Genomic DNA, 137,271 nt, shown 5'->3' on the forward strand with positions numbered 1-137,271 from the left:
CGAGGGAAGACGGGACTCGTTAAAGGAGAAACGCAGGTTCGTTTGTGCTGAAGGCCTCACAGGCGGCCAGGATCCGTTTAAACACCGAGGCCTAAGCCACCCCCCACGACGCCCCCTTTACCGTGGGGGAATGCAGGGGTCTTAGCGTGTTCACAAGGTTTCCAAACATCGCCGTTATCCGATCCCAGAAGACGTTCGTCACCCCAAGGGACACCCCATCGCTCTCCCAGCCCTCGGCGACCGCTCACGTGTTCTCTGCCTCCTGGGTTTGCCCGCTCTGAAATGTCACATTTAGGAGATCATGCAACACGTGATCTTTCTTGTCTGGCTTCCTTCACTAAGCACCATGTTTTCAAGGCATGCCCATGTTGTAGCATGTGTGAGAACTTCCCTCCCGTGCCTGGCTGAGTGGTACTCCATGGCGTGTTGTAGCGTGTGTGAGAACGTCCCTCCCGTGCCTGGCTGAGTGGTACTCCATGGCATGTTGTAGCATGTGTGAGAATGTCCCTCCCGTGGCTGGCTGAGTGGTACTCCATGGCATGTTGTAGCATGTGTGAGAATGTCCCTCCCGTGGCTGGCTGAGTGGTACTCCATGGCATGTTGTAGCATGTGTGAGAATGTCCCTCCCGTGCCTGGCTGAGTGGTACTCCATGGCATGTTGTAGCATGTGTGAGAACGTCCCTCCCGTGCCTGGCTGAGTGGTACTCCATGGCGTGTTGTAGCGTGTGTGAGAACGTCCCTCCCGTGCCTGGCTGAGTGGTACTCCATGGCACGCAGACGTCACATGCCGTTTATCCGTTCGCCAGCTGATGGGCATCAGGGCTGTGATGGAGAATGCTGCCCGGACGCGATGCACACGCCTCTGTGTGCCACGGCCCGTCTCTCACGGCGTGGCCTCGTGTGGAGTTGTGGCTCCCACGGTGACTCTGCCGCTAACTGCTGTGGGAGCTGCCAGACTCCGTTCCCGAGGGGCTGCCCCTCCCGACACCCGTCCGCAGCGAGGGCTCCGGTTTCTCCGCCTCCGAGCGAGGCTCTGTTTGCGCGAGTCGGTTTTAGGCACAGAACGCGGCGTGGAGCAGTAGGATGGTGCCCTCGCACGGTGTGGCTAACGCACGTAACTCCCACGGCCCGTCAGGACCTCGCCATCCGCCATGGCTCCGTGAGCTCCCAGGACGGGCGGAGGGAGCACCGGCCGGGCTGAGGGAGGCAGGGACCAGGGTGTCGGCTAAGGAAAGCGTGCGGGGGCGGAGCCTGCATAAGCCGAACCAGAGCCAGCCTGGCCTGGGCGCAGCGGGAGCCCCCCCCCCCCTCTGCTGGCGGCCAGCGTGTCTGGGCCCCTTGGGGGACGGTGGTGCCAGAAGCCGCGTTTCAGAGGGAGAATGAACTTGGGGGGGAACCCATCTTCGGGAAGAAAGACGAAGCGGGACGCGGGTGCCGGCTCTGCGGGAGGCGCCGTTCGAGGCCCGGCTCCCAGGCCCTGGTCCTGCCTCGTGGACCCAGGACGCGTCCGGGAGCAGAGGCTGCGTGCGGTCCGGCTGGCACGTGTGTGTCCCCTCCGATGCGTCTGTGAACACCCTAGTGCCCAGCATGTTAGGAGGGGAGGCCTCTGAGGGGTGCGGTCATGGGGGTGGGGTGCCCTGACTGGGGAGAGAGAGATGACAGACACCCCGAGAGCTCCCAGCGCCCCCCCCCCCCCCCCCGTGGGGACAGCGAGGGCCTCCCGGACCCCACCGGCGCACCGCGGTCTTGGGCCGCAGCCTCCGCAGCGGGGACACACCCGTGTCTGCTGGTGTGAGCCCCAGGGTGTGGCATCCCTGCGACAGCCCCATCGGGACCGAAACAGTCATTCTCAGAACACTCCCACGGCCGGCCGCGGGGCTCAGAGGTTGAGCGTTGACCTATGAACCAGGAGGTCAGGGTTCAATTCCCAGTCAGGGCCATGCTCGGGTTTCGGGCTTGATCCAATCCCCAGGGTGGGGCGTACAGGAGGCAGCAGATCAGTGACTCTCTCATCATTGATGCTTCTATCTCTCTCCCCCTCTCCCTTCCTCTCTGAAATCAATAAAAATATATTAAAAACAAACAAAAAACCCCTCTAAGACGCTGGATCTGCGGTAGCTGTCTCGCATACATGGCTACATGGAAGGGCACACATGGCTACACGGAAGGGCATACATGGCTACACGCAAGGGCATACATGGCTACACAGAAGGGCATACATGGCTACACGGAAGGGCATACATGGCTACACGGAAGGACATACATGGCTACTCGGAAGGGAGAGAGACTTCCTCCCACTTGTCCCGTGCCCTGACCCCAGAACGTTCTTCGCCGCCTGTACGCTGACGGCCGTGTGTCGGGTGGTGACGGGCAGCGGGCCTGCGGGGAGCGGTGGCCCCGGGAGGCAGCGGAGGCAGGGCCGCACCGCTCAGGGGACCGGCAGGAAGGAGCAGGCCGGGGTGGCAGCCTCGCGGTCCCGAACTCCGGGGTGAGCCAGCGAGACGCTCTCCGGGGACTCCCAGGAGCGACCCTGATGGGGACCGGAGGCTCGGCTGAGGACCGGGGCCCCGAGCGCATCCGGGGGTCAGAGTGCGGTGTCCGGGTGTGGACTGGGGACAGTCAGTCCACCCGCGAATGACTCCACACGCACAGCAGCTTGGCGGCCGAGGACGGCGTCAGACACCAGAAACGGACCGGAAACACTGTTCTTTGGGAACAACTGGGAGGCCCCGAAAACAAAGTTTTCCACCCAGAGGCCTTGCCATTGTGCTCGCGGAAGTGCTAGCTGCTCGTGGCCTTCCCCACCCTCGGTGGCCGTGTTGTGCTCGCATTCCGGAACTTTCCATGACTGCAGAGGGGCACTCCTTCACGGCCCCTACCGGGGATCAAACCCACAACCCAGGCCTGTGCCCTGACCGGGAATCGAGCTGTGTCCTCCTGGTTCCTAGGTCGACGCTCAAGCACTGAGCCACGCTGGTTGGGCAAGTTTTTCCTTCTTTCTGTACACACTCGCTTGCACACATGTGCACACACATGCGCACACAGAGCCGGAACTGTCCCACTCGTGCCCTATGGCCACCTTTCTGTTCAGGAGCACGCACTGCATTTAGCTGTCACGTCTGTACTTTTCTTTCACCCAGAACCGCTCCTTTGGTGTTTAAACATCGATACTTTTGACAAGACAACGGTTTTGTAGAACGTCTAGAATTTGGGTGTCTGATTAGGTTCAGGTTAAGCATTTTGGCTGCAACACGCCACAGGTACAGGTGTGCCCAACGCCCACACGCCTTCCCTGCAGGTGGCTGCCCAGTAACCCTCCCGGCCCTGCCGGGGGCAGCGGGGGGGACCCCGAGGACAGGACGGGGTGGAGAGTCCACAGGAGCGTGTCCGAGGCTCCCTAGGCCTGGGCTGGGGCGTAGAACCGGGACCCGGACACGGCTTCTGAGCTCGAGCGGAAACTTCAGGCGAAGGGGCTGTCACGCTGGGCTCCGGGAGGCAGAAAGGACCAGGCCTGGGACTGGGCGCCGGGCCGAGGACAGGGACTTGGCCGGTGCCCACGCTCTGCCTGAGCAAGGAAGCCAGGGCCCCTTGGAGAGGAAGCAGGGGCACCATCGTTCACCGTCAAGGTCAAGGTCAAACCCAGAGCCCTCGGGGGAGGGCAGCGGGGACAGCTCCTCTGGGCAGGAAGCCCTTCCTGTCAGTCTTCCTCTGTGTCCTCAGCCGAGGGCACGTTTTCGCTGATGTTCGGAGAGGGGAAGGGAGCGGGGAGACGCAGAGCAACATCCATGAGAGACACATCGCGCCGGCCACTGCGGTCCGTGCCCTTGGCCGGAATCGAACCCGGGACCTCAGTCCAATGCCGTCTCTCCACCGCGCCAGCCCAGGACGGGCTCCTGTCAGCGTCTGTGCGCGGGCACTGCCGGGGGTGGAGACACCGGGCCCTGCGCCCACGAATGAACGGACGTGATGTCTAAGGCTCAGGGCCAGTTCCGTGTCCGCGTCCGATCCGTTGTGCCGATCGTTTTGTGTCACAGAGCGCTCTGCTCCGATCACGGATCAACTACAGGTCCTCGGGGACGGTCCCTCGCGCACTCCTGTGCTTCCTCGGTCAGCAGAGCCTACAGGGGTGCCCGCGCCTGGCCCCCGCCTGGGCTCCCCCTCGCCCCACAGACCGGGAGGCGATGCCCCTCCCTCTGGGCGTCAGGTGCAGCCACACGGAGCCGGTCCCGGGCGGCTCTCCCAGGCCTGTCCCGGGAGACGGTCCAGCCATCGAGCCCCTTCTCCGAAGCAGCGGGACTTGAGTCCTGAGTCTGCAGTGTGGAGCCGCCCTTGACGTCAGCCTCCTCCCGGAGCAGCTGTGCACCGGTTCCCCAGCGCCCGCGTCTCCGTCTCCGGAGTGAGGCCACACCGACTCCGGCCGTCCTCTGAGACGGGGTGTCGCCCTCGGAGCCCCCAGAGCCCCAGTGCCCGGGGGGGGGGGGGTCTGAGAGTCAGCACCTGGGGGCCGGGGTGGGTGGGATGGGGGAACGGCAAACGCAGCATCCCCAGGGCATTCAGTCAGGGACCCCGCGGGCCTGCCCCCTCCCCGCTCGCGGGCGCGACAGAAGCGGAAGGTGTGGACACACGTGTGAGATCCAGGCCTTTCGAGGTCAGGAAGCAGCATCCACCCCCGCCCAACGGGAAGCCGGGAGGAGGCCCGGAGCGGGTGGAGGCCGGAGAGGAAGCTCAGGCGCAGGCCTGCTGTCTGTGAGGCCCTGACGGGGAGCCCCCGCTCTGGCAGAAAGGGGCCTGGGAGGTCCCTTCCGGATGTGAGCCCTGGGGGTGGGGGGCCCTCAGGTGACCAGGAGGGGAGGATTGGAGGTCCAGCAGCTGCCATTGTGCCGCCAGCGCCCCGTTCAGAGAAAGGAAAAGGCACACGGACAGGAAGGGGTGCGGGGGGGGGGGTGCAGCCCCGTGGCCTTAGCCGGGGCTCCTGCTCACACGCTCTCCGCTGGGTTTATGTGTGTGTGTGGGGGGGGCCAGGGGGCAGGGGGAGGGGAGGGGAGGGGCTTATTTATGGGTGAAGCAAACCCCAGGTTCTCCCAACACGCACCGCAGAGGTGAAGCTCAGCCCTCATCGTGTTACCACCAGGCCCAGCGCAGCCCCTCCCTTCGCCGAGGCCCTCGAAGAAGCTGGTGACCTTGTACTTTCATAAACCTCCGCTCCTCCCCCTGCCCTCCCCTCCCCCCCTCCCCCTCCCCTCCCCCCTCTCCCATCCCCTTCCCTTCCCTCACCTCCGCCCTCTCCTATCCCCTATCCCCTCCCCTCCCCCCTCTCCCATCCTTTTCCCTCCCCTCCCCCCTGCCCTCCCCTCCCCCTCCCTTCACCTCCCCTCCTCTCCCCTCCCCTCCCCTCTCCTCTTCGCCCCCCTCCTCTCTCCCCCCACCCCCCAGCTTTGCCAGCGTGTCAGTGCAGCTGAGTCCCGGCTGCTCGGCTCCAGTCCTCCTTCCTGGAGCTGCTGTCAGGGCTGGAGCGCAGCCGGCAGCTGCTCGCTAAGGGCCTGGCGGGGAGCAGCCTCCGGAGCCACGGGGCGTCTCTGGCTGGAGCACGAACCCCCCCCCCCCCCCGCCCCAGGTCTGGGAGCGACAAGAGCACCAGCTGGCTCGCTGGCCTCGGATGCTCCGCGCCACGCCCGCTGCCACCTGGTGACGGGGCCATGAAGGACCAAAGGTCACGGCACCCCCCCCCCCCCCCCGCCCCGGGGCTGGCAGGCCCGCCCGGAAAATTCTTGTATTTATGGTCCTGGAATGGGCGCCGGGCAGGGCGAGCCGGTGGAAAGAGCCCGCGGCCAACACCCTCCTGTGGAGCTGGGACGCCGCGCCCCGGCCGGGATGGGTGTCCCCCCCTCCCACGTGCTCCTCACGGAGTCCTAACCGGGGCCTCCATGCAGCCTCCCGGGCGCAGGGTCTTAGGGGTGATGACAGCGGGGCCAGGGCCCTAACCCCGGACGCTGTCCCCTAAGAGGGAGAGAGAGATGCGGGCACAGGGACACGTGGGCAGGAGGTGCCGTGTGGGCGGGAAGACAGCCGGACCCACCGCCTGGAGCCAGGCCGGTCCTTCCTCCTGTCTCCCTCCCGCCTGCGGGGGCGCCTCCCGCATCTCGTGCTAAAGCTCAGCGTGTGCGGGTGGTCCCAGCAGCCCGCACAGTGCTCCCTGGCCTCGGCCTCCTGCCGCCCCTGCCCCCTGGGCTCCTGCCCACCCCCCCCCCCCCCCCGCCCCCGGCCCCGCCTGGAGCTGCCGGGAACCAGGGCTCCGGGCGGGAGGCCGCGGCACGGCCGGCCCGTGAAGAGCAGCGTCCGGCCTGCGTGGGGGTCTGCGTGGGAGCAGGCAGGAGCCCGCCCACCCCTCCGTTCCGCCGAGCGCCCGGCTCCTTCCTTCCTCGGAGGCGGGAACAGCCCCCCCCCCCCCCCCCCCCCCGTGACGGGCTGTCGCAGCGCTGCCGGCCCTGCGTCGGGTCCTGGGGCGCGAGGCTGGACCCCGTCCTGGGGCCCTGGGGTTCCTGAGCTGCCGTGGGCAGCTCCCCCTCAGAGGCACCCCGCCCTTCCCAGCACCCTCCTTCCTACAAGAAGCGATGCCCCCGCCCTGGCCCGTGTGGCTCAGTGGATAGAGCGTCAGCTGCGGACTGAGGGTCCCGGGTTCAATTCCGGTCAGGGCACAGGCCCGGGTTGTGGGCTCGATCCCCAGTGCGGGGCGTGCAGGAGGCAGCCGATCCAAGATTCTCTCATCATGGATGCTTCTCTCCCTCTCCCTCTCCCTTCCTCTCTGAAACCAATAAAAATATTTTTTTAAAAAAGAGAGATGCCCCTCCCAGAAAAGCCCGAGTGTCTTACAGAATAGAGACTGAAACTTGTCCTCGGAAGCCCCAGCGCGCAGTAACCAGTCTCAGCACCCAGAGGGCCCCCCCCCCGCCCCCTACGCAGGGGCATCTCCTCCCGCCTCAGGGCAGGTTTCCCGAGCAGCCCTGGGATGGGGTGGGAGCACCGGGGCCAGTGATGGGCAACCTTTTGAGCTTGGTGTGTCCAACTTCGCCAAAAAACTGAGCATAACTCGGGTAGTGTGTCACTTTGAGGAAAAACCTAGCTCCAAGACTCTAGTCGCAAATGTTTCATCCTCGGCATGCGGCCGCGTGTCATCAGAAATGGCTACGCGTGTCAGTGCTGACACGCGTGTCATAGGTTCGCCATCACTGACATAGGCCGTTGGGAGGGGACTGGGAGGGGAGGGGACATGAGACCGGAGAGAAGGCAGCCACGGAGGGGCCCGCACGAGCCTGCTCCCGGGCGCTGCAGGGGCACCCGGCCCGTTGCACCCTCACTCCCCGCCTGGGCGGCCGAGTCCTGCTCCCGCGGGCGGGACGGCCCTGCAGCCGCCACCTCCGAACCCCCTGAGATGCCATCATAATGCAGACGTGGCCCCTGACACAGAAAGTGGGGGAACTATGACTCACCCCAGCCCTTGAAGGAAAAGGGAAGGTTCGTCCCCAGAGAGCCACATCCTACTTTCCATGGGCGGCCACACCACCCCCGGAGTCGCCTCACGTGGGCGAGACCACGGACACACACCGTGGCGACAACATGCCCGGCATCAAGACAAAAATCTCCTGCCCTACACGGAACACGCACCGACCGACCGCGGCTGGACCAGAGACGGCAACGGATTCTACACGGAACACGCACCGACCGCTCGGAGCCTAAAGCCTGTCTGGTTCCCCCTCACGTGCGTGGGTGATGGGGATGCGCCCCCTGTACAGCCCCTGGGCCCGACCGCCTTCCCGGGGCCCCGGGCGGGCTGGGGGCTGCAGGGCTGTTGCCTGGCCGAGGGGGTGGAGGCAGGTGGGTGCGGTAGCTGCGTCCCCACATCCGGTGCCCGCACCGCCTTTCAGAGTAAATATTGACAAAACGAGTAAGTTAGGCCCAGCTCACATCACACGGAAGCGTGCGTTTCAGGTAGATCAACGTAAGAGACCAAAGTTACCTTAAAAACTGGAATCGAATGAGAAGCTGGACCATCCCCTGTGTTGGTCATGGGCACAATTTCATAGGACGACAATTTCTAGTAAAAATTTCTCCTTCATTTCTGGTTATGTTTCCTGTGGAAATACACACTGAACCAAAGCACGTGTATAAGGTCATTCCTTGCAGCATTGTTGACGATAGTGAAAAAAATGGGAAATAACCAAAATATCCCTCAAAGAAACATGACTAAACAAATTAAGGGAGCCCGGCCGGTGTGGCTCAATGGTTGAGTGTCGACCTATGAACCTGGAGGTCACGGTTCGATTCCCGGTCAGGGCACACTTGCTGGGCTACATGTAGAGCACACGCCTCAAATTAATAGCACATGTCTGATCTCTGCCTATGGTGACAGAATAGCTCTTTATTATTCACTAGAGGCCCAATGCATGAAGATTCATGCAAGAATGGGCCTTCCGTCCCCTGGCTGCCGGCACCGCCTTCGCTCCGGCCGGAGCTGCCTTTCCGCCTTCCCACGCTGCCCAGAGGCCCAGAGCTGCTGGGGCAGTGCAGAACGCCTGCATCCCGCCCCGCCCCCAGCCGCTCAGCACCTGTGTATGCAAATTAACCCACCATCTTTGTTTGGTTAATTTGCGTACTCACTCCTGATTGGGCTGGTGGGCGTCGTGAAGGTACAGTCAATTTGCATCTTTCTCTTTTATTAGTGTAGATCTGCAGCCGGTTTCAAGCCTCTGCCCTCCTGCTCGGCCATCGCTGTGGTGCATGGAGGGCTGTGTGACGCACTGCTCCCAGGGAGGGCGGAAACGGCTGAAACGCAGAAAAAGAACGGACTTCCTGCCTCACTTGGAGTTTTAAGAACTTGGCTTTGAAGAGAAGAGCCGAGTAGGAAGGGGCGCTCAGCCCCCTGAACCCCGTCAGCAATAGAACCATAGCTAGCTGTTTTCTGTTTGTTAGAAATCGGTCTTTCTTAGCCATCTGATGGCTGCTGGTGCTTCCTCTTGTGAATTGTCTGCTTTTACGTTCTTTTCTCATTTTTGAACTGGGATCTTAGATTTCCCCTACGTACTTCCATATTGCTGTGCCATGCAGTAGCCAACATCTTCCCAGTTTGATATTCCTCTTTTGATTGAGTTTATGACTTTTTAGGTCTATACAGTGTAATGGTTTTACATGATCAAATCTCCCACTTTTCCCATGTAATTTCCTCTATGCTCTTTTTAAAAAATATATTTTTATTGATTTCAGAGAGGAAGGGAGAGGGAGAGATAGAAACATCAATGATGAGAGAGAATCATTGATCGGCTGCCTCCTGCACACCCCACACTGGGGATCGAGCTGGCAACCTGGGCCTGTGCCCTTGACCGGGAATTGAACTGTGATCTCCTGGTTCACAGGTCGACACTCAACCTCTGAGCCACCCGGTCGGGCCTCCGTGGCTCTTAACCTCTGGGTTTACCCACGCAGTTTTGAGAGAAACATTGACCGAGTTTCTTCTATTTTGTTTGTAGTTTGATTTGTTACAACGCATTCGCTATCCTGTCGGGTAGTCTACTCATCCCACTAACAACTTTCCCCCAACGCCCACGCCAGTCTGACCAGGCGCGGGGGTAAAACAGCAGGCGAGACGCTGCGTGTGGGGAGAGGAGGGAGCAGCGAAGGCTGGTCTCCAGGACGCCGAGGAGGCGGCGAGGCTGCGCTGGGCACAGAGTTGAGCCTCGTGAGCTCGGTCGGGGCTCAGCACCCCCGGAAGCTCCCCAATCTCAGCTGCTTTTCCTCCGAGGTTTCCGGTGAGTTCGCTGGATAAACGGAGACAATCCTGCGGCGGCTGAACCTGAGTCACCGTGAGGCCAGCATTAATCACGCTCCCGCCATCAGGCAAGAAGTCACCAGACACCGAGGAGCCGCGAGAGCTATTTTAAAAGGACCAAGAGGGCAGCAAAATAGACCTCCACCGAGGTCCCAAACGGGTTCGGAGGCGCAGGCTGTCGGCTGATTTAGACCCGGCTCTGCACAATAAACAATGAGAGGAAATCGCAAAATGACCCGCTCCTGTGAAAAGAGAACAATCTCCCTCGTAATCAGAGGCTCCACGTCCCGGGGGAGAGCTGTCACTTACACGTGACCCGGTGCGACCTTTCGGGGTCAGCCTGAGGCCCGAGGTGCTGCCCCGGGGCCGGGATTGGCCCTGCCCGTGGTCCGCTCCCACCCCATGCGGTCCCAGCGGGCACGTCCCGGTGCGCCGTCCAGCCGGGCCTCATCCCTCGGGGCCCCAGGTGCTGCCCGCGGACCTGCCACCGGAGACACGCGGGCCCCGCCCACGGCCCAGCCAGCGTGGCCCGGACGGCCACGGCTTCGGGAAAGGGCGGGCAAGCGGTCCCAACCTGCCCTCCCGGTGTGTGAGTCGGTGAGTGTGAGGGTGAATTTGGTGTCCGCTTGGCAGGCCACGCGACCCAGGCATTCGGTGAAACACGTTTGGACGTTGCTGGGAGGACGTTTTAGACGAGACGAACACGGAAATCGATAGACTGAGTGAAGGACATCTCTCTCCATGGCGTGGGCGGGCCTCGCCCCATCACCTGAGGGCCCCTCGAGAAAGACCCGCCTCTCGAGGAGAGGGCTCCTGCCACTCACACCTCCCGAGCCCAGCTCCCACCCCACTTCTCCCGGGCCTCCAGCCCCCAGCCTGTCCCCCGGAATCGGGACTCTCCAGCCTTTACAATCACAGTGTCTTCCAACCTCTCTCTCTCTCTCTCCCTCTCCCTCTCGCTCTCGCTCTTGCTCTGGTCCTGTTTCCCGGCAGCATGCTCCTGCCCCGTGTGTCACAGGCTCTGGGGCTGGGGAGGGGGTTTATTGGCACGGAATGCAGTCGTGGTTTTGCCAATAAGATTGGGACTGAACAGTCCTCACTGTGTGATGTACCGAACGCGCCATCGTGTCTACGACTCCCAGGTGTCTGCACGTGCTCCCAGGAGCATCCCTGATCTGAGCTGCAGGGAGACGAGGTTCTTCCCCCACCAGCTCCTCCATCAGCTTCGAAGCCCCCCCTGGAGGGCGAGCCCGTGGGGTGGCCCAGGGACGTAGCGATGGGACCTGGGCACCTGCCGAGCACCAGTGCAAGGACGTGCGTCAGCGTCCTGGTGCTCGGAGGCGGGAGCGGCCTCGTAGAACCGCCCTGGTTTACAGGGGGACAGAGGCGGCCCGGGGGGGACAGAAGAAACGAAGGAACGGAGGATCCAGAAGCTGGTTCGTGTCCTGCAGCGGGTCCGCCCGGCGAGTCTGCGGCAAAGCCGGCGCCAGCAGCCAGCCCGTGCCCCTCCGGCACTTTTCCTGCCTACACGGGTACCGGGCCGGTCAGCGCGCTCTGCCAGCTGCGGCCGCCAGCCCAGCCCCCGAAGCAGGAAACGTGTGGGTGCGTCCGACAATGAGAGGAAAGGGAAGCGGCGGTGGGAAAGGCCCGAGGAGGCGACGCTGCAGCGCTGGGGCTCCGGAGCCACGGCCAGGCACCCGCTCCTCCCGGCGTGGGCATCCCACGTCCAGCAGGGACTCAGGCTCTCCTCTCCTCTCTCACCTTGTCAAACACGTCACTCCCATGGCCCCTTCGGGAGGCAAGGCCTCACCCCAGGCGCGTCCATCACGGCCTCCTCGGGGCGCATGCCCTCCCATTACAGGGCTCGCCCTCTACCAGGCAGACGTGGTCTTCTCCCCAACGAGCTACGACGCTGGGGCAGGGCGGGCCTTTCTCCACCTCACCGACGAGGCTGCTGCGAGCTCCTCTGTGGACCGAGGCCGCCCGGGGGCAGAGGCGGCCCGTGGGGGACAGAGGCGGCCCGTGGGGGGCAGAGGCGGCCCGTGGGGGGCAGAGGCGGCCTGTGGGGGGCAGAGGCGGTCTGTGGGGGACAGAGGAGGTCTGTGGGGGACAGAGGCGGTCTGTGGGGGACAGAGGCGGCCCGTGGGGACAGAGGCGGCCCGTGGGGACAGAGGCGGTCTGTGGGGGACAGAGGCGGCCCGTGGGGGGCAGAGGCGGTCTGTGGGGGACAGAGGCGGTCTGTGGGGGACAGAGGCGGCCCGTGGGGACAGAGGCGGCCCGTGGGGACAGAGGCGGCCCGTGGGGGACAGAGGCGGTCTGTGGGGGACAGAGGCGGCCCGTGGGGGACAGAGGCGGTCTGTGGGGGACAGAGGCGGTCTGTGGGGACAGAGGCGGCCCGTGGGGGACAGAGGCGGCCCGTGGGGACAGAGGCGGTCTGTGGGGGACAGAGGCGGCCCGTGGGGGGACAGAGGCGGTCTGTGGGGGACAGAGGCGGCCCGTGGGGGACAGAGGCGGTCTGTGGGGGACAGAGGCGGTCTGTGGGGACAGAGGCGGCCCGTGGGGGACAGAGGCGGTCTGTGGGGACAGAGGCGGCCCGTGGGGGACAGAGGCGGTCTGTGGGGGACAGAGGCGGCCCGTGGGGGACAGAGGCGGTCTGTGGGGGACAGAGGCGGCCCGTGGGGGACAGAGGCGGTCTGTGGGGGACAGAGGCGGCCCGTGGGGGACAGAGGCGGTCTGTGGGGACAGAGGCGGCCCGTGGGGGACAGAGGCGGTCTGTGGGGGACAGAGGCGGCCCGTGGGGGACAGAGGCGGTCTGTGGGGGACAGAGGCGGCCCGTGGGGGGACAGAGGCGGTCTGTGGGGGACAGAGGCGGCCGTGGGGGGACAGAGGCGGTCTGTGGGGGACAGAGGCGGTCTGTGGGGACAGAGGCGGCCCGTGGGGGGACAGAGGCGGTCTGTGGGGGACAGAGGCGGCCCGTGGGGGACAGAGGCGGTCTGTGGGGGACAGAGGCGGTCTGTGGGGACAGAGGCGGCCCGTGGGGGACAGAGGCGGTCTGTGGGGACAGAGGCGGCCCGTGGGGGACAGAGGCGGTCTGTGGGGACAGAGGCGGCCCGTGGGGGACAGAGGCGGTCTGTGGGGGACAGAGGCGGCCCGTGGGGGACAGAGGCGGTCTGTGGGGGACAGAGGCGGCCCGTGGGGGACAGAGGCGGTCTGTGGGGACAGAGGCGGCCCGTGGGGGACAGAGGCGGTCTGTGGGGGACAGAGGCGGCCCGTGGGGGACAGAGGCGGTCTGTGGGGGACAGAGGCGGCCCGTGGGGACAGAGGCGGTCTGTGGGGACAGAGGCGGTCTGTGGGGGACAGAGGCGGTCTGTGGGGGACAGAGGCGGCCCGTGGGGGACAGAGGCGGCCCGTGGGGGACAGAGGCGGTCTGTGGGGGACAGAGGCGGTCTGTGGGGGACAGAGGCGATCTGTGGGGACAGAGGCGGCCCGTGGGGGACAGAGGCGGCCCGTGGGGGACAGAGGCGGTCTGTGGGGACAGAGGCGGCCCGTGGGGGGACAGAGGCGGTCTGTGGGGACAGAGGCGGCCCGTGGGGGACAGAGGCGGTCTGTGGGGGACAGAGGCGGTCTGTGGGGGACAGAGGCGGCCCGTGGGGGACAGAGGCGGCCCGTGGGGGACAGAGGCGGCCCGTGGGGGACAGAGGCGGCCCGTGGGGACAGAGGCGGCCGTGGGGGACAGAGGCGGTCTGTGGGGGGCAGAGGCGCTCGTGGGGGACAGAGGCGGCCCGTGGGGGACAGAGGCGGCCCGTGGGGACAGAGGCGGCCGTGGGGGACAGAGGCGGTCTGTGGGGGGCAGAGGCGGCTCGTGGGGGACAGAGGCGGTCTGTGGGGGACAGAGGCGGTCTGTGGGGGACAGAGGCGGCCCGTGGGGGACAGAGGCGGTCTGTGGGGGACAGAGGCGGTCTGTGGGGGGCAGAGGCGGCTCGTGGGGGACAGAGGCGGTCTGTGGGGGACAGAGGCGGTCTGTGGGGGATAGAGGCGGCCCGTGGGGGACAGAGGCGGCCCGTGGGGGACAGAGGCGGTCTGTGGGGGACAGAGGCGGTCTGTGGGGACAGAGGCGGTCTGTGGGGGGACAGAGGCGGCCGTGGGGGGCAGAGGCGGCCGGGGGGGGGGCAGAGGCGGCCCGTGGGGGGCAGAGGCGGCCCGTGGGGGACAGAGGCGGTCTGTGGGGGGACAGAGGCGGTCTGTGGGGGACAGAGGCGGCCCGTGGGGGACAGAGGCGGTCTGTGGGGGGACAGAGGCGGTCTGTGGGGGACAGAGGCGGCCCGTGGGGGACAGAGGCGGTCTGTGGGGGGACAGAGGCGGCCCGTGGGGGGCAGAGGCGGCCCGTGGGGGACAGAGGCGGCCCGTGGGGGGCAGAGGCAGCCCGTGGGGAACAGAGGCGGCCGGGGGGGGGGCAGAGGCGGCCCGTGGGAGGCAGAGGCAGCCCGTGGGGGACAGAGGCGGCCGGGGGGGGGGCAGAGGTGGCCCGTGGGGACAGAGGCGGCCGTGGGGGGCAGAGGCGGCCCGTGGGGGGCAGAGGCGGCCGTGGGGGACAGAGGCGGCCGTGGGGGGCAGAGGTGGCCCGTGGGGGACAGAGGCGGCCGGGGGGGGGCAGAGGCGGCCCGTGGGGGGCAGAGGCGGCCCGTGGGGGACAGAGGCGGTCTGTGGGGGAACAGAGGCGGTCTGTGGGGGAACAGAGGCGGCCCGTGGGGGACAGAGGCGGCCCGTGGGGGAACAGAGGCGGCCCGTGGGGGACAGAGGCGGCCCGTGGGGGAACAGAGGCGGCCCGTGGGGGCAGAGGCGGCCCGTGGGGACAGAGGCGGCCGTGGGGGACAGAGGCGGTCTGTGGGGGGCAGAGGCGGCTCGTGGGGGACAGAGGCGGTCTGTGGGGGACAGAGGCGGTCTGTGGGGGACAGAGGCGGCCCGTGGGGGACAGAGGCGGTCTGTGGGGGACAGAGGCGGTCTGTGGGGGGCAGAGGCGGCTCGTGGGGGACAGAGGCGGTCTGTGGGGGACAGAGGCGGTCTGTGGGGGATAGAGGCGGTCCGTGGGGGACAGAGGCGGCCCGTGGGGGACAGAGGCGGTCTGTGGGGGACAGAGGCGGTCTGTGGGGACAGAGGCGGTCTGTGGGGGGACAGAGGCGGCCGTGGGGGGCAGAGGCGGCCGGGGGGGGGGCAGAGGCGGCCCGTGGGGGGCAGAGGCGGCCCGTGGGGGACAGAGGCGGTCTGTGGGGGGACAGAGGCGGTCTGTGGGGGACAGAGGCGGCCCGTGGGGGACAGAGGCGGTCTGTGGGGGGACAGAGGCGGTCTGTGGGGGACAGAGGCGGCCCGTGGGGGACAGAGGCGGTCTGTGGGGGGACAGAGGCGGCCCGTGGGGGGCAGAGGCGGCCCGTGGGGGACAGAGGCGGCCCGTGGGGGGCAGAGGCAGCCCGTGGGGAACAGAGGCGGCCGGGGGGGGGGCAGAGGCGGCCCGTGGGAGGCAGAGGCAGCCCGTGGGGGACAGAGGCGGCCGGGGGGGGGGCAGAGGTGGCCCGTGGGGACAGAGGCGGCCGTGGGGGGCAGAGGCGGCCCGTGGGGGGCAGAGGCGGCCGTGGGGGACAGAGGCGGCCGTGGGGGGCAGAGGTGGCCCGTGGGGGACAGAGGCGGCCGGGGGGGGGGCAGAGGCGGCCCGTGGGGGGCAGAGGCGGCCCGTGGGGGACAGAGGCGGTCTGTGGGGAACAGAGGCGGTCTGTGGGGGAACAGAGGCGGCCCGTGGGGGACAGAGGCGGCCCGTGGGGGAACAGAGGCGGCCCGTGGGGGACAGAGGCGGCCCGTGGGGGAACAGAGGCGGCCCGTGGGGGCAGAGGCGGCCCGTGGGGGGCAGCAGCGGCCGTCACATGATGCCTCGAGGGGACAGCGCTGCCCCTGGACGGTCTGGCAGGAAGGATGATGACCTTCAGCTGCTTTCTTGCCCGGGTCAGGCAACAGCATTTCCCAGCAAAACGCAATTAAACAAAATTCCGGAGTTGTTTTTCTTCAAAACAGTTTTGATTTCATTTCTTTTATTAAAAAACAACATGACCTTCCCGAGGGCACGGTTTGGGCTCTGAGTTCCCGGCAGGCGTTGTGCAACGCGTGGTGTTTACAGGATCCGAAGGGAGGTCGGGCGCAGTCCCCGGGGACAGGCCAGCATCTCCCTTTAAGTCACAACCTGATGCAGTTCTGTGGGTTAGGCGTCAACCAGACGTGGACAGTGTTTGGGACGTGCAATTGGGAGGAGAGAGCGACTCCTTGCCGCCGGCTCTGACAGGCAGCAGGCCAGGCCTCCGTGAAGAAAGCACGCGGCCTCGCGGTTTCCGCGCTCAGCAGGAGCGCCCGCCGCGGCCCTCTCAGCGCTGACCTCGCCGTGGGCCTGGAGGACGCCGCGGAGCCGCCTGCTGGCCCTGCTCGAGGTGCTGCTGCTCCTCCCCGTTGGTCAGTGCGCTCTGCCGCTGCGAGGCACCGAGGGAGCCGCCCGTGTTAAGGACGCCGAGGAACAACAGCGGACAGAAGCCGTGGAACACGCCTCATAAAACTCGGCTCACACGGAATTCGCCAGTAAAGGCAGCCCGTTCCACAGGAGCCTCCTGAGATGATGCACCCGGGTCTGAACTCCTGGGCGGCCACTAGGAGACACGTGAGAGTGGTCCTGGCATGGTCCTCACGTGGCCCTGGCGTGGTCCTGGTGTGATCCTGGTGGGGTCCTGGCGTGGTCCTCACCTGGTCCTGGTGTGATCCTGGTGGGGTCCTGGCGTGGTCCTGGTGTGATCCTGGTGTGGTCCTGGCATGGTCCTGGTGGGGTCCTCGCGTGGCCCTGGCGTGGCCCTGGTGTGGTCCTCGCGTGGCCCTGGCGTGGTCCTGGTGGGGTCCTCGCGTGGCCCTGGCGTGGTCCTGGTGGGGTCCTGGTGGCCTCTCCCAGCCCCGCCGAGTGCCCACCGGGAGGGTCAGTTTCTCTGTCCCCAGCAGCCCCTGCTCACAGCCAGCCATGCACGCGGCTCCTCCCCTGGATCACACGTCCTCTGTGACATGAGTGTCGTCTACACCGTTGCGTCCTCCAAGGCGCGTACAGTTATTCAATTATTTATGAAAATAAATCAAATTCCGACAGAAACTCTCCCCGTGAGCCCTAAGTGGAAGCAGACCTCTCCGCCTGCACGGAGCAGCTGGCCGTTTGTAAACACACCGGCTGTGAATGGAACGTTCCCGTCCACGTGCCCCTCAGAGGTGGGTCCTCTCTCCAGGACCTCGCGGGTCGGTGACGGAGCTGGTACGATGGCCATTCATAGGTGCCAGCGTGTGTCCTCTGACCAGCACCAGCCGACCACCACCCACCCAGAGCCTCTCGGAGGAGGACTTCTCCAGAAAACCCACTTTTAATTTTATCACGTCCTCAGGTGTGTGTTAAATAAGCTAAATCCAAAGAAACTGAAGTTAACCACATCAGAGCAAAAAGTAAGAGACTGAGTTAGAAAATGCGGAGCGATGACGGCAGAGAAAGTGCACAGTTCATCACGGGGTCTGACGGAGCCGTGTCTCAGCCTCCCGTGGGCCCGGGCACGCGCACCGCACAGAGGCCCGGCCAGGCCCAGTCCCAGGCCCGGGGCGGTGTTCAGGACAAGAAACTAAAGAAGGCAGCGCCACTCAGCAGCAGCCTGAGTCGGGTTTCGAAGTCTCTCAGAGAAAACAAAAAGCAAATGCCCACTTTGCTTTTCAGTTCAGTGAAGAATACATTCATTGTCCTGTTCACTTTGATCACTCAATGGGCAAAAACAGATCAAATCCTGTTTCCGTGTGTGAACACCGTCAAGCATGTTGACAAGAGGCCATGCAAACTCAAGTTTTTATTATGTATTCACTAGAGGCCCGAACACGAAATTCGTGCAAGAGTAGGTCTTCCTTCCCCCGGCTGCCGGCACCGGCTTCCCTCTGGCACCTGCTGGCTTCCCTCGCAGCCCCAGCTTTGCCCGGAAGGTCGTCCGGTCTAATTAGCATATTACGCTTTTATTATTATACATTTATTTTAAAAAATATTTTCATTAGTTTTTAAATAGGAAGGGAGATGGGGAGAGAGAAAGACTGAAGTGAGAGAGACACATCAATCGGTTGCCTCCTGCACATGCCAGAACCTGGGCCAGCAACCCAGGTACATGCCCTTGACTGGGAATCGAACCTGGACCCTTCGGTCCTCGGACCGACACTCTAATCATCGAGCAAAACCAGCCAGAGCTGAAAACTCCTTTTCAGAGGAGAGAGGCCACTGAGGGGAGCAGGGATCGAGCCTGCAAGACCTCAAGGAGCCCCTGGCTTCCGATTCCCAGGGCTCTGACGGACAAGACGGAAGCACAGAGCAGAGGACTGCCCAGCACAGGCACGCGTGCTCCCCATCACGTGTGCTGAGACAGGTCAACAGAGCCAGACACGAACGGGGCGGGCATCTCTAACCTACCGGCTTCCCCCGCAGGTCCTGCCACCACCTCTCCCCAGGCTGCCTCCGCCACCAGGCGTAGCCGAGTCCAGAGGCTCGGGAGCGCCTCGTAAGGTGGTAGAGATGAGACGACAAACCACCGAGAGTGGCTGTAAGTATTTGGGGGGAAAGGAACACGGGGTGCGTAGAGCAGGCTCAGCCCTCTCATCGTTACTAAATCAGGAGTCGGCATTCGGGGGTGTCAGCCTGTGACTTCCTCTGCTTTGTGAGCCCGAGCGGTTCCCGACGCGGCCTTTTAAGAAGAGCTTCAGGGAACGGTCCTCGGTGCACGTCTGCGTCTGCGGATGAGGCTGAGGGCTTCGCTGAGATACGGCGCCAGTTACTCAGTGGGGTGGGGGGTCTCCTTCTGCAGGGCACCCCTCACCCAGAGCCAACCCTTCCCTGTAGGAATGAAGCACACTGGGCGGCAGACCCCACTCGGCCTCCCTCCTCCACCCCCTTCTCCCACTGGCCCTGCCGTGACCCCTCTTCCCAAGGGCAGAAGACACCCCCCACCCCCCTGATCGACGGGGCAATCACACTCGACTTTGGGGAACTAGGATTTTGACCTAAGTCACCAGATTAGAAACGAAAGAGAAGTCAGACAGCAACCAACGCCATGAGTGCATTTATTCGTATAAAGTTCATGGCCACGGGGCCTCTAGCGACCTTCTTTCTTCCTTTCTTTCATGGTTAAAAACTCAGTCCATTAACACTGATGTCATGGAGATTTCTCTTTAGAAAATGAGGTATTTGGTTTACTGTCCCCAACGGTAAAGGTTTAGGCAAACTGCAACCATGGTCTAGCGCGTGCCAGAACGAAAGGGCGCGCAGTGAGCCTGGAACGGAGTCCCGGCGGGGGACACCCTGAGTCTTCATTGTCGCCAAATGCACCGCCCACCTCGTGGCTAAAAGCAAAACACAGCGTGGCTCTTCCTAAGGGCACACCTTCCACGCAGGACACGGTGAGGAAGGAGGCGGGACAGGAGGCAGGTGGAGACAAAGACGGTTCTTACTGCCCCCTCCCCGCACGAGCCACGCGGCTCAGGAGTGAACGGGCGGCTGTCGTCTTGTTTGCAGGTTTTCTCGGCAGAACGTCCAGAGCCGCGGCGTTGACTAGCGCACGGGGCGGAGACCTGGCGCGACGGGGGCGTCACATGAAGAACTGAGCCACCAGGTTGGCCAGGCCCAGGATGATGATGAGGACGTGGAAGACCAGCGTGGGCCACGTCAGGCGGTCCTCTTGGCGGAGGGAGAGGATGTAGATGAGGGACGGGTAGACGAACACGAAGGCCAGGCCGCAGGCTGCTCCCGAGTACCTGGAAAAGAAGCGCCTGTGGGTGAAGAGCCGCCTGCAGAGTGCCTTTTCTGACTTACAGGGAAGGCGGCTGCAGCGTCATCCCACCCTCCTCAGCCGCTGAGCAGGCCTACTGGATCCAGCTGTTGCTGACACAACGCACTGGGGTTCCAATCACTTTACTTGCTAAGTTACTATAAACCATTACTTCCTGTTCGTCTTTACGGCATCTGCTTGACAAAGGGTTTTACTCGTCCCTCGAATCCGGGTGATTTCCTCAGGAACATCTGGAGACTGGCTCTCTCGCTTTGATCTTTTATAAACTAACTAGAGGCCCGGTGCACGAAATTAGTGCACTGGGGGGGGGGGTCCCCTCAGCCCAGCCTGCACCCTCTCACAGTCCAGGAGTCCTTGGGGGATGTCCGACTGCCCTGGAGGCAGGAGAGGCTCCCGCCACCACTGCTGCACTTGCCAGCCATGAGCCCGGCTTCTGGCTGAGCAGCACTCCCCCCCGTGGGAGCACACTGACCCCCAGGGGGCAGCTCCTGCATTGTGTCTGCCCCCTGGTGGTCAGTGCGTGTCATAGCGACCGGTTGTTCTGCCATTCGGTCGATTTGCATATTAGCCTTTTATTATACAGGATTAGGCATCTGCGTGTGTGAAGGGCTGCGTGCATCTCCTGAGGATGAGCGGATGAGCACCTCGCAGCACTCAGCATCGATATCAAAGGTCCTAACAAAACACCCACACACGAGCCTGCGGAGCCACACTGCCTCCTGGTTCACTCGGAACAGCTCACTCGGAACCTGTCCGTGTGTCCAACGGGCATCGTGCTGCTCGCCGCTCTCTTAGGGAAGGGCCTTCGGAAGTGACTCAGCCCTGCTCTCTGTAGGTTCGAGGACACGTCGTTCTAAGCCCCGGTGTCCGTGAGAACTCGAGGCACCATGATTCCCAACCCACTCGATGTTGTCCCCAAACATCAGTGTCTCTGGGAAAGAATATTAAGGAAAGCGCCCTCGGGACCTGAACTCTTCCTTTCTGACAGTTGACACTGGACTGTGTTCTTTTTATTTTACTAAATTATTGGGGTGACACTGGTCAGCATGAACACATCGGTGTCAGGGGTGGGTTTCCATGTTACAGGTCTGTATACCACACCATGGCCCGCCCCCCACAGTCAGATCTCCCTGTCACCTCATATCAGGACCTCTCTCCCGAGACGGTTCCTGAGCAGAAAGTTAGGGCACAGCTGTGACACGTAAGAGACCTTCCAGGTGCCCAAGCCATGATATGCCATTTACTAAACATCACTTCTACTGGGTGAGAAGGAAGGGACGCGGTAGACAATAATGAGAGAGAGAGAGCAGGTGCCTGCCGCTCAGGGCCCGGGTGCTTCTAGTTAGAAAGGAGCAGAATGGAGGACGAGACGTAAGCGACAGCAGAACACCGTGCACGTTACAGTTTTAAACCCTGAAGTCTCCCACAATTAAAGGAGACCGCAGTGACACGGGACAGCACACCAGCAGAGAGCACCCCCAGGGGCGCGGCCCCCACAGTACCTGATGATCCCTCCTATGTTGGGGTACAGACAGGCCATGCTCACGCCAGCTCCCACAATAATCAGGTTCAGGACCAGCACGTGGAAAACGCTAGGCGATGCGATTGGAGGGAAAGAAATAAAAATAAAACAGGCACATTATAACCACTGACGTGAGAATACAGTTCACTGTCAACACGTCTACAGTCAGAATGCCTCACACATGACAAGGACGTCCCGCGGAGGCGGACGCAGGCGCGGGGCCGCCCTCTGTGCGCGTGTGAACGGCCGCCACGGGAGCGCACGGTGACGTGTCCGAGGTTGTCTCCCACCCACAGCCCCGCTCAGTCAAATCATGACAAAAGCTTTACCATCGAGAGATCAGGAAGAACAGAAGTGCCCGAGATAGACGGATCTATTAACCTTTTGCACTCGGATGTCGAGTGTGACTCGACATGGTTAGCATTAGAATAAAGGAATGGAGAAAAAAAGCAAGCGAGTGCAAAGGGTTAAAAGTTACTAAGAACACGTATCGTTGGCACCCAGATGGCCAGCATCCGTCTGGGCCCCGCGGGGAGAGCTGGCTGGACTGTTACTGGCGGGAACCCCTGAGACCGCGGGGAGCCATCAGAGGGAGGACTCGGCAGGGCAATGGTGGTTCTGCAAGATTTGGGATCTGGGGTCATTTTTTCTGTTTTCTACATTTTGCAATGTGTTTATTTTACTTTTATAATTCGATACATTAAGCTGTGAAAAGGGAAATGGGCAGGGTTTTATTTTCAGATTCAGCCATTCAGGCTATTCAGCACTTACCATGAATAGAATGCCTACTAAGTCCACGCACTCGACGTTAATGAGGTCTGGGAATCAATATGGACACAAGTAAAAGCAATGTGGATGAAATCTGATGCTCGGGAAAAGCTCCGTTTCCCCAGAACGTTCGTTCTCAAAAGCCAAGCTGAGGCGCGAGCCCAGCTCTGGAGCCCAAGTTGCCAGAGGCTCGTTCATCCCGATGATGACCACAAAGACGTAAGAGCAGGGAAGTCATTCCTCCACCGCGGGGGTGCGTCACACAGCGAGGAGCTGCCAAGGTCCCGGCCTCCGCTCTGCCTCTTCCCCGGAACCGCCGCCTCAGCACCGCTCGGGGCGGGACCGCGGCGGGCCGTGGCTCCTTCTGTTTGTGCCGTGAGAGGACACGCACGTGTCTTTTCCAAAGCGGCGGTTCTCCAAGCGCAACCACAGCCCCGGGAGCCCCAGCCCCTGCGGAAGCCCCCGAGGTGGGACCGTTTTATAATCACACACACCGCACGGCTTTGCAAAGCAGCGGAGGCCAATGCGCCGCAGCCAGCCCGGGCCGGGCTGGGCGGGTCCCACGCTGCTCCCCGGTGCCGGCCCCTCAGAGGCTGTGGCAGCGCCCGGGCAAGGAGCCCAGGTTACCAGCTGTGCCACACCCGGCTGGGCACACACCTTCTCTCTGAGCGTCCCACAGGAAGCACGTCCGAGGCCCCGGCCGCGGAGCCCCTGCCGCGGACCGGAGACCAGCGTGTCCTGGGAAGGAGCCGGGAGCGCGGCCGGGGACGCCTCGCCTTCCCCCAGGAACCCTGTCTCTGAGGGGCCACGGGCGAGTCTCCTGACCGGGCTGTGCCGGGCGCTCTCTTGGAAATGAATGGCACTTGTCACGTCAAGGAACACAACGGTGGTCCGTGTTGCCAATGGTCAAATGGCGTTTCCAGAGCCAGTGAGGACTTGGCAGAGCCGGGGACCGCCTGAGCCTTCGCTGGTGACCCGGCGGGGACACTAGGAGTGTGTCCTGACGCGTCCAGTGAAGTGTGCCAAGGCCTGGAGGGTCCCGGGAACCCAGTGAGCCGTCCACGCACACGACTAGACACGAGGTCACAGACCCTGGGGGATGTGGTGAAACGTCCACAGGACAGACAGCGGTTCCCGGTGACGGAGGGTCAGACGCAGCTAACGTCTGAGGAACGGCCACCGCCAGGCTGGCGGAGGTAGCACGCCTCCCGATCCAACTACCATCCACAGGCGGAGGCTGCCGAGCCCTGAGAAGGCCACGGGACGGACTCTGTCCCGCTGCGGGTCTGTGTGCAGGCGCACTGCCTTCATACAGTTACATGAAAACAACACGGCACAACAGCCTGGATTCAGAAGATAAAAGAATCCAATGATCGTAAATCAAACATTAAAGAGTTTTGAAAAGATAAAACAGAAGTTATTTTGGGAATAGTTATTATTCATAGACATGTTGTTGATGTTAACAAGTAATGGTTTTATGAGTGCTTTTTAAAGAAGTTAATATTTTTAAAACACTTGGTCTTACTTCCTTGTGTGTTAAATGCTGACGGATACACACTGGAGTTCCTGGGTCCTCAGTAAACTCTAAGCATGTGCAAGCATGTCACACTCGCGGCCGAAATAAACGAGGCATGCGGCCCGCCGGCCGTGAGTGTGACACGCTTGGGGCCGCCAGGGCTGGCTCTGCAGGCGCCGTGCGCGGGGCTGTCGCTGGGCAGACGCCCGTGCGGCGTCGGCGGTGGGGGCAGAAACGGCCTGTGAGCACAGGGGGCGTCCAGACCTTCCCCAAGAAGGAAGCACATTCCGGCGGCCCGCACCAGGCAGGCCAGGGCGGCACGCAGGACCGGCGCCTTCGCTGGCCGTCCCGCCCGGCCTCCCGCTGCGTTCCGGTGCTGTGACTGCGGCCAGCACACCGCGGCCTGACCCCCATTTCCCGACCCCCTCCCGACGGCACCGCGAGCACCTGCTGCCACGCCCGCGCTGCCGGCCTGGGAACGCCGGCTCCTGCTTTACAAGTTTACGGTTCGTCACCAACACACTCGCAGCGGGTTCCTTGTTTACCGGAGGGAACGCAGCCGTTCCTTCAAAGGAGAACTGCTTCAGACCATTTGTGTGCTGGTTACTGTGAACATGACCTTTCGGTCAAATTTTATCCAAAGGTTTTCTTCGTCTGAGATAACGTATTCCCAACGAAACAGGGCAGGCCTCGGTGCTGCTTGGTGGGGGCTGTGGTGAGACTGAGCGAGAGAGCAGGTGAGCCAGGCCCACGGGCGTCCGGGAGCCCGAGCGGCGCGGGAGCCTGGGAGAGGCGCCGAGCCGTGCGCGATGCCACAGCGACTCACAGCTCCTCGCGGCGAGACGGAGAGCGACGGCTACGCAGGCAAAGGCCCTAACTGACGCTGCCTCACCTTTGATGGCCAGCTGCCGTGTGGAAAGGCACACGCGTGGAAAGGCACACGCCCGTTAGTGATAAGTGGACATCAATCGCCATCACGCGAAGGAGGGCCGGCCCAGGGTCTCTGCCACCAGCTTCCCGGCGGCGTGCGGGCAGCAGCAGCCGAGTCAGGGGTCCCTGTCCCCGCACAGCCCTCACGTGACCGCGGGAGGAGCCACCGTGACTAAGTGCCCAAGGAGCGGCTCCCGTTTCTAAAGCTCTGCAGGGAGAGCGGCCGCGACCCGCGACCTGTCCCGAGACATTTCAGCGGCAAACGCCTGCAGCGGCGGCGGTCACGGGTCCTGCGGCCCGGCTGCCGCCCCGCCCTCGGCGCCTGCTGGCCGGGGAGCCCTCCTCACCTGGGGTACGGGTCCCCGAACACGTGGCCCAGCAGCTGGACCCGGGCCAGGTAGCCCAGGAGCGGGTACACGGTCACCATCTGGAACAGCAGGAACACGCGCGCCACGGAGGACAGGACGTCGCCGCTCGGGAAGTTGTCCAAGAAGTTCTGGTCCAAGCGAGAGAAAGTCGTGTGAAAACCACGTCCCAGGCCCCGTCTGTGAGGTGGGTGCCCACGCCCTGTGAGCGCCGGGGCCACGGGGTGGGCGGGGCCTGCCCACGGGCTGTGCTCCTGTTCCCCTCAGTGAGCCAGTCCGGGCATGGAAAGGGTTTGGGAACTTTTACAAAAATATGACATCGCCACATTTTTATCCTACTTCATGAAAGTATCAGGCTGGTCCGGCCGGGTGGCTCAGTGGTTGAGCGTCGACCTATGAACCAGGAGGTCACGGTTCGATTCCCGGTCAGGGCACAGGCCCAGGTCGCGCGCTCGATTCCCAATGAGGGGTGTGCAGGGCCAGCCGATCAATGATTCTCTCTCATCGTTGATGTTTCTCTCTCTCCCTCTCCCTTCCTCTCTGACATCAATAAAAATATATTTTTAAAAAGTATCAGCCTGCAGCTGATGTGGCATCAGAACGACAAAGAAAGCCTTGTCCTCGCCCGCGGAGGAGCCGGCTCCCAAGGCCCCGCCTAACCATCGAGTGTATTTAATGGCAACTGAACCGAGGCCGTGCCGCCCGCCTGAGGCACGCCGCCCTTTCCGCCAGGGCGCAGAGGAGGGGGCAGGTCTGTCCCAGGGTCCCTGCTCTTCACAGTCCATCACCAAGTAGAATAGGACTTCTCTCCGTTTCCTCTCACGACTCTTCTCCGTGTGAGCTTGGCATCTTAAAAAAGCAGCTAATCACTCCCCTCCCCCCTTCAAGCAAAACACCACGGACATTGCTGTTCCCGGCGCCTGGCTTTACGGGGCTGTTGCGTCGGGGAGTTTGCGGCAAACACCTGGCAGCCTAAGGCCTTGGGGAGGGACGTCCCAAGCTCACATCACAGCAGCCACGCAACCTGTTTCTCTTACCGAGATGAGACACGATCAGCACAACCATGCTGAAGCCACCTTTATCACTCCCCTGTGGCTATCACACCCGTGGCACTCACACCCGTGGCTCTCACACCCGTGACTCTCACACCCGTGGCTCTCACACCCATGACACTCACACCCGTGGCTCTCACACCCGTGACACTCACACCCGTGGCACTCACACCCGTGACACTCACACCCGTGACACTCACACTGCACCTCCCACTGCACCCATCCGGGAAACGCTGGCCCCGCTGGGGCTCAGTGGTTAGTGTCGCTCACACTCCGAAGGGCTGGGGTCCGATCCCACAGAGGGTGCCAGCTCACCTGCTCAATGCAGTCCTTGGACAGCGGTGGCGAAGGGAAGGAGGCGAAGACCAGGACTCCGATGTACAGGTAGGTGAGCGTCACCAGCAGGTAGGCAATGGCCAGGTCCCTCACCTGTGGAGAGGACGGCAGCTCACAGCGCGGCTCTGCCTGCGGGAGTGCGTCCCAACAGGACAAAGCAGCCTGGCAGACACGAGGTCTACCTTTGGCTGTGTGCGTGTGCACGTGTGTGCACGTGTGTGCATGTGCGTGTGCACGTGTACATATCCCTTCTAGGGTCCCGTCTGCTCACAGAAAGGAAGTGAAACAGAATTCACATGCCGGACAGTTAGTCTGACGTGTGGTCACTCTTCGGGGGGATGCACACGGAGCTACCGATGGGCAGGCGTAGGAAGTTAACATAAATGGTGGTTGAAGATAATAGAAATTCTGGCTTAAGTTCAAAAAGCAAATAGTTTACCAAATGATTAAGTTTTAACTAAAATAATAAAGCTAAGGGACTACCAGGGAGCAAGAAAAACCACTTTCAGGATGACCCGTGACTCTCATACCTATGACGCTCAGAATTAACAACTTCTCCTTTTAGAGGGAGCTCACATCGCCAAAGCCTGTGCAGACCCCAGAGCCTGGGGCGGAATAAAAGACGTTACATGAGGAAGGAAAGCTGCGAAGGAGCAGACAGCGAGCAGGCACCGAAGACAAGCCTCATCAACAGTGAGCAGCAGGACATTAACCGGCAGCCGTTCAAACAGCTGTGCACGTCACGCTGGGCCGGTCAGCAGATGCGGGCGCCGCGCAGAGTGGGCCGGGCCCCTCCACGCGCAGCTGTCGGACCCGCAGAGCGACCCGCAGTGCACTCCCCCACGGCCGGGCCTCCGTTCCCCCACGGCCAGGCCGGACACTCAGCACCTCAGTGAGGAACAGGCCTGCTCCCTTTTCATTTTAAACACAAACTGCTGTGAACGCTAAGGAAACGGGTAAGGAAACGTGAACCCAAGGAGAAGACTGCCCCTTGGGACTGGGGACCGTCTCTGACAGGTGGACACCTTTCCTCCTGAAACGGGCCACGGCGCAGCACCGAGTGCTCAGGGGCTGCACGCGTTCCGCTGCTCACACGATTCCCGTGTGCCGTGTCTCTCCCCGCCCCCGTCCCGCCCCCGTGCAGATGAAAACCCTCCCGGGGCCTTTACTCACACGAGGGAAACAGCACAGACCGACCCCACAGTCACAGACACGCGTGCTGGTGTGCACGTACACCCGGCTCCCACCAGGAGGCAGAAAGTAAATAATCTACGAAGCCTTTCCACCTGTTTTCACAGCACCGAGCGGGTGCACACTAAACCAAGTCAGCAAAGCAGAAAGGCGTCCGACTCGGGGGGACCAGACTACTGTCCCCCAGGAAAGCACGTCCACCTGTTTCAGGGAGAAGGCGTCGGCGGGCAGGCTGGGTGCGGGGCTGAGGGCGGGGACCCCGAGGGAGCCGGGACCCCTCCTCACGGCACAGTCATCACCTCCCCGCGTCTTGCTGAGCCGTCATGTTCGTTCTTTCTAAGGCGGCGTCGCTCCCAACATTTCCCGCCTCACCTTGGTGTGCAGCCCGAGACCCCGCCCCGGTGACCTGCCGGAGCGCCCGTCCCGCTCTGGCGCCTTCATTCTTCCCATCAGGGCCATCCTCCTCTTCGTGCCGCAGCCTGGCACGGCTCGGCACAGTCCCTGCCCCCCGCGCTGCCACCTGGCGGCCGGACACAGCTGTGCCACCCTCCCCCCTGCTCCCCCACGCTGCTGCTGCCCCATCTGTGTCCGCCCGATCTCGCTCCGGTGCGCGCACCTCTATTTCCTCGCTGCGCGCACCCCTGTCTGCCGCTCGCTCTGGAGTGTCAGACCTGGTGAAGCAGCTCGAACGGGAAACCAGGCAGGGAGAGGGCGCGAGGGGGCAGGGAGAGGGCCCAGGCGGGTGTTTCCCGGGATCTAACTCATTCACAGCAGGAGGGAGTCCTGGCGAAAGCGAATGTGTTCTCGTTACACAACGTGACGGCACCAGACGAACCTGCGGGAGACGCTCTGCTGTTAACCAGATCCCGTCTGTCGCGTCAGGAGAGAAAGGGAGGGGGTCCAGACCACGTGAATCGCTTCTCCTACTGTGTAGGAGTTAACGACGATGCAGACCCTGAGGGTCAGTATCAAACCGCACTATTACTTCCTAGGAAGACAATGACATTGGAAGGTCACCAAGTTAGGAGACTTGGAAAATCCAGATTCACTCAATCCCAACTCCGCTCCCAGGTCATCTGCCAGGTGTATGCTCCCAGGTGGCAGAACAGGTGAAAGCCGAGGAGCTTGACCTACATTCTTGCCCGAGGTTGACAGCTAACTTCCTTCCACGTGGAAAGATGTTTGCCTTCTCGCTGCCAAACGCTGCCTGGAGCCTCCTCAGAGCCCCGAGGCCAGGAGCGCTTCCTTCCTGTGTGGTTCAGTGACGCGCGTGGACCTCTGAGAGCTGCGTCGCGACTTCTGTTCACGTGGTTAGAAGCCATCACCTGACTTCAAAATCCGCAGAAAGGCCACAAGCACCTGGTTCCTCCTGCTTGCTCTGGGTCCGGTTTGCTTTCTTCTTCCAGAGTCTTAAAGTAGGTTACTGACTTGAGATCTTTCTTCTCTTCTGAGATAGGTGTTCACAGCTATAAATCTCCCCCTAAGCACTGCTTTAGCTGCATCCTATACATTCTGGTGTGTTTTCTCTCCATTTCAGTAACCTCAAAGCATTTTCTATTTTTTCTTGTTGGTTATTGAAGAATATGTTGTTTAGTGTCTGTCAACTTCCCAAATTTCTTTCTGTTATTGATGTCTAACTTCGCTATGGTCAAAGAAATACTTGGTACGATTTCAATCCTTTCACATTTATTGGGACTTGCCCAGTACATGGTCCATCTTGGTAAATGTTCCTGTGCGTTTGAAAGGAATGTCCATCCTGTTGCTGTTTGAGAGGAGACTTTTATAAATGCAGTGAGACCAGCAAGGCTGCTAGTGCTTCTCGTGTTTTCTGTACCTGATTTATTTCCTGTTTGTTCTCTCAGTTACTAAGGGAGGCGTCAGGAAATCTCCAGGAAGTTCTGTCATAGGGTGTACACATATTTAGGATTATTATGTCTTCTCGATGAATCGATCCCTAAAGGTCATTATACAATGTTCCTCTGTATTTTGGCGATACTCCTCATCCTGAAGTCCACCTTGGCATTAAAACAGCCACGCCACCTTCCTTCTGTGTAGCGTCTTTACGGTATGTCTTTGTATTGGAAGGAAGTTTCTCATCGATAGCATAGAGCTAGGTTTTTAAATCATTCTGACAATCCCTATCTTTTAACTGCAATAGTTAGACTATTTTTACTTCATGTGATTATCAGCGTTATTGGGGTTAAAGCTCTCACCTTGCTCTGTGTTTTCTATCTGTCCCTTTTCCTGTCTTCCAGGTCACTGGGTATTTTTAAAGCCATCATCACCTCTATTGGCTATTAGCCTGGCCTCTGTTTTTTTAGTGCTTGCTCAAGCAGGAGCTAGCAAACTGTGGCCCCCGGTGAAATCCAGTGAAATCCGGCAGCTGTTCGTTTTGGTAAATAAAGTTTCCTTGAAACACAGCCATCACCACTTGTTTACATATTGCCCATGGCTACTGGCGGCCACAACAGGCCTGGGGCAGTGCTGACAGGGATCGCATGGCCCCCAAGGCCTGAAATATTTACCACCTGAATCTTTGCAGAAAACGTTTGCTGACCGTTGTCTATGGTCTAAACCTAAAAGCTAAGCCCCAGAAGCAAGCACCCCTTCCTCAGGTGATCACTCACATTGTTTTCCTGGTTCTTGTTGCTCTTGAGGAGTGTGATAACACAGTTGTGGATAAAGAAAGCCAGGGTCAGCACGCCCGTCAGCTGCGGGAACTGAGCTCCTATCTCTAGGAGAAAAAGAGGGGGAACCACGTTAACACCGACAACTAGAAGACGAACATAAGTTGCCAAACGCTGATCACTAACAACCAGTTGCCCGCGTTTGTCAAGGGGATAAGAATACAAAAACCTCTCCTCAAGGCTCACGCTCTACTTGAGCAAGTGCTTGAAGAGGGGAAGGAACCACCTGGGAGTGACTCCTCGGGAGGGAACCTCACACAGGGTCCCTGTCTGAGGCACCTGAGCCGTGTGTGGAGAGCAGACTCAAATCCAGGGTTCTGAGGGACCCTCAAGCCCCCCCCCTCCTAATACTTTAATTTGCCAGAAAAAAATAACTTGAGAAAAGGAATCGTGGGAGGGAGAATTGGTCACTTAACATTTCTTAATGGCTAATCGACATAGCATTGCTCAAAAATACCGAAATAACTTAGCCGTCTGCGTGGCGGGGAATGGCTACTCGAAGATGAGCTGTGAGTGACGCGCAGGTGTGAGGATCATGCTCTAGAGGAGGATTGCATGTTACGGCAAGTGCTCATGATCCAAGCAGCATGTTGGCAGGATCTTACTTTTACTGAAAACAGTGCGCGTGTGTGCGCGCGTGTGTGTGCGTGTGCAAAGGAAGATGGGAGGACCATCCCAAAGCGCAGCTGGGGTTCCCTCTGTGAGCGGGATTTATTTTAGAGGAACCCTTACCTATGCTCTAAACTTTCTGCAATAAACACAGTGACTTTGAAAGGAGAGCAGTAAAGGTGACATCATCTCAATGGCAGCACTATGCTCACATAACTATAATCGAGGCACCAAGGTGGGAAAGAGGGTAAAATTATTATTTACATATGACCTTATTTGCAGATACTCATTCTAGAGGAACAATGGAAAAACTCTTCAGTAAGAATCCAAAGTCACCCCATCATGAAGGAAGAAAGGAATGACAAGAAATCCGTGAACAACATGGCAATAGGAAGCCCATAGCTACCAACAATTAGTCTCAGTGTGAACAGACTGAGCTCTCCAAACACAGAACACGGAGTGGCTGAGCGGATTAAAAAACAAGACCCACATGCCTGCAGGGACTTGCTGCAGCCTGACCCACACACACGGACGGACGGAAAATACTCCGAGGGAGCCCAGGACCACAGACTCCTTGACAACGTGGTCTCCGAGGAGCCCCGGACTGCCCATCATTTTCAAGCTGCTGCTTTATTCGTTGGAGAAGACATATTAAGAGAGAAAGGGGGGGGGAGGGCATAGCTGTAATACTTCCATCTGACACAGGAGGCACATCTAGAATGTATGAAGAATGCTTATAAATCAATTAAAAAAACAGAAAGTTGGGCAAAAGACTTGAAGAGGCACAGACAGTATGGCGGGGCTTAGCATTTTAGGTGAAAAGAACCTATTCTGAGCCTTGTGACCCTGCGGGTGTCTTCTCGCTCTCAGACCGCCCCCTCCCGGGCCTGCGCATGGATGCTCCGCCCACCCCTTCGCCCAGGGCCTGGATTTGACGGTGGCTGGTGGGGTCTCAGCCACAGCTGGGCACAGGGAGCCCTTCGCACAGAAGTCCTGCGCTCAGTTCTGGGGAACGTCTTCAGCTACTTCTCTGGCAGGTTCATCCCCTCATGCTCTCTTCCATGGACTAGTTTCAGTGGTGCTGGGCCCCTGAAGTAGTGCTCTGTTCTCATCCTTATTCTCCTCCCCCCCTCTCCCCTCCCCCTCCCTGTCCTCCCTCCCCCGCCCGCCCTCTCCCCGTATTCTGTCCATCCCGGCATCCATGATTTCTAGTCCACTTTTGGGAGTTGCTGTATCTCACACATTTCCTTTGAGTCCTTATTTCTGCCCAGCATGGGAGTTTATCTGATGACAGTTCCTGGGAAATGTGTGGACGCTCTTTAAGGCGGAGCAAAGCGGGTGCCGGGGACGGGGGACACGGCGCTCCTCGTCCTCGTCCTCGTCCCAGGCTTCCACACGACAACACCAGTCCCTCTGTCCCCCTCCCCCCCCTCCCAGCTCCAACGGGGTCTGTGCCTCTAGCTGCCATCGCTGTGCATGGTCTGCACACGGTTCATAGGGGTCACGCCCCGTGGACATGTCAGCCGCCTTCAGTCTCAGCGACAACTCCTGCCGTAGGGCTTCCCCGCGGGAGGGTGAGCTTCGCCGTGTCTGCTGGGCGAGCCCTGAGATCCGCCGGCTCTTTACGCTCCGCGCTGTTCTCGTTTTTATTTCCAAGACAAAGCTCCCTCCTTCCTTCCTCAACATCGAATGTGTTTCATGGGTAACACGTTGAGGGTGTAATTTGGGGCGTTCCCTTGTCCTCTTGCCTAGTGAGACTAGTCAGACCTGGGAAAACCAGGAACCAGGCAGCGCCAACCACCACCTCCGTGACCTCCAGCTCAGCCCGGGACCAGGGCGGCTGCACAGCGGGAATGGGGGCAGGTGGGGGGGGGCGGGGGACAGGCGGGGGCAGGTCGCAGCCTGTGGAGTCCCAGACAGAGCGGAGATGGGACACGCTGCAGGTCAGCGCTGAGAAGGGAAGGAGCCGTCGAGGACCACGTCTCCTTCTTCATCTTCAGGATTCTCTAGCCCAGGGTGGGGACCTGCTTTCGGCCAGGCCATCGGGTACTGATGACATCACTCGCGGCCACCCCACCCCCTCAACAATCAGCTGCTCTGCTGGGCCATCCAGTGCACTCACCTAATGTGAGGACAGGGCCAGACCACACATTTCTCCGGCGCCTGTGGCCCCCGGCCGGTGTTCCCCCCCCCCCCCCCCCCCCCACCTAGTCCAATAGTCACTTCCTTCCTGGGCTGTCTCCTCACTCAGCATGACCCACCTGGCCTCACGGTGCTCTGTATCCTGTCCAAACCCTCGCATTAGGGTGAAACTTTAGAAAATGCCAAGTTGTAACTATGAGGAAGGAAGGAGGGGGCACGCAGCAGTGCCCTCAGCCTGGAAGGCAGCGATAGGAAGCCCACGGGCAACGATGCCGACGAGCAGCGCGATCCCCGCGTGTCCGTCCGGACCGCGTCGGAAGTCCCTGAAATCCCGGCTCCGTTCCCTGGGCCACGTCTGGGTCGTGGCTCTGACTGCGTGGTCACTTGGAGGCTGAGGTGACAAAGGGCCCGCGTGCTCCCTAACGAGGACGAGCAGAGCAGCTTCACCTGGCCCTTCTCCGATTCTCACCCGAGGGCGTGCGTACTGGCTTCAGAGAGGGGAGGGGGGAGAGACACTAACCGGCTGCCTTCCCCCGGGCCCTGACCTGGGATCAAACCTGCGGCCCAGGCAGGCGCCCTGGCGGGAACCCCACCCGCCCCTCCGGGTGCAGGACGATGCTCCAAGCAACGGAGCCACCAGCCAGGGCCCCACGGGACTGGTTTCAGCTTAACAGCATCCCTGACGACGCTCTGCGTAAGCAAGACGTTCCTGTCTTAGAAGAGCAACAGTCCACGTGGTGAACGTAAAGATCCCGCTATTGAAGCAGCTCACCTGGTACAAAAAACTCTGTTGGCGTAAACCAGTGAAACTCCAGGTGAAATCCCGAGCGAGCAGCCTTCAAGGTGACGAGGAAGGTCAAGTAGACAACGGACACCGTGCCTGTGAGAGACCAGAACCATCAGGCCTGTTCAGTGTGCAGATCGCTGTCACCCTGCTTGTTCCGGGTTCTCAGCAAAGACAGGACACTCGCCGTCACTGCGTTCCCCACCACACGGGGGCGGGGGGTTGGGGTGGGGGAGGCTAAGGCAGGAGCAGGCGTGGTTAGCAGCACACAGAGCAGAAAGCGGTGCAGGAGGCCGGGAGGACCGAGGAAGGGCCTCAGCCATCGCTGAAGGCCGCGGCCGGCGCACGCCTGAGCTGAGCTTAGTGGAGGCCGCAGAGTCCACCACAAAGCCGCCCGGCGACACGAGAAAAGGGACTCGGTCTTCGTGCTGGAAGGTTCGGGCGTCAACAGGCTGGGAATGTCAGTCCGACATCCAGGGCAAGGCGAGGGGCCTAGAGCCCGGGGCGCTGCCTGGGCCTGGGGGAGGCTGTGATGGGCAGCTGTTTGGGGGGGCGGGGGGAGAGAAGACGGAGCCTCAGGCCCAGGGACGGGGCTTCGAACCTCAGCCTGGGAGTCCGAGGGCTGCTCCCGTTAAGGAGTTAGGTCGTCACAATGGAGTTGAGCCAGGAGGTTTCTAGGGATCGGGTGCTAATTTCTCTCAGGAAGCTACAGCTTTACAAGAAAACGGCAGAGGCACACCGTCCTTAGGGGGCGGGAAGGAGTCAGCCTGGTGAGAAGGCTGGCGACGCTCTGCCCAGCTGGGCGCACCCTTCTCTCAGTTCACGGCTCACTGTCAAAGACCTGACCCTCGGAAGTCGGTGGGCAGGTCAGGAAACCACAGAGGAGCCGCCAGGCCGCTGTGGGCTTGGAGGGGGGCTGCCAGAGGCTGCAGACACGAGGCCCCCGCCGGCAGGACAGACTTCATTTTCTGGGTCTGGGCGTGCATCCTGCTGAGGCCGGGGTAAGAGGGACAACCCTCCCTCGTCGTCGTTTATTGGACACCCGAAGGCCACCTGCTCAGCGTGATGGAGTCTCAGGGGTCTATACTCCGGGCTGCCAGCGGGATCGGATCTACAGGGAGGGAGACGCTGCGCCCTCGCTGGGCATCAGCTCCTCATGATGGCGCCCTGGTCTCTAGCTAACCGGCTCGGAGCTGGCCCCGGTGCCTTTGGTCACCTTAAGGCTGTAAGAGGAGACACGGGCAGATTTCATTCCGTGATCTCAGAAGCGTGTGCGACAGGCTCCCAGGAAGAAGTCTGCTCCTCCAGAAGGCACACGTGCTCCAGGAGGAAAAGGCGCCGGAGGAGCTAGGGCAGGCAGACTGAGGAGCGAGCAGAGACGACCCCCAGGCGGACAGTCAGGCGACGCTCCTGTGTACACTCTAACTGGGACGGGAGAGCCGCTCCATGTCCTCCCTCAGCGAGGGCTAACCTGCCAGCCTTCGGAACCGAGGGCCCGGAACTCGTCTACTTCCTCCTCCCTCCACACTCCGAGGGGCGGGAAGCGCTGCTCGCCCCGGGAGGGACCTGGGTTTGAAACCGTCATCACCGTTTCCCGTGCCAGTCCTAACGACAGCCCCAAGCCTGGCCGGGGTGGCTCAGTGGATAGGTCGGCCCTCGGACTGAAGGGTCCTGGGTTCGATTCCACTCAAGGGCACGTCCCTTGGTTGCGGGCTTGATCCCCAGCCCCAGTGGGAGGTGTGTGCAGGAGGCAACCAATTGATGTGTCTCTCTCACATCAATGTTTCTCTCTCTGTCTTTCCCTCTCTCTTCCCCTCTCTCTAAAATCAATGGAAAAATGTCCTGGGGTGAGGATCAACAACAACAACAACAAAAAACAACAAAAAAGCAAGCCCCCGAGCAGGGAAATGTGCGCGTCAATAATTAACACAGAGGAACAGCCGGGCAGCCCCCACCCCCGCCCCCCGCCACACCAGGCATTCCCACGGGGCCAGGAGGCTCCCTGCACCCGCCTCGCACCTCAGCGCACCTAGGACGTTGAACCTGGAGAAGAAGGACGGCGACCTAAAGCTGAGCAGCGGCAGGAGCAGCCCCACGAGGTAGAAGGGCACCGTCCGGGACTTGTCCCACCACTCCTCGAACTGCTGCCGGCCCGTGGCGTCGGCGGAGAAGACGGCAGAGCCGTTGTCGGGACGGCCGCGGCCTGCGCTCGGACAGGTCACTGCACGGGAAGGCGTCGGTCAGGAGCGCGCAGAGAGCAGACGGGCCCCCGGAGGCGTACACGGGCCCCCGGCTCAGCCTGCACCCTAACACCCAGTCTCTCCTCTCGGGAAAGACGGAGGCTTACACTCAGATATATTAGAAACCTCCTACCTAGACACAGTGAAAGGGGGAGGAATGGTAGAAAATGGGCAGGCACATCCCTCATTCCTCCTGGGAACTGTGAGGCGCTCCCCCAAACCCCTGTGGCTCCCCGGCCAGAGAGCAGGTATCGGACCACAGGAGTTTGGGGGGGTCATCTGAGAGGCCCCAGAATTGATCTCATGTACGTAACGGTAACATGAGAGATGCCATGCAGGGCAGCGTGCTGTGATTAGCCCCCCACGGCCAGAGGACAGGCTTTTGCCAACAACGAACTGATCGCTGGTTCTGGAATGAAAAGCGGACACGGTTGAAGTGGCCGTCACAGCACTGCCAACACCCCATCACTGGTCAGCGCGTGGGAACCCTGCACTCCAGGGATCCCGAGTCGGCAGCCGGGAGCCCAGATGTGACCCGGGAGCGGGGAAGTGAAGCCGTTTCTAGCACTACGGCCCGTGGCAGCGTCTGCCGCGGATGGAACACGGCCCGCCCCGCTCCCAGGCTCAGCAGCCCCGGGAATGCCGCTCCGGACAGCTCGGCGGTGAGACGCACACGGCAGCGTCCTCAGCGCCACCCGCAGGAAGCGCAGACGCACCGCCAGGCCATGCGTGTTCACTGCTGCTCACCGTCGGGAAGGGAGCGACTCCACAGAATACAGGCGTGTGCCTTAACATTGGTGACTGAGCACCAGGGCCTAAAACTCAGTCAGCAAACTGGACCTGCGCCCGGGCCCAACACGGGCAGGGGTCCAGGCGCGTGAACTGTGTGCTGAGCCTTCACGGCAAACACGGGCCCTGCCGACGTGGCCACAGCTGTGAGGGGGCGCAGGACCTGGCGTCGCGCGCCTCACATTAGCACTAACTGGGGTGCAGCTGGTTTCCTGTGCTTTTTTAACACACTGATGGCCAACAATTCAATAGTGGCCCAGGTAACAGTGGGAACGGTTTTGTGGTAGATTTACCTAAAACAAAGTCATCATTTCTACCTTAAACCTATTTTGAAGCAAAGTGGGGAATAAAAACCAAGCTGAACGTGCACTCCACACGACTTACCAGGGTTGCTATCATTGGTTCTCAGTGCAGCATCTGTGTCATTAATGTGATGAATAAAATCTGAAAACGAAGGAAAAACAGAGTTGGATAATGCTGAATGAGAGGCTGGACTGACCACCGCTGAAGCCTTTTATCCGTACCCAGCTGTGAGGGTCGTCTGGGCGGCACTGCTGACCCCGGAACCAGACCACCGCAGCCGCACGCAGCTCGGCAGCTCAGCCTCCTCCCCCGGGGGGCGGGGGGGGGGGCTGGCGTCACTGACCGAGGTTCTTAAACACCCGCCCAGAGGCTGGTCTAGGTAAGGGCCCTGGTGAAGACCACGCGTGTACACCCCCTCTGCTCGCTGAGTGTGAGCTGGCCACACCTCACAGAGGGTAGCGTCTGCAGGAGGGAAAGGCCACACAAGGGCCTACTGATCTGGAAATCACTTGCAGGTCACAAAGCACGGCAGGTGCTTTCACAGACCAGGCCACGCCCACAGCGCCCCGTGCACCCGAGCCGGCAGGTGAGGAGCGCGGGCAGACACCTGGCGCCCATCACCCCCGGGAGGGCCGGGCCGGGCGGTCAGGGGCGCGTTTCCTGCCGCCTGGGCCTGAGAGGCTCGCTCTGTGCTGCGTGGCGCTGACCTTGTTTAACCCAGGAAGCATTAATAAGCGTGCTTGATTAAAACTTAAAAGGGGCGGTAAGGATGTGAGAGGCGATCTCAAGGTCGTAAAGTAGGTTAAACACGGGACTCCACCGTGTGGGCGTCGGGGCAGAAGGAAGGGAGTTTCGTGCTCCGGGTTTTACAGCACCCCCAGGGGCGGTTCGTGGTCTGAGATGAGAAGCTGAGGATGTTCATGGCGGTCCTGACGCCCACGCTCACGCCGGCCAGGAGCCGGGAGAGCCCTGACGAGTGGCCTGGCTGGCAGCGTCTCCCAGCCCGCGCCCGCGGGCCTGTGCGCAGCGGGTTCCTGACTGCGATCCTCACCCTCCGAAGACGAGTGGCTGGAGTTTGCTTCCCGAGACTCTACACAACGTCTTTCGTAACCGACACCTATGAACTAACTCCGTGAGCTGTGTCGCGCTAACATCTCGTGGTAGAGACGGAAACTGCTTAAAACATCTGCTGGAGCTTAATACATTTTATATTAATTAGAGAATCTGAAGGAACATAACTGATTCAGAAATTACTCTTTGCAAATGAGCATACACATTGTATATGAGATCATACCCACAGAAGACAAATGGAATCAGATATATTTCCTAGAATTACAAATAGCACCTTTTTCTTTATTTGTCCCAAGTCCAGAATTTAAGGCGAAGCTAAACCATGACAGTAGTTATGGCACCTGGAGTAACTGTGAACGCACATGACGTGGAGACTTACTGAACAGGAACTTCCCGGTATTAAACAGGAAGTTAGACATGAGCACCCAGTACACGACCATGGCTCCGACGAGCGACACCAGGGAGAACAGGAGGCTCGACCACTGCCCGAAGGCGCCAAAGTAGTGCCTGCAGACGTCGGGGAACTCCCAGGCCGAGGTGTCCACCGATGCTGCGAGGAAGAAGAGGAGGAGAGTAAAATCAGGGGTCAGTTCCACATTCCACATTCACCCTTTCTTTCCCCAGATTAACTCAGAATATTTAGTAAAAGACGATGGGTGTTACAGCAGCCCACAGTAGATCATAGTGAGAAATAACAGAAGTGAGAACATAGAGCAAACGCATAAAAATAAATGTGGGTCAACAGAATGGTACAGATACTCTGAGAAACAGGTAACAGTATAGTAACAGTTTGTCATGAGGAAAAGCACGTGGTAAGCCCAGGTGGGACAAAATCATTAGTAAAGGAACAGAAGGCATCATGCTTAGATAATAACAAGGGAAACAGTTTTCTTAAGTCATATTTTATACCACACATGCCAACTTAAGCTTCACACAACTGAGTTAAGAATTGAAAAAAATCAGCCCAGCCGGCGTGGCTCAGTGGTAGAGCGTGACCCATGAACCAGGAGGTCACGGTTCGATTCCTGGTCAGGGCACATGCCTGGGTTGCGGGCTTGACCTCCAGTAGGGGATGTGCAGGAGGCAGCGACCAATGATTCTCTCTCATCATTGATGTTTCTATCCCTCTCTCCCTCTCCCTTCCTCTCTCTGAAATCAATTAAAAAAACCTTAAAAAATTTTTTTTAATTACAGAAAAGTTAGAAGACAGTGTAGAAACAGAACATGAAAGTTTATCCTTTTCCTACCAACTGAATTACCATGGAAAAGATGGGCAGATATAAACAAACCCGTATAATAAAAAAGCCATTCAAATACGGAATGGGGAAAAATTGACCAGAAATAATAGATAAAGGGCTAGTGGCTGCATCATATAAAGAACTTGGCAGATCTACAAGAGCACCAAGGGACTTGTGGGTACAGGGGAAGGGCTATGAATAAGTAACACAATGAAGGGAAAACACACCACTGCTTAGGAGAGGCGGAAAACAATTGGACAATGCCGTCTGCTGACTCATACTTGCTAGGATTTAACAATGTGCGCCTGTTTAGGCCCGAAGTTACTCGAACACAATCCAAGAAGGCATCGCCCTGATCCAGAATTTATGGAGACGAGTGGAAGAAATGCGTTGGTACAATTTTTAGAGTTCGCTATAAAGGACACATTGCTCACATTTTTATGTTTTTCTAGTTATAATGTCTACTTTTAGGAGAGCCCAACATGTAGGTCTTTCAGTCGGGATAGGTCAAAGCAATGGCCGTTAACTGGAGAAGACCACTGATTTCTAAGGTTAGCTCCTGCAGAGGTCTCAGTGACCAACAGGCCTTCCCCTGCTAAGGACTGACTCCACGGTGAGTGTTCCGCAGAGAACCCGCGGCCTCCTGACCGCCAAGGGCGGCCGCTGTCAGCCCGGGGCCAGGGTTTAGGCACCAAACAGGACGCACAGGCTGGCGGGCTCCCTGCGCGGGACGCGCCGTGCACGCCTGCCGGTCCTCACTGAGCAGCGCTTACGTATCGTGGCTCGTGACCTCACCACCCGGTAGCAGCAGTAAAGGGTCAGCAGGCCCATCAGCAGGATGACGCACACCCCGGTCGTGAATCCCGCCTGTTCGAGATAAAATGCAGAACGGCACACACGTCACGTCAGAGCAAACACTGACGCCGCCCTAAATGATCATGATAAAAACCTGGTAAGCAATTACGATAAAAACATTCCACTTCATGTAAATTAAGTATTATCATCTGCTCTCTTTTAAAAAATTGATGTAGATTTAGTAAAACCGCTACTGCAAGACTCACCACATAAAAAGAACAAGAATTCAGGCTAAAATTATGCTGAAAAATGACATTACCTGCTTGATGCCCCAAGGAATACTGAGTATCGAGGTCCCCATCATGGTATTCCAGATCATGAAGCTGAAACAGAGCGGCAGCGGGGGGAGGGGGCGTTACTCCGCAGACGCTTTCACTGGGACGGAGAGCCAGCAGCACCCCACGCGCTCGGGCTCCGTCCCGCTGCCGACGGCAGGCCCACTCACATGGTCACGAGGCTGCTGTTCTTCCCGGACCCCTCGGAGCAGCTCTGGAGTTTGTAGGCGGAGCCCAGCGGGCTGTACACGTAGCGCTCCTCCGGCGCCGGGACCACGTGGTCTGGGGCAACCTGTGAAACGGACACGCAAACTCAGGGCCGGCAAACGCCACGCAGGGTGTCTCCTGCACGTCCGAGCGTCATGAGCAGACGACAGACACATCCCAATTAACACACACAAGTTCTCTCCACACACAGTGAACGCCTGCAGGAGCGAGCACCTGAGGACTGGCCACCACGAACTCTTCATCCGAAAGGAGGGGAGGCCCTGGCTACGCGGCCCCCACGCTCCTCTCCTCCGTTTCGGGGAGCGGAGAGGGGCCGGGGAGTCCGAGGTCAGGAGGCTCCGGTGGAGCCTGGCCTGCGCTGGGGGAACTTCCAGAACGAGGTGGGCACTGGACTCTTAGTGAGGTGGTCGACCCGGGGGAGGGGGAGGAGCCCCCACTGTTAGGGACGCAGGAGTCGCCAGGGGAGAAGGAACACTGTGTGTAGGCCACTCAGACCCCGCGGTGGCTGAAGGGAAGCGGGGGCCAGCGCAGCTTAAGGAAAAGGCAACGCCAGGATCCTTGAGGATGGAGGACGCAGACCAGAGGGAGGAGCCTGCAGAGGAGGAGGCAGAGGGAAGGATGGACGGGGGCTCTCACCACAGAGCCCGCCCCCTCCGTCCACGTCCTCCCAACTCTGCCTCCCTCTTTCGCAGGAAAAGTAGCTTCCTGATGGGATTCCACCCATCCCCCCGAGAACAGTCCTTTGGAAACTGGGATTCTCCGAAAATGATGATGGATAAACACCTTCATTAAAAACGGTCGTATCCATTGCTAATTTTAGATCAACTGTGTATGTGCTTGGATACACCAGTCACCTCACAGCCCGGTCACAGAGGGGCTTCCCGGGGGTGCCTGCTCACCGAGTGTCCCGGCAAACGACACACAGCCGGCCCGGCCCGGCCCGCCACGGCTGCCTCCACAGGCGGAGCCTGCAGGCGTCTGACCAGATCCGAGATGCTGGGCTCCTTCTGCTCCCAGAGGCTGACCTAGTCCTGGTATGAAACCAGGACTCATCACCACCACGAATGGAAAGGCCTCGGGAGGAACAAGTGAAAAACTGGGGGAAATCATCTCCTCCAGAATGTTCTGGAAGCCCGTCTTTCGGCTACACACAAGGTCGTAATGCCTCCCAGTGCTTAGCGTGAGCTCTCCACCGAGTGACCGCCCAGCCCTGGCCCTCAGCGGGCTGCAGAATGCTGCTCCCTTCCCGTTTGTGATTACTTAGAGAAAGCCCTGTCTTTTCTCCCAGCACGCCTCCGTGGCTCCTTATGTTTGAAGTTTCTGAATATCTCAAATGTGCTACTGCTTATAGGCAACCAGTTACTTAAAACAAATGTTTTTGATCCTAAACTAGCAATACAGATCTTAGGAGATTAAGAGTCAGCCACCCCTGGCCCGTGGCCCCGTGGCCTCCCCCCGGCGCCCCCAGCACGGGGTGAGCAGCCTCTCCCACAGCAAACCGCCCGCTGTTGTCAACACGGGGAGACGGTCTCGCGTGCCAGGCCCCGCAGGAATGAGCCTGCGGGAGGAAGACGTGTACCAGTGAGCCACGGTCTGACTTCCCATGACACCACCCTTGGAACGTGACCAGCGGAGTCCAAGCCCGGGAGCCGCCCGGCTGCTGCTCACGTTCATCCGACGCGGCCCCAGGCGGTGGCGGCCTTACCAGCGCCTGGTCTGCGGGAGCCGTGAGCCGGCTATAGTAGTGGATCCGCTTGCTCATGGCCGAGGCGCGGTCGCTGACCCTCTGCACCACGTCGCTCGCGCCGACGATGTTGGTGGGCTCCACGTGGAAAGGCCTGCGGAGGGAAGACGCTTGACAGAGAACATCCTGGAGGCAGAAGACAAGGGCGTCCTGCCCGCGTGGGGGACGGAGGCGCCGGGCCAGGCTCCCTCCCACGCGGGCAGGAAGCGCACAAAGGGAGCCTTCTCCAGCCCAGCTCTGCCCACGACGCCCGGCCACCGAGCTGCCTTTTAAACTGAAGACAGTCAGCGGCCGAGGAGACAGAACAAAGGGCTCCACGCCGTCGTCAGAGAGAACAGAGCAGCTGTCAGTTTCCAACCATCAGACTCAGACACAGCTCGGCATTCTCTCTCGGAGCTGCTGGCCCTGAGTCAGAGGAACGGTGGACAGGAACGTCCCTCCTCCTCTGTGCCGGGTCACCCCGGGACCAGCAGCTCCTGCCACGTGGCCCGTGTGCCCAGGCTGCGTGACCCACCGTGCCCTGCGAGGCCGACCCCGGGGACCGGCCGGGGGGACGTCCAGACGCCAGCTCTCACGAGTGCCGCGCTCTGCTTTGCCCGGAATGCGATGACACACCTGACTCGGCGAGCTCCTGCTCAGGCCCTGTCCCCAGAGCTCAGACTCTGCGTGTCAATCATCACTTCTGTCACTAGCCCTCCCGGGCCTCCCTGAAACCCCCGCCTGCGCTCTACGCGTCCAGGGGTCCCCTTTCCCCAAGGAGGCCAGGCAGAGGCACGGAAGGAGCCCTCCTCTGCGGATGCCCAGGCCCCCGTGGCACCACGGCCTGCACCCCACGCTGCCGGGAATGTGCCGTTTCAGGAGGGAAGACCAGGGCTTTGTCACTGGTTCCGTGCGACTTCCCTGCACGCTCGGCTCTGAAGGACGCTGACGTGTACAGAAGAAGGGCCGTCATTTCTGAAGACACCGCCGAGCTGGCCTTGTGGGGAACACGTGGAGACCTAGTGACTAAAGTCTAATTTCTGCTGCTTGAGAGAAACAGCGGGAGAGATGTGAGACGCAGTCTTGTCTCTCTGGTTAGCACAGAATCTCCGAATCTCTATTGTTCATCCCCCACCAGAGCACTCGGATACGGAGGGTACGTTCTACTCTAACCCAGGAAGAGCCCTCACCAGTGCCAACGTGGGGATATGAGACCGCGGGACCTACTCTCTAAACTGGCAGAGAAGCGAAACGAGGCGAATGGTTTCCATAAACCTCACGTGGACAGGAGAGGAATGAGGGTCAGAAGCGGAACACACCGGCCTGCTTACACATCCGTACCCTGAGAAAGCCACCCCCCTCACAGCATCACGCTGTCTGCGTAATTTAGACCAGGACTGTGACACTCAGCAGGACTAAGAAGCAATGTAAAAACATTATGTCTGCCCGGCTGGTGTGGCTCAGTGGTTGAGCGTCCACCCATGAACCAAGAGGTCGTTGGTTCAATTCCCGGTCAGGGCACACGCCCGGATTGTGGGCTCGATCCCTAGTAGGGGGCGTGCAGGAGGCATTCGATCAGTGATGTTTCCCTCTCATGGATGTTTCTATCTCTCACTCGCTTCCTCTCTCTCTAAAAATCAAAAGAAACATTTAAAAGACCTATGTCCGGGAGACGTGTGATCATCCCTGGGAGCTCACGCCCAACAGGGCTCCCTTGTTCTGCAGCAACGACACCCCAAAGTTCAAGGGGGGATTACAGCTTCGATGTTGCCTTAGCGCGGGGACTGGGACCAGCCCTGGCGCACCAACGGGACCAAGGAGCGCGGCACCGACAGAGGGACAGGGACGTTCTCCTGCAGCCGCTGCTGCTCTGAGCCGTGGCGTCAGGTCTGCCCTGGGCTGCTTGTGGCCGGCCGGCCGGCAGGCAGGCAGATGTCGGGGGCGCTGCCTCGCTGGCTGCCCGGCACCCACCGAGCTGCTACCGGTACCCGCTCAGTGGGCTCCGGTATCTGAGCAAAACGACTCGGAAAGTTTTCCTTTTCCAACAGTTTTCATCGAGACGCTCTGTGCCTGTTCACACAAATATTTGGGCATCTTTTCAAAACAGATTCTCAAAAATATACAACTCAGCATATTTTAACGGAATTATTAGAAACAGATGCTTAGAGCTTCATCTCACAGAGCAAATATAGAACTTGTATGTCTAAACTGAACTTTCGCTGGATCTGAACACACTTTTAAAATGAATCGTTCTGTCGGGAGAACACTGTTCGGAAGAAAGGACTTGAGACGCGGGCCTTCATTTGCCCCGTTTCACACGACGGCTTCCTCCCCACGGTCCTCCCACCTGCACCGAGCCCGGCTGGCCCACCGCAAACAAGTTACGGAATTTCGCATACAAGTCACATTCGTCTCGCATTCTATTTATGGCCGCGCTGCAGAAAAAATGCGTTTAACCTTCAGCAAGATTTAAAAAATAGTTTAACTTATGACTCAAAATCCCACATTTCCATTTAATATCCTTGTAAACAAAGAAGCCTTATTTCCACCCAACGCCTTTTCCGGGTCCCACAGCTTAAATTCCTTAGACATTATGGCTCTTCCATCTGCCTCCAGCCTCCTGCCCACCAGGCTGCCCCTCTGAAGTTTAGGAGCAAGCACGACCGGGACGGGTCACCCTCGGGAGCAAGGCCCTGGGCTGAACCGCCCTTCTCGCACACGGCCGACGCCCAGGCACCCAGCACCTGCCGACGGGGCCGGGCGGTAAAGAAAAAACCGAGAAAGGGATCAAGGATTCAAAAAATATCAGGCCAATAACCACACACAAAACGGCCACGTGCTCGCTGCTCCTGTGGGGGCCGGTGGGTCTGCCGGCGGCTCTCAGGCGGCAGGAGAGAGCTGAGCAAGCGTAGTACCAGTCCCCGCTGCGGGACGCCATGGGACCCGGGCCTCCGCTGGTGCCCACAGGACATCCTGGCACAGAGCACGGCCCCGCACCTCAGCCCACGCTGTCCCCAGAGGCCCACCGCCCTCGGCTCCTGCTTCCACGACGGGTTCCCAAATCCATCTCCTTCCTGCAGGTTCACACCAGTCCTCGTGTGCACAGACCTGCCCGCAGCCACTGAGCGTGGGAACGGGGCGGCCCCACGGAGGGTGGGGACTGACCAGCGATGTCAGCAGACACTGGAGGTGATTGTTGAGTGAGACCGACGCGGAATTCACGTGAGTCTGAACTACTGTGTGGCAGTTAAACGCTTTTCAAAAATAAAGGCATATCCAATTATTACTGATGACATTATAAAGTAAAGTTAAAAGTTTTAACGCACTGTTAATAAGTAAAAGGTAATTTATCAAGGTCAATTATGACATCTTACAATTTTAAATGCGCATTTTCACGGTTCACGACGTACACAAGGACACATACATGACCTCCAGTGCACAGGCACGCGCACGCGGACAGGCACCGCACTTACAGACGGTCCCTCTCGCCCGTCGCTGTGAGGGTGGCCTGACGCACAGCGCACGCCGACGCCGTTCCTGACCTCAGAAAGCCGGCGGCTGCTCCGCCGAGTCCGCACCTTCGTCCGTCACAGCGCGTGGACAAGAACTCCCTGATCGGGAATCTCAGGCCAGGACTCTGCACTAAGTAGACTTCTGCTAAGAATGAATTTCAAATTCTTTTAATCAAACCATGCCTTCAAATTTTGGTTTTAAAAATGTGTAAGTTGTGTTAATTCTACTGTCGTGAAAACAAACACTCTTCTCTGATGGCTACAAAGTGACGGGCAAGAGAAAGGCGAGGGTTTTGTGTTTTGTTCTTGCTCTCAGCCTAGCACGAGGCTGAAAGGATAATGGAAACGCAAGGAACACATGGGTCCAGTTCAGAAGCACCTGTAGGTAACACCCACCCGACAGGTCAGCTCCCCGGCCGCCGCGAAGCAGCGGCCCCGCACCGCGGACATCGGTCCATCCGGGAGGCAGCGGCCCGCACCGCGGACATCGGTCCATCCGGGAGGCAGCGGCCCGCACCGTGGACATCGGTCCATCCGGGAGGCAGCGGCCCGCACCGCGGACATCGGTCCATCCGGGAGGCAGCGGCCCGCACCGCGGACATCGGTCCATCCGGGAGGCAGCGGCCTGCACCGTGGACATCGGTCCATCCGGGAGGCAGCGGCCCTGCACCGCGGACGCCAGCCCATCCGGGAGGCAGCGGCCCGCACCGGAAGTGACACTCAACCAAGAGAGGTCGGGATGTGGGAAAACTCCCCCGAGGGCACGTTCTCCACGAGGCTCCTCCTTTTAGCCAGTGGACAGGAACGTCAAATAGATCGCAGGCCGTCTTATCTTAATTAAACACAGCCAGTTAAGATGACCAGCTGGATGTTTTGAAATAAAGAGCTTGTCTTAATTCTAAGTAAAGGGTCGGCTTCCGCCTGCAGTATCGTGCCAATTATTACTCTCCTACACAAATCTACCAGAAGAATTTCTGGGAAAAAGTAGCATTTCAAGTTTCGTAACCTAACTATTCCCCATTTTTTGAAAAAATTGCCAGGGAGAAGAACAATGCCCGGCCAGCATTTTAACTAAAACTTCCTTTCCTAAAAAAAACTGGAGAGGCAATGAAAAAGGTAAAGAATTCAGTAAGTCTGTGTAGACTAGAGATCAAAGTTACTTGTAATACATATATGTGAATCTTCCAATGAACACGAAAACTGCTTTCTTCACGATCTGACTCCAGTTACACAGACATGGAAAACACAAAAAATAAAACTTATCTGCTCTTTAAACGGACCCCCAAAGAGAAAGCCCTTTCCTACGCCTTCCACCGTAAGGCAGCCTTCGGAACCTTCCGGCAGCTCTCCGGCCAGGAGCGGGAGCGGGAGCGGGAGAAGTCTGCTTTGGCCCTGGGGACACAGCGACCAAGGTCACCAAAGGGCCCCCCGGGTGACCTCGCTCTGCAGCAGCGGACCAGCGTCCGTTGGCAGGACTCCGGTGACCGGCAGCCCCGTCCCAGATCACAGACCAGACAAGGAGGGCCGGAGCCCAGCGGCCACCTGCCCGACAGCGGGGTCCCCGCAGCTCATGGTCACCAGCGACCAATACTGGTCACTGTCACTGGTTTCTTACCTTCGGTCACTGTGATTTCTTAAATTTTTTTTTAGTTCCAGAATTCCATTTGCTTCTTTTTTTATCCAACAAACATTTCCCATGAATTTGGTTCTTGAGTATGTTTCTCGCCAGTGCCCAGTGCTCACCTTATGCTATAAAGTCTATTTCTGGTCACTCCGCTCTCTGGATTCCCTGCCGGTCTCGATTGTGCACCGTCCCCCCATTCCCCTCCCCCCACCCCCCACCCCCATTCCTAAGCACGGGTCCCGCTCCTGCCTGCCGGCTGGTTTGCTGAGGCGCCGGGCCGTGTGCTCATGAACATTAGCACGTGGAAAGGAGCATGAGGAGCTGGACGCCGAGGGCGATCCTGTCTTCACAGGGAGGGTTCACATTTGCTTTGGGAGCCAGCCCGAGGTACTCGGCGAGTCTAGAGTCCCTTCGCCCGGTTTTGGGGACGAGGTGAGTAACGCTGAGCGGGGTCCCGGCCATTCTACTTCCAGTTCACGCGTCCTGAGCTCACAGAGCTTGTCTGGGGCCTGTCTCCCTCTGGCCTGCAGGGCTGTGGGAGCTCAGGTTCCCAGCCTCGCGGGGATAAAGGAGTCAAGGGGCTGCAGGTCCCTGCGGAAGTGCGGAACCCCTCTCTGACCCAGGGCTCACTGTCCCTCTCGGTCTTCCCAGCCCCGTGGCTCTGAGCCGGCTCAGAACAGGCCCGGCCAGGTGAGCAGGCGACTGTTCTGAGCTAAAGGCGACCGAGCCCCCGGCGCCTGGAGGGCTCTGGTCAGCCCCAGGGTTGACTTTCCTGGCAGAGCAGGTATCTCATCAGGGAGCATCTGGCTCCCCTCCCAGGCCCCAGGCGCGGGACCTGTCCCCAGCTCCGGTCACCTGTGCCTCAAGGTGACTTCCTGTCTCCGGCCTCTCCTGGATGTGGGGTCTGCCTCTCATGTGGGTGAGGCTCCCACACATGCGTCTGTCATGAAATGGGGTCACTTTCTCATGTTCATCTCTCAGGAAGCTCTAATTACTGGGCCAGCAGGCAGACGCCAGAGGGGAGAGGGAGGGTCTCCCTCCCCACAGCCAGCTCTCCACCCTCTTCCTCCCAACCACACACACTGCTCCCGGCCGACGAGCACCAGGCCAGCCAGCGCGGCCAGGATCCCTCCGAACTCAGGCTTCTCCAAATACTGCGAATGAGGAAGAGGAGGGGGAAGAAAATAAACCACAGCTGGTTCGTAGGCAAAACAGAAACAAACAGAATCAGACAGAGCACAGGCAGCCGGCGGGCAGATGGGGTGCGAGGGGCAGGGAGCAGACATCTGGGGAGAGGAGGGAGGTATGTGAGGATCCGAGAGGACAGGTTCTGCGGAGCAGAGCTCAGATCCCACTCCGTTGTCACATCTCCGTGTTAAAGCCTCTCGAACCCAGGCCGGGCTGTCCCCTGGAGCCTTTAGCAAAAGGAGTGACACGGGAAGGTAATGGGAAACAGGGAGACGAGAGTGGGAGGAGCAGCTGCAGAGAGGCGCCCACGGGGCAGGGCAGGAGGAAGGCCTCCCCAGTGATTCTGCCCCTGGAAAACGGGGTGCAGAGAGGAGCCCCAAAGCCGAGGCTCCGGGGGTGGGGGGGTGGGGGCCTGGGGAATGGGAGAAGGAGGAGTTGGAGAAAACGGAAAAGGGAAGCTCGCAAACCACCCAGCAGGCCTGTCCCAGCGGTGTCGCCGGCAGCAGGGCCGCCCAGAGCCGGGAGGGCACGAGGCGGTCCCAACACCAGCTCGGCGGCCACCCAAAGCCTGGAGACGCGGACGCCTGAGCCCTCTCCCAGGGCTCCGCCACCGGCAGCGCTGTCTGACCTTCCTGCGAGCCTCCCCGCCCCACTCCTCACTCGCCCAAACCAGGGAGGCGCCGGGCGGGCAGCGCCCGCAGAGCGAGAGGGACTGCAGTTTGCAGACGCCCCCAGGGCCCAGGCGATGCTGCGCCGCCTCCCGCAGGGACCGGCCCCTCCGAGGTGTGCGGCTCCCGCCCAGTGTGCAAGCGCCTCAGTGATGTGCGTGATGTGCGCGGTGGCGGGACCCGCTCCGCCACAGAGGGAGGGAGAGGGTGGCCACCAGCCACCAGCTCAGCAGCAGGTGCTGTTTCCGACATTCGGTTAAAACAACAAGCAGGCCCGACAGGACGGCCTGCGCGGAGCCCACGCAGCGACCAGCGGCCTGTGGCGGCATTTCCCGCCCAGGAGGCCGCCCTGCCCGTCAGCCTGGAATCGCCGCCGGCCCCGGGGAGGCCCCCGCCTGCCGGAGCCCGGCCTTCCCCGAGGGCGCCCTCCTGGCTGCAGTCATTTGGGCCCTGACAACGACCCCCTCGCCGTGTCCCTCCTGAGGACAAACCCTCCCGTTGGGCACAGCTCCTCGAGGCCCTTCCAGGGGCGCCGGAGGCTGCCTGGCCACGAAGCTGGTAAAGCCAGTCAGTTAGAGCCGCATTCCACTCAGCGGGACGTTGTCCTTGAGCAGCTCGACAGTTTCCCAAAGGCGGCTGCTGCTCAGGCGATTCCGGGAGCAGGAGGGCGGGGGGAGGGGGAGGGCGTGTTGTTTTAACTGTTTGGTATGATGGCAACGCGCTACTTCAAATTCATCATTTCACAGATACGTGAAGATGAGGCTAAAGTGACCCTAACTTTTAAAGGTCAATAACTAACAAGTACACGAAGTTATACTATGGTCCGGGCGGCCGTGGGATGGCCCCCGGCAGAGGGTCACTCAGAAATGACGCGAGTTCTCGAAACAGCTGCCTGAGCTGGTTCTTCCAACGGGAGATACATCCCCTCGGGGTGTCTGACTTATTTACGTGCGTAAAGTGAAGTCGCTCATGTTTTCATAGAAATAACGACGTTTTAAGGTACTCCCGCATTTTTTTTCGTCAGACAGCGTTTTCAACATAAATCGTTTCATAGGCAAATTCACATTCAATGCTGCTACGTCCGTACGGATATTTGCCTTCCTGAACCCACGCTTACCCAGGTGGCTATGCCGTGATGGTCAGCCGTCGCCCTCTCCTTCTGTCAAGGTTCATTACAGAAAACAGATTTCCGTGTCATCTCCAGGGTCCAACCCGTCCTCTCACCTCCCGCCACGCCCTGCCGTGGAATGTGGGGTGACGCCCTGCATTCTAGTGTCACAGAGTCCATCACTCACCATAGAACTCGGAGCCGGGCTCTCCGCCTTCCTCACGCCGCGGCCCTTAACACAGCTCCTCAGGCTGTGGTGACCCCCAGCCATAACATTATTGTCGTTGCTACTTCATAACTGTAATTTTGCTACTGTTATGGATCGTTATGTAAATATCTGTGTTTCCCGATGGTCTTAGGCGACCCTGCTAGCGGTTCTCAACCTGTGGGTCGCGACTCAGGGTGACCGCGTTGAAGTAGCAACGAAAATAGTTTTATGGTTGGGGGTTACCCAACATGAGGGTTGAGGCATTAGGGAGGTTGAGAACCACTGGTTTAGAGGCTTCAGAGAAATCCCCAGCATCGCCTCAGCGTCCCCTCCGTTCTTGTCCTCCCTGACGTGGGAATATACCAATGACAGTGACAAGATCTGCGATCTCCCATCACGGCCGCCTTACATGCCACTGATAAATGCCTCATGCGATAACCTTCACGCTGCTGTCTCTAGCTGCAAGGAAGAATAAAACACTTAAGGCCATCACGTGCCATATAACGACGCTGTGGACAACGACGGATGGCGTAGATGATGATGGTCCCCAAAGGTTATGACGGAGCTGAAAGGTTCCGCTCGCCTAGTGGCATCGTAGCCAGCATGTGATCATAGCACAACACGTTACCATCGCCCGCAGTGCTCAGCCCGGGACATGCTGGCCAGGCTCATGGTCCAGGGGCGACAGGCTGCACCAGACAGCCTAGGCATGCCGGGGCTGGACCGTCCAGGCGTGCGCAAGGGCCTCTGTGACGTGTGCACGACGCACTTCTCAGAAGCCATCCCGGTCGTTAAGCGACACGTGACTGTGTCTGGAACACAGGAAGGGGATATGGAGACTGGCTCACACCCCCCATCCCCTCCGGGACTGTAATGACTGCGACCCTTAACAAAATCAGGGCTCTGCGGGCAGGGACCAGGTGAGCTTGCTGAGCTCATCTGACGGCGTCTGCCGACCCCCCCTCGGCTCTCAGCCTCCCTCTAGGCCGCCACGCTTCCGCCCCCGCCTGACCCTGCAGAGTCCCATACACACACGGTGCTACGTTTACTTCATCCACTTACTTCTTACCCAACGGCGGTGGTCTGTACACACCGCCCTGCGCTCCCCTTCGGTCACCTAACAGAAGAAGTTGAGGACTCGTTCTATTTTGATACGTAATAAAGCCACTTCCTTCTTTCTAATGGGTAACAAGATTCCATTGCATCAGCCCTACAAACAAGGACCTTCTGGTCATTTTCAGTCTTTGGCTCTTATACAAATATCGCGCTGAACAGCCGTGCACATGCGTGAGTTGGCACTGAGCACGAGTGCTGGGAAGGAAACTGCCTGGTACCCAGCGCAGTAACAGCCGCACCCCTCGGCTGTCGGTGCAGCCTGCTGCTCCTGGACGAAGCCTGTCCAGCATGTTACCGGGCCGAGCACTACAAACGTTCGAATTGGCTGCTGGCAATTTGGGGGATCACATTAAATTTATGGGTTAAATGTGAAGAGCAGGACGGCCCATTTCAGTCTTCCCACTGACAGCAGAAAAGGCCTTTCGTTCCACGTCACAGTTTCTCACTCGCGCACACACGTAAACGTTTCTCAACCATGGCTGCAGCGCACGATCCAGGACTTCTGTCGGCCTCTGGGAGCCAGTAATTACTCCTGGTGGCATGACAGACAAGTGTCAACCCCGGTCACGTCAGTCACCAAAACACTTGAGGACCATTTAAGGAAGAAATATGAGCCCTGGTGTTGTTAGAAAAACCTTTGGTGACACCTCCTGGGAAGATCAGGAAAGTGCAAGCTTCAAAACCACAGGTGTCAGTGATTTGGAAGAAAATTCTTGCAAGAAATGCTACATTATCAACGCTCTTAATGGTACAAAGAACCATTTTGTATGGAGGGGGTGGGGTGGAGTGGGGAGGACACCGATTTCGATGACTCCAAAGAGTGATTTGGAAGAATCGTTCCAAATGAGGAGAATCAGAATAGTAATATCTTAGCTGATATACTGTTTAGATTTTCATTTTTAGAGTTACACAAAAGATATGAACAGGATAAAGTGCCAAATAAGTCCAAGAGTTCCTTCAGTAAATAAAAAACAAAACAACACAAAACTAAGCCTAAGAGAAGATTGCATCAAAAGTACTGGCCACAGCTTATCACTGATTCTAAGTTGCACTGTGTGTGTATATAGCATCGTAGCCATCATGCTATCACATACACACACACACAGTGTATATATATATGTATACACACACACACAGTGCAACTTAGAATCAGCATCTCAGATTTGAAGAAATCCTCAAATCTTACTTTAGGTCCCTCAGTAGTATTTCAAAGTTTCTCTCGTATTGATTTTGCATGTTCTTAAGGCTATTCCTATGTACGTTATCTCTTCTTCCGTTACATTTTTTCATCAGAATGCTATTTATTTTTTCCTATTTAATAAATAGCCACCTGACTGAATTCTCTTACTATTTATAACAAATTTTCAGGGCATTCTTTTGGGTTTACCAAGAATGCAATGAAATAAGTTTAAACTGAAATCTTAAACTAATGTGCTGGAATTTAAGCCCCATGAAGGTCAGGATTGTGTGTTACTTTCAGTGTTCTATGCTCAGCACCTAGCATATTACTAAACTATATCAATGCTTCTTCATCAAACTAACCCCTCCCCACAGAGATGTGGAGTTTAGCTGAAAAAGTCAAATACAAATGAGGAAACAGTATTCAGGATCTTACAGATCCCGTCAGAAACTGGGCATTTTATAACTAAAGCTCTACATGTTTGGTTATAATTAATTCTATTTTAATAACTAAAAAAAACCTAATTATGAAACAAGTGTTTTACTTTCAACACTCACCTGTTGGATCTTAGATCTGATGACTCAAACTGGATATTCATGGGCCCAGGATGAACTTCATGGTCCGCCTCGGGGATGAGAAGCTGCCTGGAATCACTGTCCAGATCTGCCATTTCCTCCGGCTCCCAGCAATGCAGCGGTCAGTCCTAGATAAGTCAGAAAAGATGGATCATTTAAAGTTTAATTAAAATTTATTCCACTATTAAGAAATAATACGTTTGCATGCATAAGAAACTGGAAAAATACAGGAATCTGCTGCAGATATCTTAATGCAGTCTATGCCTAAAAGACATTTATTTTATCAGAAACTTGAAGTTACTGCTTATTTTTCAGCTTGCTAAAAAATAAGTGGACCGATTCCTTTCCAGGAATAAAATAGATTTGGCTATTTGGACCCATTTTTATGCAGAAAAACAACTAAAAATCAGGCCTAGTGTGGGTAAAGTTAAGGAACCAAGAGAGGCAAGTAGCTTAAGGGAGTTGTTCCTGCCCTGAGGGTTTTTGCTGTGCCAGGGGTACTGGGCTGAAGTTTGCAAGGCCAGCTGGGCTGGGTGGCTCAGCTGGATGGAGTGTGGTCCCAGGCACCAAAAGGTTGTGGGTTTGATTCCTGGTCAGGGCACATACCTAAGGGAAGCAACAGACCCATGTTTCTCTCTCTTTCTCTCTCCCTAAAAATCAATAAACATATTCTTGAGTGAGGATACATTAAAAAAAGAAAGGGCCCATACAATAACCAAAATTGAAAACTCAATGAGTAGGTTTAAAAGTTGATGAGAAAATGAATAAACTCAAAGATTAAATCAGAAGAAACTATCCAGAAGTGACAGAGGGGTGGGGGGAAAGTCAGAAAATGTTGAACAGATTAAGAGACACGGGGGATAGAGTGAGAAGGTCTAACATGCATGTAATTGGAGAACAGAGAGGAGATAGCAGAGGCACTATTGGAAGAGATAATGGCTGGAAAATTTCTAGAGTTCATAAAAGATAATCTGCAGACTCAAGAAGCTTAATGAATCCAAGCAGAATAAACAATATATTACAGGGTTGAGACCTACTGCTCAGAAAGAGATTCCTTTTAAAATATTCCTGCTCACTGACGATGCACCTGGTCACCCAAGAGCTCAGATGGAGATGGACGATAAGATGAATGTTGTTTTCGTGCCTGCCAACACTGCATACATTCTGCAGCCCATGGATCAAGGAGTAACCTTGACTTTCAAGTCTTATTATTTAAGAAATACGTTTCGCAAGGCTATAGCTGCCATAGAGAGTGATTCCTCTGATGGATCGGGCAAAGTAAATGAAAAACCTCTGGAAAGGGTTCACCTTTCTAGATGCCATTAAGAACACTCACGGGAAGAGGGCAAAATGCCAACACCAACAGGCGTTTGGAAGACGTTAATTTAACCCCCACGCAGGAGGAGGGGTTCAAGACCTCATGAGGAAGTGACTGCAGATGTGGTGGAAACCCCAAGAGAACGAGAACTGAAGTTCTGGAGCCTGACCAGGGGACTGAGCGCTGCAATCTCACACAGAACTCTGACCGAGGAGGAGTGCTGCTTGGGGACTATGGATGAGCAGGGAAAGTGGCTTCTTGCGATGAATCAGCATCTCAGATTTGGAGAAGTCCACGCCTGGTGAGGATGCTGTGAAGATGGTTGAAATGACAACTCAGGGTTTAGAATAGCCCACAAACGGAGCTGGTAAAGCAGTGGCAGGGTGTGAGAGGGCTGGCTTCAATGTTCAAAGTTCTATTGTGGGCAAAATGCTAAAAGAACGCATCCCACGGACAGAGAAATCACTGGACGAGAAGAGCCGTTCAGTGTGGCCAATTCACTGTGTTAACCAACCGTCCCAGCCGCCTGGGCCGTGAGCAACCTCCGCCCATCAGCCGGCGCCCTCACCGCGGAGGCAAAAAGACGAAGGCCGGTGGGCGGCCCGGAGGGCGGTCGGCAGTTCTTAGCAATAAAGCGTTTCTACTGAGATGTGTACGTTTCTTAGACACAACGCTACGGCCCATTGATAGGCTGCAGTAGAGAGTAAACATGGCTCTCACAGGAGCTGGGAAACCAAAGAACTCCGTGCCACTTGCTTTCCTGCGGGGGCTCCATCTGGCCCGCGAGGGCTCCAGGGTCTGCCTGGATTCTGGGCGGAAGAGGTCACGCCACCTCCCGGCCAGGACACGCGCCTCCCCACGGAGCCCGGCAAAGCTGGGGCGGCCGTACCTGCCCGGCCCGGCCCGGCCCGGCCCCACCTGTGGTCCGAGCGCAGGGCCCCGGAGCGTCCTCCGGTCCCGCCGGCAGCTCTTCGCCGCCGGGGCAGAGAGGACGCTCCGAGGCCCGCACCCGGGTCCCCTGCAGCCCCTCGGCTCGGCCCGTGGGCACCTCAGGTGACCCTGCCGTCCCTACGGCTCCGGCGGGCACCCACTCAGCCTCTCCCTGACTTGCTCGCTCCCACTCTCCGCGAGCCGCGCGCGCCCCCCCTCCGGGGCGATCTCCGGCCGGGCTCGGCCTCACCGCTCCCCCAGAAGCCACTGTTCCGCCGGGTGACCAAGAACTTCCCCGCCTGACAGCCGGGCCGCCGCCGCCAGCTCAGCCGTTCCGCCGCTCCCCCTCCGCTCCCTCCCGACAGGCGAGGTGCAAGGTGAGGGAAGATGCTCTACCTGAGCAGGCCAGTCCGCAGCCTCCAGAGCGCAGGGGGAAGGGGGGAACCTTCCCAAAGCCTCGGAACTCGGGGCAGCCCGGTTTCCCGTAGCCGGAGCAGGAAGGGGCCACAGCCTGACCGCGGAGGCCGGCGGGGAATGGAGTTCCGAGAGCGCTGGGCCGAAGCTGCGGACTACAACTCCCAGAGGCCCGTGCGACAGCCACACGCCCCTGGCCGCGGAGCCCCGCCCTGGTCTTGCGGAGCGCGGGGTGCGCGGGAGCGCGCGACTCTTGTCCGGCTTCTGCCTCGGGACTTCCCGCCGGGGCCCCACGCCTGCCTGCGGCTCCAAGGCGGCCCGAAGGAGGGGGACGTCGCCTGCAGTCCTCACAGCCCGGAGGCCTCGGGGGAAAGGGCTGCTGTGGCATCTCCGTCGAGGGGTGACCTCCCGTGCGCTGTCGCTCGGGCTTTCCTGGCGGTGTGCCCTGCGCTGGGCAGGGCGTGAACCGTGGGCGCCCCCGGAAGCTGGTTGGAAGAGAATTGTCGGGTTGGCACTCTTCCTCCCGTGTCTGGACCCTGAGCTTTCTTCCCCCCACTTTTAAGTGTGTGGACAGATTAGTCTCGGCGAAAAGAGGAGCTTTGGGAGGATGTTAGCGCCCTCCTCCCACCCCTCCCATTTCTCCAAAGCCGCCCCGCGTCACCGTGCACCCCGAGTAAATTAGTGCGCCTGTTAGGAAAGTCAGCTCCGGGCGAGCCCTGGAAGAGCGCGTGGCAACACGTGCACTGTCATGTGATACCCCAAATGAATGAGCCCACGGGTAACAACAGCTAATGTGAGCTGGGCTCCAGAAATGTCTACTGTCCCCGGGTTACAGATAAGGAAACAGCCTGGAGAATCTATGACTTACCCGAGGCCAGAAACTGAAGTGGCAGATAAGCTGGAATTCAAACCGAGGCCTCATTCCAGAGCGTGTGCTCAAACAGCTGACGTTGCCCCACCATTGCAGGCGTGGGAACTGCAAGGGACCTGACAGGGTGGATATTGACCGTCTCTACTTACAAGGACTGAGATACGATTTTGGACCTCACGATGGTGTGGAAGTGGTGCGCATTCAGTACAAACTGTATTTTGAATTGTGATCATACCCTCTCCCGCTGCAGGTCCGGGCAGCAGTGTGATCAGTGGGGTAAGTCACCAGTGCTCCACAGCGAACTCACCCTGTGAGGTGGCTTTGCCCAGCTGCAGGATAATGTCAGCGACCTGAGCCCTCTGAAGGAGGAGGGCCAGGCTTAACTATGATGTTCGGCAGGTGTGTTAAATGCATTTTTCATGAACATGACGTTTCAACTTAAACCCTGGGTTTATTGGGGCGGAGCCCCACTGTAAGTTGAGCACCTGTAATTACTTTAAGACAGATAAAAGTTATTCTGCTGACGATATCCTTGCTCAAAAACTCTTGCAACAGCTCTTTGACCTGCCTTCAAATCAGCAGTACATTTTTTTGGATGACTTCAGCGATAGCAAAATTTTCCTCTTTCTCTGCATTCCATGCTGGGATAATAATCTTAGGCAAGGCTGAGAAGCACCCAGTAAGTGGTATGGAATGACATCAGTGAAAATGGCAGAGTGAGGAACTTGAGAACTGTCCCTCGGTAAAAGCAGCAAATGAACTGGAGAAATTGCTGGAGTCAATTTTTTTTTTTTAAACACTGGAATCTAGGAAAGACTGGTGAAGTTTGGTAAGAGATCTGTGATCATCTACATTCCCATCTTGGAAATGGCCTTGAAGACAGCAACCCATATTCTTGGTGTGGGTTGCTGATACTAAAGGGAGCAATATGGACCTAATTCTCCAGAAACTGTAATTGCGTGCGTTGACCTATCTGGCGGTTCCCTGAAGGTCTGGCTGAAGGGCTTGCCTTTGCTTGGCCGGCCTCAGAGCCGCCCGGCGTAGCTTCCCAGGCACAGTTTGTGGAAAGTACTACAGAAAATGTGTCAGCACTGCCACTGGGGCCACGTTTAACAGCCGGAAAGCAAGACACAGACCAGGACACCTAGGAAGGGAGAGACTGGGGAAGCAGGCACTTGGAGGAAGAGGTTTGGAAATGCTCCCTCTGATCCTGGGAAATCAAGGCCTCACGCATGCACTGTTCTGGACACCTGCTTGGAACACACCTGAGAAGACCCTAAGCTCTCACCTCTGGCTGACCTTCAGGCTCTGCAAGCAGGAAGTGAAGGCCAAGGCAAGTTGCACACTGTTTGACTAAGCGCTGAAGGAGTGCCCCAATACATGGCTAATTGGCAAAGACTGGGAGAATTTGTTTGCGTTTTGGCTTCTTTTTAAAATTTTTAATGTTTTGCTTCCAGGACTTAATAAAGACATCCCTGTTAAATCACCAGCTGACCACTAAGCTCCTGGGGCAGAGACTTCAGTCCACACCACAAAGAATGCAGACCTTGTAAATGAGTAGACGGGTAGTCAACTTTAAAACCTGGATCATACTCAAACGTGGTGTTTTGTTGTTTTTTTAAAATATATTTTTACTGATTTCAGAGAGGAAGGAAGAGGGAGAGAGAGATAGAAACATTAATGATGAGAGAATCATTGATTGGCTGCCTCCTGCACGCCCCACATTGGGGATTGAGCCCACAACCCCGGGCATGTGCCCTGATCGGGAATCGATTTGTGATCTCCTGGTTCACAGGTCTACACTCAACCACTGAGCCACGCTGGCTGGGCACACTTGGTGTTTCACATCAAGCCTTCACAGGTGGTGTACTTCCCACCACACCAGGAAGCACAGGAGGGCTTCCGCTGGTGATACCAAGGCTGTTCGGTGGGCTCAGATACTGCTTCTTCCCAAGTTCCTCTCGCCAGCTTTTCACCAGTCATTGATGATCACCTGCTAGACCAGGTTCCTGCCACCTCAGTGTCTGAGTAACTTTTTCTCAGTGTCCTTAGTTTCTCTTAAGTAGTTAAGTCCAAACAAATTGGTATGTGCTTCGGTCCTAACAACTTAGTAGCCATTTAAAAACATATATAAATGGAAAGAAAAACATTTTCTTCTTATCCACAATTGCATACACATGTGGGCCCTGCACAACTTCCTCAAATCAGATGGGACACCACTCTCCCGTTTCCTGGCCCACAGTGAATTTGCTGAAAACTCAGCTTTGCAAAGTAGGATGTTCTCCAAACGAATGAACGTGATCTAATGTTGAAACTGGGCGTTACCTCAGGCTGGGAGTTCACAGGGTGTCTGGCAGAGGTTGCTGTGTTTTTCTCAAAAATTTAAAATGCTCTGGTGTCCCTGCGAGTTTCCATGGTGCGCTCACAGTTTGGGAGAGGCGGGTCACTAGCCATGATTTTCCTGGCCTACAGCAAAAATTGGCAAGCGTTGTCTGTAAAAGGCGCAGTAGCAAATATTTTAGGCCTTGTGACCATACAGCGTCTGTGAACAATTAACACTGAACATACGGTGCGAATGCACGCTACAGAGCACATGTAAACAAATGCATGGCTGCCTTCCAATTCGTAGCAACAGCAGCGGGCTGGGCTGGGTTTGTCCCTGGACCCTAGTTTCCTGAGTCCTGGCCTAGAGGACACAGAGGGGAGGTTTTTGTTTACCAGCTGGAATTCGTCTAAGGGGGAGAATTGTTCCTCAACAGCTTCATCACCCCCAAACACGTTATCAAACTTGTTTTTCTTTTCACCAGTTTTCAAAATGAGTTGGTTGCCTAGCATCTTGCAAGGGTGACCCACTATTGGGATAAGGTGGAGATACTGCTGAAAATGTCTAATATGTCCGTTCTCTTAATCTGCATTACTTTGGAGGCTTTAGCACCTTTTTCTAAAGTGGGAAGGGTCTGACCTGTAAAGTTTGCTTCCAAACTGTGAGACACTTTTGAGGAAACTTTTGTTCTTCCTTATTACATGGGATTTGGAGAAACTGTATGTAAGCTTTCCAGCGAGTCTTTTGAGACAGGAATCCTAAGGTTTTAGCCACGGCCACGCTTTTCACTAGACGGCTCCTTGAGAGACGGGCTAATTTCACTTGTAGCACTTGGCATAGCACCTGGCATACAGTAGGTGCTCACTTAAAGCCTATTTAACAGCTCAATGAGTTTCTTCTGTCTTTTTCTATGTTGCCATGTATTACCACCACCAAGTTAAGACCTCCCACCAGGGAGAACCAGACAATAGCAGGTACTGGCTTCAGCTCCTTGGGACACACATCAAGGAGCACGTGCTGACTGGTCTGTGTTTGTCCTCTTCACTTGATGTTCACATTTTTGAGTTATGTCATTTCCAACCACTTCCTTTCCTCAATACTGAACTTCAGTTCTCATCAGAATTCACTTTTTTAACCAGAGCTAGCTCTCAAAAGTTATATAAATTGCATGTTCCATAAAGAACCATTTTATTGTAATATCTGAAGGCAACAAAAATCTATTCTTTCCAAGAGGTGAATAGCAGAGAATGTTTGTTAAGTGTTTAAAAAAATATGTTCATGTCAGAAAGTGTCTCCAAGTTGTCCATACTTTTATTTTATTGATTTTCTTCACAGAGAGGAAGGGAGAGGGAGAGAGAGTTAGAAACATCGATGAGACAGAAACATCGATCAGCTACCTCTTGCACACCCCTCACTGGGGATGTGCCCGCAACCAAGGTACATGCCCCTGACCGGAATCGAACCTGGGACCCTTCAGTCCACAGGCCGACGCTCTATCCACTGAGCCAAACCGGTCAGGGCAGTTGTCCATACTTTTAAAAAAAATCTAGTTGGTTATCATTCTATCTACACAATTTCATATCTTGCTATTTTCATTTAACATGAGACATTGTGAAAGAACCACATTCGATGCAAAGCTGGTTAAGACACTTTGGGGGAGCCTGCACAGGAGTCCGGAGCACCGGGGTGCCCGTGGCTGTCCCCACAGAGCCACCGTGAGGACATGATGCGAAAATTTGGTGTAAAAAGTTATCAAGCCTGACCTGCGTGGCTCAGTGGTCGAGCCTCGACCTATGAACCAGGAGGTCGTGGTTCGATTCCCGGTCAGGGCACAGTCCGGGCGTTTCAGGCTGGATCCCCAGTGTGGGGTGTGCAGGCGGCATCTGATTGATAATTCTCTTATCATTGATGTTTCTATCTCTCCCACTCTGAAATCAATAAAAAATATATTGAAAAATAAAAACAAAAAGTATTTTTATTGATTTCAGTGAGGGAGAGGGAAAGAGATAGTAACATCAAGGATGAGAGAGAATCATTGATCAGCTGCCTCTTGGACGCCCCACACCAGGGATCTGACCCACAACCCGGGCAAGTGCCCTGACCGGGTATCGGACCGGGAATCGAACCGTGATCTCTGGCTCAGAGATCGACGTTCAACCCCTGCGCCACGCTGGCCGGGCTCAATGAAAATATATAAAAACAACAACAACCTAGAAGTTATTAAAAATGACGGTCATGTTAACATACATTCTGGTTTGACCTTTTTTAAGTATGACCTGTTAGAAACGATTCACCTTGAAAATAATCTTCAAGTTTCCTGCTCACTGGCTACATCCTGACGTATTCCTGGTGGAAGAGACCGAACCCACAGGTGGCTCCGGAGATGGAAGGCGCCAAGCCCAGCCTCTGGGCCGGGCCGGACCGGACCGCGCTGGGCTTCACATTCCCGCATGAGATGCCGAGGAGCGTGTTCAAAGATCCAGAGCGCGGAAAATGATGGAAATAAAACCCAAAATAACGACGACGGTTCGTGAGCAGCAGGCATCCTTGTCGGAGGGACGGGAAACGCCGAGGGGCTGCGCCTACAGACCACGTGACTGATGGGGGCACCAAGTTCCGCTGTGACCCCGTCACTCCACTTTGACCTGTGCCCCTGGGGTCGAGGGGGTCACAGGTCCAAGCACAACTTCCTCTTCCTTAGGGTCAGGGGGCGGCTCTTCTGCAAAGGCGTGGACCTCACCTCCGGACCACTCGGCCTCCTGGGACACGCGTGGGCAGCACCACCGCCACCCCAGGGCTGAGCGGAGTCCCCGGATGTGAAGCGGGAGCCGCAGACACCACCCGAGGGGCCAACTGCCGGGCTGCGGGCTTCGGGGCAGCGCAGGGGCGGGGCAGGGTAGGCGCGAGCGCAGCCCCGCGTTCCGTGTTAGGAAAAGGCGGGCAGGACTGTCGGGCGCGCTAGCACAGGGGGGCCGGGGCCTCCGCACGCGGAGGACGCCCCAAGACGGGAGGCGGGGACGAGAGGCCGCGGCCGGCCGAGCCCCCTTAGGCCCAACGGGCCGCGGCGTCGAGGGTGAGGGGCGGGCGGCGGACCGGCCGCGGGGGGCGGGGCCGGGGCGGGGCCGCGCGCGCTCCCGGCGCTGATTGGCTGGCGGCGCGCGCCGCAGGGTGCCTTTTGCCGGCGTGGGCGGGGCGTGGGCACGTGCGGCCGTTTAGGCGGCGGCGGCGCCCGCGAGGACCTGGGCTCTGGGCTCTGGGCGGCAGGCGGGCGGCAAGGGGTGAGCGGCGGGGACGCGGGCGGCTGGGCCGGGTGGACCGCGGCGGGTGGACGGGGTGGCTGCCGCGGGCCTCGCCTCCCGCCCCGGGTCCCGTCGTCGCGGGGCGAGTCCCGGTCTGAGGGCAGCGGGGGGTCGTGCACGGCCGCCCCTTGAGAGCCCGTTAACCTCTGTGGGGGCCTCGGCCTTCCTTCGGGACCCTCGCCCCTTGCCCGCCGCCTCCAGGGCGTCGGTCTCGGGCCCGCTCCCCGGGGAAACCAGTCAGCACCCCCAAAGCCCAGCACCCTAGCTCCCCCGGAAGGGGCCCGGCGCCCCTTCGCGGGGGTCAGGCTTGGGGGGGCCGCGTGGGCTTTCAAGCCCCCACGGAAGTGTCCCACCCGTGTCTGAAGACGGAAAGGAGGGGTGTAAATGCCGCCTCCTGAGAAACAGGACCTGGGCCCCTGGGACGCCACGTTAGCGGGGAGATGGGCGCCCGGCGGAGAAGGTGCAGGGCCGGCGCGAGGCCGTCGTGGATGCCGCTGAGGATGCGGTTCTGAGCTCCTGGAGGCCAAACGTGTGTGTGTGTGTTTTTACGAAGACAGGGCTGGACCACCATGGGCGATGAAGACTGGGAAGCGGAAATCATCACCCCGCACCTGTCCTCCTACGTGCCGGTGTTCGAGAAGGTAGCCCTGCGCCGGCTCACGCTGCGGGGCGGCCCGGGGAGGCGCTGCCGCGGGCGGGCGGGCGGGCGGGGGGCGGGCGGCCGGGGAACTCGGGTCCAGCTCCCAGCGCCTCTTCTCCGTCCCCCCCGCCCGGTCCTGGAAGAGACTGTGCGGACAGTAAAACACGCTCTTGCACTGGGGGCTGCTCCGTGTTCCTGATTTCCTAAAAGGAACGTCTCTTGGTTGCATGTCACTTCCTGGAAAGGATCAACCCTGATCTAATTGACTTCCTGTTGGCGTGAAGTTAAGGTGTTGTTAGCTTTTCCCTGTAATTGTGTCACGAATATCTACAGCTTATTCTTTGTTTTAATTTGGGAGTTTTTGTTTTCTTTTTTCAAAAATGGAATTACTTGGTCAAAGGATATTTTATGGTTTTTTTTTCTCCCCTACCCCAAGTTCTCAATAGAGTTTTTAGAATATAAAGTTTTATTCACAGATACACTTTCTCCATTGGACTTTAAGTCACCTGTCTAATTTTTATTTTTCCTTCATCTAAGATTTTGCCCTTATTAAGTTTCTTCAGACAGCACAGGGCCCTGTAGCGTCCTGTGCGTTTTATGGCATACGTGTTTGACGTTAAGTATGGCTGACTCAGGTCTTGCCAATGTACCCTTTTAGAATTTTCGTGCTATTCAGTAACATACCTTGTTTCGTGATTTGGGAATACTAACTTGAATATAATTTTTGTTAACAAATCTACCTTATGATTCTTTATACATATTTGTGTGGGTCCAATTTGTAGTCAAATTTTTGCGTTTCTCTGCAAACTTAACACCTGGTGCTGGCTTTTGCGGTAGTTAAATGGCCTATTTGACTTGAAGGGACGTGGTGTCGTTAACAGCTTTTTTGCCTGCCTTGGTTGAATAAAAAGTGCAGAAACTAAGGATGAAAATGGGACTTCTTAAAATAACATTTTTAATGTAGGAGGACTCTTGAGGTCTTATTCAGCCCAGTTCCTCTTAAAGGCACCGTTTTGATTGTTTTTTCAGACCCAGTTTCCATTGGTAGAGACAGCTGGGTTTCCCTTTTGTTAAGTTGATAGTGGCTCTGAGACAGTCTTGAATTGGTGTCATCTTAATGTCTGTGCTCAGCCCTTTCTGAATGCTTCTCAGGATTCTATTTGGAGATTTAGTGTTGACACATGCTTATATAAATTTGAATAATTGGCCACTGTTCTGGCAGCTCTTAGAATTTCGAGATTCTAGATTTTGAAGTGAGTGTACCACCTCAGGATGGAACAGTGAGAGATGGGAGGTGAAGAAGAGTCGATCACTAACAAGTACACATGTAGGCAGAAATCTCAGTGCTCGGGCATGGTCCTGCGTGCGAGCTGGTTAGGACATTTCAGAAAGCAAATACTCCTACGATTAAAATGGAAACAGCTTGAAATAGTCCATCCACAAATATAATGTTATAAAGCTGGAGCAGCAAAGTTTGTAAAATGACTTAGGTAAGAAAATAAAGTCCGCATCTTCTCTGTTCACTCCCATGCTGTGGCTCTGAAGTAGCAGAAACAAAAGTGGTCCTTGGACATCATGGAGTTGGCAGACCTAAGGAAGCTGGCGTGCTGGAGCCCGAGGGAGAGTTCTAGCAACTTCTGCATCTAGTCATCAGGGAGATGTGGGAGGAAAGAGTGTCTCTTAACCTAGAGCATGGAAGCCCATTTACGCCGAATAGGGCACGTTGTGGGAGATGGACAGTGTCTCCTTCTCACACCCTAAAGGCTGGAGTGCAGGGCAGAGTGACGGGTGTGAGCAGGCAGGGAGAAGGCTAAAGAGCTGGCCGCGACGGCTGAGCTGGTCCAGATGGAGAAAAGCGTCCTCTTGGAGGAGGGCCCACAGTTTAGACCGTGGGATCCAGTCAGCTGGGGGGCCGGGCTGACCGGGGAGGAGCTGCACCCAGAGTCTTCTGTCCGTTCTTCTGTTCTCATCTACGCTGCCCTCATTTACGGTGGTTCTGCTGCAGCCTGTCGTTGATCACCGCACTATGAATTTGGATTGTTAAATGCGTTTGTTTGGGGAAATTACTTTTACTTGAAAAAGGGTTTCACACAGAAACTAGGGCCCACATTATAAGCTCCGCAGCAGCCCCATTTGTTTCCGGGCTTTGGTGGTTGTTTCTAAATTTGAGGTGCTTTGCTCTTTCTTGGGAGACCTGGGAGCCCGCTGCACTGTGGGTCTGTGTGGGACACGGGACGCAGGCAGGCGTCTGCAGCTCAGAAGGGGCTGAGGGAGGCATCCCTTCCCCACAGCAGCTGCGAAGGTGCTGATGGGGTGCCAGGCTTCACCTGGTGCCTGAGTGGGGCTGATCTAGCTGGGACTGCTCACTCAGAAGAGGGGGTGGAGGATGGCATTGTGTGTATCTTGGGACGTTAATTTGTGTGAGACCAAAGGAGGAGGAGATGTATTTTGTTCAGAATTTAAATTTATGTGGCAAACGACCTGTTAACTGGCCTGGTCAGTCTGACGTGGAACCTAGACTAGCAGATGAGATCCTGGTGTTCGGGACAAGTCCATGTGATGCTCTGATGCATTTCAGGGAATTCTGGGCATCAGATGAAAGCGATGTTTGCCAAGGCCCTTGAGGGGCTGGCGAGGAAAACATGGAGCTGCTTGATGGACACTAACCTGGGCTGGGAGGCAGCATCTTCACGATTCATACGTTGTCCAGCTACACGCTTATTTGAGTAGCACACCTGACAAGCATTTGAGGTCCAAACCTTACCAAGTTTAAGAAGAAAAACTACTTACCATGTGAGGGAAATACTCATTTGCTTGGAAAAGATACAAGACTTTAAAAAGCTATGGTATTCCAGATTGAAAATAAGAGCACTAACAAGGGGAAAGAAATGTGTTTATCAACACGCACACGTTATTTGCAGCTGCACTTGAGGGGTATTTGTAGTTGCATATGCTCTTATGTGAAACATTTTGAAATTTCTAAATCGGTTCATGTGGATGGTTTAAAGGTTATAATGGTTTACAGTGAAGTCTTCTAAGCAAGCTTAAGACAAGACCTGTGATTCATCCAGTAAATTTTATGGAGCCCTACTAGGTGCTGGAGGTAGTGGTGAACATGTAAGTAAGGTACTTGCTGTCATGGATGTTATATTTTACAGGGGGACAGAATAAGCACACGAGAACCAAATTATCAATAGTGAGAAGTGCTCTGAGAAGTTCCGAGGAAAGTGTGTGTGTGGATGGAGAGCGTGGGGTGTGTGTGAGAGAGACAGACAGACAGACGGTGGATTAAGATCAAGTGGAGAGGACAAGTGTCCCTGGGTCAGTGACTCAGCCTGGGCCCTGAGGAGCCCCACAGCATGCCCTGTGCAGAGGTCCTGAGGGGGAGCAGGGCTGGCCATCGGGGCCACAGAGGCAGTACAGTGTCTTAATTCTAGGGCTGCTGAAGCCAAGGGCCCAGCTGGGTGCTTCAGGCAGCAGACATGGGTTCTCTCCAGCCCTGAGGCTGGACGTGAGCAGGCGGGTCAGCAGGGTGTGCTCGGGAAGCTGCCGGAGAGAACCCACGGCCCCTCCAGCTCTGGTGGCCGCATCTCTGTCTGCTCCGTCTTCATGGGGTCTCCTCTGTGTCCTTTTAGCGCCCTTTGCCTTTCCCCTGTAAGTACACGTGTGACGACATTGAGGGCCCCCCAGGAAACCCACACTCACCTCCTCATTTCTCAATCTTGAATCATACTTGCAAGAACTTTTTCCAAGTAAGGTAACATTGACAAGTTTCCGGGATTAGGAATTGATATCTTTGGGTAGGCATTATTCAGCCTCGTAGTCTGGTTAAAGCACAGCGAGATCAGACAGGACGGGTAGGAAATGAAGTGAGAGAAGGACAGGAGAACGGAGGAGGAGGAGGGGCCTGGCCGTAGCTGTGGACACGGGAGTGAAAGGAATCCAAGGTGCTGGCTTGGTTTTTTGACTTAAGCCACCAGATGGGTGATGTCATTTACTGAGAGGCAATCTATGGAAGATGGACAAGTTTGGGAGGAAAAATGTTTTAAGAACTCTCTATTTGTTGTGTTCAACTTGAGATGCCTGTGAAACACTTTAGTAAGGATGCCAGTCACTGTATGAATTTGTTGCTTACGAGAGGGATCAGACTACAGATATAAAATTGGGAGTTATCTGCACGTTAATGGGATTTAAAGGTATGGGATTGGGTAGAGTTCAATAGAGTAAAACTGAGAGGGATCTGCTGTGAGCTCGGGGCTCCAACTTGAGAGGCTGAGAGGGGAGGAGCTGGCGGAGGGCAGGCAGTAACCAGGGCCTGTGTGCCCCTCCAGCCCGGAGGAAGACACTGTTGTTTCAGGTGCTGCTGAAGGCGCCCTCTGGAGGAAGCACAGTGCCAATCGCACTGCATGGCTTCCTCATTGGAGGCATCGTCCCTGGGAGTTAAGCTGGAGGCTAGGCTTGGGGCTTAAAGAAAGAATGAAAAATAAAACCAAAACAAAATACAACTAATAAGTAAAAAGATAAAATATGACTCTGAAAAAGAAAGGAAGAACGAGAAGGTGCAGGCGGCAGTGTTCAGGAGGGTCGGAGAAGAGGTGCAATAGCTGGAGGGGAGAGGAAGGAAGTTGGCTCTTTTGAAGGTAATGAAAAAGATTAAGAATTTTATGATGAAATGATTATGCTGAAAAACATTTTTTGATGTCTTGTTTCAAAATTTTCCTCGAAATTTATAAGTTCCATGTATATAGGACATTACATCTACAGTCTGAAGATCATCTAGTAATAGCTTTTCAGTTCTTTAGTGCCAGAGTGTTCATTATTTTTTTACCAGCTAAAACCAGCCCTTTTTTGGTGCTCTAGTCACCTAGTAATACTTTGGCTGCTAGAGAGGGAAACATCCGTTTATTGTTCCACTCTTCTATGCATTCAGTAGTTGACTCTTGTATGTGTCCTGACCATGGATGGAACCCACAACCCCAACGTATGGGGATGATGGTCTAACCCCGTGGTCGGCAAACTGCGGTTTGTGAGCCACATTGCGGCTCTTTGGCCCCTAGAGTTTGGCTCTTCCACAAAATACCACGACCTGGGCGAGTCTATTTTGAAGAAGTGGCATTAGAAGAAGTTTAAGTTTTAAAAATTTGGCTCTCAAAAGAAATTTCAGTCGTTGTACTGTTGATATTTGGCTCTGTGGACTAAGGAGTTTGCCGACCACTGGCCTAACCAACTAAGCTGCCTGGCTAGGGCCTACGTGATAGGTTAATATGCTACGCATACAATGTTACTGTGAAGATTTTGGAATAATTGATAAAGGAGCATCAGTGACCCAGGAAATCTTAACAGTCTACATTCTTTGGTTCTGAACAAAGCCAGTTATTAAAATGTTCTAGGATTTGTGAAATAGATTACACATTCTTATTATTCAAGGTAGAAAACTAGTCTTTTCTTTGTTCTTACAGGATAGGTATTCTTCTGGAGCAAATGGAGACACTTTCAGCAGGACTCCAGTTCCATCGTCAGGTATGAGTTAGGCCGAAAGGAGGAGTCCTGTCCGGTGAAGGGCTTCATCTCGGGAATGAGGAGCTGCCTGGTAGACAGCTCCTGGGGACGCTTTAAAGGTTCCCCAGTGAGAACTGTCTTATTGGGATGGGGCCGCTTCCCGTTAGAGAAGGGAGAGGACAGAGAGTATGGTGCTATGACAGCTTTATTTGATGGAGAGGTTTGCTGCCCACTTCTAGGAATAGCCTAAGGATCTCAAAACACCAGCCCGAAAGAACATGTGCACCCCTGTGTTCGTAACCGTGCCATTTGCCACAGCTGAGGTCTGGAAACAGCCCAAGTGCTCATCAGTAGACGAGTGGACAAAAAATCTGTGGTACATCTACACTATGAAATACCATGCAGCTGTAAAAAGAAGGATTTATTACCCTTTGAGACGGCAGGGAGGGACCTGGAGAGTGTTATGCTAAGCAAAATAAGCCAGTCAGAGAAAGACAAATATCACATCATCTCACTTCTATGTGGAATCTAATGAACACAATAAACTGATGATTAAAATAGAACCAGAGGCATAGAGGCATGGAACAGACTGAGGAATCTCAGAGGGAAGAATTTATATGCATACATGCATAGCCCATGGACACAGACAGTGGGTGGTGAAGGCCTGGGGTGGGGCAGGAACTGAATGGAGGGAGCAATGGGGGAAGGAGGACGTCTCCCATACTCTCCCCAATAAAAGGGAGCCCACTGAAGCCTTTGCCCCACCTGGATGCTGCCTGTTTGGCTTTCAGGCTGCTGGGGGCTTGCCAGGGTCCCTGCCATGAGGGAGCAGGACTTGGGACGGTGGAGGTGGAGCCGGTGGCAGTGGTGGTCACCACTGATTTCTGTTTTGGAGAACTGCCTGTTTCTTATGCATAGCCCCTTTCCACTAGGCCAGTGGCCGGCAAACTGCGGCACGCGAGCACATGCAGCTCTTTGGCCCCTTGAGTTTTTAGCAAAGGCCAGCTTAGGAGGACCCTAATTAAGTTAATAACAATGTACCTACCTGTATAGTTTAAGTTAAAAAAATGTGGCTCTCAAAAGAAATTTCAGTGGTTGTACTGTAGATATTTGGCTCTGTTGACTAATGAGTTTGCTGACAACTGCACTAGGCCATCCATCTTTTTCATTCCTAATGAAAACTCCTGCTCCGCCATGTGAGTGGGTAATTGGAAAGGTGTGAAGTTTGCATACCACCAAGGTACTTGTTATTTTGACTCGCTTCATGATGTTACTTGCTTTAGAAATGGATGATGGACCTTCTCGAAGAGATCCTTTCATGAGAAGTGGGTTTGCCTCCGGGAGGAGCTTGGGAAGCAGAGGTAAGTGGCTTTGTCTCCCCTTAACCCGCCCGTGGGTGGTGAGCAGTGGGCTGAATCGAGGCTCGTGTGGCTGCTGAGTGCAAAGCCAAGTCTGTTATGCCTTGGTGGACAGTGGATTCTCGGGATAATGCAGTCATCATTTTCTCAAATGCCATTGTTCCTTTTCCTGTTTTTACTTTTTTGGCTTAGTAGGAAATAGATTAATTGCTTAGACAGATGGGTTAAAGATAGTTGCTTCACAGCGGCCACTTAATGCGTTTATGATGATTGATTCCCACCAATGGCGGGGAGAGTGGCAGGCTTCAGAGGCAGGGCGAGAAGGCCCTCCTTCTTCATTGATGTTTCTCATTGAAAGGCAGCATGGGAGCATTTCTATCATCTCAGGAGTAAGAGGTTATTTTTCAAAGTTTGAATTTTTTTATTTATTTTTTTTACTTTTAGAACTTGATCGGACAGATAATGACACAACCTTCCCACAGTCCATCTTTAGATTAATAATAAAATGCTGAAAATATTCTGCACTATGGTTTTTTATAGTGAAATAAAATATTAGGATCTCAAATATACTTAAAAATACATGTGACTATTTTTTTATGAACTGTCATAAGCTAGGGCTAATTGGTAGTTTTAAATACACATAACACTTATTGAATTTATTAGATATTCTTTGAAAAACTATGGATATTTCTAGATATTTTTATTCATTGGAAACTAGAGGTTGATGTGTGTGGTATTTCATTTGATATTTGGAAAACTTAATTTCTTGTTTAGATACAGTTAACACAAATGTGAATTTTATATTTTGACATGTTCCTGCTACTAATGGATATAATTTATTCTTTAAAGATGCATATATATTCTGTTTTTTAAGCCTGTGTGTTAAGTAAGAGGCACTGATGATTTGGACCATGTAATTCTGCCAAGAGGTTCAAGTGTGGGTTTTGTTTGCTGTTACTAACAATAGAAGTAATAAATGTCTTCATATTATACTCAAAGGAATGTTTAATACTTAGATCTAGTTTACAGCCCTATTTTAGAATAGGTTATGTGATATTTTTCATGCAGACTCGTAAACACTGTTGAATAAAGCCATTTTAATGAGAAAATCATAACAGACATTTTGCTACAATTTTTTAAATTATATTTTTACTGATTACAGAGAAGAAAGGAGAGGGAGAGAGAGAAATATCAGTGATGAGAGAGAAATATCAATGATGAGAGAGAATCATTGATCGGCTGCCTCCTGCATGCCTCCTACTGGGAATCCAGCAACCTGGGCATGTGCCCTGACGGGAAATCAAACTGTGACCTCCTAGTTCATAGGTCAATGCCTAACCAGCGAGCTACGCCAGCCGGGCTAAAACAGATTTTTAATTCCGTATGTTTTAGGTTGAAATACACATTAAATTTCTGACCAAAACTCTTTGTTGAGTGTTAATACTTTAGAAAGTTAACTTTATACTCCATATAATCCTGAAAATACACAGACCCATGAGTATAACTTCTTTCCCTTATGATTCATCTGACTTTTTAGCTAGTTTCAGTGTCCATGTTATTTCCCCTCAGAACTTGTATAGCTGGCAATGTGTTTTTGAAAATGACTCTTAACCACTTAAAATATAACACTGGTTAGCTTTCCTGTTCTGTGAAGTAGGGCCTAAATAGCCTCAACTGCTCGAATCACACACACCTGGAGAGTCTGGTGAACGTGCTGACGGTGGCTCAGACACAGTTTGCATGTGGCTTTAGGAGTTTCATTGACCCCGACTCCCCTGTGTTGGATGTTACGGAGATGGCTAGGCCGTGGACGAGGGTCAGGAGGCAGTGCTTCCGCTTCCCCCGGTGATCAGCTTCCCCCAGGGATGGAGTGCAGGGCGGTTTAGCTGCCTTGGGTGTCTGTTACATGTTTTGTTTTAAATAACCCTGCTACTTGCCATACCAACTCTGCCCTTGATATTCTTAATACAATGGGAGAGAGACACACGGAATGAAGTGTTGCTGGGGATGTGGGGAGGGGTTGGTTCTGACTGGAGCGCTAAAGGGAGACTTCACCAAGAGGTGGCCTTTGAAAGAGGATTTTGTAGAGTGAAGAGAGTTTTGTGGTTTTTTTTAAAATATATTTTATTGATTTTTTACAGAGAGGAAGAGAGAGGGATAGAGAGTTAGAAACATCGATGAGAGAGAAACATCCATCAGCTGCCTCTTGCACACCCCCCACTGGGGATGTGCCCGCAACCAAGGTACATGCCCTTGACCGGAATCGAACCTGGGACCCTTGAGTCCGCAGGCCGACGCTCTATCCACTGAGCTGAACCAGTTTCGGCGAGTGAAGAGAGTTTTGATAGGGAGAGTAGAAGAGCAGGCCCACTGCACTGCAGGAGCAGCACGCAGAAGCTCATGGCGGAGAGGGGAGGGGGGGGCGTGTGGGGAGTGGCTTGCGTGCACTGCTGTGGTGGTGGTGATTGGCAGGAGGCTAATATAGGGACATCTGTGGCAGGGAGGGGACGCAAAGGGCAGTGGCACTCAGCTTATTTTCTGTCTCTGTGGCCCCTTCCTAAGTTCAGTTAGGATAGGGGAGTGAGAGGGATTCACATAGGAGAAAATGCATTTCTAGTAGAGCAATTTAGAAACAGGACCAGAGTATAACAGTTTCAGTAGCAGTGACTTCCCCCCGGGGGCAGAGTGTCAGTAGCTCTCTCTCAGGTGAGGTTTCTATACAGAAAGTCAGAGTTGCCCTAGCCGGTTTGGCTCAGTGGATAGAGCGTGGGCCTGCAGACTGAGGTTTGATTCCGGTCAAGGGCACATGCCTGGATTGTGAGCTCGATCCCCAGTAGGGGGCGTGCAGGAGGCAGCTGATCCATGATTCTCTCCCATCACGGATGCTTCTGTCTGTCTCTTCCGCTCCCTTCCTCTCTGAAATCAGTAAAAATATTTTTTTTTAAGAAAGGAAGAGTTGAATTTTCTGAACAAAGGTTACTAGTAAAATAACTAGTTTAACGCTGTATTTCATGGTATGTTTATGTTTTTACCTTGGTATCACAATTTAAGAGTTCTTAAAAGAAGTTGGAGTATGTTAATTACATCTCATAAGCTTCTGTACTTCTCTCTCCCTATCCCTCAAAGTCTCCCAGATTCTTCCGGTCTCTACTTTGATGACATGCTCACAGTCCCCTGCTAAAGCCTTGTCCCCTGGACTCTTTCAGATGCCGGCGAGTCTAATAAAAGGGAGAACGCGTCCACGATGGGTGGCTTTGGAGTCGGAAAGGGTTTTGGAAACAGAGGTAACCTGCTTGTGATGTCTTGCAGTCAAAACTCGAGGGACCACGAGTCTTTCCGTCTTTGAGTGCGTATCTCCCTGTGATGCACACGGGAAGTGTGTGCCTTTCCCAGGAATCTCTGCGGCTCCTAGGGGTGCCACCACTTTCTGGTTAGAGCAGCAGTCTGTGCTGCTTTGGGGTGTCTGCTCTTCCGTGTAGCTTTTTTACTGGCCAAGCTCCTTGCTGCAGCATCTCTTCATGCTGATTCACACCACAGGTGAACCCCAGTTCTCTGCTTCTGTACTCAAGACTCCCCCGCCCCTCCCAGACAAGAGGCCAGGCCATACTTCCATGGTGATTTGGAGCCTCCATCTTCAGTTGAGCAAAGAGAGCTTTGAAAATTAAACTTTCTTCCTAAAAACCTTTAAAAACTAGATCAAGAGTAGAGTTTAACTTGAAGGCCAGTAGGTGTAACTGGGAGACTCTCCTGCGTGTTTGGAAACCAGCACTTGGCTTTTGGGGGAGGCGAGGACAGCGGGAACGGGGCCATTGCAGAGGGCAGTGGGGCCCAGTCCTTTCCTGAGTCAGCTTCAAAGATTGCCAACATTTCAATGAATAAAGGAACTGAAGACTTAGATCTGTGACGGTCCATGCTTTATGTAGGGTTATCTTTATTTTGAAATGACATCTGCTCAAAGAAAACCATCTTTGTCACCCGATCAAATATCGAGGCTCTAGGGCACTGTAGTACTGGAATGGTGTATTAAAGCTGCAGGGAGTTTTATGCTGGAAGCGATGTTAGGTTAGGGTTGAACCTGAGATGTTAAGTGACTTGATATGTATACATTTTTCATATAAATTTAACATCTGTCAAACAGTAATTGGTTAGTCTCTGAATTACATAAACTATAATTTAATATTTTATAATTTAGATTAAATACTAATTGACAGACATCCTATTTTACAACTAATTTTAAAGTGTATATCATTTCTTGAATATTTTTGCCCTAAAGATTATTCTATTAAGACTCAACATTTAAAAATGCTGTAAAATATTTAGAATTGATTTTAGAGACATGTCTATATGCTCCAGAGATGCATAAGTCTAGACATAGGTTTTTATTGAATGAGAAAATTGAAAGCAGAGGTTGGTGGTGAAAGGTTAAAAAATTTTTTTATAAACAAGAGTTTGGCAGAATTTTCTTGTTACTGAGAAGGGAAAAATTACTGAATATTGGATTACAATTTAGTTGTACTGTCCTCTGACACATAAAGAAATTATGAGTTAATTTATAAAATTTTAAAAATTTTGGTACTTGGACTTGAAAGTATATAATAGTAATACTGACATCCACCCCTATATGGCCCATGTACATCTAGAGGGTCTATGACATCTGAGGCATGGAACACTGGCTGACATTTCACCTCACAAACTGACACAGGCAGCCTGTCCGGGCCGCGTGGTTCCCTGCAGTGTCGCCCAGCACACCAGAAGGTTGTGGGTTCGAGTCCCGGTCAGGCATGCATGGGAGGCTTTCTCACATCAGTGTCTTTCTCCCACCCTCCCTCTCCCTTTTCCCCCTGTCTCTCTCTAAAATCAATAAAAATATTTCCTCGGGTGAGGACTTAAAAATATATTAAAAAATAAATTGACACAAGGAGAAATTGTAATACAATCTCTGTGAGTTCTTCAGTATTTATATTAGTTGTCTGTGGTTTGTCCTGCTCTAAAGGGACATCATAACAAGTAGTCCCTGGAAGGTGTTTTGTATTTTACCACAGAGGTACAGGTAATGACTGTTTTCAGAAATTTGCAAGTTTAAATTTTTACAGGTTTTCCCAGTAACAAGCTTGAAGAAGGCGATAGCTCTGGCTTCTGGAGAGGTGAGTTCGGTGGTTTTGTAGTGACTGTTAAGATTTAGTGTCTGGAGTACATGCTAAAGAGAAACTAAGATTAAGCATTTTAGTCTGTTCCAGTTCTGGAGCACTGTCACTTTATACTTTCAAAGCCAACATCTCTGGAGGTGGGCCCTGGGAACTTATTTTTAATAAACTTTCCAGATAATTCTTAAGCATTTAGAAACCCTGGTAATGTCATTAAACCCAGAAAAGCCAGGATATCCCCTCGTTTTTTCATTAGCAAGAATGGGGAAACGTGCATGTCTTTTAAAAAATACTGATGTCTCAGGTTTGTTAACCAGGCAGATTACAGGCATAAGGATGACACATAAAAGAACAGTCCTGTGCTTCTAGTGTCTGCCGACCACGTTTGAGACGATAATGGTTGAGATGTTTCTGAAACCATTTTAGTCGAGTGGACAACCATGAAATGCTTATGTCTGGCTGGTGCCCTGCGCTTGGCACAGGGGTGCGCAGTTACACACTTCCCATCCAATATTTGGCTGGGAAGGTGATTTGTATGGGGATTGATTGAATAATGTCTTTATATTTCTGTTGTTAAAATATTTTAAGAATTTTTTGTAATTTAACTTATGAAAATATTTTCCTTACTAATTTAGCTTGTGATGGTGCTATTTTTATTTAAAACAATTTTAAAATAATTTATTTTTTAGTCATAATTGACATACAGTTTTATAGTAATTTCAGGTGATGACAGTGTTAAATTTTGATATTCCATCTTTGAAGTTAATTATTGAGATGCTATTTACATGTTAAACTTTTATTCAAGAGTCTAATAACTTCGGGGAAGACACTCCGGCGCGGAGCAGGGGGTTCTCCAGGAGAGGAGGTAAGGACCAGGTTTGGAACAATTTGTACTGGTGGCCGATACTCAGCTGACAAACTGATTTTGGAAGAGATGAAAGAAAGGGAAGTTCTGGTGGTGCAAACCTTTGAAGAACACTACGTTGGCAAATGGCCTGTGCTGTTAATACGTGGGTGAATCTTGAGAAGGGGCTCCTCGTTCCGCTTCTATCGCTGGGTTCCCCCAGTTCCCCGGGACGTGCTGTGAAGTGCAGAGCAGGCGGGTTGAGGGGATCCTGGTCAGTCACCGTATAGATGAGCTGGGAGGTCTTTGTCCTGCATAGAATCACCGGAGATGTGGGGGCGGAAGAAATGTAAATTACTTTTGTTCTGGTCTAATGGGGCTCCACCATACTCCATTAATCCTGCCTTTAACGAAGCAGACGTGAGATGGCATACCAGTTGTGATGCTTAATTCTTGATGATCTGTAGGCAGACATGTTAAAACAGCTACAACAAAGCCACAGAAAGACTCTCGTGAACGTACAAAATTGTTCCAGGTGTGCAAAGCTCCTTAGGATCAGAGTTTCCAATGTGGAAGGAACTCCATGGGGCCCACGTGTGCCGGTGCTCTCGCTGCAGCTCAGGGACATTCTTTCCCTGGTCACTAGGTGGTCAGCTGGTTGCATGGTAGCCTACCTCGTGAAGTGGACTGGCTGTGTTTCAGTGTAGCCTTATTAGGGATGGGATGTGGGGACTTACTTTGACATTAGAGCCAGTGCACGGATTCGTGCACTGGTGGGGTCCCTCGGCCTGGCCTGTGCCCTCTCACAATCCGGGACCCCTCAGGGAATGTTGGACTGCCAGTTTCAGCCCAATCCCCACAGGCCAGGCTGAGGGACTCCACCAGGGCACGAATCTGTGCACCAGGCTTCTAGTATGCATATAAGATCTTTGATTAATCTCTTCCCGCCCTCCCCCGTCCCTCCTTCCCTCTGAGATTCATCAGTCTGTTCCATAGTTCCATGCCTGTGCGTTGAACGTCTGCCCCGTGGTGGTCAGTGCACGTCATAACTACTGGTCAAACAGTCGCTTTGGCTTTTATATAGATAGATTGGTATGCATACTATCTGTATTTTTAGAAAGGATTAACATACCTTTTAATGACTTTTTTCTTCAACATTTTTAAAGATTTATGTATTGAAAAGTATAGCTCTAAGTTTATACATATTTGACTTCCATAATATTTCACTCTTGCTTTTTAACATTTATTTTAACAAAGGTGATTATTTAAAAAAATATATTTTTATTGATTTCAGAGAGGGAGGGGGAGAGAGAGAGAGAGAGAGAGAGAAACATCAGTGATGAGAGAGAATCATTGATCGGCTGCCTCCTCCACACCCCACACTGGGAATCAAGCCTGCAAACCCGAGCATGTGCCCTGACCTGGAATTGAACCATGATCTCCTGGTTCATTAGGTCTACACTAAACCACTGAGCCACACCAGCCAGGCAAAGATGATAATTTTAAGACCATGTAGGATATGTGGTGTTTCTGCCCCTGCCTTTGAAAAAAGATTGTGCAGATGTTTAATTCTGCAGAACACCTGTGCGCTTTTCACCTCGAGTTCCTAGGCTCCGCATGTAACTTGGAACTGGCATCATTCATGCATATCCACTTACGAGTAGGAGCCTCTGCTGGATGGGCATTAAGCTGTGGACACCAGAGATGCTGGGGCATCATAGGGTCTTGGGCTCCACAGAGAGGTGTATTTGAAAAGGCACCAAATTAAATTTATAGAAAAGAACAGAGTGGGGGAAATGATGGCTGGATTAATCATATTAAACACAGATGAATAGAACCAATGAACCCAAAGGTAGATCGGAGGAGGAAATTCTCTAAATTTGAAAAACCTGAAAGCCGTTACCAGATTTGGAAGATAGACTGAGAAGTCCTCTTATTCCAACATGTGCCTGCACAGCTAAGGAGAGAGCACAAAAGGAGGGAGGGGGGGGAGGTAGGAAGAGAACAGATGAGACTTTTCCAGTTTAATGAGGCACGTTGAGTCCCGAGCAAATTAAATAAAAATAAACTCACACCCTACACATGTGTTAAAATTACAATATTACAAAGATTAAAAAAAACCCTAGAACTAGCAGGGCAAAAAGATGCACCTGAAGAAGATCAGTAGGTTGAGAGCAGAAGTGTTTTCATGGTGAAGGCAGGTGAGAGGATAGTAGGATCAGGTGCCGCAGGAGAGAAGCTCCGAGCCCAGGTGGGTGAGCTCATGCAGTTCAGGTGCCGGAGAGAAACAGTACTATGCAGACAAAGACCGCGTTTAGTACTCAGGCCATTGAGGAAAGAAGTACTAAGTTGTCCAAGTAAGAAGGGACTGAGCAGGAAGAAAGGAGTAGAAAGCAATGATGAGCCAACATCCTACATAATAAAATCCTAATATGCAAATAGACCAAACAGCAGAATGACCTGTGGAATGACCAGTCCCTATGACACGCACTGACCACCAGGGGGCAGACGTTCAACACAGGAGCTGCCCCCTGGTGGTCAGTGCGCTCCCACAGGGGGAGCACCGCTCAGCCAGAAGCCGGGCTCACGGCTGGCGAGTGCAGTGGTGGTGGTGGGAGCCTCTCCCGCCTCCGCAGCAGCACTAAGGATGTCCGACTGCCAGCTTAGGCCTTCTTCCCATGGGCTTAAGGGAGCAGCCCATGGAGAGCAGGCCTAAGCTGGCAGTTGGACATCGCCTGAGGGGTCTCAGATTGCGAGAGGGCGCAGGCCGGGCTGAGGGGGAACAACCGCCCCCTCCCCCCACCAGTGCATGAATTTCATGTACCAGGCCTTTAGTAAGTAAATAAACATTTTAAAATGGGTAAATCTAATATAAGCTGCTGCTGCTGAGATTAAGTTAGGCAGTTTTAGAAACAAGAAAACCAAAATACTAGCAAAGACTTGTTTTTTTGTGTATGTGGGTGTGGGGTTTTTTGCCCGCTCAGTAGGAAGGAGAATCGATTGAAAATAATTTAAATATTTCTTAAATATGGTAGAATTTAAGGGTGATCAGAAAAAGGATAAATAAACCATACAACTTCCTGGTGGAGGAAATCCAATAGAAGGACAGAGCTTTGGAGGAAGGAGTCTAGGTTTATAATACTTAAATATTTAAGTATTAGTGGTGAAATGAAAGGATATCAGTAAAAGCATAAAATAAAATACAGCAACTGGGGAAATCTAATAGGACAAAAAGGAGCACAAGAAGCATTGAAACTCAGTTAAAAACACAAATAAGATGTAGAAATAAAAATCCGTATGTCGATAATCACAATATTACATGAATATATTTTATTGCAGAACCAAAAATAAAGAGAAAAAGTGTCAGTGTTAAAAGAAGCTGATATAGAAATCTATACTAATAAAAGGGTAATATGATAATTAGACTGGGTCAACCGGCCATCTTCCGGACGCCTGACTTCCTTTCGGACAAAGCCATGGTGGTGGGGGTCGAGGCAGAGGCAGTTAGAGGCGAGATCAGGCTGGCAGGGGAGAGCAGTTGGGGCAAGATCAGGCTGGCAGGGAGTTAGGGGTGACCAGGCCAGTAGGGGCGGGCAGTTGGGGGCAAGATCAGGTCAGCAGAGGAGGGCAGTTGGGGGCGACCAGGCTGGCAGGGGAGGGCAGTTGGGGGCATTAGGCAGTCAGGCAGGTGAGTGGTTAGGAGCCAGTGGTCCTGGATTGAAAGAGGGATATCTGACTGCCGGCAGATAAATGGGCAGTCGGACATCCCCCGAGGGGTCCCAGATTGGAGAGGGTGCAGGCTGGGCTAAGGAACACCCCCCTCCCCTGTCCCCCTGTGCACGAATTTCGTGCACCGGGCCTCTAGCAGGAGATAAAAGACTTGCATATTAGTGACAAATAATTAATGATACAAGGCATGCTCACTCTGAAGACATTAGTTCTGAGCATGGTTCGAATCTAACAACATCCTACATAATAAAAAGGCAATATGCAAATTGCATCACTCCGCTACGCCCACGATTGGGCCGGCTGGAGGCGTGGGGGGCGGGACTCAGGGTGGCCGATTGGCTGGCGGTAGGAGCGGGGGGCGGGGACTCGCGAGTCCCCGACTCCCGCTCCTCCCACCGGCCGTTAGGCCAACGCTGCGGAAGGACCCTTGGGGCCGGCGGAAGACGCTGGTGGTGGCCGATTGCGTGGCTGCTGGCAGCAGTTTTCCGCCAGCACCAGTTTTCCTCTGGCCACCCGCCGATCGGAGCGCCTCCCGGATCGGAGTTCCTCTCGGGGTAGCCGATCGCGCTGGCGGGAGGCGCTCTGATCGGCGGGTGGCCAGAGGAAAACTGGTGCTGGCAGAAAACTGCTTCCGGCAGCCAGGTGAAAGTCTATTGCACGAAACTTCGTGCAACGGGTTTCTAGTTCTGTATATAAAGCAAAAATACAAGTAACTATTAGAAAATTTTGAAAATCCTAGTTAAACCCTTAATTATAGATTTAAACCGTTTTTTCTTCAGAAACTGGTAGACTGAGCAGAATGGAAAGGAATAAGACAATAGAAGATTTGAGCACCAGTTACTAGGCTTGATTTAATATTTCTGTGTGGAATAATATACCCCCAAAGGACAAATTACATACTCTTTTCCAGTATATAGAAAAATATGTAGAATTTGACTATTAAGGCCAAAGGGAAGTTTGAAAGTGTAGCATAGGATTTATATCAAGGCCATGTCTTCTTGTTAAAGAACAATGAAAGTAGAACAAAAAGCCTAACCCCTGTGGTTTGGAAATTGAATTTCTCAGTTTATGCATAACAATTCTTATGGAAATAATGAAGTATTTAGAACAGAGTGACAGTAAAAACAACATGTCAGAACTTACGGGATATAGCTAACACAGCTGGCTTTTTAGAGGAAATGTAATAATCTTAAATGAATCCATTAGAAAAGAAATTAGATGGGTGTTCAACTTAAGAAAAGGAGGAGGAAAGTTCAGCCGAGGAAGTAAAGATTAGACACGAATGAAATAGGAACATAAAATGGAGTGCTGTTCAGCAGTAAAGTAAAGTGCAGTTCCACACAGCAGCCAAAACAGGTGAATAAAAGAGGCATGACGAATGTGTTTAAGTATGTTCCCATTATATAAAGCTCAAAAGCAAAACTAAACCATGTCTTGAGTAAAGAGAAGTACATAATTGGTAAAATTAAAACAAGAGCAAGGAAATGAAAACCCACTCAGTATTGGGGGGCGGGGAGAGGTTTCCAGGAAGAAGTGACGCATTATAGGGCAAAGGTACGGGGACTGTTTAGTGTTAAACTGGGTGATGGGTGCATAGGTTTTCATTTCATTTTATTTATTTTAAACGTGCATATGTTTTATATGTCCTTTCATTTATACACACAAGCAAGGAAATAAGTTATGCCTAAAAGTAGAAAAGCAGATCAGAAGGACTTTCTTGAAGAGAAATTCTGAAAGGGTTTCTTAAAAGACAAAAGAGGTACAAATAAGCACTTACAAGAATAAGGTGGGTGTCAGTATTGATCAATACTGACGTGTGGCTGGATTGAGGAGTCTCTGTGAGGGGAGGGAGGTGATAGATGCAGAGCTGTCTGCCCATTTTATAAATAGGTTCTAAGCATACATAGCACCCAGTATCAAGAAATAGTATCTGTAGAATTCTTATTGATTAGTTTCCTTAACTATAAATAGTTCCAAGTTCATAAACTACATAATTTAAACATTCATACCCAGTTGGCATCTTGGTTTTGAATTGCTCTTGATCTGTCATAGGTGGGATCTCATTTTACTTGAACTGTTTGTACTGATTTTTTTTTTTATTCAGTTGAGTTAAATACGTGTTGTTTATAACCGGAAGTCACACTGTGTGTGTGCCTACATGTCTGTGCTTTGAGTATCATGTTTGCTATTTCCTATAGGAGCAAATAGAGGCACAGATTTATTTAATCTCTGCGGACTGTATACATCCTGTTAGTGATGCAATTGTGGCAACTTTCAGGATTTTAAGGGCAACCCTGTTTCCTTATGGTCACCTTTAGTTTTGATTCCCAAAGCCTGCTGGGGGCTTTTTAAAAATTGTAGCCAGATCTATTCATAGTAAGAGGGTTAAGCATTTATAGTCAAACTAGAGGCCCAGTGCACAAAATTCATGCACTCGGGGGGAGGGGGACCTCAGCCCATATTGCAAGAGAGGGTGCAGGCCAGGCCGAGGGACCCCACCGGTGCACAATCGGGGCCGGGTAGGGACGCCAGAGGTTAGCCAGCCAGGGAGGAACCGTGGGAGGGCTCCAGGGCATGTCCAGCCCATCTTGCTCAGTCCCGATCAGCCACACCTCAGCAGCAAGCTAACCTATCAGTTGGAGCATCTGCCCCCTGGTGGTCAGTGCACGTCATAGCGACTGGTCAACTGTCTGCCCCCTGGTAGTCAGTGCACATCATAGTGAGCAGTTGAGCGGCCTTAGCATATCATTAGCATATTACTCTTTGGTTGGTTGAATGGATGACTGGACACTTAGCATATTAGGCTTTTATTATATAGGATATGGTGTTTCTTCTCAGTGACTACTTGTTCATGCCTTAAAATATTTAAAGTCATTGAATGATGCGAGGCTCACGTTAAACTGTGTCTCCCAGTGTCTTTGTTCTGTGTTGTTCATGTGCGTGTTGCTGTTTTAGGCTTTCAGGATGGAAATGACTCAGAAGCTTCGGCGCCACCCAGAAGAGGTGGACGAGGTGGCTTCCGAGGTTGCCGTGGAGGGTTTGGCCTGGGAAGTCCAAGTGAGTAGTGGGTGCAAATGGTGCAGTTCAGCGAAGAGGACACAATACAGACAAGGCCTGTCCCATGAGGTTGCTGGGAGGATGCTAGGATAGCCCCGCACAGGGGCGGGGGCACAGCCACCTACATTGCACCTATGTTATTTAGACACAGGAACGCATCCTGCTTATGTCGGAGAGCATGCATCTTTTTAGGCGTTTGTGTGACTCAGCTCTTCAGTGTTACGCCTGTTATTGTTTCAGAGCTGTGCTAACGTGGCCGACCTTATCAGTAGGTGGCCTTCTTATGGCTCTCTCCCAGTGTGCCTTTCACAGCGTGGCTCCTGCCTCTCCTCCAGTCATTGCTGGGGGCTGAGGTACGGCCTTCAGAAGCTCTGTTGGCTTGCGTGTCTCTCCTAAGGTAGGAGGACAGATGAGTGCTTTGGAAGCCAAGAGCGGAGTTTGTGATGATGCACTAGATGTGCGACACATCAGTGACTCGGCACTTTCTAAAGTGGGGCCTGGAGGGAGCCCAGGGGCCATTCTGGAGAAAAGGGGGCTCAGGCAGACACAGCGCTGCTCTGTGCCGGTGATTTAACGTTTGCCGGTATCATATTTTGACAAATCATTGATCCTAAATGCTTTTATAAAATAATTTTATGAAAATAAAAATTTTGAGGAAGTAATTTGTACCTGAAGGAAGTAATTTGTGGAGCAATCCTGTGTGCAGTACTTAACACTCAGGTGATTCCCATTAAATGTAAACTATTTTACCCACATCTTTTAACTCTTGGCACTATAACTTCATTTTTTCTTTTTACCCATGATTTTAAAACGTCTTAGAAGTAACAAGTAATCTAACTTTATCATCTATAAATCTAGACAGCGAGTGCGAGCAAGACGAGGGGACGCCACGCACTGGCGGCCTCTTTGGATCTAGGAGACCAGCGTTTAGTGGCCCGGGTGAGAAATAGAATTCACTATTGAATAGTAATCATTTACATACGCTTTCAGTTCTAGGATTAGTAAACCTAGCATATATGTTCAAGTATGCTAGGTTGGCTCATGATTTTTTTCTGCTTTCTAGATCTGTGGGCAAAAATACATGGACAGTTTTGCCTCTCATAAAACTTATACACTGTGAATTACTTCTCTCTTATCTACCAGTTAATTTGAGTTATAAATTGTGCTTTTAATTAGAGAAAGGAAAATAAATTTTGCATTAGTTTCAAAGAAGTGATTCTGAGTTCGGAGATTGTAGGAGAAAATGAAATAAGAATACAATTGTTGATGAATAACATTCAAATGTGAGTACATAAACTGTGGTACATCCAGACAATGGACTATTACTCAGCACTCAAACGAAATGAGCTACCAGGCTATGAGGAAATGTGGAGGGACCTTGAATGTCTATCGCTAAGTGACAGAAGTCACCTGGAAAGGCTGCGTGCCTCTGATCCCAACTCCATGGCCTCCTGGAGAAGGAGCACAGTGGCGTTTCAGGGGGCAGTGGGAAGGGTTGAGCAGGCAGGGCATGGAGGGTGCTCAGGGTAGTGGGGAGGGTTGAGCAGGCAGGGCATGGAGGGTGCTCAGGGCAGTGGGAGGGTTGAGCAGGCAGGGCATGGAGGGTGCTCAGGGCAGTGGGAGGGTTGAGCAGGCAGGGCATGGAGGTGCTCAGGGCAGTGGGAGGGTTGAGCAGGCAGGGCATGGAGGGTGCTCAGGGCAGTGGGGACGGTTGAACAGGCAGGGCATGGAGGGTGCTCAGGGCAGTGGGAGGGTTGAGCAGGGCATGGAGGGTGCGCAGGGCAGTGGGAGGGTTGAGCAGGCAGGGCATGGAGGGTGCTCAGGGCAGTGGGGAGGGTTGAGCAGGCAGGGCATGGAGGGTGCTCAGGGCAGTGGGGAGGGTTGAGCAGGGCATGGAGGGTGCGCAGGGCAGTGGGAGGGTTGAGCAGGCAGGGCATGGAGGTGCTCAGGGCAGTGGGAGGGTTGAGCAGGCAGGGCATGGAGGTGCTCAGGGCAGTGGGGACGGTTGAGCAGGCAGGGCATGGAGGTGCTCAGGGCAGTGGGACTGCTCTGTGGGACACTGTAGTGGTGGATACGCATCCTTCCATGTTTGTCAAACCCACAGAATGGTCAGCACAGAGTGAGCCTGATGTCCGCTCTGGCCTCTGGGGGTGAGGACGTGTCAGGGAAGGGTCTCAGTTGTGACAGGTGCACCCCAGGGGTGGGGGGTGTTGAAGGTTGGGGTGGGGGCAGCCGTGCATGCGTGGAGACAGGAGGAAATGGGAAATCCCTGTATCTTCCTTCAATTTTGCTGTGAATCTAAAACTGCTCTAAAAATGGAAGGTTTGTTTGTTAATAAATCTTTATTGTTGAAAGTATTACATTTGTCCCCCGCCCCATTGCCTTTTCCCAAGCCTTCACCACCCACTGGCTGTGTCCTTGGGTTATGCATCTACGCATGAGTTCATTGGTTGATCTCTCCCCCTTACCCCCACCCTCCCCTCCCTTCCCTCTGAGGTTTGACAGTCTGTTCGATGTTTCTCTGTCTCTGGGTGTATTTTTGTTCATCAGTTTATGTTGGTCATTAGATTCCACAAATGAGTGAGATCATGTGATATTTATCTTTCTCCGACTGGTTTATTTCGCTTAGCATATAATGCTCTCTAGGTCCATCCATGCTGCTGCAAATGGTAAGAGTTCTTTCTTTTTCACAGCTGCGTAATATGCCATTATATAGATGTACCATAGGTTTTAATCCACTCATCTGGTGATGGGCACTTAGCTATGGTAAATTGTGCTGCTATGAACATAGGAGTGCATACATTCTTTCTGATGGGTGTTTCTGAGTACTTGGGATATGTTCCTAGAAGTGGGATCTAAAAATTGGAAGTTTTCAAAGAAAACATTCAGATGAGAAAAAGGTTTAGATGAAATGTAGACTGCAGAGATGGATGTCGAGGGACTAGGAGTCCTGAGCACGCGCTCAAGGTCTGATTAGAAACATCTCTGTGGTGTGTGCACTGGAGGGGGAGTGCTTTCTCTCAAGAGTCTGCAAAACCCTGTCTTCCAGGCAATGGCGACATTTACCAAAGCAGAAGCGGGAGTGGGCGAGGTGAGTGTTTGTTTTTATTAATTAATTAATTAATTAATTAATTTTTAATCTTCACCCAAGGATAATTTTTCCATTGATTTTTAGAGTGAATAGAGGGAGAAGGGATTGGGGGGAGGAAGTGAGAGATATACATCGATTGGTTGCCTCCCACACACACCTGACCAGGGCTGGGGATCAAAACCCCAACCCAATGCCCTTGCCCAGGAATTAAACCCGTGGCCCTTTGGTGGGCAGACCAATGCTCTAACCACTGAGCACACTGGTGAGGGTCAAGGTGAGTTTTTGTTTGGTTTACCTATAAGGTGTTAAAGTGATTGTAATACAAGTTTAATTTTTGAAGTTAAATGTAGCTGTACTGCATTTATACACTTGGAGGAGCATACATTTGTACCGCCTGTTGTAGAGTTACTTAATGCTGTAGATGTATTTGCTTAATATGTGTATAAGGTTGTTTACTGAAGCTTCATTTACAGTAAGTAAAGACTGAAAGTCGCCTAATATTTATCAGCAAGTAACTTCAATAAATAATATAACCATGAAGTGAAATATCAGGTAAATATTGAAGATTGAGGAACATCTGTGTACAGATTCTTATTTTAAAACAGCGTGTTTTTTCTTACGATACAGTTTGATTTGGTGGGGGCGGGGGGTAAAGTTCAGTACATCTGACGGGGTGCTCCGAGGGGTGTTTTCAGTTACACGTCCTTCCTGTCCTGTAAGAGGGGTCACGCTTTCCCGGCTGCTAAGCCAGTGAAGCTGGTGGGCCGTCTGGAAACCCCTCAGTGACATGACGAGTCAGAGCATTCAGAGCAGCACTCCCGCCCAGGTCCTGGAGTCCCGATTCTAGAAAGATTCTTCTCCAGATGCTCCCGTGCGGTTTGAAAAGAAACATTTCAAGACCTTTCTGTGGACAAGGAAAGCATAGGGCTCCCAGGAAAAGGCTCCATCTTGTTAGCTTTTCACATGGAGTGCAGTCTCTTCTGGGTTGTGATGGTCGCCCAGCGGCCCAGAGGGGAGCGGTGCCTGAAGTAGGAAGGTCACAGGTGCACAGGGAGGAGTTAGCGCAGCAGCCCGCTGCTCCTCAGTCCTGCCGGCACCGTGGGGTCTGGAAGTTGGGTTTGGGATGCTCAGAGGGGCTCCCTGTGCTTCACCTGTTTGTGCAACAGCGTGGTTTCTGCTGACAGGAACCTGACAGGTTCCTGCGTTTCTTCTGGGGCCTGCACTTCCAGGCCGGAGGTGGCGGCATTGTCGGCCCCTCAAAAAAGCCTGGGTCTCGAGTCTTCTGAGCTTCCTCTGCGGACAGCAGTCCTAGCTCCTTGCTGGGGAGTGAAGCGCGTCCTGGGTGTCAGCAGGGGAGAGGACATGGCGCTTGGCCTGGGTGTCTGACTGCCCCTCGGCGGTCTGCTCTCTGGCCTTTCCCTGTAATAAGGAAATGGTGGGACCTGGAGGTGCTGGGGGGACACCCCAACACAGGTGAATGCTTAGTTCCTTTTAGAAAATCCCTTTGCTTGAGGGATATAGGAATTAGGAGACATAACAGCTTAAACAAAAAAATAGTAATATTTAACAGGGTCATCTGCATAAAACCAGCATTTTGAATACTAAGGAAACTTAACCCTTTGCACTCGCTTCCTTTTTTCTCGATTCCTTTATTCTACTCGGGATTTAATTTTTTAAACACCCCAGATTTTACAAAGCGCGGCAGTAGAATAAAAAACTGGAGTTTCTTTTCATACAAACTTATTTATTTGGATTTTTTTATATTTCAAATTATTGATACATTCAAAGAGTAATTTTAATCTCGACATCTGAGTGCAAAAGGTTAAAATGCTCAGGATTCTACGTATCTTAATTGTCTCAAGTATTGTTTGTGCAAAAGGACTTTAAAGACGCCTGTCCATTTGAGACTTGTTCTCTTTGAAGACAAGCAATGGGAATAAAGCTGGGCACAGCCGTGGTCTTGACTGATTGTCCCTTGGGTTTCCTTGCCAGGTGGTTACAAAGGGCTGAATGAAGAAGTCATCACCGGCTCTGGGAAGAGTAAGTGCTCCTGCAGATGAGGGTCTGATTCTTAGAGGGAGAGCTCCCCCCCCCCCCCAGCTCTAAAAACATTGATCTCTTTGGGTTTGTTCCCTTTAAGATTCTTGGAAGTCAGGAACTGAAGGAGCAGAAAGTGATGACACTCAAGGTACATTAGTTTTGTGTGATTCACAGAATGTGTATTGCTTTTAATAAAAACGCAGAATATTTAAAAGTGAAGTTAACTTTTTAAACTTAGAAATGAAAACTTTAATGCTAAATATTGAGGAATTCTATAGTATTTAAAGTTTGATTTTGCCAGTTTTGTCTGTTTCCCTCTTACTTTTCTTTAGTCCTGTAATGTAGATTCTGTTTATTATTGAATTCTAAGGACCCAAAGTGACATACGTCCCACCTGCCCCGCCCGAGGATGAGGACGCCATCTTTGCACACTATCAGACAGGCATCAACTTTGACAAGTACGACAGCATTCTCGTGGAAGTGTCTGGACACGATGTTCCACCAGCGATTTTGGTCAGTGTAATCACTATCCCTGTATTGACTGTGTTTCAAACTGTGGTTTCAAAATATATGGTACATCCCTTTAAGTTGATCCTAAAGAATACAAGAATTTCATCTTAGTAAATAAATGTTAGGAAATTTAAAACCAGGTCTAACATCTACACAGCGTTCATGCCTACGCTGAAGGACAGGCTGCTCTAAACCAGGATGCACATTTTACTTACATTTACTAAGAAGGACACTTCTTGTAGAGGCAGGAGTTGTGCTTCCTCAGAATGTGAGAAAGTGCGGGTTAGGGAGTGACTTCCTAAGGTGGGGGGGACCTTGTTGACAAGGAGCTCTTGTTACTGATCAGTTATCTGTGTCTCACAGGCTTAAAGGGGGCAGAGAAGCTGTTTTAGAACCACTGTCTCCTGGAACTGTTCCTTACGCGATTGAGCAGTGATTCGGGTTGGATAGTACGTGGAGTGGCCGTATTAGTAAAGTAACTTTCATCTGTAGAGTGGAATTAAAAAAACTGAAAACTAGTTCAAATGGAATATGTTTATGGAATGATGGGCAGTTGATAAATGGAAATGAATCACTCCCCTTTTCTTGTAGACGTTTGAAGAAGCTAATCTCTGTCAGACGCTGAATAACAACATTGCTAAGGCTGGTTATACGAAGCTCACTCCTGTGCAGAAGTACAGCATCCCTATTATACTCGCAGGGCGAGACCTGATGGCTTGTGCTCAGACGGGATCGGGAAAAACGGTGAGCCCCTTCCCTGCGCATGTTCTGCCCGCACTCACAGTCACGTTTTTTGAACTTGGGTTCTTGCCCAAAGAGCTTGAATCTCTTGTTGGATTGAAGTTTGAAGATGATGTCAGTGAACTGTCGTACATACTGTACTGAAGTGTTTGCTTCTGGTTTCTGCTTTTATTGGGGTGTTCGTAGTTCTGAAGAAAGAATTTTGAAGTGATCTTAGACTAGTTTTGCAGTTAACATGTTTAATTTTTCTAAGTGTGTTCAGCTCCTTCTGGAACATGGTAGTATCTAAACCAAAATGATGGAGGGTGAGAGAGGATGCTTGGTAATTTGTAAATTATGCCATTTAACTTGCAGGCAGCTTTTCTCTTGCCGATCTTGGCGCACATGATGCGTGACGGCATCACCGCCAGCCGTTTCCGAGAGCTGCAGGAGCCCGAGTGCATCATCGTGGCCCCCACGCGGGAGCTCATCAACCAGATCTACCTGGAAGCCAGGAAGTTTTCTTTCGGGTGAGTGCGGCCGAGGCCACTCACAGCAAGCGTTTTGTAAGAAGGCTTTCTGCTCTGTTTGGGGAGAGCTCAGTCACAACACAGTCACGTAACGTAACTGAAGTGTTCTTTCTCCTAATCTTGTTTATGGAATCCCTGCTTATGCTTATTTGTAAAAAGAAACATGCTCATGAAAAATTAGATGATAATAGAACGATAAGAAAGTAGTGAACATATTGGTGTATGTTCTGGTAGTTTTTAATTTAAAAAATGAACTTCAGGTGTTCCTAATTTTCTGTCCTTTTACACATAAATATGGAAAACTGCTTATTTCATAATTAGACCTAATTCTTAAAGACTTTAAAATTATGTGTATATATTTTATTTCCCTATTTGGGGGTATTGGAGTTGTTTCTAATTGGGGGCTACTATGAATAAAGCATTCTTATAACCATTGTTTTGAACTCTTATCTGCTACATTACTTGCCTCCATTTCATTTAGTTCTTTTTCTAGATTTCTGCAGTTCTTTAATTTGGGGCATATTTCTTTGTCTCCTTATTTTGGCTTCTCTCTGTGTTTGTTTCTGTGCACTGGGTAGAACTGGTGAGTTTCTCAGTCTTGGTAGGATGGCCTTAGTGGTAGGTCCTATGGGGCCCAGTGACACAGTCTCCTTGACCCCCTGGGCCAGCTCTCCAGGAGTCTCCGGTGTAGGCTCTGTGGGCCTCCTGTGGGAGTTGAGCCTTGATGGAAATACGGTGCCTGTGGGCGTGCAGTAAGAGGACTCGACACGGGCATGGGCGGCTGTTCCTCCAGCCCTCATCCAGAGCCACACGATGCGGTCTGTCCCCCTGTGTCTCTGGCGGCCTTCCAGCCTCCACCCCTTCACTGGAGCCCAGAGTGAGTGCCCACAAAGGAGCATTTGTGCGTTGTCCCTTTAAGAGGACCCCTGGGTCCTCTGTCTCACCTGGACCGGTCGAATCCCTGCTGATTTTCACGGCCAGATGTTATGTGGCCCCTCTTCCTGGCTCTGGCACTCTTGGCTGGGGAGCCCGGTGTGGGGTTGGGACCCTCGCTCCTAAGGGGGAGCCTTTACCATGAGACATCCTTCCTGGTTCTAGCCGCTCGTGGGAGGGGCCCAGCCCTTCTCGCACCTCCCCCCGCCCTACCAGTCTCGGGTGGCATCTTCTGTACCCTTGGTTGTCAGGCTTCTGTTGAGCTTCCTCAGCTGTCCGCAGTTGATGCTCAGGTGGGTGGGTTTGTAGTTCAGTTGTAAGGTGGATGTGGTCATGGGAGGAAGTGAGCAGTGTCCACCTGCTCTGCGTCTTGCACCTTCCTCCACACGTGCATTTCAGTCCTCGTGACAAATGGTAGCCTACTCAGCTGTGTCGCCTGTGATTGTAAATGGTGTTGCTGTGGTATTGCTTATTCCAGAACTGACCCTTTCTCTTTATGAAAGCATAGTATTCCTTTGGATGGATGGACTGTAATTTTGAGTTTTCTATTGTTAGATGCTTAGGTAGTTTTCAATCTTTCAATACTAAAAATAATGTTGGCACTGAATCTTATTATTATACAGTCATCTTTGCCTGTTATGGGGACATACCTGAAGGATAAATTCGTATGTGTGAACTTATTGGAATAAAAATATGTTTTTAAATTTTAATAGTGACTACAGTTGTGAAATGGGTGGCATCAGTTTACCCCCTCGAGTGCCAGTTTCCTTACGGTCTGCCTGACTGGTGTTATCACATTGGAGGAGAAATGTTGTATTAATCTTCATTTGTTTTCCTTTTTAAAATAACGTGTAACTTAAAAAAAGGTTTAAAGGTCATTTGTGCTTTTAATGAATCATTTTTTCATGTTTTTCTATTTTTGTGTGGGCGGTGGTGGTGTTTATCCTTGTTTTTGAAGAGCTCTTTATCAGATACGTAATAAAATATTTTTTCATGGTTTTTCATTTATCAACTTCTTCCTGGGAAGAATTTAATTTTTTAAAGGTTGTTGAATGTATTAGGTTTTGTCTTTATGGGTTTTGCTAGATGTAAGTGTCTAATTTTCAAGTAACTAGAAAATAACACTTTTTTTCTTGTCACTAGAACTTGTGTAAGAGCTGTGGTCATATATGGGGGCACCCAGTTTGGGCATTCAGTTCGACAGATAGCCCAAGGCTGTAACGTGTTATGTGCTACTCCTGGGAGACTGATGGATGTCATCAGTAAAGAAAAGGTAGGCCCGGGGGAGGCTGTGCGGATGAATTAAGTTTTGGGTATGGGAAATGGAGACAGTGGTATAAAGATGTAGATATTTATTAGAGCACCATTTATAACCATTTGTATGTTAGGCCCCCATCACATTTTTTGAATGTGTTACTGAAATAATTTCAACAGGAGATAAATAGTATTTTTCATTTCATACTTGGGAAAGCAAGCTCAGCATGATCATGTTATTTATTTAAAACCCCCTAGTTAGCTCTAGAAAGTTAATAGTGCTAAGGTAGATCTGGATCTGATTTCAGAATCCGTATCCTATATCCAGCCACACTAGGAGAAAAATGTGATAAATGCTTTTCTCTGGTTTCATATACACTGAGTGGCCAGATTATTATGATCTCTGAACGCATAGTAATCTGGCCACTCAGTGTTTCCTCTATAATAAAAGGCTAATATGCAAATTGTCCCCTTGACCAGGAGCTCGACCAGCAGGCAGGCTGGCCAACCGCCCATGTCCCCTCCCCCTGGCCAGGCTGGCCGGACCCCACCCATGCACGAATTCATGCACTGGGCCTCTAACACACACACACACACACACACACACACACACACACACACACTGAGTGGCCAAATTATTATGTGTTCAGAGATCATAATAATCTGGCCACTCAGTGTGTGTCTTGATGAAATCTTTTTTCCCCCAGAGCAGTGGTTGGCAAACTCATCAGTCAACAGAGCCAAATATCAACAGTACAACGATTGAAATTTCTTTTGAGAGCCAAATTTTTTAAACTTAAACTTCTTTTAACACCACTTCTTCAAAATAGACTCGCCCAGGCTGTGGTATTTTGTGGAAGAGCCACACTCAAGGGGCCAAAGAGCCGCATGTGGCTCGCGAGCCGCAGTTTGCCGACCACGGCCCTAGAGGAAGCCTTTGACAGCAATAATTTTGTCTGCCATTTAAGTGTGGGAGCGATAGTAACCAGAATTGTTAATTTTCTAAGACTTTAAGGAGATTTTAGGACCATGTAGTTATTTTAGGTTTCACATCCCACACGGTTACATCCCTGAACAGTACTTTTAGTTCACTTTCATGAACATGATTTGCTATTTTTTTAGCTCTTCTCTAAAGAGGTTACTAAAACATGCTTTTTCTGCATCAAGGCACTTCTCTGAGAATACTTACTAAGAGTACCCAGAGGGGGAGGAAGGGAGGGGAACGGATGAAAAAGATGAGCGGATTAGCCAGAGAACATGCTGTCTGCACAGCCCGTGGACACACACAGCTGTGTGATGGCGGCCAGCAGGAAGGGGAGAGGGGCCGGGGAAGGTGGGCCAAGGGGGGTTGGACATGGGGACATCTGCAGTAGTGTCAACAATAAAAATAAAGTTAAAAAGAGAGTATCCAGAGAGGTCCATCTTGATCTGTCACTAAACATGTCCCATGTTGGTACCAAAGTCATTCGTTTCCTGTTTACAAATGTGTGCTGCTCTTTATAGCAATAAAGGTTCAAGGTCAGAGGCGTTTCCCAGTTGTTCTTGAGTGATTAGAGAACAGAGAATTTATTCGGGGTTTGAAGGAGTTAGAAAAAAATTGCCATTTAAAAGACATTTGTATTTGTCATCCTGTTAGAAATGTTTATTTCTCAAGGAATCTGACTTTATCAGATAATGCAGTCTAGATCTGTGCTGTCCAATTCATCATTCATGTGGCTATTTAACTTCAAAGATGATACAAAATTTAAAATCCAGTTTCTCAGGCACACTAGCCACAGGTCAAGTGCGTATATAGCTGCAGTGGCCGCGGCCGGTGTGTCAGGCAGCGAAGATGCAGAATGGTCACGTGAGTACCGTAAGGTCTGCTGTGCAGTATTGATATAGATGTTCTGGTTTTAGTCATAACTTATAAAATGTTTAAAACATTAGAGATCATTGAGAACTGAAATAATCAGTAAAGTATTATCTAAGCGTAACCATTCTCATTGCATTGATTTCTAATTTTCATCCTTAAGAAAATATTAATAGTTGGAATGTGGAGACTATTTTAGTGTAATGCATTAACTAGTGTGCATTCTCTGCTCTAACCTTGGAAAATACCCGTAAAGATTGGTCTTAGACAAGTCAGATACCTCGTTCTGGACGAAGCTGACCGCATGCTGGATATGGGTTTCGGACCAGAAATGAAGAAATTAATTTCCTGCCCAGGAATGCCTTCAAAGGAACAGCGCCAGACACTTATGTTTAGTGCAACTTTCCCAGAAGAAATTCAAAGGTTAGTTTTTTTCTTCTTAAAGATAACTGTAACGTACATAAATGCTTTTATAGAAACAGAAGCAATATGCACATCCTATTTTTGAGAAACATTTGATTTTTTAAAGATTTTAAAATAGTTTAAAAAGTAGATGTATGCCTAAAAAGTTGACCATAGTTTTCATTGTTTCTTACCTTTGTTCTTGGCTTTGCATTAACATCACATTTTATTAAAATGTGTGTGTGTGTGTGTTATAGCACAGCATGTAGCTAGGATTTAGTCAGTTCTAACTCAGTGAAGTTGTCTTTGTAACTGTCCCTTTTCTTCCCATCAGTCACAGAGCTGGGGGAGTGGTCTTGGGAGGAGATGTGCACAGCAGCTGCTGACAGATGTGGTCTGGGAGTGAGAGGCCGGGAGAACCCTGGGGGTGTGCTGACTTCTTTGGGCTGCTGGTCCCTTAGCCATGCGAGCCTGCAGTGCCCAGACAGCAGCGTTAGCTCCCAGTTCGGCTGTTTTCAGAGGCGGGACTGTTCTCTTTTGGGAACCAAGACCTCCAGACCTGCAGGCCCCTCGTGGGGGCAGGAAGCACAGGTTCCTTGGCGGGTCTCTGGAGTGATGGGATGGGGGCCTCTCTTGCTCGCGCCCCTTGGTGCCCAGGCCCCGGCCCCACAGAAAGATCCTGATTCCGAGTCCCTGTGCCTGTGGCGTGATGCCTGCCTCAGCGAGGGCTCTTCAGGCCGGGCGCTGGCTGTCTTTCCTGGGACAGGGAGGGCGGTGCCGGCTCCTGTCTGGGTGGCAGCTCCAGAGGTCCAGTGTGACGTGGCCTGTGGGCCGCCTGTGCTCCGCAGAGGGCCCTGGTCTGGTAGAAGTCGCATGGGGCCACACGCCCCCAGGCCCTCAGGCGGGGCTGGCGACAGTTCCTTCAGCCAGTGTCTGCGTGTCTACCCTGAAATAGGAAAGTCCTTGGGTGTCAGCCGGGCCAGATGACCATGTGTGCCCCATCGGGCAGCAGTGTCTGCTGAGGCCCTTTCATGAGCCATGTTGGATTCTGAGCCTGGGAACATACAGGAAGTCGGGTGGAGTCCCTGCTTGTGGGTCCTGTGTATCATTCAGTCCCTGACTCCTCGGTCGCGTCCCTGTCTTCTGCCTGAGTCCGTGCTCCTCCCTCCAGCTCGCCAAGGCCTTGCAGCGTCCGTTTCGCTGGCTGGCACCTGCCGGCAGTGCCCCGCCTATTGCCCGTACCCCTGGTCTCTCCTGAGCTCCAGGCGCTCAGCTCTAACCTCTTGGCAGCATTTTCCTCTGGGATGGATTACCAGCAACTCCTGCTCCTCACGTCCACAGCTGAGCCTCTTCTGCTCCCTCTTCCCAGTTTTCCTTATTGGGATCACGGTCTTTTTAAGCCCAAGTCCTTTGAATTATGTTGAATCCTCCCTCACATCCCTTTACGTCTCTGCCCTTGAAAAATATTCAACTTGGCAGTTATCCCTAAAATGTTTCGAATCTGTTAGTTTCTTCTCTGTTTCCGGCCGTAATTTAGAGCCTTTTCAGTTTCCCTCTGCTTGTGGGCAGTAGCTTTCTAAACTGCCTCCCTCCCTCAGCCCCACTTTTGCATTAGAAATAACTCTAAAATGAAGTCTGACCCTCCTGGACATCGATTCAGAATAAACCCTTGCATGTCTCCCATCCCCACAGACTAACAGCTTTCAAACGTTCCCGCGTGACCGTCGGCCTCACCTGCCACTTGCTTCCTGGAATGGTCCGTTCTGGTCTGTGAAAGTGTCCTGTGGCTGGGCGGGCCGCACTCTCTCCTCCTCTCGTTCCTTCTCATCTCTCCTCTCCTTGGGCGTGGAATGCCTCGCCCGCCTGTTCCTCTGCCACACTCTTCCTGCCACCTCCTCAGTCAGTCTTCAAACTCGAAGACTCTTCTAAGTAGACATCATTTTAAACTGTTTACAACACATTGTACATTTATTGGAATGTAAGAAGTGTTCAGTAGGTGCTTTTGTAACACTAGATTGTTACAATAAATACATTAAAATGTCTACCATAAAATTAAAATGTGTAAATATTAAACTGCACATTTTAAAAGTATAGTAATTATTTTTATATAAATGGGCGTGAGCACTTCAGAGGCAGAGACCGTCATCTTCATCTTGGTGCTCCCAGTGCCCAGGCCCCGGCGTGCCTGGCGCAGGCGCATGCACAGTGGATAGGGAATGAGGAGGAGGAAGGCCAGGAAGGACCTGCAGATGCTGTCAAGGTTGATGGACGAGCGGGTGCTTGCTGGAAGGAGGTAGATCAGAAGGAAGCTCTTCCCTCTTTGGGGGAGGAGGAAGCACGTGAGGAGAAAGCAGCAGCAGTGATGGATGAAGATTCTGGATGCGCTGAGTCTGAACTGTTTCACGATGTTCTAGGAGGCAGCTAGGAGACAGGGAGAGCGGAGGAGCGAAGGTAGGTTTGGATCTGCCCTTTTCCCCCAGACTCAGCTGTGCGACTGCAGTTCCCCTCTCCATCTCCCAGGTCTCTGGGTGACCTTGTGCCTGTCAAGATGCTGGTGCCAGCTTTTGAGGGAGCATCCACAGCCTGGCCTGGCCTGGCCTCTGGGCCCTTATCTCATTGTTTTGCCCAGTTTGTTCAACAAGATTTTCTATGTGCGTCACGACGTGAAAAGCACTGACCTGAGGACTGGTTTGCTCATAACAGTTCATTTGAAGTTTAGTGATTTGATAAACAGTATTTTACATGGTAAAAGCAATGAGCAAAGAACAGAATTTTTGCATAAACTTACATTTCAGTGGAGCATACTTTTTATTGTTATACACACATTTTGTAGTTTTGCGTGGTCAGCACATGCAGTTGTAACTACTATGTCCATTATTTGACACAAACTTTTCCGCTAGTAGTTGTATATTTTGCAGATTCGTATTTTATATTGATCTTTGAGAGGAGTATTTGGATGACATAAGTATTCACCTTATGTTGTAGTTGTTATGATCTGTCTTTCAGGATTTCAGCAGATGTTTTGTGTGTTAATGGAAGAGGTAAAGTGAAGGACTAATCTTTTGTCTTTCAAGGATGGCTGGGGAGTTTTTAAAGCCGAACTACTTGTTTGTTGCTGTTGGACAAGTGGGTGGAGCATGCACAGATGTCCAGCAGACGGTCCTCCAGGTGGGCCAGTACTCCAAGCGCGAGAAGCTGGTCGAGACCCTGCGGAACACAGGTGCGCCGGTGCCTCTTGACAGGAGTCTGCTTTTTTAAAGCTGCTCTTAAGTGTTGTTTGGTATGAGTTTTAGTAAGTTTACTTTCATTATTGCTTCTTTTTTCAGTATTTGACTAAAAACTATTCCAGCAGAAAAATAGGGGTTTTTTGTTTGCTTTAGAAAATAGAAAGGCTTAGTAACGTATTTTTACATCAAGCTCTTCTCCACCAAAAGTGAGCTCTGCTGTATTTCTGGCTTCCCGTTTTTGCTTCCGAAGGCCTCCTGTGTTCATGGACTGGAAGCGTTTTAGCGCTGGAAGGGACTCTAAAAGACCTAACTGTACTTCTTCAGAATACTGAGGAGAAATCCAGTCCCCTTTCCCCCAAAGCCATTCTTATGGAAAGTCATCCCCTGAGTCTGTGTGAGTGGAGAGCTGGAGGCTGTGCTGGAAACAAAACTTCCAGGAGGGCCGTCTAAGGCCTCCCCTCGCCTCGCAGGGAGAGGAACTGGAGTGCTCACAGGCTGCACGCCCGCCTCCCTCCTCCCTGTAGCTGCTCTCTCTCAGTTGGAAGGGAAAGAGGCAGAAGAAGGCAAGAAACCATCTGATTTCCAAAAATGAGCAAAAGAAAGAAAGCATTTTTTAAAGGTGTCTGGTATTTATATACAGGGTGTCCCTCAGAAATATATATAGTACACACTTAACAGCTGAGTCAAACTGGATTTCTCTCTCTCCCCCGAGCCCACCCTTGAGGGGATATTTGCGTCCCGATCCGACCGGGCGGTTGGTGGAGGAGCTGAGAGGGCAGTGGTGGATGAGAAGGTTTCCTCCTCGCCTCCCTTTCCTTCTCCTGAGTTTTTAGTTTGCATGTTAGTCAGTTTCATTGTCTTCATTGTAGGTGATGAAAGAACGATGGTCTTTGTTGAAACTAAGAAAAAAGCAGATTTTATTGCCACTTTCCTTTGTCAAGAAAAAATATCAACAACAAGCATTCATGGGTGAGTAGATTAATACCACTTCCTAGGAGGCAGGTGGTATCTACTTGCCGCTTGTTCAGAAACGTGAGTGTATATAACGAATATGATAGAAACCTAGGTAGGATTCATGTTCAGAATTCTCAAAACCGAAACTATTATTCTTCACCTTCATTTCAAGGTTTTATTAGAACTAAGTGTCAGGGACGAGGGAGGTAAAGGCCTGTCTTAGGGCTCCTCCTCCCGAGAAGTGGGGACTCCTCTAAGGTGCCCCTGCAGGAGGGCCCGGTCCTCAGAGCCCAGGGCTTCCTCTGCCGAATCTAAGCTTCTTGGCGCACTGCGTGCTTACAACTTGTTAACCTGGCAGTGTTGGTCCTTCACTGGCACGTGTAAAATAATCAGTGACTGTGTAGAATGCTGAGGTTATACTTGTCAAAAACCTGTATTTTTTAAGAACGTGTTCTAATCAAATAGTGTTTCTTCCAAGACTAGAAAGATTATTAATAGAGATTATTAATAGGTGAGACTTGACATTTGTCATCTGGAGTTTACGGTTTAGCTGTATGTTATTAGCTGTTATCCCATCTGCCGCTGGGGATGGTGTTCTAACCTCAGAGTATTGCGGGAACTGTGTAATAGATGTGAGAGATAACATTAATGTCATATGTTGCTAGTATTAAAAAGAAATTTAATGTCAAATGCTTTTACTGGTATTAAAAATAAATTCATACGTCAAATGTCAAAGGCTCTCCTTATAGTTTTCTTCAGAGCTGTCCTAAAATTCGTGCTTTCCTTTCTTCCAAGTGACCGGGAGCAGAGAGAGCGAGAGCAGGCCCTAGGAGACTTCCGCTGCGGGAAGTGCCCAGTGCTGGTGGCCACTTCAGTAGCCGCCAGGGGGCTGGACATTGAAAACGTCCAGCATGTGATCAATTTTGACCTTCCCTCCACCATCGACGAGTATGTGCACCGCATCGGGCGCACCGGCCGCTGTGGGAACACGGGCAGAGCCGTCTCCTTCTTTGATCCCGAGTCAGACCGGCACTTAGCGCAGCCGCTCGTGAAGGTGCTGTCGGATGTAAGTGTCCCATCGTCGAGCTGCACGGAGTGTCCTCACCTCAGCGGGGAGGTCGGCACTGCACGCAGCGCATTCAGGAAGGTGGATGGCGGTCTTTGAGGCTGCATCTGCGCATGTGGTTCACGAAGTTCAATTGTTTTAAAGGCCCAGCAGGACGTTCCCGCGTGGCTGGAAGAGGTCGCCTTCAGTACCTACGTGCCCGGCTTCAGCGGGAGCAGCAGAGAGAACGTGTTCACATCGGTGGACACCAGGAAGGTTGGTGGGGACGCGGTTCAGACGGGGCTTCTAGTCACTCTGTGGAAGTATGTCTGCTACTGTGACGTGCTGAGAACCGCCAGCATTTGCCTGAGCCATTATTTTTATACCTGAAGGTTCCTGTAATATTTCTCTAAATTCCATATATGTAGGTGTTTTTGGTGTTAAAGGTGAGGAACTAACATCAAGGTTTATACTCATAAGTCCCCCTCTCCCAAGTGTGCTGGCATTTTAAATTCTAATTTGGTATCTTTTGAGCTTCCTGTAGGAATTCTTTATTTTTGGAATTCTTGCCACATGATTACTAAGATACATTCCTAGAGACATGAGTTGTACATCTTTTCTGTTGTGTCAGTTTCTAGGCAACAGAAACAGCGAGCATAGGAATCATGAAGTAGTTGCGCGTACTCATTGGTGTCAGAGCTTTTAGTTTCTCCATTTGCCAGAACTAGTGGCTTGAAGTGTTTTCCTTGACTTCCCAGGTGGAGCTGGGCCTTGTCCCCAGAGCTGGTCCTGGAGACTCGCGCTGCCCGCTCTCAGTCTGGGCAGTGGAGCCTGAGCGGTCAGCACACTAACTCGCTCTTTCTCTTTCTTTCTCTTAAAGAACTACCGTGGCAAGAGCACTCTCAGCGCAGCAGGCTTTTCCTCGTCACCAGTCCCTAACCCAGCAGACGACGAGTCGTGGGATTAAAGCCACGGCAGCCTTCAAGCTCTGATCGTTTTGATGCAGAGAAGCAGTTTTGATTTTGAGTTTTTAATGGAAGTGTGAAACCCAGTACTCGTACCTCCTGTCGTTCTGTTCTTACTCCTGCCCTTGAAACCCCTCACCGACCAGTTACGTGAGAGGCTGACGTTACAGCTTTGCAGCTGCTGATACAGACGGTGTTGCCTGGAAAGATTAAAGCATTCTAAACATCTTGCTTCCTTCTAGTGTATTCTTCAGGGATTGTAGACATGCTTCCTGTCCAAATGCTAGCTGAGTCTTAGGCTAGGGTTTATGACCCTATGATAAGCAGCAGCGTGGGTGGTGCGCTTGGTTAGAAATGATTGGGCTCGGTTTTCCTTGCAAGGAGGCTTTGACACCACGGTGTGTCCCTGGAACGTGAGGCGGAGGGGACAGCAGGAGCCTCTGCCGGCAGCGTCTAGTGGTCAGAGGCCCTGAATGCAGCTCAGTGAGTGCACGTGAGCTCTGTACTCAGTGGCCAAACGTGGTTTCTGTCCTGTGCAGACTGTCCTCTCAGCCTTGCCACTGCGCTTTTCCTCTGTTGCATAGCATAGTTTCGACTCCTCTCTTTGGAAATTTGGTGTTATGAAACCAATGAAGTGAACACAGTCATCTTATATAAATTAAATATTAATACATAATATACACGAATACACTGATGTAATGATGAAAATCATTCTTTGAATACAGACTAGATCAACAAAAAACAATGTTGTTCCTTCCTGCCAGAATTAACCTTTTGATATTTTAAAACAGCCCCCTTTTCACTTGCCATTATATATCTTAAACTTACTATGTCTAGAATGTAAGAAGTTCTTAGATCATTGAGTGAATGAACCAAAACATTAAGACATAAAGCAATGAGGTGTAAATAGTAGGGAGACAGAAATGATCTGTTTTGAGTGTATCTTATTGTTCACTTAAATCCAAAGCAACATGTCCTCAACATACATCTTCTTGTAGGAATTTGGTTAATAAATGAGATCACATATGAAAAGAGGGATATTCAACAAGATGTTAGGATTACTAGTTAGATGCCTGCCACATGCCATATTCAAAATAAACTTCATGTGAATTACAAAAAAACCTACAAAAATACAGTTAAATATTAAACCTTTGAATTGAAGGTGAGAGTTGATTGTAAGCTCAAAGGACAGAAATGAAGGAAACAATGAACAGATTTGATAACAAAAGGATTATTTACTTATATAAAAAGAGTAAACAGGCAAGTAAAAATAATACCGCGCCTCCAGCGGGTTGTCAGTGTGAGTCTATCGGTGGCTGGTAGGAACCTGGAGACAGATGCACAGACACCAACGGCTCCGAGGGAGGTTCCACCATAAAAATATGGGAAATACACTTCGTGATCTCACTTCTGGAAAAGGCAGAAGGAGGGGATGTTTGCGTTGTTATTGTAATGTCTCTTAATTTTCTCAGTTTGTTTTGTTCAAAGAGGTTATTTACAAGCCATTTCTGTCTTTTCCATTTCCTCAGAGAGCTTCTTGGTCTGATTGCTTTAAAAGGCTTTTGACTACCTCGATGTGTCAAATTGCCACACGTAACTGCATTACTGAGCCACAGGTAAACGGGAAGAAAGGCACGAGCAATCCACCGTCATTGCAGCCCGATGGCAAATGGCCCCGGGTCTCATGCCTCATTTCTAAGTAATGGTTTGCTATCTTTAAAAGACTATCAGAGTAGCAGACACACATACAATTAGAAAGTGAAATGTGATGGGTTTAAAGGAAGCCGTGGGCTCCTGCCCGCCCCCCTTTCTAAATTGCTGGCCCCCGTCCCCTTCGCCTGCCTTCACCGTGTCTGGTTGCCATCATGTTTTACTCGGCCTCACCAAGCTTAGACTTCTGTTGACTTCCTGTATGAGATGTAAATATTTAACGCGCCTCTCCTTAGTCATTTCCTATTTTCCCCAGCTGTATTGAGATGTAATTGACACGCAGCACAGTGTAAATTTAAGGCATGTAGCATAAATGTTGGAAATGATTACTGCAGTAAGTTTAGGTAGCATTCATCCTCCTCCTACAGACACAAAAAAGGTAACAGGCCTGGCCGGCGGCTCAGTGGGTTGGAGCGTTGTCCCACACACCAGAAGGCAGCAGGTTCCATTCCCAGGCAGGGCACACACCTGGTTGCAGGTGGATCCGGTAGGGCGCATTCAGGAAGGCAGCTGATAGGTGTTTCCCTCTCTCTCTCACCCTTCCTTCCTCTCTAAAAATCAAGGAAAACGTACCCTCTGGTGAGGAGTAAAAAGAAAAAGGCAAAAGAGAGAACACTTGGTCGCTGTAAATACTGTGGTTAGGAGGGTCCATGGTGAGAGGGTGATGGCCGCCTCCCCCACCCCACCCCGGTTCTCTCTCCTCCGGGGATGTGCCGCCTGCCGCTACCTTTCCAGAGTTAGCCTCCACCTCCTGCTCCGGACCCAGGAGGCCGGCCCGTGCCACAACCGTTGTCCTGGCACCGGGAGCCCACAGGCAGGGTCACGTTGGTAACGATGGCTCTCCGCTGGGCCAGCATCACCGTCTGATACCCTCGCCTCCACGGTGTTTCCAACCTTGGGGCCTCTCTCTGCGTTTCCAGGGAGAATTATTAGGTCAAGATCAAGTGAAAGTGATCAAAACCCTTCACACACCCACTTGCTTTACACCTGGACCGTTAGTCTACCCTGGGGCTTGCCGTCCTCTCCTCGCGGGAGGAGGAACATGCCCCTTCCCCAGGGTGCCTTCTGGGGTCCAGTCCCACCCGTGTCCTCTGGAGGCTGATGGCGAGGGCGGGTGTGCTGGGCTTCACCCTGAGGCGCCTTACTCCAGCGAGTGCCTGCTGCGCCCCACCGCACCCCCTTTTCTGGAGGGGGTGTTGTGTTATTTCTTGGCTAATTTCCCCCGGAGTTTGCTCTCTCTTGTGGTAGATTGTACAATTAGTCTTCTGTATCTCGTGTTTTATGGTTTTTCATCTGTGTGCTTATGTTCTGGTAGAACTTTTACTATCTTCCAACCCTCTTATTATTTTTAGTTATTTTTAATTTCCAAGAGCTCCCTTACTTCCTCTTGTTTTTCCAAATGTTGCTTCGTAGTGCACTCTGTTCCACTAACCTTTCACCCTGGGATTTAGTAAGAAGTTTTTTATATCCAGCGTGTGTTTTTCTGCTGTTTGGCCCCAGAAACCTTAAGCCTCCCTTGCATTCAGGTTTTGTGGAGAGGGTTACGTAGACCGGATATGCCAGCGTTCGTCAAATTCAGCCTCCGCCGCCTGTGGCCCCTTCCCCCAGTTGCTCTCCCCCCTCTGAGTCCAAGGCCTGGGCTCCGGAGGCTGCAGGCTGGGACGGGACCGAGGCAGCGCAGCCTCACTTCCTGTGAGTCCGCGTGTGCATGAGGCCGAGGTGGAGCTGGAGGGAGGCTCCTGGTGTGGAGGTCAGAGTGGGACGCGACCTGACGTCACGGGGCACACGACCTCCCGCTGTCGCCAGGGTCTGGGGCGGAGGGGCGGCCGCCTGGCCCACTGGCTGTGCTGCCAGGTCCGTGCCGGGCAGCAGCGGAGGCAGAGGCTTCCCTGCGCCCCAGCTCACACAGGTTGGCAGTGCCCGTGTCGTCGCCCCTGACGTGAGAGAAGACCGCTTTGCACTTGGGAGGGTGTGTGTGCTGCGCACAGTATCCCACGTGTTAAAGCGTCTTCCTGCGGCCCCGGGAAGGGCCAGCCCGGCCGTGTGCGATGCTGCCCTGGGCAGCCGCGGTGTCCACTGCGGGCCTAGGGCCCCACCCAGCGCCCCGTCCTCAGCCGGGACCGCCTCCCTCTGTCTGAGGCCCTGATGGTGGGCGGGCGCCCGTCTTCCTGCATCGGCCTGGGGAGAGCCGAGCAGGCCCGGGAAGCTGCCAGAGCTGGGAAGCGGCTCCGGGCACCCAGTGACCGCTGCCAGGACCCGGCGGGAGGTTGGCCGCTGGGACCGACTGGGACTCTGCCCACCGGAGCTCCGCTGGCGGCATCCAGGTGAGAGGCCTGGGGCGGGCGGGCTTGCCCTTGCCACCCTCCGACCTCAGGCGTCTGTGTCTCCTTTTCTCTTACCAGGACCCGGCCACTGGCTTTAGGGCCCAGCCCAACCCGAGGAGCACTCTAGGGCCCTCCCGCCGCCGCATCTGAGAACCGCTTCTCCAAAGAGCCGTGTTCTGAGGTTCTGGGCGGAGGTGAACATTCAGGGACCCGCCTCTAGACTCCCAACAGGAGGTGGTCAGGGTGCGGCCAGGCCCGGCCCAGTGCCCGTAACCGTGTGGCTCTCACACCTCTTCCCGGAACGCTGTCCCCTCACACTGTCACGTGCATTTGTTCCCAGTGCCAGGTCCGCTGAGATGTCCCTGCCTCTCAGCTGCTCCCTGGGGCCGCCGTTCCCTGGGCGGAGTCCCTGGCTCCCTGCATTGCCGAAGCTCGGGGCACACACCTGCGTGAGCCCTGGCCGGCGGGGCCGTGGCACCTGGTGGACGCCCCTGGGGGCCTCCGCCTCCCCTCTGCCCCCCGAGCCGAGCACAGGGCCGGGCGCTGAGCGGGGGGTGTGGGCTGAGCCTCCCCTCCAGCCTGTGGCGCCTTGTTCAGGCTGCAGTCGTGTGTGGCTGAACAGCGGGGCTGCCATCTGAGAAACGGGCGCTGGACAACTTGGCCGCTGAGCGAACATCCCAGAGGCCCTCACGCCTGGACGGCGAGCCGCTGCCACTGGGCTGCAGCCCTGACCGCACGTCACTGCGCTGAGCGCCGCGGGCAAGTGTAACACAGCGGAAGGTAGTTGTGCCCGAGCACAGAGAAGGTGCGGGGCGTGTGGTGTGGGGGTGGGCACGGTGCCTTCGAAGGCGGGGCCGAGGGCTGAGCCGTCCTGGGGGTCGGGAGTGTGAGGGAAGGCCAGGACATGAGGCACGCTGTCCACTTAGACGACACGAAACTTATAAAAAATAGTTTTCTTTCTTCAACGATAAGTTAACCTTAGCTTTCTCGCACCTTTTTACTTTGTGAACTATTCTTGTGTTGTTGTTTTTGTTAATCCTCACCCGAGGATATGTACCCTTGATTTTTAGGGAGAGGGAGAGACATCCATGTGAGAGACACGTCACCTCCTTCCTCAGGGACCACCCCCGGGCTCCCTGCGTCCCCTCAGCCGCAGCCTCATCGGTGTCCTGCCCCTCCTCATCCTTGGCAAAGCCTTTGAGGTCACGGACGGCCCTCTATGCCTTTTCCCAGGGGCCATTCATACACGGCTTGGTGGCATTGCCCAGCTCGCTCAGGTGCCATGCAGTCCCAGGCGCCGAGGTCCTCTCAGAGCTGCGCCCGCGTCTGGCCAGGGGCAGCGGCAGCCTGGGCAGGGTCCCCCTTAGGTGGGAAGCGGGCCTCTGAAGCTGCTGTAACCCCGGCCCCCTGGCTGACCCAAAGACGGAGTGTGTGAGGGGAGAAACACAGCTTTTCAAAACCCTCACCCAAGAGGAAGGGTATTTTTTCCATTGATTCTAGAGAGAGTGAGAGGGAGAGAGGAGGGGGGGGAGAGAGAGACATTGATGAGAGACACATCAATTGGTTGCCTCCCGCCCTGACTGGGGCCGGGGATCGAACCTGCAGCCGAGGTACGTGCCCTTGATCGGGAATCAAAACCGTGACCCTTTGGCCTGCAGGCCAGCTCTCTCACCATGGAGCCCCGGCCAGGGCCACACCATAAAGATGCCCACAGAGGAGTTCACTGGGGCATTGCCAGCATGAAGCAAACTCTGGTAGGTCTGTTTCTCCTGACGCAGCAGCTCAGGAGCCTCTTGGATGAGGTGCTGGGTCACCATGACCTCTCGCTGCTCCTGGGGTCACTGGAGTGCATGCTGACAGCCTCGAGGGCCCGGGCGCTCCCTGCGCCAGGTCACAGGGGTTCCATGTGCAACCTGCAGTGTGGCCCCAAGATAGTCTGCCGTCCCGTCCTTACCACCCTGACCCCTGGCACCGGCTGGGCTTCCCTGCGGACGCACGTCCTTCCAGACTTCTGTCTCCCGGGGGCGGTGTCACCCTGGCTGGATATTTGCTCTGGCAGCTGCTCGCCCTCCACAGCAGCCAGACGGGAATCTCCAACATTCCTCAGCAGCCACATCAGCACGCGCAGGCTCCCCACGCGCTTCACGCTACGGGATGAACAACGTTTCCATCACCCGGAGCCAGCAATGCGTCAACACCATCATCGGGTCCAGCCGTGTCCTTCAACATCGCACACTGTCGCTCTGGCCGTGATCGGCCTGCTGCTGAGGAGCTGCTGCTGTGCCGCGCCTGCCACCCAGGGGCTCGGCGTCTCTCCGTGTCTGACGTCGTCCGTCTCCTGCCCTCGCCGCAGCAGGCCTCCCCGCCTCCGTCCCCTGCTCCGGCGCACGTGCCGAGGCTGGACGCATACCTTCCTGTTCCATCCGGAGCCCTTCCTTAACCTGCTTTTCCCTCTGATTTTGTCAGTAACAGAGGATGTGAACTGGGAGTGCTCAGGGGGGTCCCAGAAATCCCCTTTCACCCGTTCGCTTACAGGAAACGGGCACAAGGTCAGGCTGCCTTGGTTCTACTCCCGGCTCCACCGCTTGCTTTGGACAAGTTCCTCCATGGTTTTGGCCTCAGTTTCCTCATCTGCAAAGTGGGAGTAAAACCATCACCTGTGCCAGGGGACTGTGGTGGAGCGGGAACGAGATCGTTAATGGAAAGGTCATTAATTGCCCCGCCTGCACCTGGGAAGGCCGCCACATGTCAGTGATGGGAAATGGCCATCCCAGGCCTGAGGCGGTGGCTCAGCGCCCCCCTTTCCATGAGCGCCCATAGGCACAGTCAGCATGACAGCCGGGCTCTGCGTGAGCGCCTGTGTCTCCCCTCGCCGCGGCTGGAAGCTGATGACGTGACCACATATTGCTTCCAGCTGAGGCCTGCTCTCAGGACCCCCTCGCCAGGGCTCCCGAGGAGGGACCAGGCAGCCGTCCCCCTCGTGGCTCTGCCACTCCCAGCGGCGCTTCCCGTGCGTGGGCCTCTCCCAGCAGCTGGGTCTGCGCTGATGATAATGCGCTTCTCTTCCCAGCAGCAGCGCTGAGCGCACCGCACCCTCGCGGGACTGGGCTGGGCTTAAAAGCAGAGGACGTCCCGGCCGGCCGACCAGCCCACGGAGAGGCAGCGTCTCTCCCTGTGGTGACTCCAGGTCCGGCGGCGCTGGAGGACCCAGGGCTCCTTCGATGCTGATCCTTTGACCTGCAGGACGTCGGGGCCACCGCCGGCACAGGCAGGTGGGTGCCAAGCGTCTGATGACTCGAACCCGTGCACGTTAGGCCTCTTTCTGTGTTATGGGTCTTCTGCATCTTTCAGTGAAATGAGGTCACACCCAGACTCCTGAAGGATTCGTGGGAGAGACTGGTTGGTGGTAGGTACAGGGCACCTAATCCTTGGGCCGCTAATATTTTAAAATGCTGGGGTGGAGTCGGGGGACCACGGGGTCAGAGGTCAGGGCTGGGGAAATATAGACGATGCATTCACCTGCTGGCATGCAGGGCTGGAGAAGACGAGATCCAGGAGGTGTGGGAGGAGCGCTGTGTCCGTGCCTGGCGTCGGGCGGCCGAGGGCAGGAAGTCGCCCGTGGCTTCGGAGTGAGAGCGTCGTGGTTGGAATCCCAGCTCTGCCGCTTACACACTCGATGACCTCTGGGCTGGGCACACCTGAGCCACGGGCCTGTTCCATGCCTGTAGCGTGGCGTGGACACCACCTCCTCGGGATTCAGCCCTCGAGGTGTGATTTGTGTTGTGGGATTAGCATTTCGTAGCCTCGTGGTTGCGTTTGCGCCAGCCTTGCCGCCGCCGTCAGCGAGGCCGTTGTGTGCAGGTGGCCGCCCGAGTGCGTTTCCTGCCGGTGGCATCCGCGAGCCAGCGCCCAGGGCACGGTCGGGGCGGGAGCTCTGGAGCCGGCAGGGATGGTGTGGAGGGCGGGGGAGGGAGGCGCGGCGGGAGGGACCACCGCCATTCTGCTCTGCTGCTGTGGTCGCCTGAGACCGGGTCGAACCTGCCGCTTCCTCCCTGTCCCATCCCACCGCCGCCACAGCTGGCGGGATCGCTGGGTCTCTTCCCAGTCCTCCTCCTCGTGTGGCCGCTGCTGGGCTTGCACCTGGAAGGATGGTCACCATCTTGGGGCGCCGTGGGCTCGGAGGGTCCCCGTCCAGCCGGCCGCTCCTGGCCCAGACCCAGCTCCCCGGAGGTGGCACGGCCAGGAGGCCCCGCGGGGGGAAAGGGCGTGCTTCTAGGAAAAGCCTCTCCCTGAGGAGGAGTCACTCAGAGCCCGTGCTGACAGCGGGGGTGTCTCAGCGATGACTGGGGAGTGGAGTGAATTCCCCGGAGCGGCCAGACGGGGTGGGGGCGGGGGGCTGAGTCACCTCTGCACGTGGAGACACGGATGTGCTTGGACAAAGGGCCCCTGTCTGCCACAGAGACGGCTCCTGGCCCCGGGCTCCTCCCGCTGCTAAATTAGGGGTCGGAGGAGGCCTCGCAGACCAGGGGTCAGGAGACTCGGTCATCAAGGCTGGGGGCGTCTGAGGGTTCAGTGCAGCTCCTCTCGCTGCTCTGACACTCCCGGCGGCACTTCCCGAGCCTGCCTCTCCGCGATGGCTCTGTACTCACAGCATCCGTGCTGCGCGCAGGACGCGCAGGCTCAGCCCACAGATGCCTCGATCGCCTGTGCACGGCTCTGCTGGACGCGCAGCTTCTGGCGAGTTCCTGGGGGACCCCACTGATCCGCATTTACACCTCCAGGCAGCGCTGCCTCTGGCGAGTGAGGGTCAGGGGGCATGTGAGGGTCGGGGTGTGTGAGGGTCGGGGGGCATGAGAGGGTCAGGGGGCGTGTGAGGGTCAGGGGGCATGAGAGGGTCAGGGGCGTGTGAGGGTCGGGGGCATGAGAGGGTCAGGGGCGTGTGAGGGTCGGGGGCCACAGGAGCGTCAGTGAAGGGCATTGCCGCAGTGCTGCTGGCTTCCCCGCCCCCCCCCCCCCATGCCTGTGCTCGGGGGCTCAGCGCTCACCAGGTGACGTGGTGCCACCCGCCTTCTCCCCCTCTTCCCCTCGGCCCTCCGGGGAGCACAGCCGCCAGCACAGGGACGCACTGTGCAGTTGCCATGCCCTCCGCCCTCCGCCCTCCGCCCCTTCTCTTTGTTAGAAACCACGGACTAGCTGGTGGCTCAGGGGCTGAGCGCGGACCTAGGAACCACGAGGTCACATTGATTCCTCTCCCTCTCCCTTCCTCTCTGAAATCAATAAAAATACAGTTAAAAACAACACAAAACAAACTGGACCAGAATGAAGAAGGACAGGCCCCTTTTTCCGGTTAATCCTCACCTGACGGTATTTGTTTTCCTTGATTTTCAGAGAGAGTGGAAAAGAGGGGGGGAGAGAAACAGGGATGAGAGAGAGACACATCGATTGGGCGCCTCCCACACGCACCCCAACCAGGGCTGGGATTGAACCTACAACCCAGGTCCGTGCACTTGACCAGAATGGAACCTGCAACCCTTCAGTGCCAGGGCCTATGTGCTAACCACTGAGCAACCAGCCAGGGCAGGACGGGCTCTTCTTTATCCCTCGCACTGGTATGCGGCTCGACAGCGCTGAATGGGGAAGAGAACGCCGAGGCCATGGCTAACTGGGGAGAGGTCCGGCCCACACGCGGCAGTGCCAGCCTCAGGCATGCCCATCCTCAACCACCACCACGTTGCCACTTCCTCCCTTGGGGAAACTGAGCTTTTCAAACTTCATAAATAATAGGTGCGTAGCCTCACTGACAAGGAGGCAAGCAATAATCACAGCCCATTAAGAATACTTTAGGTACCAACATTTTATTTAACACATAATATTGATAAAGTTTTAAAGATGCGAAACCTGCCTCAGGATCACCATGTAGCTCTGGAGTGTGGAAGCTTTCATTCATCAATCATAGCCGTGGCCTCCGACTCCATCCTCCTCCCGGCTCCGTCCTCCTCCCAGCTCCGTCCTCCCTGCTCCCTCCTGGCTCCATCCTCGTTCCGTCGTCCTCCCAGCTCCGTCCTCCTCCCGGCTCCGTCCTCCTCCCGGCTCCGTCCTCCTTCCGTCCTCCTCCCAGCTCCGTCCTCCTCCCGGCTCCATCCTCCTCCCGGCTCCGTCCTCCTCCCAGCTCCATCCTCCTCCCGGCTCCGCCCTCCTCCCGGCTCCGCCCTCCTCCCGGCTCCGTCCTCCTCCCGGCTCCGTCCTCCTCCCGGCTCCATCCTCCTCCCGGCTCCGCCCTCCTCCCGGCTCCGTCCTCCTCCCGGCTCCATCCTCCTCCTCGCTCCGTCCTCCTCCCGGCTCCGTCCTCCTCCCGGCTCCATCCTCCTCCCGGCTCCGTCCTCCTCCCGGCTCCGTCCTCCTCCCGGCTCCATCCTCCTCCCCACTCCGTCCTCCTCCCGGCTCCGTCCTCCTCCCGTCCTCCTCCCGGTTCCGTCCTCCTCCCGGCTCCGTCCTCCTCCCGGCTCCGTCCTCCTTCCGTCCTCCTCCCGGTTCCGTCCTCCTCCCGGCTCCGTCCTCGTTCCGTCCTCCTCCCGGTTCCGTCCTCCTCCCGGCTCCGTCCTCCTCCCGGCTCCGTCCTCCTTCCGTCCTCCTCCCGGTTCCGTCCTCCTCCCGGCTCCCTCCTGGCTCCGTCCCGAGGCCCCTCTCGCTGCGCCAGGGCTTGTGAGGGCACGTTTCTGGCCCCGGGATGAGAAGCGGGAGACAGCGATGAGGCAGTGGAGACGCCGGTCCTACCACAGTGGATGTTAAAGACGCGTTTCTTCTTCGCTGACAATGGGAGATTGTTCCCTGTAGGTTTCAAACTCATTTCAGTCAACAAGGTGGCTGTTGCCAGAACAGCCTGTGTCTGAGGCAGGCGAGGCCCCGGCTCCCTGCTCCCGGGCGTTGCCACTGTTCCCATCGCGCTCCTCACGCTGCCCGGGCGCTCTCCGCTAGTTTGCATCGGAGACGGCTGCCTCTGTGGTTTTCTCCAGAAACGGCACGTGGTGGGAGGTCCCTCAGCGGCCGCCTGGGTGGAGACCATGTTGTTCCCTCCAAGGGCCTGGCAGCTGAGGTGCGGCTCCATTTACTAGTACTTCTTCCTAAACGGCGCAGCTGGGGCGGGAGGGCGGGCTTGGTGCTGGTGAATCAATCCCACAGACCAGGCACCGCCTGAACACAGGCTCCGAGGGGAGTGGGAGATGCTGCAGGAGCCGCCGGGAAGACAGGTACACGGCCCCACGCCCTGGGGTGGCAGGCAGGGCGGGCCGGGGCCGCGGCCACCGCCCTGTGGCGCTGGAGGAGGCAGGTGTCCGGAGGTCAGCTGAGGTGGTTCTGGAGGACGGGTCACCTGCCAAGACTCGGCGAAGGACATTTAGGCAGAAGGAGCCCCCGGGCGGAACGTGGGGTGGGAGACACCCTGGTGCGTTGGGGAAGCGGTGAGCCAGGCGTTTGGCTGGGAACCGAGGCCGAGGCAGGGATGGGCTCAGCGCCACAGAGCTCACCCATGTCTCCGGGGAGTGTATTCTCGGGGCCAGCACCTCCATGTCACATGTGGAATGAACTGTGGACAGAATGGATGTGGACGGGGTGGATGGAGTGAGTATCAAGGGGCCTGTGTGATGACAGTCAAAGCGTGAAATGAAATAAGATTGAAAAAACGAAGGGCTCAGGACGCGTTTGTGCCTAGAAGGAGGCTTGCTGAACCGACACGGAACCAGCCGACTGACCGAGGACACTCGCTCTCGCCGCAGACGCGGGGCCATGTGGGCCTGGGCGCTGTGGGCGCTCCCGCTGCTCTGCCCCGGCGGCCGGGCAGGTAGGTGGGTGTGCGCTGTGCTGGGCGGCGTGGGTCTCATTCCTTCTCCGGACAGGCACTGCCCATGAGAGCAGGGGCACTGGGCCCGGGCACAGGAGGGGCAGCAGGGGTTTCCTGGGCCCTGCGTGGGGGGGTCGGGCCGTGTGCGTGTGGATGTATGTGGACGCATGTGCCGACCTGGTAAGATGGCCTGTCATATTTTCCAAGGGACGGAGTGAGATTCTCCACGGCCCCGGTGGGGAGAAAATGCCCTACCTCGCAGCTCACCACCCAACCCAGCATCCGCTGTTTTCCTCCAAACGCCCGATGCTGGCCTGTTTCCCACGCACTGAAGCACTGTGTGTGTGTGTGTGTGTCTGTGTGTGTTTCAGCTCTGCCGGCCAAGCCCGAGAACATTTCTTGCATCTACTACTACAGGAAGAATTTCACCTGCACCTGGAGCCCAGACACGGAAGCCGGTCACACGTGGTACAGGGTCAGGAGGACTTAGTACGTGCACGGCTGTGTGCCGGGGAGGGGAGGAGGCGGGCTCGGGACGTCTGTGTTCTCAGGGACACTTCTGGGTGACCCCTGGGGCATCCAGCCGCAGGGTGCGACGTGGCTGCTTGAGCCCAGCTGACAGGATCAGACACGGCAGAGGTGGGGGCGGGGGCTGTGGTCTGGCTGACAGCTGTCCCCATCACACACACGGAGGACAGGTCTGTCTATTTCCTGTGTTCAGCTGCATTCTTCCTCCTTCTAGAACGTGTGATAAAGCTTTCATTCTTCGGGCCCAGGGATGGAGGGAGGGTGCCTTTTCCACCACCAACTCGCTGTGTGACCCTGTCATCAGTAACCACCAGGATGAAGTCAGGCTTTTCACTGCCTCACACTTCCCTTGTTCAAATTCTGTTAGAAAAAATTATAAAATATATAATAAGAAAAGCGTAATATGCTAATTAGACCAGATAGCCGAACGACCTTCCAGACGTCCTTCCTGATGAGGCTGCCATGGTGGAGGCCGAGGCAGAGGTGGTTAAGGGCAATCAGGCAGGCAGGCAGGCGAGCACTTAGGGGCAATCAGACAGGCAGGTGAGCAGTTAGGAGGCAGAGGTCCCGGATCGCGAGAGGGTACAGGCCAGGCTGAGGGAACCACCCTTCACCCCCATGCACGAATTTCTTGCACTGGGCCTCTAGTGTTGTTATAATTCCAGCCCAAAGCCAGGTGACTTAGTGAATGTGGACAGGGTTTCTGTGAAAATAGCGCATGAGACCCACTGCGTCCTCCATGCTGCCGGGAGCCAGGAGGCCCCGCGGGACCTGTCACAGGTGGTCTGTCTGTCTTTTCCGCTTCAAAGCGAGCCTAGAGGTCCCAGCTTTATTCTGTTTGGTGTTTAAATGCAAGAGCTCATGTACCCTCCTTTCTTCACTCCTTGTAACTGGTCCCCGTGCGGCGGGGGCGCCCACTGTGCTGTGCAGAAGAGGGGCCAGTGCCCGGCGGCCCTGTGTCGGCGGCGGTGGCAGGCGTCACCGGGCCCAGCAGGTGTGAGAGGCGCCTCCCTCAGACCAGCCGCCTTCCCAGCAGGAGGGCCTCGCGCACAGTGGTAACCCAGGGCGAGTTTCCAACAACAGCTCACTGGACACTGGCCTGTGCACGCCACGTACACCTTCACAGGCCGCAGAATCGTCGTCTTTCACTCTCTCCCTGGCCGTTTAACCATGGGAAGCCGGTGCTTAGCCTGCGGGCCACGCAGGACTGGGGTGGGCTGCCTCTGACCTCCTGGCTGTGGTTCGCCGACCCCAGGAAAGGCCCGGTGACCAGGGTCCCCGTGACGTGCCGCCTCCCGTGCGTGCTGGTCCAGGCCCTCCTCTCCTGGCCTCAGCCTCATCCGTCTCCTGCCGAACCCCGGAGCCACGCGGCTAGAGCTGCACCTCCGGGGCAGGGGGTCCTGCCGATGTGCGTGCGGGCTTATCAGGTGATAGCTGGGCAGGATTTCAGTGATCTATCTTGGAAAATGTTTCAATGAGTTTTCTGAAAACAGTATATACCTGTGGTAAAAAAATTGATCTTAAAAACATAAAGAATATTAAAAAATCACCCCAAATTCCATCACCAAAGGTAACAACGTTAGCATTTTGATGAAGACCTTTCCAGATACCTCTGAGAATAGTTATGCAAATGCACACGTTGATCTAAATGTGATTATTTGGTAGATAATACGAATCCTGCTCTTTCTCGCCAGTAACAGAGTATGGGCAGCTTTCCGTGTGAATAAATGTAGGCGTATTAAAAGCTATCATTTTATGTTCTAGTTATGTGTCTACCATCATTTATTTAACAAACCCTCTGAGTCTTTTCGGTTACAAAGCCGTTCTCCAGGTTAGAATCTGGGATCCTAGGCGTCCACTCATCACTGTGACCCATCGGAAAGGCTCGTCGGGCCCAGAGAGGTCTCCGTGGCCTCGGCACCTCGGCAGCAGGGCGCAGAGAGCTGCATCTCTCCGTGGAGGGGAGGGAGGACTGGGGAGAGGGAGTAACACCCTCTGGTCTAAGTTCTCAAGAGAAACCCAGACTGAACCTAAGAAATACGCCCTTAACACATTAAGTCTGGCGAGGTTTCCACACTGCTGAACCAAACTCACATTGAACCGCCTTTTCCTTCAAAGCTCTTCCGGACATAAAAATGACACTTGTAATCCTACAAGGGAGACTCCCACTTCCTGCTCCTTCTTTCCTCCAATAACCATCCCGGACAGTTACACCATTCAAGTGGAGGCTCAGAATGCGGATGGGACCGTGGAGTCTGACGTGACACATTGGCACTTAGCTACCATAGGTACGTGTTATTGGATATCTTCTCTGCTCTCTTCTCAGATACACCTCCCCCTTTTTTGTCTGTCCTCACCTGGGGTATTTTTTACCACTGACTTTTAGAGAGAGTGGAAGGGAGGGGGAGAGACAGAAACATCGATATGGGAGAGACCCATCTATTGGTTGCCTCCCGCATGGGGCTGGGGATAGAGCCTGCAACTGAGGTACATGCCCTTGACCCAGAATTGTACCCGGGACCCTTCGGTCCATGGGCTGACGCTCTATCCACTGAGCCAAGCCAGCCAGGGCGAAGGGGACGTTTTCGTGACGGGGTCTGCATTTGGCTAACGCAAACCAAACCTCCGGCTGTTTCCAGAGCTCCAAGCAGATCAGCTGAAGCACTCTCTGTGGGGGGGGGGGGGGGGGGTGTTTGTTTTTCGTGTTTCTATGGGGGAACAAAACCTTGGGGAATTTCCTCGCCATCATTTTGCTGACATCTCTCAATATACATGGTTCTCTCTGAGCAGTTCTGAGGGTGAAGATTAATGACATGAATGACATGGCTCCTGGGTGACACACTTGTGCACAATAGGGTTGTGTCTAGGCCAACGGGAGGAGCCTGGTTTCATGGGAAGGGTGGGGACTTTGGAGTGGGTGCAAGTGAATTCCAGCTTGGCTTCCCAGGAGAACGTTAACCTTCCAAACCCCAGTTTTACCTCCTTAACAGTGAGTCTAGCACGTGTGAGGTGGTTAGAGGAGTTGACGCCATGATGATGGAGCTGCAACTAGTGGAGCTTTTTGGAAAGCAAATGGCAGGTGTGGAAGCCACGGACAAATGTTCACACCTTTTACTTGGTCACTGTGCCCTAAGGGGCCTCAGGAAACCACCGAGACCAGACAGAGATGCAGCTCTCCCACCTCATTCACTCACTTAACAAAACCCGCGCCTCCTGGGCCAGGTGTTAATGTGGCTTTGTGCCCGCCCAGCTCCGCTCTGGGGAGCCTTATCTGGAGACATCGGGAACACTGAATGCAGTGATTGAGACAAGGGCAGACAAGTTCTGCTCACCCATGAGAGGGAACATCCTGAAGCTTGGAAATAATGGTGTTTTGAAGACTTTGTAATAAGAGAGGGCGCATATGCTGATTGCATAATTTTATTTAAAAAGAGGAAGCCTCGCTCTAGCTGGTTGCTCAGTGGTTAGGGCGTCGGACTAGAAGGCGGCGGGCTCGATTCCTGGTCAAGGGCATGTACCTGGTTTGCAGATTCAGTCCCTGACCCGGTTGAGGCCCAAGCAGGAGGCAACCAATCAATGTGTCTTTCTCTCTCTCTCTCTCTCTTCCCCCACCCCCTTCCACTCTCTCTCAAAATCAGTGGAAAAGATATCCTCACTCCTCAGGTGAGGATTTAAAAATGAAAGAGAAAGGCTTTATTTAGCACAATATTAATTTTGTTTGAAAAATATGCAAAGAGTTACATACACTGAGTGGCCAGATTATTATGATCTCTGTACGCATAATAATCTGGCCACTCAGTGTATATCCTATATAATAAAAGGCTAATATGCAAATTGTCCCCTCGACCAGGAGTTCGACCAGCAGACAGGCCGGCCAACCGCCCATGTCCCCTTCCCCGGCCAGGCTGGCCGGACCCCACCCATGCACGAATTCATGCACCGGGCCTTGTATATATACACTGAGTGGCCAGATTATTATGCGTTCAGAGATCATCATAATCTGGCCACTCAGTGTAGAAAAAAGCCTGAAAAGATACCTGTGTGTTAATAATGGTTATCTCTGGTTGATGGCATTATGGATCATTTAATGTTTTTCTTTGTATGTTTCTATACTTAGATTTTTTTGAATGAGCATATGTTACTTAATAACCAGAAAAAAATAACACATTTTCAAAGAGAAAGACTTGGGGCGAGAATGTTTGTGGTGCTCAGAGGCAAGGGGAGGGGAGGAGCTTCCTACAGGCACTCCTCCATCCTGGCGCTGGGGAGAGTCAGGCAGGGGCGTGGCCGTGGCGGCCCGCCCATTGTCCAGCCCCAGGGCCTCTTCTCTCCGTTCTGCTCCTCACGCCTGACCCCTCAGGAAAGGCTGATTTACAGACAGACCACAGGGGTGTGTGCTCCCTCCTCGGACACTTCTTCCTCCCCGTCTCCCATTGCATCTCACCCAGCCCAGCACAGAATACGCACCAGCATTTCCCTCTGGGTGTAGTTTCTTCAATTTGGGGTAGATGTTATGAGCACGTTCTGATCTGCAAATACGTGATTTTTATTTTCAGTAAAAATGGAACCACCGGTGATTTTCAGTGTGACCCCAATTTTGGGCGTCAAACGGATGCTTCAGATACAATGGGCCAAGCCCAAGCTGGCCCCCGCCTCTTCCGAGTTAAAATGCCGGCTTCGGTTCAGGACAGCGAACAGCACCCCCTGGGTGAGTCATGCGCGGGGTGTTCCGACCTGCCGGAGCGGGGCTGCCTGACGCTGGTGTCGAGCTGGACGCGCTCTCTCTTCTCTGCACTGGACGTGGAGACAGCGCAGCGCGCCCTCCGCCCGCCTTTCCTTTCCGGGGGGAGCGTTTCACCGCAGGCGCCTGCGTCCTGAGCACACGGGCGGGAGGAAGGCCTTCCTGTTGCATCCACCTGGGGTGTCTCGCTGTGTCGGCCGCCAGAGAGGCTGGGCGTGGCTCGTTCCTTTTCCATGTTATGAAGCTCTGATACAAAATACACATTTCGCAAAGCGAACGGAACATAATATGCATTTAACAGACTGTCGTTGTCAGCTTAACACTGTGAGCTCCTTAATGGTCGTTAGCTCCCGAGAGCTGCTCTCCTGATGTTCGTGGTCAGAACTTGTTTGCTTTTCAGTATGGTTTCAGTCTGTATTCCTGAACGAGTCCTTACATTTAGTACTTGGTTTGTCTCTCTCGTTACTGTACCTTTAAGACTCATGGTGTCATGTGATGCTGGCGCTCTTACTTTTCACCTCTCTGGGCACAGTAGCCTGAGGGCTGGGATTCGCGTACACCCACCTTACTGAGGTTGCTTAGCCTTTCGTGTGATTATTGGCAGTTTGGAGCCCTTCTCTGCGAATTGATTTTTTAAGCCTTTGGCCATCTTCTTCTCTTGGGCGGCCTGATTGTCGGAACCGCGTGTAGGAGTTCCTTTTGTGTTCTGCTTATGGCTTGTATTTCTGTGTGGCAAACACCTCTCGCTGCGCGGCCTGACTGTCCCCTCTGGGCAGTGACTGGGAGCAGAACTGTTGACTCTGGAATGCCAGATCCCCGCAGCCTCTCCTTCCGACCGAGTGCCTCGGCGTTCCGGAGATACCCTCGCATCTCCATCCGGCAGTCTGGAATTAGAGCAACTGCTTTGTGAACACCTTACTTTATTAGCTCTCAGCTGCCAGTCGATTAAACCAGTTAAATCTGTAAAACTTTTTCCCCACAAGATCTGCTAAGACGCCTGTGCTGCCTTAGAACGTGCTGGTTTTCAACCCGAGTGCAGGCGTTCTCTTCCTCCCGCTGGGAGCCGGATAGGTTGTTGGAAACAAACCTGGTGAAGCTGATGTTTGGGCTGGAGTCTTGCCTGGTGGAGCTGCGGGAGTTTGGGGTGTAAGCCTGTGTGGGGGCTGATTGATCCCGACCAGGGCAGAGGCACGGACCACACGGCACCGACAGCCTTTCCCTCGGTCCCGGCTCCGAAGGGCAGGTGCCCGGGGTGCCTTCGGCAGAGCCCTCAGCACGTCGCCCGGGAACCCGCAGGCAGGCCGAGCGCGGCCAGGGGCCTGCAGCGCAGGAGGAGACATTCCAAAGATTTAAAAAACAAATAGTATAGATTTAAAAAGCTTAAAAAGCAAAACAGAACTTGTGAGACTTCCCTGCATGAGCTTATGGAGAATACTGTTTCAGTTTGCTTTACTTGTAGATGGCCTCCTGCTGAAGGCTAGTCTGGCTCCAGCTGGGCCCCATCACACGGCGGGGGCTCCTGGCCCTGGCCCACGGCCATCGCTAAGCTTGTGAGGAGGTGCCAGTGGCTGAGCAGGCGGGGAGCAGCCCCGTTCGGGGGCAGCAGGTGGAGTCTGGGAGCCAGGCACCTGGGCCTCCTTTCGGGCCTCCGCTCAAACCCTGACGGCGCCTCCTGTTTGGGCGCGAATGGTCCTGGCCTGCGGGGAGGTTCATTTGTGGACATCGCACGTGGTAAAGGGTAGGATTCGAGATCTAACACCACTAGTTCTGTAAGCTAAGAGAGGGTCGGAGTGAAGAGAGAAATGGAAAGATAACTGGTCTCCACCAGCTCAAGGTCGTCTCTGCCTTGTAGATGGAAGTCAGCTTCGAAAAAGAAAAAGGGATCGAGAGAAAGCACACCTACAACCTCACGGGGCTGCAGGCCTTCACGGAGTACGAGGTGGCGCTGCGCTGTGCGGCCCGCGAGTCCGCCTTCTGGAGTGGCTGGAGCCCAGTGCGCAGCGGGGCCACCGAGGAGGAAGGCAAGTGCCCCGACCCCCTCGGCCCCTCTACCTGCTTGGGGTGGGTGGTCGGGAACCAGGGAGCCCCAGTCCTGGAGCCAGGGTGTCTGGGCTTTTCCTCTCTGCAGGGTCTCCCCGGTCACAGGCTAAGCCGGGGCCCAGCGCGTCAGCCACCACAGCAGCTTTCTGTCCCGACAGTGGGTTCTCTGGGGAGGTCCCCCGTAGAGAGCGGTATAATACTTCACAGGCTCCTGTGACAACTTAAAGGCCACACGGTGGACCCCGGAGCTCCTGCTCACAATGTGAAGGCAGGGCTGACGAAGGCGGGGAAAGGCGCCCTTCGGGACAGGAGGGAGGAGAAAGGCCGCGCTGGCCGAGGTGCGATCCCGGGGACCCGAGGAGCCGTGGGCTCACCGTGAGCCCCAGCCTGGCCCGAGGGCCTGGGCAGGACACCTGTTCCGGAGCCTCAGTGCCTGACCGCCCCTTCCACATGGAATGCCACTGTGAAATGGAGTTGGCAGAGGCACGTACTTTTCTGTGTTAGTTTAGCGAGTACGTGAAATCATGTGTTTAGCCCACAATGCCATCCAGCAATGCCAGACTCCCTGTTCTCATCTGACCCTCCTGGAGGCCCTAGGAAATGTGCGGACCCCCGTTTGGAGGTGAGGGGCTGAGCTGCAGAGGGGCTGACAGGCTGCTCAGAGGCCCTGAGGTGTGCTGTTCTCTGCAAATCAGGAGCCTGCGGGCCTGACCCCAGCCGGCAGCCAGCAAGCGTGTGATGAATGAATGCGTTTCCTGGGGCGGCTCTGACAAGTCCCCGAGTTTCACGGGGCTGGAGTCCCAGCCAGGTCAGGGCAGTTTCCCTGGAGACAGGACTGAATTGGAGGTGTCCTCAGGGTGGTTTCCATGGAGACAGGACGGAAGTCCGGGTGTCCTTGGGGTGGTTTCCTTGGTCCCCGCTTGCCGCACTGTGGGGCCGGCAGTCTGGAGACCAGGTTCCTTCGGGGTCTTGTCTGCACAGCCTGCCTCCTCCCATAGCTGTCACTGCTCCCGTGACCTCCTGGCCCGTGTGGCTCGGCCTCCCGTTAGCACATCGCATCTGGCCTGTCTCTGGTGTCCGCTTCAGCCGCGGGCTGACGGCCAGGATCCAGACTCGGCCTGGCCGCTGGTCGGGCTGCAGCCATCGCTGTGGGTGAGGACCGCCAGCAGGCGCTCCTGGTCTGGCACTGGGCTCATGCAGTCAGCACGCACCCGCCACGTGGCCACGGGGAGCCCGTGCCTTTGTTTTCCCGCGCACCTGCACCCCGAAATCCCACTCTCCCACTTCTCCTCCACAAGCCATGCGCACCTCAAACCTCTTGTAATTGTTTGGGATATCTAAGTGGGAGCACTACCTGTTTCCTTGTGGATTTCAACATGCGTGCTCGGGCATTTACCCGCGTGTAAGCAGGTGCATATCTCCTGCGTGACACGTGACATATTCCACTCGGCTTTACTGCTATGAGCTCATGGCCCAGGCGGTGCTCCTCTTCCCACTGTCCTCACAGAGACAAAGTGGGCACAGCCAGCGGCTGGGCCGGTCTCCCAGGAGCTGGGCCGTGATCCATGGAAGGAGCTGGGCCGTGATCCATGGGAGGAGCTGGGCCGTGATCCATGGGAGGAGCTGGGCCGTGATCCATGGGAGGAGCTGGGCCGTGATCCCATGGAAGGAGCTGGGCCGTGATCCATGGGAGGAGCTGGGCCGTGATTCCGTGGAAGGAGCTAGAACTGTTCGGCTTCACGTGTGACCTCATCTGCATTCCACTGCGATGCGTCTACCAGCCCTGACGGGTGATCCCGATGCCCAAGGTCGTGATTGAACTGAAGACAGAGCAGCCAGGCCGGGTCTTGGCAGGCGAGAGCGGCGGGCTGGTTCCAGCCCATCTGCAAGCCGCGGAGACCGAGTGCCTCCCGGAGTCAGCCCTGCGCAGGCTGTGAGGGCGAGACCCTCCCCGGCCCCCACAGCGGGGAGCACTGGGCTCCTTCGCCCACTTGCAGTCTCTCCGTTCCCCTGTGTGGCAGTCAGGCATCCCAGCGGGCTGCAGCGGACACTGAGACGTGAGATGGCACATCATCCGAACTGAGCTGGGCCGTGTGTTCTGTTCCAAGGGGGTCGGTTGCACCTTCTCTCTGAGCTCACAGGAAGTCGTCAGAAAGAGCGCGGTGTCCTGTTTTCCTTGGGCTGATTCCAGTCCTGCAGCCACGCCGTTCCCACCTCATGGTCCCGGCAGCACTGATCCTGCTGTCTCCCCAAGCACTGGCTTCCATGGCCCGAAACCTAACCCTCCCCTTCCCGCCCCTCCCCCTTTACTCCCCTCTCCTCCCCCTTTACTCCCCTCCCCTTTCCCCTCCCCTTCCCTCCCTCCCCCTTTACTCCCCTCCCCCTCCCCCTTTACTCCCCTCCCCTCCCCTCCCCTCCCTTCCCCTGTGCTGAGCCTGTCTGTTCCCTGCAGCTCCTCTGGGCCTGGATCTGTGGAGAGTGCTGGGACCCGCTCGGGAGGACGGGAGCCGCCCCGTGAGGCTGTTGTGGAAGGTGAGTGCTCTGGGGTCTTCAGTCTCCGTTTGTTTATAACCTGGGTCTCTTCCACCAGAAGCTGTGATTCTTGAACTTTGACCTCCTGAATTTCCTGCCCAAGAGGCTTTATGATGCCCCAGATCTCCCAGTGGTTTCCCAGCTCAGAGCCTGTAGGTCACCTTATAGGGTTAGGGTTAGGGTTAGGGTTAGGGTTAGGGTTAGGGCTAGTGTTACAGGTAGGGCTAGGGTTAGGGTTAGGGTTAGGGATAGTGTTACAGGTAGGGCTAGGGTTAGGGTTAGGGATAGGGATAGGGTTAGGGTCACCTTGCAGGTCCTGGGTGTGCATCCAGGCCCTGGCCCTCTGTCCTTCCGTGTGGAACATGGACGTCGGGACGGTGCAGAAGGCAAGCGCAGAGGCACCGGTCTCTGGTGGGAGCCTTGTGGGCCACCTGCAGGCAGAGGCAAAGCAGGTGTAAGGCTGGAAGGAAGCTGGGCCTCTCACCCAGGACTTAGGCCTGAGAGGGCAGCCCATCGAGTGGGGTGCCTGGTGCCTGGGGGTGGAGAAACGAGGCAGGGCCTTCCAGGCAAGAGGTGACCCACGGCCAGGACAGCCCTGGTGGCTCTGGGTTTAGCGCGTGTTCTGTGTCCGTGTGGGATGGAGGGAGACACAGCGACAGGAAACGGGCGCTGCTTGCTCGGCCTCCGCACCCTCCAGCCTCTGGGCAGGAGGCCCCGTTCACGCTGACGCCAAGGGCCCAGCACCTCCCTCTGGCCTGGAAGGTGGGAGGTCGCAGTGTGGGTGCTGCTCACCCCAGGAGGGCACCTGCCTGCGTGTCGTTTACACAAGAGCTGACGTCACCCCGCTCCCCTCACCCTCTGTCACCCGCTCAGGGCCTTTCCTTTGTTGTTTTTGGCAATAAACTAGGTCTCCCGTGCTCAGAAGGCCTTGGAGAGAGCACTCGGCTACCAGGTCTGGTTCTTTCCGGAAAACACCACCAACCTCACGGAGACCGTGACCACCACCCGCCCGCAGCTGGAGCTGACGCTGGGCGCCGAGGCCTACCGGGTGTCGGTGGTGGCCTATAACTCGCTGGGCCAAGGTCCGGCCGCCACCCTGCGGATCCCGGCCGCCGCCGAGGAGGGTGAGTCCAGCGTCACCTCCTGCCGAGATGCCGCCGGCCAGGGGGCCAGGGGGCCGCCCGCTGCTGGTGGCTGCCTCTCCGTCAGGATGACATCGGAGGAGAGGCTCGAGGTTCTGGTGGGAGGAGCAGCGTCTGCTGATCATTGAGCCCCTGGAGGTCGCATCCTTGGGCGCAGCCTGTGGTGAGAGTCAGACTCATCAATCACGTGACACACAGGCCCAGCCACGCATTCCACATGCAGCTTGTTGTGTCCGAGCGTGGACGCCGGCCGAGCCCTGCATGTGGGCACAGCGCCACGTGTGTGCTGTGACTGGTGCTCTCCCGAGACCCTCCGCGTCCTGGGCACTGACCTCGTGCGCACCCGCCTCGCTGTGCTCGCTCCTGTGTTCCCTTCGCCTCCATTGACGACCACGTGGGTGCCAGAGCCTCACCGTGGAGGCTGAGGGCTGTGAGCCAGGTGGAGAGGGGAGGGAGCCCCCGGATTATTGGGGGGTGGACTCTGGCTCAGCGCTCCTGCCCCGCCGGCCTCGTCCAGGCTCCATGTCCTTCTCATTCCACTGGCTCTTCCTCAGAGGGACCCGCCGGGTGGACAGCACCCGGCCCTGCCCCCCACCAGCAGCTGGGCGGGTCCTCAGCGCCACGTGGGAGGGTGGCCGGTGGCCGGCGGCCGGTGGAGCAGAGGCTGCTGGGATCACAGCCCCGGTGCGGCCAGGAAGTAGCAGGAGCCACACCCCCGGCCCCACCAAACCCCTACCCTCCCCCCAGCTGCAGCACCAGAGCTTTGGGGTTTGTGACGGGGAGCACCCCTCTCCTGCTCCTTCAGGACTGGGCTCTGGTTTGGAAGGCCCTGGTGGGTGGTGGGTGGTGAGGCGGGGACGGGGTTGCCAGGAGCACCTGTGGGCGGTCTCCCTCTGGTGCTCACAGCGCTTTCTATAGACAGAGTGAACTCTGACCCCTCCGGCCTGGGCTGGAAGCCAGAGCTCAGCTTCTCTGTGAGAGGGTCCTCGTGGCCTGTTCCCGGCAGCGTGTCCCGCGTGGCGGGCAGCAAGCGCGGCCAGTTCCCGGGCGGCACCCGGTGCTTTGGATGCGTGTCTTTCTGGGGCAGACGCAGGTCTCCCCGGGAGGCGGGTCCGAGGCGGGTGTGTGGGGCCAGCCTGGGCAGTGGGCGCCCGAAGCCCTGGTGGGATTTCGGGTCACCACCCCCAGCTTCGAGCCCAGGCGGGCCTGGCACCCAGCCTCAGGCTCGCTCCGGCCGCGGCTGGCGTCCCTGTGACGAGGGGCACCTGCGGAGGCGAGTCCTCGAGTCTCAGTGCCGCAGCGAGAGGCGTTTTGGGAGAAAGGGGAAGGTCAGAGGCACGTGGCCATCGAAGGTGGGCGAGGAAAGGGACAGTAAGGGGTGAGGGCACCACCACGGGGTCTGCGGTGGAGGCCCTGAGCCCCGGCTGCCCACGCCCGGGTGCGAGCGGCGCTGAGGTAGCGGGTGCGCGTGGAGGCGGCGGGCGGGTGGCGGCAGTGGCTGCGGGAACGCATTCGGAGGCTGGTCTGCCCCTCTGCTCACAGCGTTCCCGGGCATCGAGGCCATGCAGGCCCGTCTCTCGCAGGACCGGCTGGTGGTGGCGTGGCAGAGCTCCGCTCCGCACGCGGACTCATGGATGGTGGAGTGGCTCCCGGATCTGGACTCCGAGCCCCCAACCCTGTCCTGGGAGGCGGTGACCGGGGCCAGGAACTGGACGATCCGACAAGGTAGCCCGGCCGCACGCCCTTCGCGGAGAGGCCGCTCCTGCTCACTGTCCGCGTCCTTCGCGGAGGCTCCGGCGGGAGCGTGGTGCCAGCACTTGGCGGGCTGGGCCGCACTTCTCGGCTTTCCCAGCGCCGCTGGTCGGGCGCCCGGGGTCAGACCAGGCCTGGGCACATCAGACAGCCCTTCCCAGACCCCCCGACCGTGTGGGTGGCCCCAGACTTGGTCCATCTGTCCGACCGGGCCCCTTCGGTGTGGCCCCTGTCAGCCGGCCCCTCCCCAGGGGATTGGTGCCGGGAAGGCCTGCCCTTCAGGGCGGCCCCTGAGCCGTGTGGGACCTGAGTGAGGCCGGAGCCGCCCATCCCATCAGCCCGAACTTCTCATACTTAACCGTCCTGCAGGGAGCCCTCCACCTGCCGGGACGCAGGCCGAGAACCGGGCCCGGGGCGTCGGCGTGCGCAGGGCGCGGGGGCAGCACCCGAGCCACAGCCGGGCCGTGGGGGGCCTGTCTCACTTCTCCTTCCGGGGTGCCGTCGTTTCGTCAGAGGGTGCAGCTTTTGTTCTAAGAATTAATTTAAAAATGTTAGGACAGGAATAGATGCTAGACCCTCCGCCCTAACTTCCCCATTTTCCAGGTGTGGACACGAGAGGACTAGGAGAGCTTGCGTGAGTCTTAGGCCGTAGCTCCCAGGCTGGCATTCTTTCTCTACGCCACACCCTGCATGTAATGCTCTTTTCCTCTCCTTTTACAGATGAATTAACCCCCCTCCAGTGCTATAACATCTCCGTGTATCCAATGTGGCAAGACCGTGTGGGCAAGCCGTATTCTGTCCAGGCCTATGCCAAGGAAGGCGGTGTGTGGGGCGGGCCCTGGGGGTGGGGGGGCACTAGGGGTGGGGGGGCCCTGGGGATGGGGGGGCACTGGGGCCTGTCCAGCCGCAGCCGATTTCAGAGCAGCAAGGAGAGGGAAAGAGAAACATCCATGGTGAGAGAGAATCATGGATCGGCTGCCTCCTGCACACCCCTCTCTGGGGATGGAGTCTGCAACCTGGGCCTGTGCCCTGACGGGGAATCGAACCGTGACCTCCTGGTTCATAGGTCGATGCTCAACCACTGAGCCACGTGGGCGGGCTGACAGATTATCTTTAATTGTGTAGCAATAAGCAAGGGTCTTACCGGCAAACCTCTCAGATGTTGTTTTGTCTTTCTGGAAGTTAACATCTCCCAGATCCCACGTGGGAATCTACCCCGTCCCTCCCAGTAGCCATGGAGCGGGCTCGTCGCTGTCTGGTACAGGCGAGGACGATGGGAGACAGAGGGCTGGGTGTGAGATTGGAGTGAGGCCCATGAGAAAGTCCCTTTCCCTCATTTCAGACAATGAGTCCAGAGAACAATCCTCCCTGAGGGGCCGATTCATCACCCGCCCTCCCAATGCCCGGCGTGGGTCTGAGGCTGGGCAGAGCCCCTCGGGGAGGGCGCTGTGGGGCTGGCTGGGTGCTCACAGTCTCTCCCTTCTCGTCAAGTCCCGTCAGCAGGTCCCGTGACCAAGGCGGAGGGCATCGGCGTGAAGACTGTCACCATCACGTGGGAAGAGATTCCCAAACATCAGAGAAACGGTTTCATCCGCAGCTACACCATTTTCTACCAAGCCGAGGGCGGGGAGGCATTCGGTGAGGGGGCTCCAGCCACGTCGAAAACCCCAGGACCCCTCCCCTGGGGTGGGGGGGCTGCAACCTCCCCACGTCCCTCAGCTCCCTGGGCCCTCTGCAAACGGGGGCTGGTGCCCCCCCCCCGCCACCTGGTGGAGGGTCTGGAATCAGGTGAGAGGGGTGTCAGTCCCTGCAGGTCTGTGGGAACCGGGGTTAATCCGGTTGCTTGTCCAGCTCGGACGGGGCACTCCTGGCAGCTCCAGGCCGCATTCCCGCCCGGCTTGCGGGTGCGGCGCGGGCAGACCCGGGGCTGGTGCTCAGCTCCCAGACGGATCCTTCACACGGCGCTGCCTGTCCCCGCTGAGGCACACTTCTGGAGCCCACCCTGCCTGCCGACACCCTGCCTGCCGGCACCCTGCCTGCCGGCGCGGCCCGGACCCCTGTCGAGGCGGATTGTTGTTGTGATGAACGCACCGCCTCACCGCTGGGAAGTGCACGACCACGGGCACCGGGCACATGGCGAGGTCCTGCCTGTCTGCGTCCACGCAGAAAGCTGCGCCCATCAACCAGTCCCTTCCTGCCGCCTCTTCCCCGTCCCGGCACCCGCAGCACCGCTCCGTCTCTCGCATGGAAGTGGCCACAGACTGCGTGCCTGCTGGGTCTCGCTGCTCCCACTCACCATCGTGTCTCCTGAGTGGGCCCCTGGGGGAGGCGCTAGTCCTGTCCCCTTATCGCTGAGGGCCACTCGGGTGACAGCCCCCGCTTGCTCACCCCTCCTGGATGCACGGGGCTGTGTCCGCCTCTTGGCCTGGCCGCTGGGACGGTGCGCTGTGAACAGGCCTGACGGGGGCTGGGAGCGTCTGTGTGCAGACACCGGTGAGAGCCCCTGCTTTGAACTCCGGGACAGGCCCGGGAGAGGCTCCGGGGCCGGTGGTGCCTCTAGCTGAGCTCAGCGCAGATCCCCCAGGCTTCCCGCCGAGGCCTCACAGCGCAGCCGCGAAGGAGGCCTCGTCCCCCACACCTTACCCCCTGGCTGTGGGCTGCGTAGAAGCCATGGCTGCCCTAGCGGGACAGCGCCGTCTGAAGGTGGCTTCGAGTGGCATTTCCTCAGAACTAACGATGTGGAGCACCGTGGCGTGTGCTTGTTAGCCTTTTGCGTATCTTCCCAGGAGAAAGTCTTTGCAATCCCCTCGCCCATTTTTAAGTTGTCTTTCTGTTACTGAGTTGTAAAAGGTTTTAAATATATTCTGGATACACGTTCCTTATCAAACACCTGACTTACAAATATGGTTCCCATTCTGTGGTTGCCTTTTCGCTCGGACAGAAGCTTTTACTGTTGGTGAAGTCCAGCAGAGTCTGTTTCTCCTGCTGCCGGTGTGCGTGGTGTCAGACCGCCTCCCCCGGGTGGCCTCCTAGGAGTTCCTACATCGGGCCCTTGGTCGCCTTGATAAGCTCGTCTTGAGGAGAAGCGGGGTTGGGGTGTGAGCTGCCAGCCTGGTTCCAATGTTCTTACTCAGTCGGACCCGGCTGTGTGTTTCCTTCAGCCAAGACGGTCGGCGCCAGCACCCTGCGGTGTGGCCTGGAGTCCTTGAGGCGCAAGACCTCTTACTCCGTCCAGGTCATGGCCAGCACCAGCGCCGGGGGGGTCAACGGCACCAGGATCAACTTCAAGACGCTGTCAATCAGTGAGTAGCCCTCCTGCCCCGCACGTCCCGGCCTTTCTCTCCAGCCATGGGAGGTGGCCTTGCCCAGGCAGGGTGCCCCTGGGAGGGCGGGCACAGGGAGAAAAGTCACCTGCTGGGGCACAGGGGCTCCTGGAGGGCCTGCAGCGAGGAGAGGAGGGAGGGAGGGCAAACTGAGCTGAATTCAGAGAGACTGGCCATTGGCTCCTTCCTCGTGGGTGGCCCCAAATCACCTTGAGGAGGAGGTTCAAGTTCATGCCAATTTCACTCTCAGCCCTGAACCAGCTGTCACTCAAGGCCGTCCCCTCCGTGTCAGAGGTTACTGCGTGGCGGGGCCTCAGGGAGGTCTTGGTGGAGCAGGAAGGGACTCGCCCTCATCATTTTGGAGCTTTTTAAGCAGAAAAGTACATCACATGTTCCACTTATCAGCTTTCACATTAGAAATAGGAAGCAAGAACAACCTGATGGATACAACAAAAATACCAAATGCAATGTAGCTTCCTAAGCTGGTTGTGAGAAATGGTCACAAGACACAGAAGATGGGACGAGGAGGAGCTGAGGGAAGAGGCGGGTGGGAGAATGGAAATCCGTTCACGTTGCCAAGTCCCGGCCGAGAGGTGGGATGTCAGGATGCAGTGACACAGTGTGAAGGAACGAGCCGAGCGGCTTGTGTAGGACAGGGAAGGAAGGAAGGCCGTTTGCTCGCAGCTGCTGGGGCTGCTGTACGGGGCCGAAAGCCTCTTGCTCGTCCCCTTCCAAAAGGCTTTTACTGTTGGTGTGGGTGTAGAATGTGTCTTTGCTGAGAAAACATGTTCTGCTTTTATGGGCCAGCGTTGCCTTTTTGGAGTTTGTCCTCCAATTGCTCTTTGCCATCTTTTAAAACCGTGCCGTGTTTTCAGCTCAGGCTGTGTTAGCTCATGGCGCTGTCTGCAGGGTCGCACGGGGGCAGGACCCTGCCTCAGCCTGGGCGCTGCTGGGGCTTGGTCTGCAGAGGACGGGCGCTCGGCTTCTGTCCCCGAGCCCCAGCTGGGTCCCAGGTGGCCGCCAGAGTGCAGACCCCAGGCCCTGCCTGCTGCCCACCCGCGGCTTCTGTTGTTTCCAGTGAAATCCAGACGCCTGCCCTGGCGGCCGTCCGCACCTGCCCCGCCTCCCCCTCTGCTTCCCGCTGCTGCTTCGAGGCCTCTGCACCGCCACTGGCGGGGCCCCTCCTCGCCTCCGCGGGAGCCCCCGCCCACCGCTCAGGAGTCCTGTGACTGACTCTCCCCGGGACGTGCCCGCGAGCAGGGCGTGGCGTTCTTGTTGCCTTGGTTTTCTTACCGGACAGTGTTTGCTCCACAAGCAGCCACCGGAACGGAGCTGGAGGCCGGGCCCTGGCCGCAGTGCCGTCCACACTGCTCAGGGAGAGCCGACGGGGAGCCGACGGGAGCCGCAACCGTCAAGGTTTCTTTTCCCATCGCGGGAACGGACAGGAAGCAGGAAGGAGTGTGTCGCTGAGCTTCTGGGCGAGAGTTACTCTGATTTTACCGAGAAAGGGGGAGCGCGCCGGGCTGACTCTGTCCTCCCGCAGGTGTCCTGGAGATCTGCCTCGTGGCCGCGCTGGGCGGGGGCGGGCTGCTCATCCTCAGCGTCCTGGCTGCGGCCTGTGGCCTCCAGAAGCCCAAGTGAGTGTGGGAGCCAGGCTGCCGGCCCCGAGGCGGTGCCACGCATTCCCCTGGCACACGCCCGCTGCGCCCTCACGCCCCCGCCCCGGGCTCAGCAGGGCTCTGAGCCCACAAGCGGACCGTCCCCCACGGCCCCGTGCGCCTGCCCAGGCCCTTCCGAGGCCGGCCCCCAGTGTGAGCAGCCACAGGCCTCATCTGACAAGGCACAGCTGCTCTCCCAGGCAGAGCCAGGAGCGGGGAACCCCTGCACCCCAGAGTTAGGGCGCTGGCCAGCCGTGTGCTGGGCACAGAGGGCTCCTGGCTGGCGGGTGGAGCCGAGGGCTGGCACCAACAGGGAAGGAAGCTGTCTTCAGGGCGCGGTGCTGCTGCCCCCAGAGAGCCTCCTATCTCCGAGCAGCTGGCAGTCACGGTCCCACCAACGTCAGCCGCAGCCTCCCCCCCCCCCGCCCCCCCCCGCCCCGGGGGCAGGTCGTAACCAGGGCTCCAGCGCAGACTCCTGACAAGTCCCGGCACTGCTGTGGCCGCGGACCCGCCCTGAGACTCCCTGGGCCTTAGCACTGCTCTCCCCAGACATCACCTCAGAGAAGGCCCTGGGGGGAGTGGGGGTGGGGGGACGCGCTGTGAGGGGCAGGTCTCTTCCCCCAGGTCCCCGCGTGACTTGCATTTCACCCCCATGCGGCTTCGCTTCCCCAGTCTGAGCCGGAGCGGGGCTGCCCTTCTGTCCCAGGATCCGCCCCCCCACCCCCCCCCCACCCCCACCCCCGCGCCTCACATGAGGCTTCCTGAACTCAGCGTGTGGAAATCCCTTCTCCCAGGTTGAAGCACCTGTGTTGGCCGGAAGTCCCCAACCCTGCTGAGAGCAGCTTGGCCGCATGGCGAGGCGGGGGCCTCAAGGTGAGCACGTGTCTGTCCGGAAGCCACGGAGCAGCCAGCAGTGGGCGGGGAGCCGGGCTGGCCGAGCTTCCTGCGGTTCCCGCAGCGACCGAGGGCAGGGACTCCCAGGAAGTGGCAGCCAGCCTTCCCAGAACCCTCTGACGTCATTCTTTGGATGAAGAACAGGGGCGTCGGCGGGGTCTCGGGGACCCAGAGTGCTGGGCCCGCTGCTAAGTGGGGAGCAGGAGCCCGCTGTTGGGGCGTGGGGAAGACAGCGCGGTGCTGTAGCGCCCCCGGAGGCCCGCGGGAGGCCGTCCTCCTGGGCGGGAAGGTGTAATCGCTTTGGAACTGGCAGGGGCTTCCCCGTGAATGGCTCACACATAGAAACCGCCTTTCTCGTACGTTTTCACCGGAAAACGGTTCTGAAAGTGTTAAGGCTGAATTTCTTCAGTAAAAATAAGCCAAATCAGATACAACCTTCACATCCTCACCATCGAACGCTTGTCTCCAGCAGTTCTTGTGCAGGAGTTTAATATCAGCCTCTGTTGCCGACGCAGACGTGTCCGTTTACCATGGGCATCTACTGTGGGCATTGGACACATTATTTTTACTGAGTTATTTTAGTTCTTGTTTTGATTTCTATCTTCCCCTCCTTTAGCATGACCCTGTTTATTTCCCTACTTATTAAAAGTTACCAGGAGAGTAAGTGAGTTCATAGGCAATGCTGCCTGGTACCTAAATGCTTCTTGAAGAATCTGTAGGTCCGGCCTCTACGGCAAACACCTGTCTCTGGCTGCGTGGCAGGTGCCGGGCCGGGGGCTGGGGGCTGGGCCCTGGCCATGTGCAGGTGATGGATGACCTCGTCCCTGCAGGGGCCACCTTGCGTTTCAGGTGATGTGGGACCAGCCATTGGTTTGTGATCATGGTTTTCCATGTGAGAGCGTTCGGTGGTGCTCTCCTTGAAGCTGTGGGTGTGCACAGGATTGTGGGAAATAGCCTGGAAGTGTCTGGAAGGGGGAGTTGTTGGAAGGCAGTGTGTTCTTCTCAGGAAAGGGGCCAGGCTGTTATGGACGGGCACGTGGAGGTGAGGGGCCTCCGCGCTGGTCTCCGGGAGGAACGTGGAGGCATGGGCATGGGGTGTCCCGGGCCCATTGAGCTTTGGGTGGCTCATCTTTAGCCCCCAAATGACCACTGGGGTGCCCCCTCTCTTTCCCAGGATAAGCCGAACCTGAAGGAGGGTGATGATGTGAGCACAGAGGACGGCATTCTCAAGCCCCATGCTGCCCCCAGTGACCTCATTGACAAGTTGGCAGTGAACTTCGAGAATTTCCTGGAAGAGGTTTCCGCAGAGGAAGCGGGAAAGGGCCAGGAAAACATTCTGGGAGGGGACAAGAATGAGTACGTGACCTCCCCCTTCAGGCCTTACTGTCTGCTGGAGCCGCTCACTGAAGCCGAGGCTCTGCCCACTGCAGCCGAGGCCCCACCCACTGCAGCCGAGGCCCCACCCACTGCAGCCGAGGCCCCTCCCACTGCAGCCGAGGCCCCACCCACTGCAGCCGAGGCCCCTCCCACTGCAGCCGAGGCCCCTCCCACTGCAGCCGAGGCCACACCCACTGCAGCCGAGGCCCCTCCCACTGCAGCCGAGGCCCCACCCACTGCAGCCGAGGCCACACCCACTGCAGCCGAGGCCCCACCCACTGCAGCTGAGGCCACTCCCACTGCATCTAAGATTTCTCCCACTGCAGCCGAGGCCCCTCCCACTGCAGCCGAGGCCCCACCCACTGCAGCCGAGGCCCCTCCCACTGCATCTAAGATTTCTCCCACTGCAGCTGAGGTTCCACCCATGGCAGCTGAGGCTCCTCCCACTTCATCCAAGGCTCCGCCCATGGCAGCTGAGGCTCCGCCCAGAGAGCCCCAGCGCCTGTGCTCTGGCAGCCAGGAGGGCACCAGCCCAGAAGCTGAGGAGCAACTTGTCCCTTCTGCCCAGCGTCCAGGGCCTGCCAGCGCCTGCGAGGAGGAGGGGGCGCCCACCCCGTACCTGAAAAACTCGGTGACCACCAGGGAGTTTCTCGTGTCCGAGGAGCGTCCAGACCAAACCAAGAGAGCCACCTAGAGGCCACCTGCCGCGTCCCTCTGCGGCGGCAGGACCTGCAGAGGCGGCATCCCAGCCGGGCGTCCTTGCACCCATCTGCTCACGTTAGAGGACGTCTCCCCTGCCTCTGAGCGCGAGCGGCGCAGAGGTGACCCCAGAAGGAGACAGAAGCCCAGCGCTTTGCCCAGGAGAAGCCCTGTCGCTCCTTTTGCTCCGAGAAGAAGCTCCTGCTGAGGCCGGGACAGCCTGGCTTGGAGGGCATTCCCGTGTCTGGCCTTTCCCGGGAATGGTCAGGGGCACAGCCTGGGGGCCACTCCTCAGCGCCAAGACACATTTCCCGTGGCCAGGGCAGTGGTCTCGGTGGCACCTGGGCAGGCGGATGGGAGGGAGGGTGTCCATCACCCAGCCTCCCCGGGGCCCGGCCGCCCCTCTGCCTCGGCCTGAGTCTCACCGATGTCGGTCCCGCAGCATGTCCTCCTGATGTGGCCAGGCTCCCCGCACCGTGAAGCTCCAGGGCCGCAGCACTCCACAGCCTCTCCCGGCCCACAGGCCCGGGGCTGCCCGATCACGGCGATTCCTGGGCACGGGCTCCCGACGGGGCCAGCAGGTCTGCCCGTCTCCAGGCCGCCGCCCAGAGGACATGGTTCCAGGACCCTCTGCCCCTCCGTCTTGCCCGAAGCCTACGGCAGAAAGACACCCACACTTCAGAGGCTTTGCCCTGAACCTCCGCTCGGCGCCAGCACGCGGCCCGACACGCCCTCGGGGCCTCTGCCCAGGACAGCTGCTGCCTCCACAGCGGCCGTCCCGGTGGAGCCCAGAGCTCGAACCCCTGACAGTGAGGGGCCCTGAGCCTCTGTGCGGACGGCAGGGGCCAGCTCCCTGACCGGGGACTGGGCTGGCGCTGGGCTGGACTGCGACCGGACGGCAGATGTGGCTGCCATGTGGCCAGAGGCGCAGTGAGCCTGGTGGGCGCGGCGAGGGGCTGGCGGCATGTCCTCCCAGGAGGGGGTCAGTGCCGAGGGCGGGACCGCCCGGCCACCGCTCGCCTGTGCAGACGCTTCGTCACGTTCCTGTCACTGACAGTTCTGGCCCAAGGCCCTGGTGTTGGCAGTGACGCAGCCCGGGGGCTCCCCGGCACTCGGTCCGTGACGCAGGCCGTGTGTTCTGGGCCGATTCTGAGGGGTCAGAGGCTGGCCTGTGTGCCAGGTGGTGTCTGCCCAGGGCTGGTGTCGGCCGTGCTGGGCCCCGCCTGCCCTGGGAGTCACCGGCCACTCCCCGCAGCTGGTGGCTGTGCCCTGGCCCTGGGCACAGGCTGGAGGGCTGCTGGCCCAGCGCGCTCCTCACTCCCGCTAGCATCTGAGCGCCCCGCAGTCTCCTCCCGGCTCCCGGGACAGAGCGCTGGTCAGCAGGGAGGGCCAGGCAGGCACTGGGGCCCTCCCACGGTTCTGGGGCCAGAAAGGGACCAAGCAGAGGGTACCCCGACTCCGGGCTGTGGTGGGCTCTCCCCTGACCCCCACCCCCACAGTGTGACTAGGGCACTTCTGTGAACCCCTGCCCCCCCAAGTTCCAGGTGCCCTTTGCACCCCGCCTTTGGATTATAACCTTGGGGGGGTCCAGCCTGGTGCCCACACTTCTCTCTTTCCTGGGCATCTTTGCTGGGGACCTCCAGCTGGGGACGCCTCACGTTTGGTGTGCGGGGCTGGGGGCTGGGAGGGCGTGCCTGGAGGGAAGGCGGGGGGTGCGTGGAGGGGTCCTCCCAACTTGTCCGTCTGCCCCATGAGCCTCTCAGAGCTGAAATCTAAGAAGTTGACAGCTGGGCAGAGAGAGGGGTTCCAGGGCCTGTGAGTGGGTTATCTCTGCTGTTCCCCAATCTCTGCTGCACCCTCCGCCTGGCCCTCCTGCCCCTCCCCCTCCCCTCCCCCTCCCCCTCGTGGCGTCTGTCTTTGTGACTCCTCCTTTTCTTCTTGTCTCTTTCCCCTTCCTCTTCCTCCCATCAGCTCCCTCTGAGCTTCCCCAGGCACTGGCTGCCTGGGGGCTGGGACACGGGCGTCTGGTTCGGGAAGGCTGGCCGGGCAGCGTCATGGTCGGCGTGACCACCGGTCAGAGGGCGGTTTTCCCAGGAACCACAGGAACTCGCTCCCCGGCTGCGCCCAGCTGTTGGGAGCCGAGTCCAGGACACGGGCCGCTGTAACCTTCCTGTCCTGGACGGGGTCACAGACTGTCCCGTCCCAGCGCTCAGGCGGCCTCTGTGGAGACAGCCATTCGCACGGCGGAGACACTGGGGACGCAGGTCACTGACCACTGTCCGGGCCTGGGCCCTGCAGACGGCTGGGGCCCTGCGGCTGGCTCTGCCCAATGCCAGGAGCATCTGCGTACAACGGGGCCGTCCTCTGGTTTCTCAGAGGCGGCAGCTGCGGGCAGAGAGGGCGGGGGCGGGGGGTCTGCATGTCTGCCTGGGGCCTTCCTGGCGCCCGCCTCCGAGCTGCTGCCGGGTGCGGGGGGGGGGGGGGGGGGGAGCTGCATATTCCATTCGTGGCTGGCTGTTTCTCGTGTCCGTGCCTCCCCCCGTATCTGGGGTCCTGCTCAGGTAGCCACTCCCCACACCCACCTTGCTGGGAGCCCCTGTGGTCACTTACTCTCTGGGTGACTTTGTGAACCCCATGCCCCCTAATAAACTCAGAAACGTGCGCGAGTTTGTCTCAAACGAGATAGCTGGTTTCGGGGGGAGGGCTCCGAGGGCTGGGCGGCGTTTACAGGGTGGTTTGCGGCCTGTGAAGTGGCAGCGTCCCCGATGCGTGTTAATCGTCCTGTGCAAACGTCCATAGCGACGGGGCTAGTGCTAACCGAGGGTGTGTGTTGGCTGTGCCGCGAGGGGTGGGGAGGACGCGGGTGACGAAGGTCGCTGGTCCTCACTCCCCGCCGCGCCGCTCGGGCTGAGCCCGGGTCAGAGGGCGTTTCTCAGAAGCAGGCTGCCCCGCCTGCATTGCAGGAGCCCGGCTCAGCCCCGACCCGGCCCGGACGGTTCGCAAGTGGGGTGCGGGGCCAGGAGGGGGCCTGTGACGCACTCAGAAAGGCACTTGGGTGTGACCCCCACAACGAGGGGCGGGTTCCTGCTCAGACGCCGGAAAGGAGACTCCGGGATGCAGTGTGCGACGCTGGTTGTTAGAGCTGGGAGCCTCCTGCTCCAGGGGACCAGGGACCAGACCAGCCTTCCCCCCGGGACCCCGCCGGGCCCGCACCCCACCCCACCCGGGACCCCGCCGGGCCCGCACCCCACCCCACCCGGGACCCCGCCGGGCCCGCACCCCACTCCCCCCGGGACCCCGCCGGGCCCGCACCCCACTCCCGCCGGCTCCCTCTCCCATTCCTCATGGCGCTTTTCCAAGTTCCTCCCAGCCCCCAGTCCCCCCCAGTCCCCCCCAGTGCCCCCCTCGCTCCCGCAGGTGCCGTGGACTTCAGGGCTCCCCCACCCGCCCTGCCGGCCCCTCAGCCCTGGACACGCTCTGGTCACTCGGGGCACTCCGGCCTCAGCTCTCCCCTCTCCTCCACGCCCCCCCGCCGGCCCCACCAGCCCGGGGCCCACAGGCAGCTCTCGAGAAGAACTTTCTGGAAGTGGAGAAAGCAAGGCGATGGGGGACGGGGCAGGGACACCTGACCCCAGCCTGGCCCCTCCGCTCGGGCTGAGCTCCGCCCCAGGCCCCACCCAGGCCTCGCTGGGCGTCTGGAACCTTCTGGGAGCCGGAGCCGCCGCGTTGGTGTGCTTCTGGGTCTCTGGCCCGTGGACCGGCCTTGTCTGCCACCAAGTCCAGGGCGCCGACAGGAGCGAAGCCGGTGGAGGGCGGAGGTCACCACTGCCCTGGCAGAGCCCGGGGGGACAGGCCCCTTCCTGTGGGCACATCGTCCCCGGTGCCCGGCTCCAGACAAGGTGCTAAGAGCGAACCTAGAGGTGCTACGGGCCCCCAAACCCCAAAGCAAGGTCCTGGGGGGGAGGAGGGCAAGGCGGTGGGGCCAGACCTGACCTGCATTAACCCAGGGCTTCTCTGCTCCAAGTCCTCTTTCGCAGGAAGCGGCCGGGAGGAGGCGGCTGCCATTCGGATGAATCGTGGCCGTGGTGCCGAGGGAGGGAGTGCGTGTCTGTGAGTCACTCCGAGAGCAGCCCTCGGGGTCCGGGCTCCCGCCAGCCTGGGGCCTCCAGGCCTCGGCGTGGGTTCCAGGAAGAGGCCCCGGCCGAGGCTTCCCCACGGGAACGCCCGATGCCTCCCTCCGACGTTCCCAAGAACAGCTCACACAAAGGGA

The 137,271-nt window shown here is 55.7% G+C and overlaps 3 protein-coding genes across 6 annotated transcripts; 2 read left to right on the plus strand and 1 right to left on the minus strand.

Annotated features, from left to right (window-relative positions):
* Nucleotides 1–18,951: 18,951 nt before the first annotated feature.
* SLC38A9 (solute carrier family 38 member 9) lies at nt 18,952–56,488 on the minus strand. 4 transcript variants are annotated; one of them, XM_079795259.1, is made up of 15 exons: nt 56,140–56,488; nt 53,478–53,623; nt 42,299–42,431; nt 40,536–40,657; nt 40,350–40,413; nt 40,009–40,102; nt 38,377–38,547; nt 37,008–37,067; nt 35,624–35,815; nt 33,583–33,690; nt 30,000–30,106; nt 26,161–26,274; nt 24,776–24,924; nt 21,195–21,284; nt 18,952–19,657 (listed from the first exon to the last, which is right to left on the minus strand). In XM_079795259.1, the coding sequence occupies exons 2-15, from the start codon at nt 53,588–53,590 to the stop codon at nt 19,492–19,494; spliced, it is 1,683 nt and encodes a 560-aa protein (XP_079651385.1). In that variant the 5' UTR covers nt 53,591–53,623; nt 56,140–56,488; the 3' UTR covers nt 18,952–19,491. The 4 variants fall into 4 exon arrangements, 1 of the variants encoding a protein (XP_079651385.1); XR_013814869.1 differs by having other exon boundaries at nt 19,599–19,657; nt 21,195–23,737; nt 23,946–24,924; nt 56,140–56,487; XR_013814870.1 differs by having other exon boundaries at nt 19,599–19,657; nt 21,195–23,325; nt 23,508–24,924; nt 56,140–56,487.
* Nucleotides 56,489–62,547: 6,059 nt separating this feature from the next.
* Nucleotides 62,548–100,582, plus strand: DDX4 (DEAD-box helicase 4). Its single transcript, XM_079800749.1, has 21 exons — nt 62,548–62,629; nt 63,204–63,291; nt 68,750–68,810; nt 70,073–70,150; nt 73,354–73,431; nt 75,241–75,291; nt 76,097–76,156; nt 82,820–82,921; nt 85,971–86,012; nt 88,005–88,052; nt 88,153–88,200; nt 88,423–88,565; nt 89,154–89,306; nt 89,658–89,812; nt 91,889–92,018; nt 94,108–94,274; nt 97,328–97,473; nt 98,350–98,449; nt 99,230–99,500; nt 99,645–99,755; nt 100,360–100,582. The coding sequence occupies exons 2-21, from the start codon at nt 63,220–63,222 to the stop codon at nt 100,444–100,446; spliced, it is 2,103 nt and encodes a 700-aa protein (XP_079656875.1). The 5' UTR covers nt 62,548–62,629; nt 63,204–63,219; the 3' UTR covers nt 100,447–100,582.
* An 11,288-nt stretch (nt 100,583–111,870) lies between these two features.
* IL31RA (interleukin 31 receptor A) lies at nt 111,871–135,674 on the plus strand. Its single transcript, XM_079798280.1, has 14 exons — nt 111,871–112,315; nt 112,687–112,804; nt 114,962–115,131; nt 117,400–117,551; nt 119,437–119,839; nt 122,077–122,156; nt 123,064–123,422; nt 124,758–125,023; nt 125,771–125,872; nt 126,542–126,688; nt 128,212–128,352; nt 129,917–130,010; nt 130,826–130,904; nt 132,100–135,674. The coding sequence occupies exons 1-14, from the start codon at nt 112,261–112,263 to the stop codon at nt 132,994–132,996; spliced, it is 3,063 nt and encodes a 1,020-aa protein (XP_079654406.1). The 5' UTR covers nt 111,871–112,260; the 3' UTR covers nt 132,997–135,674.
* The last annotated feature ends 1,597 nt before the right edge of the window (nt 135,675–137,271 follow it).

This window comes from Cnephaeus nilssonii (assembly GCF_951640355.1).
Source record: "Cnephaeus nilssonii genome assembly, chromosome: 2".
NCBI classification, from domain to species: Eukaryota; Metazoa; Chordata; class Mammalia; order Chiroptera; family Vespertilionidae; genus Cnephaeus; species Cnephaeus nilssonii.

Excerpts from the sequence above, each read along its gene's own strand:
- SLC38A9 (XM_079795259.1), bottom strand. The coding sequence starts at position 53,590 with ATGGCAGATCTGGACAGTGATTCCAGGCAGCTTCTCATCCCCGAGGCG. Across the intron at positions 40,658-42,298 it reads CTCCCGCAGACCAGGCGCTG|GTTGCCCCAGACCACGTGGT; the intron begins GTAAGGCCGCCA and ends TCCGTTTCACAG. Across the intron at positions 24,925-26,160 it reads CCAAGGACTGCATTGAGCAG|AACTTCTTGGACAACTTCCC; the intron begins GTGAGCTGGCAC and ends CGCTTGGACCAG.
- IL31RA (XM_079798280.1), top strand. The coding sequence starts at position 112,261 with ATGTGGGCCTGGGCGCTGTGGGCGCTCCCGCTGCTCTGCCCCGGCGGC. Across the intron at positions 123,423-124,757 it reads GGAGCAGCGTCTGCTGATCA|CGGGTGCGCGTGGAGGCGGC; the intron begins TTGAGCCCCTGG and ends GCGCTGAGGTAG. Across the intron at positions 125,024-125,770 it reads GAACTGGACGATCCGACAAG|ATGAATTAACCCCCCTCCAG; the intron begins GTAGCCCGGCCG and ends CTCCTTTTACAG.
- DDX4 (XM_079800749.1), top strand. The coding sequence starts at position 63,220 with ATGGGCGATGAAGACTGGGAAGCGGAAATCATCACCCCGCACCTGTCC. Across the intron at positions 75,292-76,096 it reads TAGCTCTGGCTTCTGGAGAG|AGTCTAATAACTTCGGGGAA; the intron begins GTGAGTTCGGTG and ends CTTTTATTCAAG. Across the intron at positions 76,157-82,819 it reads GGGGTTCTCCAGGAGAGGAG|GCTTTCAGGATGGAAATGAC; the intron begins GTAAGGACCAGG and ends TTGCTGTTTTAG.